Source organism: Pempheris klunzingeri, chromosome 12 (genome assembly GCF_042242105.1).
Source record: "Pempheris klunzingeri isolate RE-2024b chromosome 12, fPemKlu1.hap1, whole genome shotgun sequence".
Classification (NCBI taxonomy): domain Eukaryota; kingdom Metazoa; phylum Chordata; class Actinopteri; order Acropomatiformes; family Pempheridae; genus Pempheris; species Pempheris klunzingeri.
The window spans coordinates 13,458,150-13,602,328 of NC_092023.1; the positions used below are offsets into that span (position 1 = coordinate 13,458,150).

General features: G+C 40.8%; 1 protein-coding gene across 2 annotated transcripts; it reads right to left on the reverse strand.

Annotated features, from left to right (window-relative positions):
• Window positions 1-20,326: 20,326 nt before the first annotated feature.
• On the reverse strand, window positions 20,327-103,770 carry cdh11 (cadherin 11, type 2, OB-cadherin (osteoblast)). Of its 2 annotated transcripts, none has more exons than XM_070841368.1 (16): window positions 103,288-103,770; window positions 66,907-66,967; window positions 47,618-48,027; window positions 46,858-46,997; window positions 45,812-46,106; window positions 42,332-42,451; window positions 40,736-40,903; window positions 35,274-35,461; window positions 30,000-30,113; window positions 29,658-29,797; window positions 28,804-28,940; window positions 26,603-26,724; window positions 26,343-26,460; window positions 24,197-24,448; window positions 23,266-23,417; window positions 20,327-22,888 (listed from the first exon to the last, which is right to left on the reverse strand). In XM_070841368.1, exons 3-16 carry the CDS (start codon window positions 47,760-47,762, stop codon window positions 22,523-22,525), a joined length of 2,457 nt encoding a protein of 818 aa, XP_070697469.1. In that variant the 5' UTR covers window positions 47,763-48,027; window positions 66,907-66,967; window positions 103,288-103,770; the 3' UTR covers window positions 20,327-22,522. The 2 variants fall into 2 exon arrangements, with proteins under 2 accessions (XP_070697469.1, XP_070697468.1); XM_070841367.1 differs by having other exon boundaries at window positions 66,907-66,971.
• Between the last annotated feature and the right edge of the window lie 40,409 nt (window positions 103,771-144,179).

Below are 144,179 nucleotides of genomic sequence, written 5' to 3' on the forward strand. Positions count from 1 at the left end.
CATTCTCCACTGTTACTGCTACCACCTTTCTCTGATTAGTAAACTTTGTCATTGTGTGACATCTCCTCTGCCACAAGCTCTCCTGTCTGGGCCACATGGACATCTTTTGTGTGGAGAACCCTCTCTTGCAGCTGACCTCCTTTTGTAAAGCGGACAATGACTGTAATAAAGTGGTCCTGGATTACACTGGTCCACACGTCACAGGAAAGCTCCACATGGTCAGTCGTCAGCTACTCAGCGTGCACTCTCTCCATCTGGCATACCACGCTGGTATCAGATTGATACCGTTGGTTAAGGGCAGCAGTCAGTAGTAGTAGAACACACTGAACATCTTAAACATCTAATCTCAAAAGCACGGGTTGCATCCCACTGTTGCTGAACATTTCCATTTGTGCATAAGTAAGGGAAGTAAGACCATCACTGCTGGCTGCCTTACCTAGACCAAGGTGACTCCACTTGTCTGAAGCCCCTTCACTGTAATTGTTGTCACTGCCCTGTGGCATTCCTCTTTAATCTCTCCTCATTTGTGACCTTACAGCAAATGTGAACAGTGTGTGATCCGTAGTGGTGGTGGTGGTAGAGGAACCTAACATCAGGTGTAGTCAAGGGAGCCAACATTAACCAAACACATTTAGCTGCTACAGAATCTATAAATACCAGTGCCAACAGTAGGGTTGCTAATGGCAACAATGTAAAGGGTGAAAACTCAATCCATAACAGATCGTGAAATTTAGAACACAAACCTACCTATGAAATCACCAAAAGACATTTGCGTTGCAATAAAATCCAAGATTGAACACATAAAAGTAATTTGGCCAAGTAACGATTTATCTTCACGTTATCAGCAGTTTTAGTGTGATCTCTAATGCCTGCAATCAGATTGTGTTTCCGGTAGCTGTGTCTGCACAGTTGGGTTAGAGAGTACACTTTTCTTATTCGAATTTGTGTTGTGTAACTTAATAATCCCATGAAAAACTGAATCGGAATAGCATGATATGAAAAGTAAATTCATTAAAAGTTTAGAATTTGTTTGGAACTGAATTCTATTAAGCTTGAAACTGAATGTAATATTATGAAACTGAATTCAGTCACTCAAACACATTTAGTTCTCATGACTCAAATTTAGTTTTCGCGATTCAATTCCAGCTTACTGAGACACAATTGAGTGCAGATTCACAGAACTTCTTTTTTAGGTTCACAGCATCAATGTCAGTGGCCAACTCCTTGATGATTAGATGAGCCAGTATTTAGGATTTAAACAGTATTTGACGCCTGTTTCACTGTTGGACAAGTTGACATCGAATTATGTTCTCTGAACATATTCTACAGCATTTTATCCATATTCTCGTTATACTAAAGTTTGTCAATTGACATTGATACTGATTGACTTTGTGAATGATTTACCTTATGGGGACTTGTGGTCTGTCCCCTAAAGGAGGGTGAGCACCCATAATGTGACTGTTTAAAACTATTTATGTCCCCACAGCATGACTAATGCATGTTCACTCACACACACTCTCATTCTCACACACACACACACCCTCACTCTCTCTCTCTCTCTCTCTCTCTTGTCCAGACAGTTAAATTGATATCACCTCCACTCAGCCATATGGCATTGTGTGTGGTGGGTTGTAGCTATGAGAGAAAATGGAAACAGAACAGCATCCCAAGCTGAAGAACAGGTGCAGACAGAACGAGAAAGGTGGCAAAGAGATAAGGACATAAAGAGAAGCAGTGTGGAGGAGAGAGAGAGAGTAATAATGAATGAAAAGAGAAAAAATGATTTAGTAAAACAGAAGAGAGAGAGAGAAGATAAAGAATGAAGTCAGATTCTGCTCTGCCCCCATTACAAAAAGCAAATATCTTTTCTGATTGGATTCCTTTCAGCATCGCTGGTGTGCGTGTGTGCGTGTGTGTGTGTGTGTGTGACAGAATCTAAAAGGAGATCTCCATTCACAAAAAGCAGTCATGTCCTGTAGCTGTCACATCAAAATTTAGAAATTTGTTGTTTTTAAATAGATTCTTCCCTTTTAATGAGTTCTGTTGAGGAATAAATAGCTGGGTGGTTTAATCTGGGCTTCCTGTCGTAGCAACTTATCGTTCACTGAGACCAGGTGGGTTTTTTTATGTTTCCTTGAACTGCAAAAAGCAATTCACATAGTGTGAGCATTTCGCTCACGTGAAAGTAAAAAGTATAGTGTGGAGCTGTGAAAAACAATTCGGGTGCATCGGTGTGAACGACTCCTCAGTTCTGACACTCTTATTAGCTCAGTGCACAAAACTTTCAGGTAGCAGCTTCTTATTTTTAGCTGCTGCTTATCCTTATTTAACTTTTTAGAATTCTTATCCTGTGTCCCTGTGTGTCATTTCATGTCATTATTATGTCAAGAAATAACTATTGGCTATACTATATGGCTATTTTTATCCATATCCCTTTCCTGTCTTTTCCTGCAAACCGTTACAATATTTAAAATGATTTACCTTGAGCTCGGGGATGTAAACATTAATTCATCCAAATGGGATTTTTCGGCAACTAATAAGCCTCACCCCTCCGATAAAGCTGTACTTGACCGATATCTTGTGGGTCCTAGAAGGTAGCAGAGTGATATCGTGGGTCAGAGGTGTGCTTGTATGTCATTTGCCAGAAAAAAAAACTTCTTACATTGTTACTTAAGAGAGAGCATGTATGAGATCTATGTCCTCTTCCTGATATAACAATGTGGGTGAGGGAGGAGCCCCAGTATCGCTAAGCCTTGTCCACTTTTGAGTGATCTAATCAAATCTGTAGGATTGCATTTAAATCCCTGTCATAACTACACCCCATCCAAATGTCCCATTTCACTCAGAAACACATCACACTACTGAAGCTTAAGATGCTCCACCTTCCTTTTCGCTGAGACTTTTTCCCTACGTGCCCACATGAAGCATGTTGTTTGCACTGACATTGTGCTCGTTTCACAAAGGTTAATGAGACTAGGCCTATCCAAATGGCCGGCCTATATATCCAGAGCTCACTGCCCCTGTCCTTTTTTTTTTTTTCAAGCCTGTTAGTTTGAAGTGCCACCAAATTATTACAACCTGTTGACAGCAAAGGCCTTGACAGTTAATTAACATCACCGTTCCCTGAAGAAATACTAAATAACTGCATTACCGTGACTTTGGAATATTCATGCTGTTGAAAAAATGTTGTGACAGATGATTCATAGTGTTTGTTCTCGGATCATTTTCTACCATACAATATTTTTGTTTGTGGGCTTCACTGAAGAGTCAAAACCAAAGCAGAAACTAGAATTTATTGGTAAAATAAAGGCAGGTGGACAGCCTCTATTTCTGGTAATAGCACAGTAACACAAACAGAATTTTCAGTGTCACTGCAAAACAATACTAATGGTGATAGCAATACTAGCGCTGCTAATAGTAATAATTTGGATAAAAGAAAGAAAACAGATGTGCTCTTACTCATTAGCAGCGGACACAAATGATGACAAATGACGGTGGCTGTGGTATTATCCGTGTCAGCCAACCCTGTTGCTCTGTTCAGGGTGTAATAGCAGGGGATAATAGCTTCTCAATTATTCATATTGCCCCTGCGCACTATGGAGAATACTGTCACACAGCCACTATATGTCTTGATCTAATTAGCTAGAGGAGAGACGGAGAGTGAGGAAGTGTGGAAGTTGTGTTTTGCCTGGAAGCTTTGTAAACCGTCTTCAAACGGTGTTTGTTGTAGTGTACTTCCTGAGTCTACGGAACTCTCTCTGCATGACTTCCATATTATGTGAGATGTGTGTGTTTGTGTGTTCATCTGTTTGTGCAGTTTTCATATATAGGCTGTATCTCTGGCGAATTGTTAAGTATCATCATCATCATCATCATCATCATGTTAAAATCAGATGTTTTTCTTTGCCTGCCTCTTCCTACCAGCTCTGTGTCAAAAACGCTATCAGTCAATCCAGTAATTAAAATCAGCACCTGATTGGCACACTAGATCAGAACTATCGGACTGGTAATTCATGTTAAGACTTGATGTACCAAATAATCTGTATGTTTATGTATCAAAAATACTGTATATGGTTAAGTTTTGTCCTTATTCTTGGTCTTCCTGTTTGGCAAGTCCCTAAGTCACAAGGACACTACTTTGTCAGTTTTTATTTTCCTTCAATCAGAACATGCTGAACAACACATTTTATTTAATGCTCATCCACTGCCTTGGACTTTTCAGCACTTTTTTAGGGTATTTAGTAGTTTGCTATCAGAGTCAATGAAGCAGAATGGTGTAAATGGAGAAGAAATCAGCATTCGGAAAAATGATGTTGTGACTGAAAAGAAAGATTGAGGAATAGAACAGCTTCAGAAGTATTGTCATCATTATTAACATGATTGGTTTGTTGGTCTTTTGGTTCAGTTCGGACCTTGCAAATGTGCAGATTCAGCTCGCATGCAGCTGAGCTGTTATTTTTTTCTAAGCACAGGTGCCCCTGTGTTGTAAATGCAGTGGAATTAGGCCTATGTGCCATGCATGTGTTGCTTGTTTAACCAAAGCACAGGTGACAGGTAGAGAACAGCCTGCTGCCACTTATGAGACAATATCAACCTGGCTTTGGAAAACATTGGAGAGACACAATCATGAGTCAAGTCTTGAAATACAGTATAAATAATAAAATAAAGAAAAATGAGCTGTTATGAAAGCAGATAAATATATACAGTATACAGTGGTGTCAGTGTGGGCTGATAACAGGCAGTGGCTGCTTGTGAGATAAAGAAAGGGATGAAAAAAGGAAAATGGGACATTATTAAAATGCACACTCAAGGTATCGCATAAGCAGAGGCTTGACAGGAATCAACACTCCAAAAATAAAATTTCATATAAAACAAAGTAAAGAAGCGACAAGACAAGTACTGCGCTGCCTAATTCTGCATTACTGAGGGATGAAGTGGAGTCCAGGGATCTTAATTGTCAGTTGTGCTGCAGTCTACATCGGTGCTCCCCCTTTGAATTGTCTTCTGCATTTTTGTGTTTACCGCAAAAACCCTGCTAACGGAAGTGGACAGTTACATGAGACTGATTTCTATTCTATTCTACTCTATTCTACTCTATTCTATTCTATTCTAAGCCCTCAGTCCCTGCTGATAAATGAAGTGGCCAGTCAGGTTATGCTAATTGATGTCTCCTCCTTTGCTTCCTTCCTCTTTTCTCCAAAGTTCAATTACACTCATCCATTGCCATCCATCACTGGAATGAAGCTGGCTGTGGGGCTAAATTAAATGTGCCAATTTCAATTAGCCAGCGTGAGGCAGTGCAGGGGACAGAGGTGACTGTGGTGGAAATTGGTTAGTGGAGGGTGGGATTCAAAAATAAGGGTGGTGGTGGAGGAAGGGAGGTAGGCAGTGTAGCGGGACCTTGAGGAAGCAGAGCTGCTCGGAAAACTATGCTGCTGTTTATTCTTAATGTTTTACTCCAGCTGTTCAGGAACTGGTGCTGCTCCTGATTTGTCTGTCTAAAATCAGGTAATTGGAAGCTTGTTGTTCCTGTGAGCTGATGTTTGAGTGGCACTTGTGTGCAATGTTTGGGTGGATAATGATATCACATTAGAGAAAAGCAAATCTACCTCCATGCACTATTTCCTTTATTTTTTGTTTGATAGAATAACAGATGATTGAGATGTGATATGAACATGGTAATGTAAGTGCAAAATTTAAAAATACCATTTGATACTTGCCAAAAACACTGCATAGAACATAAAAGATATTAACAGTAATACACATATATACAATAATACAGATATCGTGTGAATACCTGCATGGCATTGTGTGTGCTGTAAGGAGAAGTAGCAACACTTCACATGATAATAACAGCGGCCAGCACAACATGCAAGTGAAGGCAGCTGCCCACTGTCTTTAGCCAACTGCATGAGGGAATTTCACACAAAATACTAAGTACAAATATAAATAGCAAAGCGCACTCAGTGACAGGGTATCAAAGGGGAAGCTTCGTCAACACCACAAACTTTGAAAAAACACTTCTACGAAAATGAATGTGGCAAGAAACAAGAAACAGTCAAGAAAAGTGGGTTTGTTGAAAGGGGAGATGTGTGAGAAACTCCAGACAGCTACAAAGCAAAGCTGATGGGGTAAAATAATTATGGAACTTACTGTGGCGGATGACCAATCCCTTTCCATGAGGTTTCCATGCTTAATTGAACATCTCAAGCCTCGCTGCTTGATGCCAAACCAAAATTAAGTAGCTGTCCCACATCTATGCACGCTTGTGAATTCCTCTCGAAATGCTTGGATAAAGTTGCTGTGGTGATTTTAAAAGCTGACATATGGAGCGCAAACATGTATCCTGTTATCAAGTTTTACACAACCTAATGGTTATGCAACGCAAAGGAGTCCTAAAACTACACAGATTCAAGACTAGGACATGGAGCAGATGAATGCTAAATGAAAATCTCATATCAGTGGCTCAGTAACAGTTGTTATTCAACAAAAGCCATTTCAGGGGCTGGGCAGAATAATAGCAATACACCAAGAATATGTTGTCTGGCTTTTGGATTTGATGAAATCTAATTCTATTTTGTATTGTGTCATAATTAACATTTTGCACATGATCTAAAAGCCTTGATGGAAACAATGGTAACAAAACTGTAATCACTACTTAGAATTTATATGTAGCGTAAATCTCACTTTGTATCTATAAAGGGAGTAAAAAAAAAGTCGAAGTGCAATGAATCGTTAGATAATACCTTCGGTTATGTCAGGTGAAAACCAACTCATCCCTGCCAACAACTCACTGCTTCCAACCTCATAACATATTCTTCTCACATGTTGAAAGATGTGCCATCACACCACAGATCCTATCCCAAATTAAAATAAAACTGCCTTCACCTTGGCTTCACGCGCATTGTCAAAGCAGCATGTTTAATAAGCAGCAAGCCAAAGACGTTTCTTTGTTACCAGCTTGTTATTAAAGCTGCAGCGGCATGACGACAACAATCAGAGGAGTTTCTTTGTGTTGCTGTTCAAGCGCCTCTCTCATGATAACTAGAACTCTCTGGGCACCAGACAGGAACGGCTGATAAATAATCTCCTCTTTACTGAGGACTGGCAGACAGCAGGGCAGAGGAGAAATAATAATTTTCCCCCTTTTCTCTCAGTATCCTCAGCAACGGACTTGGTTTTAGCCATAACCCGCTCCTCCCTCCCTCAGGCTGAAACAGGCTGATACTTTACAGAGAAGTGATTTCAAACTTTTAAACGGTTTCTCTGTGACTTGTATATCCTCTAATTGTTATTCATAGCTCTGTCAGGAAAGAAGGAGGAGGAGGAGAGGGAGAAGAGAGAATGAGAAGAGGGGAGGGGAAAATGTCGAGGACAGGCGATGGAGGAGAGGGAAGGAGATGGGAAAGAGAGGAGAGGAAAGGAGGGCAGATGGGCGGACAGAGGAGATGAAATAGGGGAGAAAATGAAGAAGTGAAGAAATGAAAATGGACGGTCTCAGGTGGTGAGGAGGAGGTAAAAAAAAAAGACGATAGAAGAGAGAAGGAGGGAAAATAAAGAGAAAAGAAAGTAACAGCAAAAACGATAAAGACAAGAAAGGGGATGCACTGCTTTTTTATATATTACAAGACTTCAAAACACATGAACAGGCTTTTAATTTGGCCAGTAATCCCAACACTGTAGTTTCACCAACATTTGAGGAATATTACTCAATTTGTTGTTGTACTAACTCTAAAAAGCAACGGTAATGCAGAACTGCTTGTTTGACACCAGGGAATGTGCTGTGCATGAGAACTTTTTTGGAATACTTTCCTGTTTCAACAGATTTGTGCCAGCCAACCATAACAGCCACGCTGTTATGGTGACAAATGAATCAGAGAGCTCTCAAGGTGTTATGAAAAAAATCAATAACAATGGAAGCTAAACAGTGACTAATCTGGATTCCAGAGGTCTTACTAAACTGTATATCTGTGTCTTAAAACGGACAGAAACGAGAACTAACCTCTAAACAAGAAAAAAATGTAACATGTATCGTACAAGTCACCATATGAACACTAGCAAGGTGAAGGCACTGAAAGGACTGCTTGTCTGTTTTTGTTCAAAACAGTGTGTTTCATTTCCAAAATCACAAAAAGGAAAAAGTCACCAGCCTGTCAACATTTTCCATTAGCCCCAAATTCCTTAATGTCTCCAGCATCAGATGCTCAGTTCATTATTTATTCTGCTACCAAACAGGCAGAACGACTAACTGACAGGAAGCAGGAAACGGGTAACCACAGGAACTGTTTTCATGAATAACGGTAGCTGTGTTTGCCACTTAGTGGGAGTGAGGATGTAAATGGGCTCAGGTCTAACTGAACCGCATTTCAAATAGCCTGATGTGAAATAAAACTCACAGAGGTATTTGAACTGTCTGCATCTCTCCTTATGCAACCTGTGTACTCCAGCATTGTGTAGTAATACAGGGTTAGTGTCCAGACGGCACAGTCATGTGTCGCATCATTTTTTTAATGCTCTGCGATAAATAATCAACAGCAATAAATAATAATTCCTTCTGCGTTACCCATAATACTACAAATTCCGTTATATTATTATGTGCTTAATATTTGAAAGTATCTAACTATCTTTTGATGTCACTCTCCTCTACCTCTGTCTCATCGGAATTAAGGAGAAGGTGAATACCTGGGACATATCTTGGAACAAACAGAATATTTGAATTTGTTGACTGAGAAAAGTTCAATTTGACAAACAAATCATGACCAAATGACTTATTAATGCAGTGTCATGCATGGGGCTGTTCTGTGTGTTGTTGCCCCAATCTGAAAACAGCTTTTATTCATTCTGAAGTTTTCCCTGACAAATCAATTAGCAATGTCTGCAGTTACTGTGTGCCTGAAGCTTCAATTATGCACCTCCGTATAACCTGTCACATCAAACCCTCTAGAGACATCAACATGTGCACAGTTAATCTCTCCAGCTAAGGAACATTTTTCTAGAAAGAAATTAAAGGGAATTCAAGATGTCACGCTTTGGCTCCACTGAGTGAGATTTCAGCCAGTGTTGGACATTATTCAAATTGTTTAAATTTGCACAGAGCCACATCAAAATATGACTTGACCAAAAGGAGCGCAGTGTCACGAGTGCAGAGCATGCCATGATGCCAGGGCTCAATCTCATTAAACAGGCACTTGCTCTTCCTAAATGATCATTCTTATTAAAACAGACTTGATGTGCTATGAGCCATATAGCAACTTGAATAGTTAAAGAGCAAAGAATGACTCATTTTTGCATCTGACAAAGAAATTTCTCGATGAATTTTCTAAGTATATGTGGGAAACACTGTATATTTACAATTCTATTTTGGAGTAGACTGACACCCCAGGATATTTTATTCCCAGCTAGATCATTATTTTGTGTTTCACACTCTTACTGACCTTTGTGGCAGACGTCTCCATTATAGGTCTATACAGTAAAACCAGTGGCAGGATAGAGCAGCAACAGTCATTAGAGTTTTGCCTGTTTTGCTATACTGTTCGTATAGTGGATTGTGCTGCGTCCCTGGTTTGCCATAAACCTCCAGTAAATTATTTTACCATCTGGATGACGGATTGGAATTACCGGCGTGCAAGGGCAAAACCAAATTACCAGTCTCCCCTGGTAATACTGATAACCAGACAGGGCTTCAGCCTGCATCTATGTGTTACCATTAGAAACACAGCAACACCATATTGTAGAGGTGAGGTCAAAGTTATGAAGGCAGGTCGAAAGATTATGCTGTTCAAAGCATCACAGTGACAAAAGTACAAATAAAATGAAGGAGCAAGGCCAAAGAAATAAACAGAAATATTAAAAAAACAGGGTCAATAATGGTACAATTTTTCTTTCTACGTGACTGCCTGGCTGGCTGCTTGTCACCCTATTCTTTAATCTGTTTAGGGTCTAATTGTGAGTAATGACGCCATTGGCTGATATGGCTTGTAGCTCAGCCAGCCCCTCTGTGCCCACTCTGCATATCCGACCCATCTGTGAGCCACACACAGCCACAGCAGAGCCCTTACCAATACAATACACACACCAAAACAACTGTCATGGCCACAAACACCAACACAGAAACACACAGACTTTGCACATATCACTGCAGCAATCTCTCTCTAGATCACACACACACACACACACACACACACACACACACACACACTTCATAGCAATTGTCAGCTTTAGCACGATGGCTAACCAGCAAAGAGGATTCATAACACACCAAATTAGCTTTAGATTTGCAATGAAAGATCAGTTCATTAAAAATGCATTAAATATGAGCGGGTTCAGTTGATGCTAAATGGAAGAAGGGGGGAGAGATTAATCTCGACTGTCTCTCTCCCCTGTCCCCCTTTTTGCATTTTCTTCCCCCCTTGTACTCCTGCTTTTCCTGCCTTTTGGGCGCCTGCAGTATCACATCCAAAATGGCTGTAATATCTTCTTTTGTGTCAGAATCAGTGTCGCATGTAACCATGATTATCCTTTCAGCCTGTTCAACCACTGGAGGCACTTGTTGTGCCCAGTTGTTGATCAGATGGGTTTGGGTGCAAACCAGTCATGCACTGAGTATTATAGCAGAATCAATCAAATAACAGATCTTTGGTTGGTCCAGTCAGAGTGTTTTGAATCCAGCAAATCAAACATCAGAGGTCCAGTTGTTCCAGTCGGATGAGGAACTTTGTCTGTGTGCCCAATCAAATATTTCTGAGAAATAAAGCTTGGCTCTAGCCTCATGGATTTCACACTATCATTTTAGCATGCTGATTTAAAGGGTGACAGTGGCCACAGACACACTTCTCGGTTTAATATCCTAAATTGCAGAGATTGCTGCTGTATGTCCCAAAAAATTGGCCAAAAATGTTTTGGCTGAATGCTCTCTGTTCTGTCCCTGCACTGCATTTCCCTTCCTTCTATTATGGCAGGCTTGTCTCCAGACTACAGAACAAAGTCATTTTTATCACAATAAGAATCCAATAACAGGGATGGACAAAAGACATTTTTTGTGGTTACAGACCTGTCACCTAATGCATGCCGGTATGATGGGATAATAGAAGTCACAGTGAAAGGAGAAGACTAACTGCAGGCTAGAGAAGAGGTTGCTGCCTCCTGAGGAGACAAGAAGGCAATTTGTTTGCTGGATTATGTGAGAAATAAGAGAGGAATGTGAGACAAGTTCTTTGTACACCTGTTCTTATCTTCCTGTGGGTGTCAGTTGGAGACAATGAGGTCATAGCCTTGCACAAAGTTTCGAATAAACTCCTTCATCTAGCGCAGTTGTGTCCATCACTTGTGCGTGCAAGACTACAAATGCCTTCCAGGAGTGTCCGGCTGAGATTATCACATTTAACGCCTCTCTATGATGACAGGCTTTTCATCCCACGTCCGGGTGTGGCTGTGCAATGAGACCAGAGGAGGATCATGAAGATGGATCAGCAGAGGAGGACCGGAGGAGACGAGGCCGTCTCCCTGGATCCCTCACAGTCTTGTTTCACTGTCTTGGACTGGTGGTTCTGCTGCAAAGCAGTGTGGGGGATCAGGGACAGAGAGATGATGATTATGGAAATGAGCAAGCTCCCTTTCTAAAAGATTAAACAGCCACTGATTGCTTTTACATAACCTTCACTCACTGACACACAGGCTTGCTCTGGTTCTCTCGTCGTCACTTTCAAACTCACATGCACACACACACACACACACACACACTCACCACATGCACGTATTGTTGATTTTATTTTTTCGTCTTCTGGTCTCATTGCTTTCTCTGTTGTCTCTCCTGTGTAAAAGTGCTGTCTCCCTAACCTATTATGTTCAGACATGCACCAAAACCCACAAACGCACATGAAACCAGAGAGCCGCAGTTTGATTCATCAGACCTCAGATCAGAGAGCCTGTTTTCACTTCTCTCTGTGTATTTGCATGATTTTGTGTTTATATAATTTTTCTTTTTTTGGTATACACATGTGACTGTGTGGAAAGCTGTGATGACAAAGTGTCGTGCAGTATTGATCCCCACAGAAGACTTGCCCCAGTGTTTGTGTAACTATGAAGCCAATGACCTCCAGACATAGATCTATAGAAGAGGCTACAGCAAAAAATGGGCACCTGATAATGCTTTTCATTTTTCACATAAAACAGCAATCAGTCACATTATGTATTTGATGGATGGACATGAAGAGATGGAGGAGCAGAAGAAGAAAGGTATATGGACAGATAGATGGATAGATGGAAAGCTCAGAGAACAGAGTAGTCTCATATCTAAATATAACATTGTAAATGTTCTAGTGATTGAAAGCTCCTGCTTCTGTAACTAAACCGCAAACCCTTAACATCAACAGAATCAGAATCAGGTTTTCACATTGCAAGGAAGTTGGCTTGCTATATTGGTGCATAATCAAGAAACATTAATATAAAATGTAAAAAATAAGAATGTAAAATGAGACATTTGCAACACATGATTTGAGACAAATAATACACCCAAAGATTTACACTATATCTATTTTTAAATGGAAGAACTAGATGTGCAATTAGAGGTGCCTATACTCTCAACAGTTCAGTTAGATAATGGAGCATTGGAGTCCTTGGTTGAGGACACGCAGGAGGTCTACCTAGATGAACAAATGTGGAGTTATTGGTTGGATCAGAGAAACTGTTCTTGTGGCATGAGGTCTTGGTCCGGGTGGACTGCAGTCTACTGCCAGAGAGGAGTGTTTCAAATGGTTTAAGTCAAGGGTTGGAGGGATCGGCCACAATCGTTCCTGCCCGCCTCAGGGTCCTGGAGATGGCAGCTTGCTACCGATCACCTTCTCAGCAAAGCGAAAGGTACACTGCAGTCTGCTTTGGTCCTTGGCAGTGGCAGCAGCATACCGGATGGTGATGGAGGATGAGATGATAGACTCGATGATGGTGGTGTAGAAGTGCACCATATGAAGAGCTGATGTTTTCCCACCTGAGGCCGTGGTGTTAATGGTGCCCAGGAAACGGAAGGACTGGAGAGTCTGTCAGGAGCACCAGAGATGAGCCCAATGAGAGTGGTGTCATCTGCGAACTTCAGGATCAGCACCATGTAGTATTGACCCTTCATTTAACTCATTGCATTTTTAACTTAACATTTTTGAAAAACAAGGGTTCTCCTGCATACTGCACCATTTTTTTTGAGAGGTTTGAATACCAATTTGCCCTCAATCGTTTGGGGACCCATTTAATCTTCCCATGACACAGCTTTGAGTGCCAAGCCAGGTTTGACACAGAATGGTCCAGCTGGTGGCTTCAAACAGTGCTAAGCTCTTATCTCAACTAATTGCCAACACAACCTTCTATTTCTCTGAAATTGTATGAACACCCCTTTTTTCCCTCATATATTCCCCAGGACATGCAGCAGGTGCACCACACAGCAAAGATTTAGCCGCTGCAGTAGTTGGGTCAGAGTTGGCTGCTGTGTTGATCCTAGTGGACAACAAAAACATCCACCTGAGTGCATGCCTAATAGTGTTAGCTGTCATCATTATCAACAGACAGTTTTGCCTTTCAACTTTCAAAAATTACTAAAACAGCCAGAATTGCCCGTAAGGATGGAATTTGTTTCCTAATGATTTAGTTTTTTGAAGAACGTGCATGATATTAGCAGTTTTAACCATAACTGGACCCCATCTTTTGGTGCCTTACACTTCAGTGTAACTGGGGGAAATGGTTGCTGTCAAATAATAAAAGCCCACGTTTCACCCACTTTTTCTTATGACAAAAATGAAAACATTTGTAGCTGGGGATTGAACCACTAAACCTGTGAATAGTGGATGATCTGCTCTACCTCCTTAGACACAGTCCTTTGTCTGACTCTGAGTGTGATTTTTCAACACCACTGCATCACTTCACTTTTGCACATCTGAGACTCCATTTGGGAATGTCTGACAGTTTGGCACATGATTTTGATTTAAAAATGTACATTCATTTTTAATCAGATTTTAGTAATTTGATTTTTGCTATTTTTTGTCTGGTTTTAGTTCGTTAGATTTTAGTCTCATTCTCAAAATAAAGAGAAAAACAACAATGGAAACACAGTTCCCCTGACTGGGAATTAAACTGTAGATATGGTTGCATACTTTATGCACTTTAGTTTGTCTTCTAAGCATGTAGCTCTACTCTGCAGTCATACAGACGACTGACTCTCCTCAGTAATCCAGTTTTCTAACTCTCACTGGATTGTAGATGAATTCAGTCCATAAATCTGCTTCTTCCAAGAACTCGTACTGATGGAGGCAAAATTACTGAATGCAAGATGTGTCTTATTAACGATAGTACAGTCAACCAGCTAAATCAACTGTTTTTACTATTCAGGACCTAGTGTGTGATTCTGAACACGCATGCAGGTCGCTGCTCTGTGGCTTTGAATTTGAACAGTTATGAGTTTAGTTTTTCATTGTTCTTATTTTCGTTGTGTAAAATATGGATGTCACAAATATTTTTGTTAATGAAGAAGGCTGGATATAAATCAATTAACTTTCTTAGACATCTTCACGAGGACAAAGTCCTAACTCAAACTTGAATCTCGGCCCAAGCTTTTAATTTATTTTTCCTGTATAATAAAATTATTTGAGAGCTTGTAGATTTTTGGATTGCGACAGTTGACCACCTTCCTCCTTCTACTGTCTGTCAAATGACTGTTGGATTAAAGTACAGGCTGAAAGATCAGTCTGACTGCTAAACTGACTGACTGTCTGACAAAGAAGCTAACTTGCTTCTTATGGGATTGGCTGACTCCTTAAATAACTGACTAACTTTCCATCTCACTAATTAACTAACTGACTCATTGGTTAATTTGCTGTGTGTGGTGGTTGCTTGCTGTGTTTCTGATTGCAGCTTGCTCAAGGACATCCAGCGGATACAAAAACACATTCCCCATGCATCTAACCAACTTCCAGACTCACTGGCAAACTGGATAAATAACTACATTACTGACTGGCTGTCTGACTGGTTAATTAACTTACTGTCTGTCTGTTTGTAGTGCACCCAAGGACATCAATCCAGCATCCAGTTTGTTCCCAAACTATTTCACACACACATCTCTCCTCTCTGGAGTGACGGGAAGAATATTTCCCTGTTTACTCAAGTGCCACTTCATGATTAAAAACTAATCAGGCTTCAGCCAGCCTGGGATCCCCCCACACACTGACACAGAATGAACTGTAATTATCTTAACAGGGGAGTGAGGAGCGAGAGGCAGAGAGACATGGACGGAGAGAGACTAAGTATGAGGTGAAGGTGAAGAGCTAGAAGGAAAAAAGAAAAAAAAAATGGAGATGAAGCAAAAGCAAGCAAGAGTTGTCAGATACAGAGATCACAAAAATATGATAAAGGGAGGTAAACAGAGGGGAAAAGGGCATGGAACTGCTACTGTAAGAAGCTGGTATTTGGGTTAATTCAGATTTAATGATATAACACATATTATATTCTCTCCTTAGCTGGAGCTTGCTTCTTATGGGATTGCAGTGTTTAGCCTTGGTGATTGTGCATAAATGTAACATTAGCATAGGTGAGTCGGCAGCTTTCTGTTTGGTTAAGCAACAGATTGTGCCTCAACAATTTGTGTTATTTTAAATGTCCCTGGCTAGGACGAGCTCGGTCCTAACTCGGCTAGAAAGTTTTAATGTAGGAATGGAGGAAAGAAAAAAAAATGCATTTGTGAGGCTAAAAAGTACCACTTCAAATGACTTCTGTTTTTTCCAGTCTGTTGTCTTTCAAGCTGCTGAATCATGCTTTTTGTGTTTCTTCCCACAATTCTCAAGTGCACAAAGCATTAAAGTACAAGGGCTGCTGTATGAAGAAAAACTGAATAACACAGACTAGTGTTAAGCTTCAACTCAAAATGACAATTATTCCTTCGTCATTACACTTGGAAAATTGACAATTAAGTTAAAATTAAGGATCAAAAATTGTATGAATAATCAAATTTCTTTGTGTGAAATTTATCACAGAATCATGTTGAGGTTAAGAAAGCAGAGACAGAAAAAGAAAGCGAGGGAGAGGGAGGCGTGAATTCCCCATGTAAACTTAAGTTGAATCAAAATGATCAATTATGAACTTGGTGTTAAGAGTATTGTTATCATTGACTTACAGTTGCACTCAAAATTATTCAATCCCCATTGCAAATGAGGTGTTTTGGAAAAATTTACAAACAGATGTGTTCAAACTGCAATAGCTCAAGACAGCTAATATTACAATTTGATAAGCGGTTTCTCCAAATTCAACACAATATGCTACTTTATATGAATACTGCAGTCTCAAAATTATTCAGCCCCTTCTTGACAAGCATCTTTAGTACTTAGAGCGCCCTTTTCCAGGTTCTGACAGCGCTCTTGAGGAATCTTAGCCCATTCTTCATGGGCAATAGCCTCCAGCTCTCTAGAGGAGTTTGTTGCTAAAGGTTTGGGACATTTGACTGGGCATTGCTTTGAATGCATGAAGCTTACCTATTAGGAAGAACTATGGCTGCAAACTCTTGGCCTTATGACAAACTGCTGTTTTTAACTGTACTTGATGAAACACTTCTTGACCTCATGTTTGTAATGAAAACAGTTTTCTGTCACAGTAGAGGAGTTTAAAGGAAACCATCAAAGAAAGATTGAAATAGATCAATGGGAAGTTAACTCCTTTGCAGTTTTTGTGGGACACAATGAAGTCAGTTGTCAAGGCAACTACAAGGCAACAACTAGTGTTTTCTGTGTGAAATACAACGCACTGGCCTCATCTTGATACTCTTCGAAAGCTCCAATTTGACCACACTAACTCACAGATCGACACACATCGGCTGCTCTGTCTTGACTGATACGTCAGTCTTTACGCCTTTCAACATTTGAGGACCAGACAAAATGCTGAACAAAAAACTCATCATTGTCACAATTTAAAACTGGTCGCTACAAAAATAGGAGCAAAAGAGGACACAAAGAGATGAGCCCTGACTCAAACACACCCACACTGGATTTACCATGTATAGACAAAGCAGCAGCTTATTCACCACATGAAGCACCAAAAGAAGAATGTGAGCTGCAGATTACTCCAAACCGCCATGCAGTTCATTTTTGACATGCATACTAATGATGTTACTACACCAGCATCACACACCAACACAGGAAAACACACCTGAGTGCAAAAAGACTTTGCTCTGAACACTTTCTCTCACATACCCAACGCACGTGGACACACACATCTCACACACACACACACACACACACACAGACACACAATCATCCTGTCCTCTCACGCACAGGCAAACGCTCTCTCACTGTCTATTGATGAGATTTTGTGGAGCAGAATGGAGTCTGGGTCCTAGGGGACTCACGGAGGTTAGGTATTTAAGGATTTAAATAACGAGGATAGGACACGCTCACTCTAGTACACAATCTGCACACATAGGAGAGAGAAAGTATGCGAATATAGAGTTATAGCTATTGTTTCATCTGCCAAAATAGAACTGTTTTTCCTCAGATACTTAGTCAACTGACACTTTACACTAAATATGAAGATCCCCTCCAGGCACCTTTTAATTGAATAACAATTTGTGTCATGTGTTTTGTTCCCCTAAAATACATTACCTATGTGAAAAATCTTAAAATTACATCTACTCCCCCTCCTTCATTGGAAAATCCAGAACATAGATAGATGAAAATACCATCAAAACATGTTGGCCATTCAACCTAAGACACACTTGAAATTTCACAGAGTAGTTAGTGCAACAGCCTGCTGTTCTTTTAATGGCTGTTTATGCTGCAAAACTATCCGATCACACACTCTAATAAGATCACATTTGGCCCATTAGCTAATAAAACCTTTTTTTTTTCTTTTTTGAACCAGCCAAACTTGATTGTCCTTGTCTTTGCACCTGTCTCATACCAGCTGGAGATGCCAAGTTTACATAAACGGGTGCAAAAGTTCACCACCACTTTCTTCCACCTCTGCGCATCCTCCTCCTCCTCTTCTCACACACATCCTCTTCTCTCTGTCTCCCCAGTCCTCCTTCCTTGCCCTCTCTCACCTCAGGCTGGCACGCACAATAGTTTATTTGTCCTCCCTTTTCTGATTGATTCTCGTTCGATTTCCCTCTGTCTCTTTGCTCTCCCTCCCAGTGGGACATGGCAAAAAACCTTTAGTCAGGTACAGAAGTTCACCTCTCCTCTCTCCTCCTCCATCGTCCCCCGTGGGACCACTGTTAGCAGGTGGCACAAATGCTCATTTCTTTTTCCTCCCTCCATCTTGATCTTTCTACCTCTTTTATTTACACTGCCCATACCTCGATCTCACATATTTTGCTAATTCATGTGCAATATTTTTCACGTCGTCTTCCCTTTTACCTCTGTTCTGTGTCGAATGTTTAGCTCTAATTCTCTTTCAATTTTCTCTCTTCTTCCACAAAACTGGGTACTATCATTACCATCATGCCCATCTTAGGGTAAATCACAAACTCAGAGACTAAGAGGACTGATGGGGACACTACAGATGCTATTGAGTCTAAATCATCAATTGCACACTATGGTAAAATCACCTTCTTCCATTTATAACTTGAAAAGTCTGCACACCTGACATGAAAATTTAACATGGATAAATATGAACATTTAATCAGATTGGCAGGGATAGGACATTCCTCTGTGCTGCCAGCCTCAATTTGTGATAATGACTGACAGACATTCATATGACATCTTAGTGTGTCTTTACATTCTCCTTCCTCCCTCCCCTCTGTTCTTCTTTGGCACTTTGTCCTGCCTCATTTCTCTGTAGATGTTGCATCAATCTCGAATGTTACTCACACAGAAGCAAAGATTACTCAAATATTCCCAGTGTAGAGTGGAGAATGTCATTTCTTATTACAGTCCAAAGTTTATTAGTTTTCAATATTAAGCTGAATATCTTTGATTTGGACTGTTGCTCATACAAAACAAGCAACTTGAATATATAAACTACGGTTTGGGGAGATTGTGTTGCGCATTATCATCCATTTTATACACTTTGTGTCAAGCCAGATCAGAAATGCACAAGGTATAATCTTGCTGCACCAGTCCTCTCCTTCTCTCTCTTCTCTTCTCTCGTTCCCTTTCCTTTCACCTCTTTCTTTGTGTCTCCTCACTGTCGACTGTCTCGTTCTATCTCACCTCTTTTGTTGTTCATCCAAAGTGCTGCCTGACCTTTCTCACTGTTGCTCCCTCAGGAGTGAGTGAATGAAGGCTGTGTGTGTGTGTGTGTGCATGTGTTTGCAGGTGACATTTTTCAATGATAGAGGTGAATGAAAGTTGTATTGTCTCGCCAAATGTGTGTTTGTGGAGCCAGTGAGTTAATCAGCATTTATTAATGTGATTACAAAAAACACAATTTCGGAATAATTTTAATTTTAGATAATATTTTTTACTAATGTCTATTAACTATAACTATTGCACCCACATAGGCAAAAAATAAGGTTCTTATACACAAAAAAGAAAAAGACAGTGTGTGTGTGCGCGTGTGTGTGTGTGAGTGACCTTTTGCAAGTTAAACAACAAACAGTTGGAAAGAATCTGCCAGGACGGAGCTCCTCTAAAGGGGTTTTATTTAAAGGCTGCGTTGGTGCGGGCCTGTTGTTTTCTGTTACCAATGAAACATAAAATACGATCCAGGAAGTTCACTTTAAATGCTTTTCAGATGGCAAAAAAGTGCATTACAAGCATTACAAAGTGATTTAGCTTGAATATGTCCTTGCATGTAATTGATTGGTCACTGCAGCCTGTAGGTGGGTGAAACTGCATTATGACAAAGACTGAGCCAGGTTCGGGTGTGTTGCTGGTCTAGTCCCATTCTAATGAGTGACAGGGCTGAAGTTGGTCTGGACGCTGTCGTAACATATTTGTCATTTGCTATTTGTTCTGATTTACGTTCATTACCATACAAACTGTTTGATACGTGATGACTGAAGTAACGTGAGATTTAAATGGTTTCATAAAAGCAAACTAGCACCGTTTTTTCTTTCAGTGTGAAGCTCATGAATATTGTGTATTTGATCAAACCTTGGTCCACAGGTGGCACGCTGCATTTGTTCATTACATTTTATTGGGCTAGCAGTGACATGTTTATTATTACTCATGTTTTCTGGAGTTTTGTTTTCCTTTCAACTGTAATATCAGCCATGCGTGGATCCCTCGACCACCTGACTACCGCTGCATCAGCTAATGGGTACCATTCCAGTGCACATGTTGAAGATGATGTGAAGTACTCTAAAGCTAACACAGAGTTTACCCCACACACGACAATGTCATTTTATAAAAAGAGCATTTATTTCAAAGTTTTTTTTTCGCTTCGGAGATTGAAGCACATAGTAAAGCAACAGTACAATGTTCAGAAAATATAAGTGTGATGCTGTAACATTTTTTTAATCTTATCTTCTTAACATGTTTTTGTTGTAATACTGGAATATTCTGCATGTATACTAAAATAAGAACTTTTAAAATTGTACAAATCGGTACCATAAAACTTGACAGAGAATAAAAACAAGGCGTTCTCTCACTGCAACAAACACAGATTGCTAGTTTTCCTCTTGAACAGGGAGAAAGACCGAAGAAACGCCAAATAATGAGAAAAAAGAAACAAAAATAAAAGAAACGAGAGAGGTTGTATTCACACAGGCATAAACCAAAGGTGACATTTAACTCTTTGGCAGTTAATGTTTTATAGCTGTCCAAACATGAAAATCACAGCATGCTATCTCTCCATCTTTAGACAACCATAAGAGCATCAAATCTGAGCTGCAAAGAGTTAAACATGAATTTGTTCCTGTGTAGCTGCAGCCAAGGTAAGAACAAGTATTGTCATAATAGTAATAATGATAATAATAACAGTAAAAAAACAACAATAATAATCATAATAATATAATAACATTAAAAAAGTTATTGAACAAGAATGTACACGCTTAAAAAGGATGTTCTGGTTTCAGCCTCTCTGTATATGTGGCTCAGAAAACACACCTTGTGTTCTTTTCCAATGTGCACATTTTATGTTTGAACAGCAACACATGTTGATACAACAGATGTTGCTGCCAACATAGCTGGTGGTGGGAAAAAACATAATGTACATTTTCCTGGTCTACATTTACCGTGCTGGCCTAAAACAGCACACCCCATTTTAAGAGTGCAGGAGGCGCAAGTTGGATCCTCAAAGTGATATAGCACATGTCTGCACATTGCTCTGTACATACCTAACATGGAGAGAATAGTTTGCTTTCTGAATATACTTTTCAAGTTACAAAAAGAAACAAAAGGAGAAAAAAAGAGAATGCACTGCGTTGCAAGAGTGTCCATTAAGTTTAAGGCGATTTTTAGAGCTCACAGGTTTTTACTCATTGTGATTGATCATCATTGGTGGACTCTGAATGAGGAAGTGATCATTCGTTGGCCAACTCGGTATAGTAAGTGATTGTTGATGGGGGGGGGGGGGGACACAGGGGGTGAGGCGTGGAGAAGGGCAGCTTTTCTTTTCACATCTTCTCTGCAGTGAAGAATGAAAACAAAGAATCATCCACAGTTTTTAAATTGAATCCATGTTGAGTCTGTCTCTTTTTGGGAGTTAAAAAAGGTATTTGTGTAGCATTTTCACAGATAGTCAGTCAGTCCATGTGTGTTCATTTGTCTGTGTGTAGCTACTGAACTAGCGGTCTCTACCGTTACACATGTTGTGTTTACTCCTGGAGTTGTTGTTTATTTATTATAAGGCCACCATACTGTGAGGATGCTGAGAGCATCTTCAAAGTATCAACAACCCAGAGTCTGTCACGCCGTCTAAACCACAGCACCTGACGAATTCTGCACACACAACAACAAATTTGATGAAAGTAGTTCTGACCTTAGTGAGACATCTTCATTACCTTTTATTTCTCTGTCATAACATCAGTTGCTTGCTGGATCCCATTAAATTTTCTTGTATCGCTCTCGTATCTCTCTCTTTCTGTGTGTCTTTTACCAAACACCACAAAGAGAGCTACTGAGGGCAACAGACCTCACTCAGGATCCTGTTAAGGGAATAAAATCTCTTTCAGGAACCATTGAGGAAGCACGTGAAATCAGTCCACAAAAGTATATAGAACCTCTAATAAACTATAAGCTATAAGCAAGTCATTTTGATCATACAGCAACTGTTTTCCCAACACTTTACTTTAAAACCAACAAACTGGTGACATAACAAATCTCCTGGCCCTGCAATCCTCAAGTCTGTGGAAGGAGAGTGGGAAAGAGACATAGGAGGGAAAGGACAGGTTTGGGAAAAGCAGGGAGAGGTTTGAGTCCAAGCGTTCATTATGTGTTCATCAACAAATCATCTTGGAGGACCAGGGAGGTGCCATGGGAGGGAGAGCTGTTAACGTCCGTCGACAAATTGGCATGAACTGATCAGGTGGATACTGGGGAGTGTTAACCCTCAGTTAACAAATCCTCATGGAATCAATAAATCAGAAATCGGGGGCGTCCACACAGTAAGACCACTGTTAAGAGTCTTCTCCATCATCCCCGTCATTAATGGAGCAGTCTTTGGTCCCATACAAATCTGCCAGCTTCTTAAACCTCGGCCCCCAACTCTGCAGATAGTCATAATCCAAGTCAGACTCTGTTGTGACAGACTCGAGGGAGCTCAATGACCCAGCCAATGATCCTCTGCCTTCGTATCCGTAGATCTGGATGGAGTCGTAAGGAGGTGCAGTCGGGTCGCTGTCAGCCTCTGCAATTCGAGTCTTAATGAAGTCATCAACATCAACACTGTTGGCTGCAGGACGACCACTGCCGGGCCTGAGGGGATATTGAAGTTCTGGTTTGATGTCCTTCCTTGGAAGGAAACCATTGGCACCGTCTGGGTTCTGAACAATAAGAAAATAAGAAACAGAGCACCTTGCTTTAGCCAGATAAGAGACTTTCAAGTTGTAGAGAGTCATGAAAACAGAAGGCAAATTGTGTTCATCGCATTCAGTGATCAACAAAAAACATAGCTGAATATGAACAGAATTTAAAAAGTCTTTATTAACTTTTAATTTTAATCTATATGAGCGTTTTACAATAAGCACAAACTGGCAGATACAAAAGGCTGCTCTTAGTCAAAGGGCTCCGTGACCACCCTTTCCCTTCTCATCCTGAAGTACCTTCATCTTTACCTTCATTGACTGCACCTATTGCCTCCTTCAAACACATAGAAACAGAAAAACTACGGTGTTTATTGCCACCTTGCCCTTTTTAATACCTGCAGTGTAGCGATGTCGAAAGCCTCCGTGTCCTCCTCTCCACCTCCCTCGTCATCATAAGTGATAATGTTCTCCCTGATGTCCTCCTCCTCAAACACTATCAATGGCTCCTTCTTCTGACGCCTCAGTGCAACAAACAACACCACTATTGCTGCCGAAGAGAAACACACAGACACCCAATTCAAAAACTGTTCTGCATTTGGTGATTGCATAACAATCCTCACCCAATCTCTGTGAAAAAGGAGGAAAGTGAGCGTTAGATAATTAGTATGCACTGTGGGAGACGGTGTAATTAGACTTTGGACAGTTTAATTAATATCATTATTGTATTGTGCTACACACATATAGCATTTTATTTGCAGGTGGTTATCAACATGTCAGGCTTCTAAAAGGTTTTCGGTCGTGTAGTGCTATGTGTAAAATGCAGCTCCAAGTGTGAGGATACAATGTGCAAGAGCATAACAGTATCAAAAAAAAACCCCTGCAATGTGGGTCAGTGGGCTTTTGCCTAGTGGGCTGAGGAAAAAAAACTAAGGGTGGAGTAGCAATTTTTTACAAGACTTTTTAAACAAACTGTTTTGAAAGCACTGTCCTAGTGACTAGTGACTCCAGGGCCTCCAATCTTAACAGGAGCTCAAAGGATGCAGTGCAGTTCCAATAAGGACATTAACAGAGAAGGACAGCCTGACACACTTACCCATGTTTCACCTCCGTGTTAAGTAAATATCAGACATGTTTAGTATTATTGGGACAGCAATTTGACAAACTTGATGAAAGACTCATTCTGTAACCACACTGCAAGATGATCTCAATTTGACAACCAATTGAAATTTCATGTTGCAACAAGGAAATCTTATGTAAATCAATAATCCTTTATGGCATTCCCAATCTAACAAATCTCCAATTTTGAGAAACATTTTAGCCTCTTACCCAGCAGAATGACAATGCAGGCCAGTATAGCTATCAGTGCCCCGGTGCTGAGACCAGCTGGCAGGACGTAGGGCTCCACATTACAGGAGAGGATGGTGTCTTTGCTGTCACAGGAACAGACCCTGATGGTCAGGGTGTTGGTGCTGCTCATGGCGGGGAAACCGTTGTCGTTTATCTCAATGGGAAGGTAGTAAACATCCTGGGTGAGACGGCTGAATCCTTTACGGAGCACAAAGATACTGGCTGTGCTGTCTGCCGAGAGAAATATAGAAATATGTTAATAAGTAGATAGAAGGATGAAACGGTAAAATAATAGAGAGATACTCCCTTTAATCCAGCCACACACAGATACCCCTCATATAGTTATGTTGTAATGGCCTGTGCTGGCTAGCTCTGCCTCTATAGTACCCACCCAAACACTCCTCTCCTTGTCGACTCCTCTCTTCCTCCCTGTCTAAACAATTCTTTTCTAACGTCACATAAGATTTATTGCCGACAAAGGAAGAGATGAGGTACTTCGGAGGCATTTCAGAAGCTTCATTGCAAAGCATACAGACTTTGACATTTGTATTAGACATACATCACCGAGTGAAGTGAAGCCTATAAAAGCTACTATATTGCAATGAACACAGTAGTGAACACAAGCAATGTAAGGGAAAAAAGTTCAAAATTGTTGGATGAACAGAAAATTCTATTAAATGTATACACATTTACTCTTGGACAATGTTTTCAGTTATACAAACACATGCTGCTATTCTTATACTTGTGAGGGCCCCCACTGGCTGCCTTTATTTCTTCACCTTTAGTTCCAACCTTAACTCAAGCTTAGTCCTTTATTTTAACCTAAAAGCTGTAATGTTATTAACTCCTATCATTTCCATAGATTTGGCAGCATGGATTGAGTCTGTAGTAATTGCACCTCCCTCTGACTGACTCATGCTCCGTCGGCTTTAGTGTAAAGTGAAATAGCAACAATATTCATCTTTATATTTGTGTATATCGTATAATTCAAAATGACAAAGTGAAGTGCTTGACGGCACAGAGCATACATCGCTTGTAATAGTCCAGTAAATCACAAATAATATGAAAGAATGATGCTACAAATAAAAAAACTAAACCAAAAACAAACAAGAAAAAGAAAAAAATCAGAAGGGGCCCTCTAAAACTTTCCACCCCAGAGGTAAACCCCAAATCTCTCTGTTACTGACGTCACTGTCATCTGTTGCTATCTGCCTCCTGCCAACACAGGCACTCCCTGGCAGCTGTGTGTGTGTGTGTGGATCTGAGAGTATGTGGACAGATGGAATGTTATCTATCTATCTATCTATCTATCTATCTATCTATCTATCTATCTATCTATCTATCTATCTATCTATCTATCTATCTATCTATCTATCTATCTATCTATCTATCTATCTATCTATCTATCTATCTATCTATCTATCTATCTAATTGTTTTTTGGTGGCATCTTGAGCTGTTCTGCTCTGATAGTCTCCCTGTGCAGTGGCTGTCTACTGTGGTGTTGACACACAGGGCACACAGGGGAGGAAATGCTGGTCCTGTGTATTAAATACACACTCTCTGATTTTCTTGTAGTACCCAGTAGATCCCTCAAACCCCATACGCCCCTCCCTGTTGATTGTATGAAATTCAACTCAACACAATTCACATTTCCGCTTCTCTTCTTCAGTCTCCTACAGCATCTCTGTACAACTCTGTATTGTCTCTATTTCTTTTGCGCTCTCTCTCTTTCTTTCTTTCTTTTAGTCTCTCTCCCAGTACTCACAAAACTTAATTCAATCAGTTGGCCCCCTAAGATATATGTACAGACGGACAGAGACCCCACTGCAATTAATACAGCCCGCAGGACATGTGTGCATTTGTGTGTGTGTGTGGGAGATATTCAGAGCACCTGCTGCTTTCTACAAGGTAGTGTAAGCCTCCATCTGGTTATGCTTTGATCTAATCTGAGTGAAAGGGGAGAGAGAGAGAGAGAGAGAGAGGTAGAGAGAAAGAAAGAGACCACAGATGAAGAAACAGTAAGATAGGCTGATATAAAAGCTGGGAACAGAAAGAAAGAGAGAGACGAAAAGAAATAAAAGGGGTGTGAGAGATAAAGACGACAATATTTTAAAGGTCACGTACCTCTGTTGTCTTTGAGGGAGAAGTTGTGGTTGTGGGCGACCTCAGGAGCAAGGCTGAATGTGAAGTGTTGCCTGTGAGCCATCTCATCTTTGTCCACTGCACTCACAGTTTCAATAACCTAAAGAAATCGGAGAGAAACAGACCAGTGTGAAATACTCCCTCTACATAATGTTTGTTCACCACAGTTTTCAAAAATGGATGCAGTTCCACACTCCAACATGCATGCAAATACACCCACGCTCTCACACAGACAGCCGTACCTTCCCTGGCATGACAGTTTCACACATGAGGACTTCGTTGTTGGTAGCAAACTCTGGGGGGTTGTCATTCACATCTTTCACTTTGATGTTAACACGCACTTTAGTGTCTTGGTGGTGGCCTCCTGCACACACACACACACACACACACACACACAAACACACAAAACAAAACAAAACATGTGATATAGGGCAAAATCATCAGCTTTCTGCTACATACATAATTCGAAGCACTGTCAAAACCATTAAAGACAGAAATGTCATTTGTGCTTGAATGTCTGCATGTGATTGCTTGTCTGTCTGCATTCTAATCCACGCTTGGCATTGGCTGAACACAAAGCTAACTATGAATATTTTCCAGCAAGATTGCCTGTCAATCAGTAAGCCACTCAGCCGGCTATTTGTTATTTTGATTTGCAAAAATTACAGACATGAGTTTGTGAGACATCAAAATACCCAGTCAGACTGTGTGCCACCCGGTTAGCCTGCTCCCACGCTTTTTTTTTTCTTTTTTTACCAAAATCATTTTGATATGCAAAAGTGGCAAATGTCAAGTCATGCCTGATAGAGAAAATTTCAAATGATGTCTAAACAGCTGAAATAGACTCATACAGCAAAACTGAACTCCTGAATCATCCAAAATATTAACAAAGAAAGACTGAGAGAGAACAGTGTATTTTACATCTATCCAGTCATCTTTAAAAAGAAAAAAAAAGTCCATTTCTACGCTGTACTGCCTTGCATATTTGCAATTCTAGTCAGTATGATTTTCCACTACCCAGTCATTACAAGGCATTTATTTAGCGTCCAAGGGCCTGTCAGTGGTTAGCATAGCCTGCAATGGTCCTAGCATTGTGGGCGGCGAGCCTGTTTCCATCTGGCCGTCTGGCGTCTAGCACGCCACAGGGAAACCACGCGGCGCTCTGCTAGTTTGAGCCCCAACCACAGAATACCAGGGTGGGGCCCTCTGTGGCTCGTTGGCTGGAGGGTTTGTAGAGTTGAAGCCTGGGAGAGAGAAAGCTCACAGGGCCCTGTGGGTCGACTGGCACTCCCATCATTTCTCTCCTCTCTCTCTTTGGATAGTTAGCAAGAGTGTTTGTGGTGGAGATGGCTAGTTAAAAGTTTTACTTCTGCCTCAACTGTTTTTACTTTAGTTTTTTGCATCTCTCACTGCATCAGTGTTTAGATAACTGAGCATCTGCCTACCAGTCCTCTGTGCTCTAACCCCCCTCGCTCAAAGAGAACGGTTGAAATGGAAGTGGTACATCAACAACTGTTTGGATTCAGCTCTCAGATATTGTTTGATTTTGTCACATTTTTGTCTCTGTGTTTTTAGTGTATCTAATAACCAAACAGTCAAAAGAAGATGTAATTCTACTTGGCAGTGTCTGTTAATAGCTGACTCAACACAGCAGATGTATTTTGCTTTCTGACCAAAATGTGACATGAAAACAACATGAGTTGCCCTGCAGACAAACTACAAAAGAATGCAACAGTTACATGCACAGGCCATCAACACCAAACCCTGAACACTATGCTCAATACAAATCATAACACCAAGCATCAACATGAAGCTAGTCCCTCCTGGCTGATGTTGAATATATAATTAGTTTACCAAGGTTTAGGCAGTTTGTCACTGACATTCACAGCAAAAGTGCTAACTTTAGTCCCACCCAGAGGGAAAAAAAATTTAAGCAGCAGCTTGAATCCATTTGAATTTTGTACATAAGATGTCACGGAGTGTTTCCAGCACGGCAGAGTGACGGGTTGGGCTCTGGATGCCAACAAATGTACAGCCTGGTGGCTGTCTGGGATTTTTCCATCTGCTTGTTCATCTTTGACTTTGTCTCTCCACCCTATATCAGTATATGTTGTTTATCATTTCAGTTGCACACATCACACTACAGCCAAGATGAACCAGTTACTTCTGAAAAGTTTCTGGCTAAAAATATCAGTGAATTAGCACCAACACTCAGAGCCATGTGTCACTTCACATTCAAATACAATAGGTATGAGTGGGGAGACCAAACAGTCGAGAGTGCAGTCGTAATGCTGTTTTAGCTCACACAATGATGATGATTAGAAGTGAAATAGAGAATTAGGGAGAGGCCCACATGCCCACACACATCAGATTCATTCCCAATTCTCGTCAAATGTGTCTAGATTTGGATGTGCGTCTGTGTGTATGAGTAATGCATACGTACCTATCTCTGTGGCTGACACAGATATGTTATGCCAGGCCTGTGTTTCTCTGTCCAGTGGTTTTGTTGTGGTAATCATGCCGTCTTCTGAGTTTATGCTGAAGAACTGCTCTACATCTGTGTAGCGAGGGATCATGTACCTACGAAGAGAATTAATACTCATACATAACAGTGCTATTACACATTAGGATTTAGACATTTAAGGAAAATTAAATTGCTAGAAATTATATATAAGTTGTGCATTGCAACACGTTTATACCTGGTGTTCTCAAGACATTGCCCTTATTTTCTGAGTGAAAACTAAAGCGATAAATGCAAAAACAAATAGCAGCTGCAAAATGGTGTGATCTTCACAGTCTTAATGAAGGACATGCTGGGCTTTCAGATTGTTGTGGAGATAATTTGGTCAGCAAAAGGAACAACTTTGCCGTGTTGACAAGTTTAGCTGTTCATATAAATAATGCATAATCTGTGGATATGGGAGATTAAAAAAATGAACAAGAATAATGTTGACTCAGAGATTGTTTTTTAGTTGATTTTTATAAAATGTGGCTGGTATTGTAATCCTATTTTGCATGCCTATTCTGTTGAAAATGTCTTTTATATGTAATCTGTGTTTCTTCATAAAAATATCAGTGTAAAGCCAAGCTTCTCTGAGTCAAATTGTTTGTTCAGTGTAGCCGAAGAAATGCTGTTTAAAAGTTGTTTTTTTTTGGCGACGTTCCATGAAAATTTACACTAGTGTGAAAATCCAAATTCTCCCTGTGCTACAAGACCAGCTTAGTGAATGTGGTAGTTTGTTTGTGTGTGTGTGTGTGTGTGTGTGTGTGCGGGTGTACCGTGTGTGTCTGTGTTACCTGACAGGATTGTTGGCAACATCCGTGTCCTTGGCGTGGACGCGTCCCACTAGGGTGCCTTCAGGCGCATTCTCCTCTACCTCAAAAATGTAACTGGGAGCTACAAACACAGGAGGCTCATCTGCATCCTCCACTGATATCTACACACACAAACAAAAAGAATTGCTAAAAGGCTCCTGTGATATTTATCCAGTCCCACATAAACACACACAGGCATTGTTTCTCACACTGTCATAAAACACACATTCTCCTGTACTTACACTCTTCTGCTTACAGTATAACATATCTAAGAGCACACTCACACTGACATGCGGTTTTACAGACATATTTTTACATGGATACCTTTATTGTGGCTTCGTCCTTATAAGGCCCCCAAGCGAGGAATTGAGGGTCAACGTAAGGGTTGGATCCCTCCACCTTCAAGGTGTACGACCGTTTAGTCTCAAAGTCCACATGCTGAGAGACAGAAGGAGAGAGCAGGTGTGATCACTTCATCAGATCAAAAGTCATCCCTACTTTAAAGATTTTAACTGTAAACACACGTCCACATGGTATATTATTTTTTTGCAGTGTAATGATATGTGAATGCGGAAGAAAGTGCTCTATACATCCACTGCAGACACTGGCTGTGAGAAACGCAGTAAGTGATCAGTGTTGTATCCTTGACTTGTGGTAGGGGGAGCTGTTGCTACATGAATGAAAACAAGCACGTTCTCCCTTGTACTGACAGCAGCAGTCCAATTATTACCACTAATGCTATGGATCAACAAAACCAGGAGTAACCCAACTGCTGACTGTTACCTCCAGATAATTTGCATTGCACAATATTGATATGACTTGAGTAATTTAGGACCACGAGGAATAATTTGGTTGTTTCTGTTGGGCTGTTTTCATCAACGGATGAGAACAATACATGTCTGTTTTTAATGAGCTAGGATTAGGTTTGGGAGTTTGGGGCACCACATGATAAAGGGAGTAAAGTATTTGGGGTCACAAGTTTGGAGATGAAATGAGTTCATACAGTCAGCTGACAGCTACATTGGATTGTTTTTTTCTTTTTTCTCATATAGTTTATTCATCACACCATCATAACTCAGGCAGGTAAATTAAGAGCACATTATCATTTTAAATCCCCTGGCGGGTGTTTTCGGTATCACTGGAAGGCCGGAGTAAGGACCCTGAGATTCAATTCACTCTTATTGATCTGAACTTCAATGCACTTACTCCATATTGGGAGAAAACCCACTGACTTGCAATGGCCTTGGTATTGAATTGGCTAGAGTGTGTTCTTTCAGGTATGTCCATTCAATGCCAACATTACACATTTTCCTCACATCAGATTTTCATTCAGTCCTATAAAAAGTGGCACAGCAGCTACAAAGTGATGACCCTCAGCCAAACTGTGTGCGCATCTGACGAGTTGTCTGTACTGAGTATACTACCGGGGGGAAGATGTGTAAGTCAACAAGCATATTGGCAGTCATCGTGTAAAAGCTATAATACCCAAGAGATGCTCTCTGCTATGATTACGAGGACTTCGTAGCCAACAGCACTTGGCTCCGACTTGCAGTCATCCGCTGCTGCGTCGCAGCCATAATCACAGTGAAACACGTTCTTTTGGATATCGTTGCTGTATAATAAACCCAGATAATAACCACTTTCCCCCGCCACTACTTTTCCAGCCAGTGTGGAGATGGTGAACTGGCAAAATCCCAGGAGCAAGATCTCTTCATCTCCACTCTACCATTACTTAATGAAATCCCAGTGGGAGGAGAGAGGGCTCATAAGCCCTGTGTGAAGTGTTGTAAAAGCACCGTGATGCTGCTATAAATTCATGCGTTTGGCAAACAAGGTTTCTCAGGGGTTACCAGTGATTAGAATGGTCGCCAAGAGTACCGACACCAAATATTACGGATGGAAGCTGCCAAATGATATGCCTCATCTTTTACTGTATATTTTGGCAGCCCTGCTTATAATTGATAAAAGGTTCTGAGCCTAATCACGACAATAGCAGAGAAGGGGTTAAGACCAAGGTGGGGGCAAGAATATTATTTTATTGTTGCTTTTGTTGTCCCCATCATCTGCAGCTAACACCTCTGAAATCAGCTTTGCAGAAGCTCTTTTATCTGTCAGATTCAGAACTGTTTCCATGTGATGCATCTGCCAAATGACTCGATGCTGGAGGGACGTTTCCTCTCAATGGATTGTTCCACACTCATTCAGCCTCGGCACCGTCTGATTCTGTGGTGTCAGTGTAGGTATTTAACGTGTTGATGAAACGTACAATGCTAATAGATTAGATGTGACCCAGTTCTTTCATTTCCCCTTATTTGTCATGGTCCCTCTGTCTCTGTCTCCTTTGCCCTCTCCCTCTCTCTCTTTTCCTCCCTCTCTCTCGCTCTCTCTCCATCTTCCGGTCTATAGATCCACTCTATCATCATTCTCTCCATCTTTGTTTAATCAGTGTGAGATAATAATATTCACAATAATGCCCTCCTCCCTCTCTTTCTAAAGTGCACACACGCACACACACACACACACACACACACACAGCTCCTTAATATTCTGTGGACTGCTTTCGTCAGGACACAGTTGAAAGAGAATAGCTGATTAAAGCTCATCCCCGTGTGTGTGTGTGTGTGAGTGTGTTTGCATTTGTGAGACAGAGAGTGAGAGAATAGAGATTAGCGAAGGCTACTCCCGATGCCGATTCAAAAGTGTGTTTAGTTGCGAGTCTGTACACGTGTTCATGTTTATGTAGAGTAGTATGCGAGTCCCTGAGTGTGTGTATTTGGCCTTTGATGTTATGTGGCACTACCCTCGGAGGCAAAAGGTGTTGATTTCCCTCGAGAGGCATCAGGACACAATAATCACACGCGCACACACACACACACACACACACACACACACACACATCTGAGTCAAAATGCCATAATCAGATTGAGAGGAGCAAGTGGGGTTGCATGGTGGGAGCATCTGACGTTGTCCTCTATCTGTCTCTCTTTGTGTCTCTTTCTCTCTGTCTCACATACTCACACTGACACACACACACACACACATGCATGCACGCACACCTCAAATGGGCATCAGGCCTGTAAGCTATTATTCTTAAGAGACACGAGGATCCATGAAGAGGGATTGGTGTGTGATAGCTCCTGCATCAGTTGGTGGGCACAGACACGGGTACACACATATTCTGTTTTGGTCATCAGTCCTCAGTCTGTGGTTTCTGACAACTTTTCTGAGGGATCCTCCCTTGAAAACTACACATTTTAAAGGCTCCCATGTACTTTTTATGCATTTCATATAGCAGGGGCAAAGTGTGTTCCAATTCAGATTTACACATCAGCCCATAACCTGAGCACTGCCCAGCACAAGCACACGGTTTTCTACTGCTGGCTGTTGCCTGATCTGGAGGTTAACTGCCATGCCCCTGGGCACACTAATTGTAGTTGGGAGGAGAGGGAGCATTACTCATCATTCACTCATCGGTGACACCAGTGGGAGAGCCCCTAACTCTGGCAGTCTTAATGCCATGCTGTAGCACAGAGCTCCAAAGGAATCGCACAGGCAGACGGTTGTGAGAAAAAAGCATGAAACAGACTTGTATCGATTGACTCAGACAGAGACTTTCCCACAGCATCAGTAGAAAACGAGCTGAGGGTTAAGGCCGGCTACTCTTCTGAGCAACGCCATTGCTGTCTGTACAGGAAATGCAGTTTGCCACAAGTGCCGTCACACTTTCAAGCACTGCAATTACATATTTGAATGCCAGGTCTTTTTCCAAATAAGAATACAGTTTGAGAATAAAAAAAAAAAAAGTGAGAGCCTTTGTGTGAGTCTGAGGGTTGAATGGCAAATCGAAAATGATTTACAAAATGTCTTTTTATAACTTAACCATAAAAAGAAAAAAGATCTTTTTTGGATACAGAATTTGCTGTACATTTAATTCTTAATCTTCCCCACACTTTGAAAGCTTGCCAATAAATGTTATTATTTTTTTTTAACTGAGAGAGAGAGAGAGAGAGAGAGAGAGAGAGAGAGAGAGAGAGAGAGGTTGGACACCCCGACAGGGAAAAGCAGACTACCAGCTCACTGGAAGATTCAGCTCATAATCCTGACCTGCAGCTACACGTACAACAGTGTGTGTGTGTGTGTGTGTGTGTGTGTGTGTGAGAGACAGAAAAAGAAGAAATGAATGAGTTTCTGTGTCTTTGACAGAGGACTGAGTGTGTGTATTTGAGAGAATAAGACACTATGTGGGTGCGTACATTAGAGAGACAGAGAGAGATGGAGTGACGGAGAAAGTGTGAGAAAAAGTAATTGTGTGTGCTGAGCTGGATCACTGGAAGCCATAGTTACAGTGTGTGTGTGTGTGTGTGTGTGTGTGTGTGTGTGTGTGAGCTTCTGCAATTGTGGGCTATAGTCACATTGCAGAAGATGAGCTCCCTGGCCGAAGGAAGCATGAATGGTAATGCACTTGCAGTCACACGCACATACACACACCATGGAAATCACTGTTCATATCAAACACAATAAGAAACTGTGAGGCTCGCTTCCACCCTCCATCCTCACTCCTCTGTATTTTTCTCTCTTTTGTCAGTCCTCCTTTTCCCCCTTTCTGTCATTTTAAACACACATTAGCACACAAATATGGACACAGACTCAGATGTGGGCTGGCTGAGGCTCACACTAAACTGCTTTGTCTGAAGGAAAAGTGCAGTCTCAACTACATTTCTGTGCTGGTAAATTGAAAAAATGGTCGATGACGCACTTGTCTCCATAAGAGCTAGCTGTTGAAGCAGCCACTATCAGCGAATACTTTTGACCAATGTTCCTTACCAGAAACTGCTACAACAACTGTGATTTTTCCCTCAGGCATCAATAAAATCTTATCTTACTTTCTCCCTTTCCCACCTACTAATGCTCCCTAACAGCTTCTCCTCGCTTTGACTACATATGTCCAGTCTTCCCAAGCTCATTCTCGACGGTGTGAAAAGAGTCACTCACAGTGAACATACAGAAAATGATCACCTGCATTTGCAGCTCCCCTCGGCTTCACTGTGCTTTACAGTGAGATTTAGCTCAGTGTTTTGCTGTCAGACTCACAAGTTAACTTCCCTCACACCAGTCTCTCAGTGTTGTTTTCAGCTGTACAAGGCAGCTGAAACTGCAAACTTGAACTTCTCAAGCATCTTGGGATAAAGCAGTGGGGACATTACTGAGCTATCAAGGTTCATGGGATCCACAACAGCCAAACTGCCACCCACTTTCACCCGATCATGCAGCACCCCGCTTGCACGGTCTTGTGCAGTCAAGCCCATGGGCAAACATCCGTGAAATCCCTCTAAAATCCCACTGTACGCTACCTGCTCAGCACCAAACAGCAGATTGACAAAGACAGCACCTAGCTGGTGAACATAGTGGAGCATTTAGCAGCTAAAGAGGCTGGATATTTCCCTCATAATGTGCATAATGGACTTCACCTGGTGGCCAAAAACACAGCTCCAAATGAATGATAACGTTGGACTGTAACTGCTGGTTGTGTTTGAGAATCCTGTCATATCAACTTAAAAGGTGATATATCAATGTAAGTCATTTTCTGTCATTCCTTACCTTCCTCAGCTTAATAACAGCCTCTCTGGTCTCGGAGTCAGTGGTCAGTTCAAACATGGCCATTCCATCTCCCTCTATTAAACGGTAGTTCACCAGGCCGTTGTCTCCGAGGTCAGGGTCTTTGGCCTTAAGACGGCCCACCTCCTCTCCCGGCACTTTATCCTCTGATACAGACATGGGGTATACACCTGGGAGAAAAATAAAGGCAGACAATTGGCTTGGTTTTGCTCGCCTCTCGGCTTGTCGGCGGCCTCAGTGCCGGCTTCTGGCCACCACTTACTTTTGTATTCAACACTCTTTAGAGTCTTTAGAGAATTCCTGGCTGCCCCGGTGTTTACAACGTGAGGCAGGGTCAGTTTTGGAGGGCAGAGAGGGATTAACATGAACTATACCATCTGTCTCATATGGCCCAGAGGATTTTCATATGGTCCAAAGGATATTAATATCCCCTATAGTGTCAGGTGTGTGTGTGTGTGTGTGTCAGAGGGAGTAGACACCTGGCTTGTAGAATGAGAGCAGTAGGACCATATGTCTTCTCTCTCTGCTCTTTTATCCTCTTCCTTCTTTCTTGTCTCATGTATTCCTTCCACCTATCACCTCACTCCTCCCCAAACCTTTTCTCCCCTCTTCATTTCATCTGTCTTCTCTTTGCTCATTTTATCCTAAAAACCCTCCACTCTCCGCTCACCTCTGTCCATCATGCTATTTCTACTCTTTTCCCCAATGTGCAATTTTCTCCATCTCTTCCTCTCACTCATCTTCTCCCGATTCTTGTCCCTCCCTCCATCCTCACCTCCTCCTACTCTGTGGTTCAGGAATTAAGCAGAGAGTGGACTCATCGTTTTATGGCTTGTACACCATTAGCATGTTTATCCTGCTCGTCCAGGTGTAGCAATCCTGCGAACTATGAAATTCATTTGATCACGTGGCTTCCGAGCAAATATGAGAGGAAGAGGTGGGCGATTCACAGAATTTGATCCATCCAGTGCAAATCCCTCCAGCCCTCTACCTTCCTTCACCACATCTCCTCCATCTTTCCTCTCCATCTCTGGCCCTGCACTTCTCTCCATACTGTCTGACTCTCTTTTGGTAACACCTCTCCTTCTCTCATTTCATTCTACCCTTTCTACTCCATCCTCCCAAATCTCTTCATTTATCTTCACCTCTCCTCCCCCACTACATCCTATTTCTCTCATGTCTATCTCTCCTCCTCCTCCTCCTCTTCCTCCTCCCCCTCCTCCTCCTTTCTCTCTCTCTCTCGCTTCTGTCTGGCTATTCTGGCTAAAAGCTGATTTCATCCCTGCCCTCCCTTTGCCCCCTTCCACCCTCTCTTCTCCTCTCATTCTATTCTTGCTTTTCCTAAGTAGCTTAACTTCAATGGCTTCTGGCAGCTGAGTTAAACATTGTATGACAGAACCCACAGGCAGCCTGGCATACCTGGATGCAGGCTAAAATTAAGCACAGGAACTGTCCCACAACAGTGTGAGCAAATGTGAGTTTCACTGAGGTCTTTGTACTTGTAAATCACTCATACTTGTTTTCCTTTGTAAAGACCAATGTTCTATTTTACCAGTTACTCTAAGATAAAGTGAGTATGAGAATATGATAAAGTAATTACTTGCTTTCATTACTCCCGTTTGTATTCACATAGAGGTCCGATCTTGGAAGGAGAAACTCATAAAACCAGCAAGGTTTAGATATAAACAGCAATAAAGAGCCTGATTAAATGTAGCTCATGTAATAACCACAATCTCTTTAGATCAGTCATTTCATGCGATTACTGAACAATGATGCCTTATATTACTTTGTAATTTATTACTTCTCATACTGGTGGCTTTGATGCGTTCTCATGTAGACAATATTGTAGATACATTTTATATTGAATGTGGTGAATGTAATAGTGATTAAAACTTGGCAGGCAGACTGGTTAACAAAGCCTTAGGATGAATGTAACACACAGCCGTGACTGTAGTTTAGGATTATTTTAAGGATTTATTTTTTGTGGACAAGTGTTGACTGGATAGTTGTTTATTCATGCATAGAGCTAATATGTCTCTGTGGTGTTAATGTCACTGTGGTGGGTGTGGACTCAGCTTCTGCTGGACTTTTTGCTTTGTTGTGAACAGGACTGAACTGATCCTTGAAGGAAACCTGTCATTATTTTGATGAAACAAAATATTTGTGAAGAGCACAAAGTTAAAAATTGTATTACAAACTCCATACGGGGGATTTAAACAGAGTTCAGTTTTGGGGCCATTTGGGGCTTCAGAGTTGGTACATACTTACATTTTCTCACTTGTGAGATGATGGCAGCCATTTTTTAGTCTACTGTTTGCTTCAAGGGACAGATATATCCAAATACAGTTCTGTTTAGACCACTCTCTGTTTCACATTCTCATAAACAGATAACCCTAAAAAAGCAAATCATTACCACTTGATGGAAAAAGAGGTGTGACAATGTGCTTTTCATAACAAAATAAAGAGAGATAGTCAAAACCACTATGTTTTTTTGGACCATTTTCACACTATATGTTGTCTCAGTTATAACTTTTCCGCAGAATATTACTTGCATTTCTAACCCTTTGAAAGGTAATCATCTCTTCATCTCTTGTCAGGTTATTTTTCTTATAAATTCTGATTTTTTTTCTGTGACGAGAATAGTTCTGTAAGATAAATCACAAGTGCAAATACAGTCCTGGAGCTATCCACCAAAAGATTATCTTTTACAGCTCCAAATGTGTTTATCATCTACATCTTTTGTTCTACATCATCTATGTTTAAGCAAGAATGAAAGACAGCCAGCTGTGCAGGACTGCAGCTGACACATACTTAACAAAGCCGTCTGTTATGTCAGTCTAATAGAGACCGAAGTCAGAGAGGGAACAATGGTTTGGTTATTTGCCTTAATTTTTCTGCTCCTCCTCCTGTCTGTGCTGTGATGGATTTTCAGCTGGCAAATGAAAGATGCTTGATAAAAAGGTGAGAGGGAAAGAATTACAGGGACAGAAAGTCTGTGAGAAACAAAGAGAGACGGAGAGATCAAGCCTTGGAGTAGAAGAAAAAAATACAACAGCTTGAATGAACACTGAAAAGCTGCTGGAACACATGAGAGGGAGTCACGCTGTGCCATAAATCTTTTTTCTGCCTGTTTTTATCTCCTTTCTTGTGTTTTCTCTCTTTGTATCTGTTTTAGTTTTCTCTGTCCATCTTCCTCTTCCTTTGGCTCTGTTTTTCTTTCTTGACTTGCTTATCTAATTTCTTTCTCTCTCTCTCTCTGCACTCACTCACTCTGCCCAACTACTAAATAAGTAATCACTGTCCTCATTCACACCATCTGGGAGACTTTTCTTGCAGGTGTTTGTACCGCATCCACTTTTTTTTTTTTAGACAAGGGTACCCACTACCTCAACATATTGCTATTTGATGTGTTGTCTTGTATCACAGGTGTAAACTGCTAGTGATGCACAGCTGATATTTAGAAGTCATGCAAGGAGGTACTTAGCAAGCACTTATGACTGATAATGTTTGGTTCTAAAACCTGCAATTTGTCCTTGTTATATCATACTTTCAAAGTGTTTTCTACACACTTTGTGTGGTTAAGCGATAGTCAACAAAGACACAAGGCAATCAACACTCAAATGCGCCTGTGATTCAACCCTATTGTCAGACATTGTTCTTGTACTGCTCATTTACACCTGGTGAAGGAAGGAGAAGTTTGGTCTGATAAGCAAATTGTTCCATGTTGTCTTCAATGTAAATTGATCTTTATCAAAGTATTGGGCTTGAAAATAGAGATACTGTGTTTTTTTTAAGATGTTTGCCACCAAGTTCTACTGACCTCCTGCTGTTATCCATCAACCTCTCAATGATTTGAGCTGCTGGTTGATTTGGATTTATCATGCACTCAGTGGCCACTTAATTACAGTACAGTACAACTGCGAAATGAAATACAATAGAGGAGGCCAGACATAAATTCTACCTTTACGGAGATAATGATGTTCGACTTTATTGACACTCGCAGAGGTATTAATTTAATTATGAGGTGGTGTTGAACTGGACTGCATTATATTGAGAGACTAAACATATGGTCAAAATAATACCTCTCTGATCATATCAGTCAAAACTGAACTGTATGTTCTTTGTAAACGTATTCATAGCTGAGCTGTTGAAATGGATTGCATTTGATTTTACATGTGTACCTAATAAACTGGCCGCTAAATGTACTCTGTTCAGTTTTGCAAATTGTGGATACCTCAGTATGGAAACTTCTAAATATACAGTCTATACAATCTGCTGGAGAAGGAAAAAAAGGCTTTTTTTTCCATTTGAGCACAGTTGTCAATAAAAATCGTTCAGAATGTTGGCAGTTTGTCACGGCCTACAGAATCAGGTTTTGGCATCGCAAGACACTGAAACACAGTCTGCCTGTTGGAATACACAGGAGCTGGAGTGATGGATTTGACAGTGTCTTTCTCTCTTTCTGCGTCTCTCTGTCTTTTACATTCCCTCCCTCACTGCTTCTGCTCATGTCTCTCTCTTCTCTCGCCTATTCAGCTTCTCCGCAGGCTAAATCCTGAGCCCTCGTCTCTTCTTCTCTCCATCCATTCCTGCAGCAGCTACTCTGCTGAATCTCTGCCAGGAGTCGCTCTGCTCAGAACTGCAGGAGGGGAGGGAGAGGAGAATGTGGAAGAATAAAGTGAAGAAAAAAAAAAAAAAAAACACAGCGAGAAAGAAACTCAAAGACAGGGTGAGAGAGAGAACTAGCACAGATAGAAGAGAGGGGGTGTTGGACACAAAGGTAGACTGGAGACTGAGGTCTAAGCTGAGGTTTAGATTGTTATCATTTCTAAGAGCCAGAAAGAATACATCTTTGTTCGAACATTAGCTGTCCAAGCATGTTTACTGTCTAAAGACTTAACGGCAGACTTATAGAAATTATTTTTCAAATATTATTTCCAGTATTCCAAGTATTCAAATTTGATGTCTCTCTGTCTCTTTTTCTCTTTTAATATTAAACCTAGAGTTCTTGACAAATGCAGGCTAAACATTTCACTATTTTTATTAGTCAGCAATTCAGTGATTCAAAAATTCCCAACTAGAGGTTTAAACACACACACACACACACACAAACCGACACACACGTATGCCTGAGGACATTGCAGGGGGCCAGTAAAGAACTCTTAATAATTGATTTTGTAAACTATCTATTCCCTACTATTTTGCTTGCTTGGCACGTGTTTTCCAGGGTTATATGCGCACACACACACACACACACACACACACACACACACACACACACAGTCCAGTACACGCAACCCACATGCACAGATGTTCGCCACATAAAAGGATAGGAAGCTGCAGGATGAAGGCACACACAGACTAATGTGGCTCATGTGCCGTTGGGTTAAATATTTTAGATTTTCACTCCTCTTTGGGAAACGTCAGAAAGTGTCTCTACTCACTCTGTGGGAACTTTGGCGGATTGTCGTTGACATCTGTGAGGGTGATTTTAACCTCGGTGGTGCCTGACAGCCCGCCCATGTGACCACCCATGTCCTTTGCTTGGATGACGACATCATATTCCTGGCGTGCCTCACGGTCCATGTTTGGCAAGGCAGTACGAATTATACCTGAAAAGACAGATTTTAACATCAAATGAATGCTGATTTCTGAAACAGTGTGTGTGTGTCATTAGAAGCTCATGGATGGAATTTTATGGATCCTGAAACATTACAAGTTTGATCTTTCAAAAAGCCACACGGATGCAGGACATACACAGCAGTTACACCTGTGTGTGTCTGTCTGCCTATATGTCTGTGTACCTTTTGTTTGTTTGTAGTGGTGTGTGCAAATGCTAAACACTATGTACCTGTGCTTTTGCGTCGTAATCTATCTACTTGACATAATTCCAAAATGGTATTTATGATAATTGTAATGCTTCAAAATCCAGTTGAGAAAACAACTTATAATGTGATCTTGATTTGAAGATATTTAATTTTGCAAGAAAACACATCATCACTCATCATTCACATGAATAAGAACTATGTTTAAATATGTGTGAAGTCAAATTTTTCTCCAGCTTCAAGCTCTAGTAATCTTCTCTATCTGTTTAATTCATCACCGGCTGCTCTCTTTCCATCTCTATCTTTCTTTCTCCACATGTCAGGCTGCGGTGTCTGGGAGTTGAGGTCTTCTACTGTCATATTATATCAAGTGTATGTGCGTGTGTGTGTGTGTGTGTTTGTTTGTGTGTGCGTGTGTGTGACAGCACGAAAAGCTGATAATCTCCAAACCAATTAGAAATGTGAGCTATGGATTTGAGCCAGTCAAATACCCAACACTGGTTTGATTAGCCAGATTTACTCTGCCCAAATCTCTCTCCCTCTCTCTGCCCTAACCACTCTCTTTCCATGGACTCCATCTCTCTAAACCAATTCCTCCCACCTTCTCTTACCCAGCCTCGCTCTTTCTGTTCTTCTTCACCCTCTAACCCAACACAGCTCCGTGTTTGCCCTAACCTCTCTCCTTACATCCAATTTCTTCTTTTAATGCAAGCCCAAATATTAGGAGACCAGGCTGAATGTCCTCTTGGGGCCTCTTTTAACAGCAGTGCCTTCTTTTCCTCACCACTTTCAGTGGAAAGGGTGTGCTGTTACATGATCCCCGCAGCAGCGAACTCTTAGCTTTTTTTGAAGTAGCGAACAGAAAAAAAAAATAGGAAAGAAACCGGTTTTCAGGTCTTAGTGATAGGCAGTTTCCACAAGGTGCCTGTAAGATACAACACTTAAGGTTTGTTGTCCACAATATTAGGATATACAATAATGTCTAAATCCTATTATTGATTATTTCTTCTAAATACTTTGATATATTTAATAATAATTGCTTTAAAACGTTGAGGAGTAATATTAGCTTATTGTATCTTTTACAGCTTTCATACATTAGACTCATAAGCCTTTCTGTGTGTTATCTCTGCCTTTGCGTGATACTACAGCAGACATGTATTTGGTTGGGGTGTACTTGTCTGTAGACATGGGGCATGGTTCTGTTTTCACCCTCACCTGTCTGAGGCTCCACAGAGAAATACGGCTGTCCTTGGAGTATGCTGTACACCAGCCTGGCACTGTTGCCATAGGTGGGGTCATCGGCATCTGTAGCTGTCACCTGCATCACTGATGTACCTACAGAACAGGCACACAAACATGACAGACAAGTCAGGAGATGACTCTACCTCAGTGATTCGCTTCAGGAATGGTTTGACAAACAAGCTTGTCACAGAGTTTGGCCGATTCACCTGCCTGCACCAGCTGGATGGGAAAGGGAATGAAGAACACTCTTCCCGTCTCAACAACACTGCAACTATTATTTCTCTACATTTCATCATTATTGGCTGGAAACATCCACTCTCAAATGTAGGCGATTTCCATGTTTTACAAAAAAACAAACCGGTGGATTTATGTAACCCTTTCAAAAACCTCCTGGACAATCTGAAAAATGCACGACTGTCAAGCTCAACATCAACGCAGTTTAAATATATGGTGTTTTCAGCAATTTACCTCCAGTAAATCTCTGTTAACTGAAGTTGAAACAGTTAAACTGAGCAAATTGGGCAAGTAGATTAAATATGCAGAAATACATTTTTATCAACTTTGTTAATAATAGTTTTTGGAATTCCCTTTCTCAGATGTGGCACAACTCTTAAACCTAACTCACTCAAAAATTCACAAATGTAGTTCTCTGCTAGACCAGTTCTTTAACTGCACCACTCGTTTGGAAGAAAATAATATGAACAGCAGTTTAGACCTGCAGATGTACAGAGGAAAGTGCTTAATGTTGATGAATGAAATAATGAATAAAATGCATTATTATTATAATTATTATTATTATTATTATGATAGCATAATATTGATTATCAAATCAGAATACATTTAAGCTTGACTGTAAAATACCACCACCACCATGTAGCCTTTCAAAGATTTCGTAAATTAATCTTTTCTTTTGACTAAAACATGACCATTTTTTTCAAACACTCAATTGTAAGACCGTCAAAGATAGAATGTAGTCAGCCTCATTTGAGATGATGAACATCGGCATGTCTACATTTGTAGTTTTAAACTGGAGCTGTCACATTCCTTGCCTTTAGGTGGCACAAGTTGTACTGGAACTAATGGTCTAACTGGAAATCCACATAGGAAGCAATACGTGAGCGAGAATTGAGTGAGACTTGGGTGAGATTTGAGTGTCGTATTAACGTTCTGTCGTTCAATCCACTCTGACTCCTTCTTCCGTAAATGGCGTCCTGCATCTGTCAGCAGCAGCTCCTGGGAGCTGAGTGGACAGTGAACGGCTGGCTAACCTGCCTTCACAGGGCTGACTGAGTTGAAAGTCAATGCACCAAAATAGTTTTCGTGCCAGCTCCATGGGAAGATATCAGGAGTGTTTGTATGTTGCCTAATGATTCAGTGATTTTATTTCCCTGTCCACATATGGAGAGTGTGCAGAATCTGTAAAGTTGGTAAAACATCCAGCTCACAGGCAGACTGGGATCCTTGATCAATCAATGCAGACACGGTTAATAAGCTGTCTGTGCACTACACGCCACAAAAATTGGTTTGAAGTGTGGAAAAATACCGGGGGTCTCAAGGGCTCACTTCAGTGTGGATTGACTCATTTAATAAAATGGAGGTGCATCTGTTCTGTGAGCCGTGCGAGTAACATACGTCAGAAACGCTTCTAAAGATGCTGTCTGTGTGAATTGCCCTTAAACCTGCAGCTACTGAGTCTTTGCAACTGGATGATATTGGATGGGCCCTTTGGGTGCTTCACATCAATAACACAATATGTTTTTATTGTTTCAACTGTTTCTCAATCTTCTCTTGTTTGGATGTTTGAGTTTCCGGTTGCAGCTACCGTTTGTGAGGACTCCAATCCAACTCCATACAAAATCCATTGGGTAAATAACTGTAATCAAGTTTCACTGAAACCTGGTCTCAATGCGGAAGCTACCTTACATGGTAAATTACCAAGAATATTAATTTTGAAGAGACCACCTTCTTTGTCTTTTGTAATTCTGACATCCATTAGGCAGCATGGACCTAGTTAGTCAAATTGCAGCTTTTCTCTGTGTTCCATTTCTGTGGTTAAGGATGATGGCGACCGGTGGCCCCTCCCTGCCAGACTTCCGTATTCAGGTTTCAGCTTAAGAAGCGGGTGACGGAGAAAAGCCTGAACAGAACTCATTCAGCAGTCCTTTCAGAAGTTCTTTCCTTTGGAAGTCCAGTCCATTCAGAAAAGGGATTTCTCTGGCTTTCAGAGTGTCAGGCAGCACCATTGCCAGTGTGGTTCATTTCAGGTCAGCCTCGAGGGTTTGAAGACTCTCCAAGACCACATAATATTCGGAAAGAAAATCTATCAAGATCAGAAGCTGTAAGTAAGGAGACTCCAAGGAGATGGTAGGAGCTCTTGCCCATGCCAACATATAAGAAAGGAAAGAAAAAAATGAAAAACGCTTTTTAGGAGCTCAGTGTGTCAGCCAATGGTACTGCCTGTTATCCACTAATCTGTCAAACTTCCTGTCTTCAGATTGCACTGATAATTAATAACGTATGAAAATACGCTGTTTAGCAGCAACAACACTGGCGATTAACTGCATCAGTGACTTCATTAAAAAATGTTTTCTGTAATAAAAAAATGGACTTTGATTATCTCATCTGAATAAAAAAATCACATTTAATATCTGGTAAGAAAACAAATCTGCTGGTCAGATTCACACTTATACGTCCACTTAACACAGGGATAAGCTTTTGTTCCAACAAACTAAAACAGAAGCGTTTTCTAAAAGTCTGTTTTTAGCTACGACTGAATCCTCATTTTACGGGCACAGTAGGCTTAGTCTGATGTAAATATTTTCAAACTGGCTTGATATTAAATATTAAGACCTATCCGGATCGGCAATACAAAATTGTACCATGAGATGTCGCTCCGCTGCTCCCAAGTAATACATAAACACAGGAATGAGAGTGTCGCGGCACCACAATCAGGACAACTGAACAACCATTAAACTTAACCTTTCTTCTTCTAAATTTTCACATCAAAATAAAAAAAAAAGATGTTGAACTTTAGAACGAACAAGGAACTAGGCTCACAGGTGTCACTTAACAGAGATGGGGAGAAAGTAAAAGTTACCATCCTCTGCTGCACCCAGCCAATCTTAACTTTTAGCCTTTGAGGTAAACATAACACTTCTGGTCTGGTCTGGCCAGATAGTAAAAGAAAATATTACCAAATTTTGTACTGAGCTCTTTCCAGCTGGTTTGTCTGCTTGTTTAATTTTCAGGTTTTATTTGATGAAATCCTCCGGACTAGATTTAGACACTTTCTACACATGACAGACGCTAAAAACAAAGATCAGTAACTTTACTCAAGACACTAGCTGCTCCATTTAGAGTACAAACATAATATCATGCTAATCACGTTGTCATATTACTTGTTACTAATGTAATACGAATTCTTGTTCCATTGTGCTTTCTTCCACTACTCACCAACATTGGACATCTCAGGCACCCTGGCATAGTACGGCCCATGTAGAAACTCAGGAGGATTATCGTTGATGTCCTGAACTTTTACAATGAACTCTGATGGAGGCTCCAGAGGCTTATTAGTGTCTCTATCCACGGCCTGGGCTGTTAAAGTGTACTGAGCCTGCTCCTCTCGGTCCAGGGTTTTTGTGGCGTGGATGTTGCCCGTCTTGTCATCAATAACAAAGATTGTTCCCGCACCTTCACCGGACAGGATATACTTGATGTTGCCATTGCCCGAGTCTACGTCTGAGTGGAGCTGAATTGAGGGGGAGGAGGGAGAGAGACGAGAAGAGAGTGAGACAAACGAGAAGGAGAACAAACATATGCAAAGGAAGGACCCGCTGCTGTCAACATCTGGATTTCAGTGGTGTGGAAATTTAAAAAGAAAAGGAGACAGACTGGTGATTACAGAGACAGGTACTCTGTTCAGGCAAAACTAGAAAACGTACTCTAGCTTGGCTGCTTGGCAGATGATGTGAGCTTCTATTTCTCAAGTTTACAAATTAAAGGAGCCAAAAGACTGAGATAGACAGTAGATGCACTGTGGGAGACAGGCAAACACTAATAAGTACGAGATTTAAAACATTGTCATAAAAAAAAATTGAAGAATGTTCAACATTCAATTACACTCTTGTTCTTCCTTTACAACCTCTAGACCATGAAATATGACGCATTGTAAACATCATTTGTTGTTTGTTATGAAAGCCGCTGCTCGGTTTGAGTGATGTTGTTGTTGTGGAGGAGCACCACCAATCATCTTCACCCTTGAATGTGAACATGACCTCCCTCCCTTTTTTCCTCGCTCTCTCTCTGTCTGATAAATGTGAAAAGCTCTTTTAAATCCTATTGGAGTTAGTGAGTTGCTGTCACCCTGCAGGCCCCATGATAACTGTCACTGGAGGGCAGTTTGGCTATTAATTAAATAACAAGTCAAGTTTTAGATTGTTTAGGTACTAATTCTACTCGATTTATGAGAAGCTGATGTGAGGATGCTTTATCATACTCACCCTTCCCACCAGCACGGGGTCAGGTCCGGTGTACTCCTCAATTACAAAGAACTGATTCCAGACCCATCCTCGTTTGGACCTGTGGAGTACCTGCCCCTCCTTCCCCGCCCTCTGTCTGTGTCTGTGCAGCGACAAGTGACCTAGCACGAAAAGGCAAACATACATTTGTTTAAGCTGATACTACATTTTTCTGTTAACCACGATAAATCCACAGCATATTTATTGTGGGCTTTTATTCAAAGTTTCAAATGGTTAGAAGCAAAATGAAAAGACCCATTTAGGTCACTTTGTGTTGAGTGAATGAATTATCACCACAACTGCAGTTCATTTTCTGAGAATGCTTTCAATAGACTGAAATCAAAAGTGGGTGGGAAGCAGTAACCTCATAAACAGAGAGGCCCACTGTTGTATCATGGGTCACCAGTTCAAATCCCATTTGAGAAAATGTGGGTGGCTGGTGTGGATGACACGCTACAACCAGTAGTTTTTTAGGTGGCTCTTAGCAAGGTACTTGACCTCTGTTTGTTGCAGTTCAGCTACTTAGTGGCCAACAGTAGCAGGCTATGCTTGTGGCCTACTACAAAGTAAGTCTTTGCTATGTAAAACGGAAGAGAATTAAATTGTAAATGCATAAAAGCCCAGAATGCATCAAAGTTACAGTTAAAAGTTGTGAATACAATCCAGCCTGATGGAGACAAAACCCTAGTAGTGACAACTGTTAAAGCCAAGTGATAAGAAAACCTCGTTGCTTTTATCATACCTGGATGTCTGTGTCTGTGGCCTCTTTGATCCAAAGAGGGTTTTCCTTTCCGGGTTCCTAAAGCAACGCTGCAGAGTGCAGACAGTCCCACCAACACCAGGAAGACTCTCATCACCCCAAGGCCCTGCCGCTTCAGCATCGCCATCTTCTCCCAATCTGTGCAACCGTGCACTTCACTCTGCCCCCTGCTTTCTGGTTCCTCTCAGTGGAGCTCCGCTCCCACTGAGGTGTTATCCTGGTTTTACTGACGAATTGTTCTTAATGGACTTCCTGGTTCATTAGCTGAGATGGGGCCTTTTGGTGTGGATATTCATCACCGACTTTCACGCTGCTGCCTTTCTTCTCCTCGTTTTGCCTCTTCTTTTCTCTCTCAAAATTCGTTCACACCCTCTCTCCTCTAATCACAACACCTAAAAGAGAGAACAGGAGAAAGCCGTTTGGTCCATGACAGTCATGACATTGAAAACAATGCTTAAAAAAACAATGCAGATGGGAAAATTTCCATTCTGTTCAGCGTGTGTGTCAGAAGTGATGAAATTAACACTGAATACAAAAACAACTTAAACAGGCCAGTTTTCATTTATTCATGTCTGTTAGGATATTGTTAATCAACAGAGATCTGACTTCTTAAATAGTTGCTGTGTTGAATACAGTAACATTGCACTAATTACTCAGACAATGCTGTCTGTAAACTCTTTAGCTTTAATTCAGCTAAACACAGATTGATTCAGTGTTGGAGGTACAGCTCATGTACAACATCAGGTCACTACATTATGCTTTTTATAGCCCTTTCAAATGCAATTAAAGTAAATGGGGAAAAACATGGGGCAGTATGAAAGTTATTAAAAGCCCTGTATTACGCACTTTTTAATGCCTTTTCGACATAAGGATGTGACCCTGGTGTGTCTACAGACCCAAAAAACAATGAAAAAAGACCCTCCTCTGTTTCTCCTCCTCCATGTTTCAGAAAATGTGGTTGGCAGATATTGTATCATAACTCCCTCTCAGACTGCTTTTTGTGGGTGTCGGATTGAATGTTCAAGTGCACCCTGATCACTGTACAGGTAATGATTCAGGCATCTTTGCCTCTGCAGTGAATGAATCCGCAAGTGAGACGAAATCTGATCTCTAGAAAATTCAACGTGTCCATCAACCAGCGGTCCTGACTTGCAATGATTGAATGAATCAAATGATGCCAAGGTCCTCTGAATGGACAACCAAAGGTCATTGTTGAAAGGTGATGCTGCATTTCTAAACAGCTCATTTGACTGTTTCAAATGAACAGAATAGGCACTCTTGGTTCTTGCTGTTGGCTTTTAGTATCAACATGTCGCAGGTTGTTTGTCAGTCCCTTTCAATGCCAACCCCCAATGATTCTTGATCTCTTACCCTTATCGTTTTACTATGATGAAGGTCACATGTTTAGATGACTAACACTAATGTTACATATGTGTCCAACCATCAAATCACAGTCTTCTCCTTAAATGTGTAATAAACAACAAATGATGTTGTTTTTCGCCTGATCACACTTCATTTAAGGAATTGATTGACCCGCACATATATGTCAGATATCTCTTTTCTTAGCCCAGTGGTTATAGTGTATTGATGTATCTTTTGCACACAGCTGCATCTCCAAAGAACGTCCCCGTATGGCCCCTGACATGGTTGACAAGGGATGAGGGACACCTGCGGAACCTCCATGTTATATTACACATAGACCTAGAATGGCTGTCACTTAAGATTCGTTTTCAAAATAATTGCAACAAAGCTGTTACAAAATTATTTAACATGCACAAAATATAAACAAATAAATAAAAATAAAACAATGAGAATGAATGCAGGCACAAATTACATGAGCAGCAAAATTATAATTTTTTTTTTCTGGCTGTGTAAACACTCTGTGACTCTTCAGGATTTCTTAACCTGTACTTTGTTGTTGTTTCTTTGTCACAACAGTCAATATCGTAGTGCACAACGTTCCCTCAGGGCTCATTGGCTCCTTTGACTACATGACTAGCCAACCAGGAAGTGTTGACAGTTTATCCCATACTGGCTCATCACCCCGCTAATTATCCTTGAGTCTTTTGGTTTATGTGCATTTCTGTTTGTGTATCTGTATATGTAGGTGTGTTTGTGTCTGTCCGTCATTCCTCTGTATTAGCATCACAGCTGTTTCATCTTTGCCACGGCTACAGCAGGGTGGCTGCTGGACGTGACATATGAGAGGGGAAAAAATATGATTTCAGAGAAGTCAGTTACAGATTGGAACGATGAAGGCCAAAGATGATGTAAAAGAAAAGACAATGTAACTATGTGTGGATAATCTTACTTTATCGTTTTATTCAAAACTGTAGAGGCGTAAATGTAACTGGAAACCAAAAAGGAGACACTATTATATTTAAAAACTTTCAAATTTGAGATGAGGAACTTAAAATTGGCTAACGCAAAAGCAAAAACTCAGGAGTATCCAGGCTATTCAAGGAAATTGCCCCTCGAAGGTGAAATAATTTGCAAATTTGAACAAAGAATGAGCTAAAACTTCAAAGAACTCTCAAAAACAACATCACAAAAAATGAAGACCCCTGGTGAGCACTTGTTGTGCAAAGAGCTGACAATTGCTCGGCAGAATATATTAACAGGCTCTCAAACTGTCATTTAAATGTCAAATTAAGTGTCTGCTTTATTTAACCAGTAAAAATAAAGCAAGTCCAAAATAAATTGCCTTCACCAATATCCTGAAACCCTGCTAACAGTCATCTGTTATCTGTCTCAAAAACTGTCAAGACAAACGCATAAAAAACAACAATAATAAAACAGATTGATAGCAGTGTCAGAAGGACAGCTCAGAAATACTTAGTGCGACTGTGAAAATGGTAATTCAAATTCAAATAAAGCAATTGCTAGAAACTGATTTCCTCTCAATCAAGATGGCATGACTGACAATTCCTGTGCATTGATCTTCTATTTATATATTCAAATGAGGTAGATTTGGTGTGCTTTGTTAGTTAAAAGCATCGTATTTATTCTCTTGTTGTTTTTCCGACCTCCCTAATGGGTGAGACGCATACACACACAGAAGGAGAGACAGACAGACAGACAGACAGAGAGAGAATCCAACACAGAAACAGAAGTGATAATGACTCTCCAGGGCTAGCATGCCTTTTGGCCAGACCACTTCCTCTGTCTGAATACATGACTCAAGAGTCACATTAGAATAGGGAACTGTGTGTGTGTGTGTGTGTGTGTGTGTGTGTGTGTGTGTGTGTGCGTGTGTGTGTGCGTGTGCTCCATTCCTTCGGGCTCGTAGCGATGCTGTGAATCTGTGAGTCAAGGGTTGGACTTGACTGCTGTGATTCATTGGCTAACATTAGAGGAGGGCGGTGTGTGTGTGTGTCGCAGAGGTCAAAGCACTAGGGTTAAAAAAATAAATAAAAAAAACTGCGGTGTGACATGCCCCGTTGGCTTACATTTTCTCACTAACTGACTAATCACACCGCATTTGTACATTTGTCTGTGAATAGCGATGACTGTCCATTTGAGTGTGTCTGGATGAGCCTTTAAATGTGTGTATATACGTGATGGTTTGCATGTGAGTGTTCATCTGTGTCTGTGACTGTGATTAATTAAACAGAAATGTATGTGGTGTGTAATTGGTGTGATGCTACCAAAAACACAAGTGATTTGTTACTACTTCTCTTCATCTACTGAGTGAGGTGACAAGCAGGACAAACTCTGGTAGACTTTTGTCATTAATAATACAGACTGATAGTTTAGGATTGGATTCAGTCTTGTAATCTCCTTCATTTGTTTTGCGGTCCTTGACTTTCCACCAAAATTAGAACATAGAAAACGGCGATTAGGACCAGCATCACCCTGTCGGGGTTCATTTTGCAATAATGACTGCCTCGCTGTACGCTATCTCACTTATTACATGGATTCATGCTAAAGAAATCAAAAATTTAACACAAAATACTGACTTAAAAATGATTTCATTGATTGTAAATATGATTAGATTTTTTTGCTTCTGCTATTAAATGTGCGTCCATAGCAACGGTATTTAACAGCACTGTGTAATGAGTAAGGGATGACGTACAGCGAGCCTCTCCTTGTTATGATGGTGGTTAACAGGGAATCATTTGTCACCAGTGACAGGTAGTTTGAGAAGGTAAATGCATTTCTTTATTTAGTTTTATTTTTTTCGTTTTCGTGTGTCTCCTCCGTCAGAGTAGCAGTAATAGCTGCCCGGCTGTAATCACAGTGATTATCTCAAGAACTGAGACAAAGCACACATAGTAGGAATATTTCACCAACTGTGAGTGAATGGAGACAATTTCTCAAACCTCCATAGTTTTCATTCACAGAACCTTTCCCATGTTCTCAGTTTTAGCTAATGTCAGTCCAGTCTGTTCTCTACATTCAATTTAGGGCTGCATATTCAGATGTGTATGATCAAAGGAGGTTTTAATTTACGGCTCTTAAAGCTGAAATCTGATACTTTCCACATGTTTTCTTCAGTAACGAAAAGTGTACAGATGTCGTGGAAGCGTTTTGTAAAAGCTCACTGCTTAATTCAGTCAGCATCTGCAAAAACAGAAAATTTCTGGATGAAATGGTGACCTTTTACTCATTCTCTCTCTCTCTCTGTCTTCTATCACCATCTTAGACGTATGGGAGACTCAACGATTGAACAACAATGAGGGCTGTTTTGCTCCCTCCGTTTATAACACTCCCACTTTGTCTATGCCTTTCTTTCTTTTAGCACTGCCTCTGTCCCTGTCTGGACTGTGCCTTCATTTTTTTCCCTCCCTCTCCTTGTTGAGCCAAACCTCCAACAGCAGCATTAAAATACATTGGAAAATGCCTGGAAACTATACAAAGAATAAAAACAGGCTTGACCCTGTTTTCTCCCCCATCTGTTCCCCCATCTCTCTCTCTCCTTCTCTCTCTAAGGATCAGTAGTAATAAAGGTGATTCATTCATGTACAAATGTGATATATCCACGTCTGCCATGGCACACTATGTGCGATTGTGTATGCGGCTGACTGTGTGTGTCCTTTCATATTTTTCCCCTTGCTCCATGTATTACTTGAGTCAGGGATATGTGGGAAACGGTGGTCTTACTGTACCTTGTCTGCACAATGGTTACAAAAGGAATAATTCATACATATGAGAATTAAAGGAGGAGAGTTATCGGTATATTAGTTGCGAATTGTCCTTGTGCAGCCAGTTTCCTTTTCACATTGGACAAGGCCTTTCAAACATTCATCTACAGAGATTTTTATCCACACAGCTGGCATGGCTGAAAGGTGGATTTTCACAACTATCTTTGTTAAGATAATAGATGTTGACTCTTATAACCACTGGGAAAGTGGTTTTTTGACAATGATCATTTTTGATCAGAGTTTTAACACATTGTTATTCATTCAATTAAAACCATAACTCCAACTTGGCAAGTTGCTGTTTCTGTTCTGAATTGACCACAGTGAACATCAACTGACCTTAAGCCATGAAACTTAAGGATTATGTTTGAATAAGCGTTTGAACATGAACATGAAATGGATGTAGAATGTGTTGTTTGTTCCCACAGCGTGGCCTGAAGGCGACATTTGTCCCTTCTGTGTTCTCACAGCCACTGCATCATCGTTTGTTCCTGCCACATTGGTGTCATTTGGCACGGTGGTGTGTCCGTTCTTACATGAACCAAGATGGTGGGAAAGCAGAGAGCCGTGGGCTGCTGCAAAGCTGATAAACTCTTTAAGTTCAGTTTTTACAGATATCAGAATTGCAGCTTTCTCCGATGGGTAAGACAAACACTGTGACATTACTCTCCTTTGTCATCGTTGCATGAAGATGTTATAAGGCCATTTCTGTTGTGATGTAAAAGTCTACTGCTGTTTACAGTAAATTGACCAGTATGGGTTTAAGCTCTTGCCAAAGGAGATGCACTCAAGGACACCACAAACACGCAATGATTGTCTATTGCCACGACCAAACATGTAACCATTCATTCACAACCTCCTATAATCCTAAACACTATTTAAACCAGATGTGATATCTTTTCTTTTTGCCAGGATGAGAAAGAGGGTCATCAGGGGTTTAAAATGAGACTTTCTGTTACTGTAAAAATCCACTCTTACTCTCCAGAACAAATCCCAGAGCTACTCTGCTGTAGATGCAAAGCTGTGGTCTGTAAGGTCTTTTTTTTTGTTTTCTTTTTGTCTTTTTTTTTAATGTCTGGTTCTTTCAGGCAACATGTTCTGCAAGGAGAGATTTAACGAGATGAGGGATGGGTATAATGAACCAACCAGAGAGCAAATGGAAGGAGTGAGAGAGAGAGAGAGAGACAACTGCCAGAAACAAACAAAGCGTTGTGATGTGTCTGTCCAGCAACTGTCAAGTGACGTTTTCATAAACTTTTGAAAGGTTGCAGAGATTTTTTACCGTAAATGATCATCGTTTCCATCTGCCAGGGTTGGAACAAATGTGTTAGATTCGTGAGAATTAAAACTACTGAGACTAAGGAGTGAGAGACTGAGAAGACAGAGAGGGACACAGAAAACAGACGGACAGAGTCGGTGTATTAAAGTTCACTTTGGGTGTCTCGTTTCGGTGGCTGGCTCTTTGTGGTCTGTTAAAAGCTTAAAAACAGAGCGGTGCTGAAAACAGACACCCAGCGTTTAGCTCACACCACGAAACCTGAGGCTTAATTGCCTTTCAATTAGAGGAACTAATAGGCCTCTGTGTGTGTGTGAGTGTGTGTGTGTGGTGAAGCGATTACAAAGAAAGAGCTGCAAAGCTTTCTCAGCATTTGCAGAAATAAGTATTAATGAGAGGCAAGCAACTCGACTCGACACACACAAGCACACACCCACACTTACTGCTAAGTTAGAATTCTTTGTGTGTGTGTGTGTGTGTGTGTGAGTGCATGCACCCACGCATACTTGTATGTCTATGTCTGTGTGTACTTGTGTAGAGGTGGCTGTTAAGCTATTAGTGAAATTCAAATGCTAATTACCACCCACAAGACCCCACGTCTACTGTGTACACACACACACACACACACACACACACACACACACACACACAGATTTCCTTCATTCAGCTACTATTGTCTCTAATCAACCTCAGTTTAACATTGCTATTATCTTTTTACATTAAAAATAATGAAGTACCAAATGTTCTGTTGCTCATTAATGTCCAGAACATGGACATCAAAATAATAGTTATTAGTAAATGTAATTATTATTGAAGTTTATAATTATACCGTTTACTTTGCTCTCTCTCTATCATTTCTAGAGCCACATCTACTGGGCATCACCCCCAGTAGATGTGGTGGGAACTAGCATTGTTCACAACCAATCATGTCACTTGTTATCCATCTCTTTAGAGGTAATGTACTTTGTGTCATGGAGCTTTGATAGATATTTGATGGAGACACAACAGCATTAACTGATGTCCTTGTGTGGAAGGGTCAAATGTCAATGAATATGCACTCTCTGAGTTTGGAAGGAGTAAACACAAAGTGTTGGCAAAGTTGTCAGCAGTTGTTTCATCCTCGCTGTGCTTTTTGTTCTGTTTTGTTCTGGGGACAGACGGTGATACACAGATACACCTGTACTTACTTGTAATGGACGATCTCCTGTATAAATCACGTCATGTTTTTTTTACTATCCGTCAGTGTGCTTTCTATTTCAATACAGGTGATTGTGTGAAATTGAAAAGTAATTTGTAGCACAATTACTTTTACCAGAGTACTAATTACAGTAACACCATTACTGCGATTTAGGGAGAAAAGTTAGTAATGAGCATCGTATCCAACGTCGCTATTGGCACAACAAAAAAGTGGCATGTTATGCTAATTTGAGGAATGCTAAATAAACAATGTGCTACCAGCACAACAAACCTCCATTTGTTGCCTTCAGCTAACTAGCACCTAATTAACTCTGCCATTGTTGTGTTTGGGAAGTCTAATTCACACCGTTAAAGTTCTTCATTTCATAAAAATAAACTCAGTTTACATGTGTATTTTTGTTTTGCTCATTTTGATTAGCATCCTCAATTACTGAGAATCACACTAATTTGTATGGAAATAATATGCAATTTGTGGTAAATTATGTGCAATCAGAACAATTCTTTCTGCTAATGAGACAGAAATGGCTTTTTAAAATCATTTTGCAAGCATGTTTTGTGCCTTTTTAATAGAGCCTGGGACCAGTATTGTTTTACGTTTTTGCATGTCTATCTTAAGTACCATTACTCATTCATAATTTACCCAGTCAAACCTGTTTTTCCAGAATTTAAACATTGAAATCAATGTTTAAAGCTTGTACTGCAGCTTGGTCTGCTCCACTGTAGCATTCACAAAAAATGTAAGCCTTTGCTAACATCCACCATGTATAAAAACCTCAGACAGACAGACATGTTTCAGCATGGTGCGTCGCAAACGCTGTTCCTGATTTGGTCTTCAAATTCGTATGGAAATCCTCTGGGCTGGAAACAAGTTAATGACCGAACCAATCAGCTCTCTGTGTTCTTCCAAATGAGCAACCGAAATAGACAGTGGAACAACGGGCGTGCTGATGAGATACAGTTAAGCTTGAGGCAAAACAATGCAGCTCCAATTAGCCTGCTGACCGCTGTTTATTGGCCACTGGCTTGCATGGGAATGCCCTCTTGATTGGCTTTAACTTTGTGACTATTAGGCCTTTCACTTCTGACAATTGGAAAGACAAACTCAACATTAGGGATGCTCGCAGTTAATTGTGACAAGTAATTTCCAAATTGCCCAACAGTAGAATTAAAAGTGTGAAAATGTAAAAAAAAAAAAAAAAGTGGCAATGTTTTGTAAAGACCTTCTACTGACAACCATGTTAGAATTAATTAATTGACCAGCACTTTAATTATCCCTCTCCATCGTGCTCCATTCTTCTCTGTCTCCGTCTCTGGTCTCTACTGCCTGTTTTTCTGTCTCCTGCCTTCTCTCTTGTGCTTTCTCCATATATAATTCTCACCCCGTTTTTCTTTTTCTGTCACAGTCCAGTAGGATCCATCAGTACAATCATAGCTTTGTATTACAGCATTAGAATTACACTGTAATTACTGTGGGAGAGGAATGAGGTATAAATATGGATAATCACATGGTGCTGCAGAACACTGCACTTTTTTCCCTCTGTAGTTCTTGTGTTTTCCACTTTATTTTTCATCTCTCTCTTTGACAAAATGGCTCATAACCTTCAGACATTTTATTGTGCTGCTCATCCAGTCCTCCAGTCTTCTGTACATCCACACATGGTTAACAACAACAACAACAAAAAGAACACTCACTAAGGACATCTGCAGAAGTTCAGAGTTCACAGTCACACACACACAGTCCTCATCACAAGAGATTCATGAGGGTGTCGCTGCACCTTTTAATCTGAGGGAGTGAGAGAGAGATAAAAAGACAGATGAGGATGACAGGAGACGTGCCAAGACAAACAAGGAGAGTAAAGGGAATAGTCATTGGGAAAAGATGCTGCTTAATCATAAGAACAGACACACACACACAAACACGCACACAATTCCTGAAATAGAAATGGGAGAGGGAGGAAAGTTTGAGGAATTTATGCTATGGAAAAGCAAGCAAAACCTGAAACTCTCTGTGACTCTTGCTCACTCTGTCTTTCTCACTCCATTTCTCTATGTGCGTGTGTGCGTGTGTGTGTGTGTGTGTGTGTGTGTGCGTGTGCGAGGTTTTGGTCTATAGCCCCTAAGGGAGGGAGAGAAAGAGAGAGGTGGGGGATGTGGGGGGGTGGGTTAGGGGGCAGGAAATGGTGGCGTCTGGAATTGATTTGAGGCTAAAGGAAAAATAAAATACTTGGGATTCTTAAAGGCTCGGGGAGCAGGGACAGACGACCACAAAGAAATGAAGAAAGGTAGGAGAGAGAGAGAAAGAGAGGCCACATAACCACAAGACAAAAAGGGGGGTATAAGGCATACGTAAAGACGGATTTTCACTTCTCAAATAAAGTCTGTTAGGTCACTATGAGCACACTGTGGCCAAATCTTATGTCCCTCTTGAGAAATGCACAAAGGGCTTTACAGGTTACATGGTGGCAGGTTTTAAAGTCTTTGTGTCTGGTGCTGGTACAGATTGTTGACAAATAAACAACAAGAGTGACTATAAATATTGTCAGATGACTTAATATTCAAGCCCTGGAACCAATTTTGCCTGCAAAGTGCCTGTGAATGAATGAAACCATATGTAGGAATATAAATGATAACTTTGTCATAGTTGCCTGCAGAGTAGCAATGAAGAAATATAAATGAGGAAGATTTAGAAAATCAGGAAGAAGAGGATAAGAAGAGGAATGGGAAAGCATATAGTAGCATCTGGTGTGAAGAACTGGAGTAGAGGGGCGAGTAACAGGAGGGAGGCAGAGTAACTTGAGACACTGCCGCAGTGGCTTGACATTCTCTTTAAAACCTGTTTCACACTACAGCTGTGAAACTGTTTATTTTCTATCCCATTTCAGGAGCAGTGTGTCATCCATCTTTGCACCGTGATCACCACACATGTAGGGAATTTACTTGACAAGAGGATCCAACACTGCAAAATGGTAAAAACCTACATAAGCCAATGAAATGCGCAGAAAGCACACCTTGCTGTGTGATATGTATGTATATCATAGATGTATATTAGATGCACAAGAGAGAAACCATGCATTTTTTTTCCTGGTGATTTTCAAAGATGGAAAAAAAGAATTGAGGAACTTAAGTCAAACTTAGACAATTACTCTCCTGATTTTTTTTTTTGTCTCACCTCTGTATGCCTAAGTCCTAAAAAGACCACTCAAAGCTGATGTTAGAAGCTGAAACAGCAGAGGAAATATGAGAAAAGCCCCTCAGCCTGTGTGCCACAATAACTCTTCAATAATTACTTTCAATATTAACAAGTGTATTTGTATAGCAAAGTCAGCAACAAGAGTCTGTAAGAGAGCAAAAAGAAATCATGTAAAGCATATTTTGCCACAACTGTAGCTGGATTGTAATTGAATTCCTCTGAGTTGACGACCCTCACAGCGAGCACCCTCTGACTTGAACTTAAAGAATTAATGCACTCAATTAAAAGATGAAGACGAATGTGTGCAAGATGGGGCTCGTCTAGAAAAACCTAATAATCTATTCAATATTTTGATGTGCCACAACATTTCTGCCATTAAACCTCCACCTGATCAGAATGTCATTACATCAATCATTAAATCAACCTTCAGTTCAGCGTTTTTCACGTGTTAACTGTGAAAAACTGTGAATCACGACACTGCGCAGGACCAATTAATGTGTTATTAACTAATCAGCAGGAAGCTTGTTCATCTTATTAGCAAAGCTCGTTAAACCGACCACCACAATGACGAGCGCTGTTGTGTGTTATTGGCCCCATGCAACATTTACACAGCTGCCAAGCCGCCGCAGATGGAGAGGAAAGAGGCAGGTAAAAATACTTTGTGCTGCCCTTAAGGCCACAGCGAAAGAGTGAGATTACGAGTAAGGAAATAATAGATGATGTTGACAGGGAAATGAAGCGATCAACTGAAATTGATTAACTGAAGCAGTGGGGGAAAGGGAGGAAGAAAGTGAGCAACAGAGGGGGGATTTGTGTCCAGCCAGTTTAGCCATGTGTGTTCATGCTTTAGCAAGCTCAGCGAGCCAGTTCCAACATGATGAATAGAGACTAAAGATATTAAAACATGGGACAGAAAGAGAGAGAGAGATATCAAAGGGAGGCTGAGAGGATAGGAGGTGGAAATCCTCTTTTTTTTCCATTCTTCCCCATAGAGAAATGAGAGAGTTAATCCTCAGAGGCTTACATTTGTTTTTTCTCTATCTCTCTGTATTTCAGTATCTCTGCCTTCTGACATCCACTCTGCTCCCTCCTGATCTTCGCTTTTTTCTCCCTCATATTCTCTCCCTTTGTTTTTCAGCTCTTGTTCTGCTGTTAACCATCATCCATATTTGCATCTCTTCTATTTTCCCTCCATGTTGTCCTCTTGTAGAATTCCATGTCCCTGAATCACCATCTTTTCCTCTCTCCCTCCTTGTCTCGCCCCTCCATCCCCCTGATTCCTTGCAGGGTTTATGGGTTTATGATGCATGGTAATCTCACTGCAAACACATTTATCTGCTCATTCTGTGTCTTCCTTTTTCTCTTTTTTCCCTTCTTACTCAGCAGGGCTCTGATTTGTGTGATGATGCTTATGGGATATTTACATACGATTTGTGCATATAGGACAGAGTGAAATGTATAGACAGACGAATGGAATAGGGCGGAACTGAGCAATGAAATGCAGAACAGAGCAAAGAAGAGCTAAACAAGATGAAACAGAGCAGCGAATACAAATTCAGAGCACAACACCACAGATAAAGGCCAGTGGAGAGCAGAGCAGAATTAAAATGAAATCCATGAAAGTTCTACATGCAGGGATAAGAAAAAATAAACTCCCTTAGGATCTTTAAAAATCTGTGAGAAAAAGAAAAGCATCCATCCATCCATCCATCCATCCATCCATCCATCCAGTAATAAAGCATCTCATTTGGATCACAAAGCATTATTTTTCTTGTTCATGTGGAAATCCAGTTCAGGTGGCTTTGTGGCAGGAGGCTTGGTTGATCAAGCCAAACCTGTAATCTCATATTGGAGGATAACTCCATATCTTCCATCCTTTGAGCCCCCCAAAAGTAATTTCTCTCCATTCTGAAATGCCATTTTCTCCTCATAGTAGATCCCTTAAGCTTTCAAATTAAACAGTGTCACCTGATTTCATCACTCAGTGTTCCCAAAGCTCTGATCATTACATCATCACCTGTGTAGCTGTTTTATAAGCAAACATCCAGGACAACTTTTTACACAAAATCAGGCTGCAACAGAAAAGAGATTCCCAATGCCCCTTCATCAGGTTTTGTGGGTTCGCCATAATTTACAGGTGAAACTCTAGTGTCAGGTATCTTGGGACACCTGGGAATAATATCCTAAACAGCAACTAATCACTCCTGCCACAGAAAGATGGAACGCCGTGTCCGGTGTTGTGCCTTTCTCTAATTTTCGGATACTTACACTACAGACCGGCAGGTTTGCTAAATGTTTTCTGGCATGGCATTTCATGATACCTGGCTATCGAAGTTCAAATTTTTCAGCTGCCATTTGAATTTGCCAATCTCTGAAGGTGCCTAAGGCACGAAAAGGCAGAAAAATGTCAGTGACATTCAATTGTAAGTTTTAATTTAAGGCCAGTGTTGGCTCTGCCAGGGGGACGATTCCAAATTGCTGGATATTTAATGAAATGAGACTGCAATTAGGCCATTTTGTAACTGTCAATCTACACTGCAGTTTCATCATTGCTCACTTGCAGACAACTTCACCATAAGAGAGAAACACCTCTTGCTTAAGAATTGGGTGCAGTTGAAAATGATCTCAAGTTGAAAGAGTCTGTGGCCAAAACTTCTGATGTAATGCACTTCACACTCATTTTGAGGCATTAAGCTGATGCTCTTATTCAAAACAGCAAAAGGCTGAGTGCGAGAGTAGTATAAGCTTAAACCACCACAGTGCAAATATTACAAAAGACATTCAAAGAAGCATCAAAGCCAAAGTCAGTGTCCAGACAGCATTTGCAGGGACATGCCTCTGTTATCCTCGAATGATCCTAGAGAAGAGATGGAGGTCTGAGCTAGCAAGAGATGGCAGTCGTTTTTTGCTTCTTCTTCTTTTTTTTTTTTTTTTTTTTTACTGTGAAGCTTCCATTAAAAGATTGATCTTCCAGAGATGCCTGATATGTAGCTTCTTTCTGTTTTCTGATGATTCATCAACCCGTCTGCCATCACCACCAACAACTAAGCCTGTCTACAGTTTATAATCTGCTTTATTGTCATTCGTAAGTAACCTTACATTCAACAGGTAATAATGACTGCCAGTTTTTAATGCACTCCAGCCTCACAATACTCACAACTACACAAGCAAAACCACGCAAACTCCAACCTCCGATATCCCAGTAAGACAGCGTCAGATGATGGATGGGGATAGGAGAAGGCATGTTATTGTAAACAAGCAAAATCTGTAACTGAATTATGAACAGACCAATAACAGCCAAGGAGGTGGTCAGAATAATCTGTTGAGTTTTGAAGCAGAGGTGGAGAGGTTGTGGTTTTTCGTGCGGTTTAATTTAGTCTTTATCATCTGGTTTTTGAACTCCTGATGAGTACATTTATTTACTACCAGCTTCAAAGAGAAACAACCTTGAATCAGTCAAAGAGCTCAGGAAGGGTTTTTTTTGGGTGGGGTTACTTCCTGGCATCCCAAACTGCCACTGTTGCAGCTCGGTGGAATAATTAAATGACATGGCAGCTGTTTGTGTTAGTGTGAGTGGGTGGGAAAGGGCAGTGTCTTTAAAACTCTGCCCAGGTTTTCCAGAGTATTTTATTGATGTGTGCTTTTCTATATCTAGCCCTCAATCAGTCAGACTGCAGGGTAATCAATACTGGTGGAGGGCATTAAAACTCACTCTGTGCGTGTTTGTGTAAATCCCTGGAAAAGGGATCTTCTCTCTAATTCCTGCTCCTTATCTATGCCCCCAGACACCCATCAGTGTCACATATTTAAAGATATATGAGCCCGATAGATAACCAGCTTTAACAACATTTTCCTACTCCACTTTATACTCTTAAAAAAATCTTATAAGGACCGGGTTGCACTCTCCATTGACTTTATGTGTTAGTACTGTTAAGGCAGGAAACTGCTGGAATTTGCATTTTCTGCTTGTTATGTTAACATTCAACGTTGCACCCAAGTTTGTCATGTTGTGCAAATGTCAGACATTTTTTTCTGTAGGTTAAGGAAATAATTTCTAACTGCCAGTGTGACATTAAACACAAGCTTGAACTTTAACTGGTTTCCTTTAAAGATGATGTGTAAAGAATTTCATTTGAACACATTTTTCATCCATGCATCTTCCATCGCAGCTATGAATGTGGAAATCACGTTTTCTCATTCTCAAGTGGCCACAAAATCAGCAATCAACGCGTGATTGTTAACCTCCAGAACATATAAATCACATCCACTGCCAGATGCCACTGTGCTCTAGACTTGGAATTATTACAAACAAATACACAAGCAACAAGGCATAAATTCTGAGTGGAGTAATCGTGACCTGATTGACCCACTTTTTCAGGCACAGTGTCTCATACAGATTTGATCAGATCATTAGTAGATCAGAAAACGGAGTTGGCTTTTGATGTGGTTTGGTATAAACTTTTGGCAGCAGCACAGTATCGTTTCAGGGGAATTCTCACTTCAACATCTCATTTTAGAATCGTTACACTTCAGCTAAACTTAATCTGCAATGATGCTGCTGTAAGCATTACATTTGCTGTAGTTAATGCATGCAAAATCAGCATGCAAGTCAGATAACTGTACTGTATACATGATCTGCATGCAAACAAAGCCAAAGGAGTAATGTGGCAACAACAGAGTGTCTCATGTGAAAATTACTTCCACCTCAGAGAAATGTGAACCAATTCTTGACATTTTGCCATAAATATAGTGATGACAAGTGCGTGTCTCACTGAACCTCCTTGAGTTGGCGTGCCGAGGATTGTGTAGCTAAAGTTTGGAGCTTTGCCGCCAGACAAGATTAATTCTACCCAGCCTTAACCCTTTGGCCGTGGCAAAGCTCTGTGCTTGAACTGCCTGTAAGCTCAAATAGAGCGTAATTTAGAAACCATCTCTCCGTATCATAGAGAGACAGAGAGAGAGAGAGAGAGAGAGAGAGAGAGAGAGAGAGAGAGAGAGAGAGAATGGATGCTTGTCCTAATGTCCTCCTGCTGTCTGTGTGTGTGAGACCAGTAGAGACTGAAATAACTGAGAGACATAGCCCGGGGCTGCAAAACACACACAGGACAGTGAATTTGTTGCTTTCTTTCAACAACAATACGCCAAAAGGAGAAGTCACTAATGGGAGATGGAGAGGTAGAGCTACACAAAGAGAGAGAGAGACAGAAAGAGAAGGGAGGGGGGGGTTGGTGACCTGAGACTGGTTCAGATAAGCACTTTTGTCCCTTTGCTATCTCTTTCTCTACAACACTAAGTCACACACACATACACAGAATCTCTTTGTCAGCTTGCCTGCCGCTGACTTGTCGCTGTGACAGAAGAGGTCATCTGGATGAATGCCTCCTATTATGGGATATGTGCTTAGATCCTAGTTTGGAGGTCAAAAGGTTAAACATCCAATCAGCACACAGCATAACCAAACCCTTTGAAACTTGGAACCATTATAAGTTACCAGTGGAATCAATCGATGTCAATGAGCACACATTTCATAGGCAGCCACAAAGTATAATCCAAGCAAAAGCAGGTGGAGGAAGAGCTTAAGTCTTCATTTATGTCTTACTTTCCACAACAGCTGATGGCATGGTGGAAGAGTAACATTATTTACACCTGAAGCTGTGGAGCACTGAACCCTGTCATTTATTGGATACACAAATGGATGGATTAATAGATGGATGGAAATAAAGACAGAATAATGTGCCCATGTGCACAAATTGTCATAACCATCTTTTCACCCTAATAAAAACAACATACAGTGGGTACGGAAAGTATTCAGACCCCTTCACTTTTTCCACATTTTGTTATGTTACAGCCTTTTTCCAAAATGGATTGCATTCTTTTTTTCCCTCATCAATCTACACACAATACCCCATAATGACAAAGTAAAAAAAGTTTTTCAGAATTTTTTGCAAATGTATTAAAAATAAAAAACTGAAATATCATATGTACATAAGTATTCACACCCTTTATTCAGTACTTTGTTGAGGCACCTTTGGCAGTGATTACAGCCTCAAGTCTTGGGTATGATGCTACAAGCTTGGCACACCTGCATTTGGGGTGTTTTTCCCATTCTTCTCTGCAGATCCTCTCAAGCTCTGTCAGGTTAGATGGGGAGCATCGCTTCACAGCTATTTTCAGGTCTTTCCAGAGATGTTCAATGGGGTTCAAGTCTGGGCTCTGGCTGGGCCACTCAAGGACATTCACAGACTTGTCCCGAAGCCACTCCTTCGTTATCTTGGCTGTGTGCTTCGGGTCATTGTCCTGTTGGAAGGTGAACCGTCGCCCCAGTCTGAGATCCTGAGCAGGTTTTCATCCAGGATGTCTCTATACTTTGCTGCATTCATCTTTCCCTCTATCCTGACTAGACTCCCAGTTCCTGCCGCTGAAAAACATCCCCACAGCATGATGCTGCCACCACCATGCTTCACCGTAGGGATGGTATTTGCCAGGTGATGAGTGGTGCCTGGTTTCCTCCAGACGTGACGCTTGGCATTCAGGCCAAATAGTTCTATCTTGGTTTCATCAGACCAGAGAATCTTGTTTCTCATGGTCTGAGAGTCGTTTAGGTGCCTTTTGGCAAACTCCAAGCGGGCTGTCATGTGCCTTTTACTGAGGAGAGGCTTCCGTCTGGCCACTCTACCATAAAGGCCTGATTGGTGGAGTGCTGCAGAGATGGTCGTCCTTCTGGAAGGTTTTCCCATTTCCTCAGAGTAACGCTGGAGCTCTGTCAGAGTGACCATCGGGTTCTTGGTCACCTCCCTGACCAAGGCCCTTCTCCCTGATTGCTCAGTTTGGACGGGTGGCCAGCTCTAGGAAGAGTCCTGGTGGTTCTGAACTTCTTCCATTTACGAATGATGGAGGCCACTGTGCTCTTCGGGACCTTCAATGCTGCAGAAATTTTTCTGTACCCTTCCCCAGATCTGTGCCTCGATACAATCCTGTCTCGGAGGTCTACAGACAATTCCTTTGACTTCATGGCTTGGTTTCTGCTCTGACATGCACTGTCAGCTGTGGGACCTTATATAGACAGGTGTGTGCCTTTCCAAATCAAGTCCAATCAATTGAATTTAGCACAGGTGGACTCCAGTCAAGTTGTAGAAACATCTCAAGGACGATCAGTGGAAACAGGATGCACCTGAGCTCAGTTTTGAGTGTCATAGCAAAGGGTGTGAATACTTATGTACATGTGATATTTCAGTTTTTTGTTTGCAAAAATTTCTAAAAAACTTTTGTCAGTTTGTCATTATGGGGTATTGTGTGTAGATTAATGAGGAAAAAAAAGAATTTAATCCATTTTGGAATAAGGCTGTAACATAACAAAATGTGGAAAAAGTGAAGGGGTCTGAATACTTTCCGTACCCACTGTATCAACCAATTTCATGTAATGAACTTAGGTTCATCGTACATTTCAAATCAGATGTGGACGTCTGGTTTTTAATAGTTGAATTGTGGCCAAATAGGAATACCAATACGCTGATCTAACCCTGGTATACAGACAAAGAGTAATGATATCACCGTGTACATATGCTGCCTACACTATACTTTGGGAATGCATCATGAATCACACATAGTGTGTTGGTCCTTGATGTTAGAAGACTCGATTTTTTTATTTGATAATATAAGTATGCTTAATAATTATATTGATTTTTTTTATTTTTGGTGCTCTGCCATATCTGTGTAATAATCTCCTTGTCTGTTGTCTTCTATGGTGTCACGACCAAAACTTATTTCAGACTTCAGAATCAAAATTTTCAATGATTTTTTTTCTTCTTTTTTTCAGTGATTCCTGTTTGTTCTACAGTCTGAGTCTTTCTACCTATTTCTCTTTTTCCAGTTTCCAGCCTGCAGTTGAAGAATTAGAATGTGCTGTTCTGATCGGCTCGTCAGCCTGCCAGCCACTGATAAGCACACTCAGGATCGATTAGATCTGCCTTTAATCTATTCAACTTTTTCCAGGCGAATGAAAAAATGCTTAGTATGGGAGATGTGAGGTGCACGATACGGTGACTTTGGGTACACGTGCCCAGAGGGCAAATGCATTGTAGGCCACATTTTCAGGCATGAGATCATATTAAATATGCATTTTTACAAGTCCTCTTTAACAAGCAGCTGTAGGCAAATATAAGATAAACAATGCAGAATTTTCCTATTAACCATGAAGGACAGAGATCATTACTGAGAGAAAATTTCTGTAGAAAGAAAGAAAGGAGCGAAAAACAAACAAATATAATGACAGTGCAAGAAAGAAAGAAAACGCTGCCCTAAAACGGTGCACTTTTACTCATCACTCTCTCATGCTCTCTGCATTCCTGATAGAGATGCAGCCCGTTTAACAGAATGCTAAACAGGCTGGTGGGGCCTGACGTGTCGATGCCAATTCACAGGCCTTTTGATTTCACACACTCATAGGAACAAAAATGGCAGAACTCACCTTTAGCTCATTACTGGTGTCGGATACGTTGAGGGTTTTCTCGTCTGCGCGCCACTCAGATCTGCCTGAGAGAGAGGAGAGGGAGAGAGGGACTTTAGATTTATCTCATATAAGAACTACTATTTATTTAAGAGGAATGGGTTCCAAGACCTTATATATGATGCGATTATGGTGTAATCAGATATATGTTAATGTAATAATGCAATTTACTGTGTATCTCATTATGTTGTGCCGTAATTATGCAGGGGATAGTGTAAGAGGAGAGATATGTGGCTTATCAGGATATTAATTTTAAAAAATTAAAGTAAAAGAAAAACATGAAACAAACAAATACGAAGCGATATGAAGTGAAGGGTTTAACCTGGAGATATAAAATAAGCTTTTTGAGAAAAAACTCAAAACACTTTCGTATGCAAATTTGAACACTTAGCAACTTCAAAAGCAAACCTCATGTAACCTCCAAATACACGTGAAACTGTCACATACTCTTTCTAATCCTCCTTTCTGAAGCTCTGATAATGAATTTTAAGTTCCAAAACTGTTTTCAAGCCATTAAATAACTACATCAACAAAGGCAGCAGCAGGCTGACAGCATTCAAGCAGAGATACTGCAGAGATTTTCGATTTTCAAACAGTGTTCGTATTGCCCTCCCTGTCTTCCCACATTTATTGCTTTTCAGTCATATCAAAACAACTTTGCCGTAGTAATGCATGACTGGAGCGAGTAATGCATAAATAAAAGATATTTAAATTCATGTGTTGACTTAGACAACGCTGTTCTAAATTCACCAAGCCATCCCCTGAATGTACAGTGTACCAGCCTGCAGCTAGTTTATGCTTGTTAAGACTTTTACCATCCAGCCTGATATATGAGCACATTGGACAGAGTTTAAACATTACAAGAAAACTACCTCAGAGTTCTCCACTGCTTTGATGGTGTTAAACAACAACTGACTGTACCACAAAGAACAATGAGTATGGGCGGCAGTGCTGTATGTGGCTTCTGTTAAGGGTGTGGAGCAGCACTAATTGACAGCAAGTGAGCTCGATCCATTTTCTTTCAAACTCTGGGTCAAGGCCCACAGACAGGACAGTTGAAGGTTAGAACTGGTCGCGAATAGTTTAGAGGGAATTTGTATTAGAAGCCACTGCCTTTATGTTTCCGTAGCCCTCCCAGATCTCCTGAGGTGTTATCTGGGCAGGGACATGAACAGGACATGCTCTCGCCTCCATCAGTAACTACCAGTGAGAAGCCCTTGAGCAAGCTACTTAACCCTGGCCGGTCCCAGTGGAGTTGTTCGGGGCCTGTGGCGGTGCTGAGTGGCTGTACAGAGCAGCTCCTCTGCATGAGTGTGAAGCAGTTACAGAAAATACAATTTTGCGATTTGCACAAGCTTTTGAAAAACAGGAGGAAGCAGCAACATAAGGTTTTTTTTTTTAAAAATGTGTTTCCCCTTTCCATCTAGTAATTATGTGGGTGTGATGGCCCATGAGTGAAGAGGGAAAATACTGCAAGGGAGATATTTTATATAATGTCATAATAGCTAAATAACAAAAGGCCAAAGACTGCCTTTATCTTCTGTGCCATGTGTCTTTTATCCACATCTTTATAAATGCGCAGTGAGAGATCACACAGCTCTGAGGACCGAGACCCTGCAATTATTAACCTCCCTTCCATTTTTTTCTGCTGGAACTACAGCTGAGCAAAATGTTTTATGTGTTTTCTCAGGCCAGCGACCAGAATGGAAAGAAGATTTATTTATTTATTTTACAACAAAAAAGTTCGAGTTAATGTATAACACTACTGTACCACACACTAATACACTGATGTATTGAGACAATTAGACAAATCCTCAGGGCTGTGGTTTTGAACATCCTCAGTGACATCCAACACAGATGAAAGCAGTTTACCATATTATTCTGTACAGTCTACAAATTAATATCATATTGTTGTGTTTAATTCATTTTAACTGCTCATGTAGATCATTAATCAAGGATTTTGAGAACACAGAGCGTCGTATTTCCCCATTTTTTTCTAAGACATCTAATTAATGAGAAGAATGGATTAACGTGCTCTTTACAAGAAAGTGACAGCAGTAGCACTGCGATATAATTTACAGCACCATCAACATCTTCATGGTTTTCAACATAACTGTAAGTCCCATAAACACCTTAATCATCGGCAACAAATCATTATTATTCAGTGTTGGTAATATCCTTCCAGTATAACCCCAATCATGCCATCATTATTGTCATGTAGCAGATCAGCCTGTTTTGTATGCTCCTTTCACCTTGTTAAAGAAGAAATTTCATCAGCGAATCTGTAGCAACACGTGCTGACGCAGAACATGTCGTTAATAGCAACAATGCTACATTGTCCCTAACTACATCACAGATGTTTCAAAAAAACGATGAATGCTTTTTGAAGCCCTGCTCTAAGCATTATTGTGTGATATGAGCAATGTCGCTGTGAAATTATACCAATCACTATTGTGATATTGTTATTATCGTTCCACAGCTAAATCTGTCTGCTTTGTATGCGTAGACGATTGAGCTCATTCCAACCAGAAAATGACGGCTCGTTAAGTGAGGGAAAATGGATTTCACCGTGTTGTGGTATTGCAAGGGACCCTGAGACAATACTGTCAATACTATAAAGCACTGTCTGAATTGGTTCTTGTGCGAAATGTGCAATGCATGAATAAAGGCCTATTGATTGGTAGTCCACTGCCAACAACTCAGTTGTGTACGTGTTTCACTGCATGCACACAGGCTTCCAGAGAGTGATAACATTTTGTATTGATTTATTTTGATGAATTGCGTTCATATCTTAAAAATGATTTTCCTCACGATAAACATGGTGAGAACCTACGAATCAAATGTTTTGTCTCAGCGATAAAAAAACGATCAACATAATAACATTCAAAAGATGTATGACTACACTCTAAGGGTAAACGTATTATTGTTTTGGCTGCAGTCCGCTTCCCTAATAGGACTGTTCAGTGTGTCACAGTATGCTATCATGTGGATCTGTACATTGAAAGCAAGGCGCCTTCCTGCTATGTTCTAATCTCTCACACTGCACAACAAGCACCCAGAGGCAAAACACCAGCACTTAGCGTTCAGCTTTCATTTCATAATGCAAGAAATTATTTCAGCTATCTTGTAATTCCTTGTATGAGTTCTGTTCTCTTCTGGTCAACAAAGAACAAATGCCATGAATATGAAATGATATCAGCTGCAGCTGCCAGGAGCAATGTCATTTAAGGATACAAACAGTTAACATCTCTCAGCTTAGCTACCTGTCATCATTGCAGAAAATAATCAGAAACGGACATCGTTTGTTTCGATTTTTGGACCAGTCTGCTAATGTTGCAGTGAGGCAGCCCTGCTCAAACACACATACTGTGACACACACACGTGATATTTGCATACAAATCTCATGTACACATGCAAATAGACAGCTTGAAATCCAGCCATTAGTGTTGTGTCTGTCATTAGCTAAAAGGCCTGAAGCTGGAGAAAGACCAGAATAATTATTCTGATTATAGTCCTCTTGCTGAGCTCTATCCAAACACATTACACTCTCTCAGATTAAAATCTGATTTTTCATCTAGTTCTAAATCAAGATGCTGGAATTTACTACATGATAGCAGCCAATCGAAAGCTCACCATTACCATTAAAACTGGAGAAAAAGTTTTATGCAGTCCTATAAAGACAAACAGCAGTCTGTAATAGTTTGTCTGGACTGGAAATAAAGTTTGCAGCCATTTCTTTATTCCTCACACAGCTACATCTCCCTAGCTTTATAGGGCAGATGACCTTTACATGGAGAAACTTAGCTACATCCAAGGGCCCTAAAGCCATTCCTGACCCAGAGTTTAAGAAGCATTTTGGCCTCTGCAGACCTTTCGACAGTAATGTAGGATTATTGGGCAGAGCTCATCTGTCAGGACTATCCTCCCCAGCACTAACTGGCCACAGAAGTTGAGTATGCACCATCTGATTCAACATACAGTTGAAATGAGAAATCCTTTCCTTTTGTGTGTCTCCTGTTAACAGATGAAAAGTAGCTACAGCTTATTGTAATACCGTGTGGTACAAAAATCAAGTTATAAATCGTATGTTTGATAGCAAACGGCTTAAACACCCATGAAATGTAATCATAATATCTCATGTCACTGAATGGGTGTTTATGTGAGAAAGTGATTATATGCATGAATGTTAGAGTGAATATGGGCTTGTAACTGTGAGCATGTGTTCATGAGTTTGATGCTCTCAGTACGACTGTGGTGAAATGATGCAAGCAGAATGTGATAGCGGCTTTGAGGATCAGCACGGTGGGCGCAGCTGGTAGCTGCACACAAATACACACACAGATACACACACATATTGGCTGGCAAGGACTGGTGGATCCCAGCTGTGTCAGTATTATCCATGAGCCAGTGTGCATTCACAGGTGCATGGGCACATAGACAAACACACACAAGCACATTTGGTTTTATGAGTGTAGACAAGCCACTGAAGGGTTACCATGTAACACGAACCACATTCAGCTACTTAGATTTTCCTGCATGATTTCCACATGAACAATCACACTCACATTGGCAAGCATCGTGACAAAAATGGCAACGTCTGCACGTGTCAAGCTGTGGGTCAGGAATTCATGAATCCTGCCTATATTTGGCACCAATCTGTAGAATAATCACATGTATTTAACTATATGACTCTTTTTTTTCTCTCAGCTTATTTTTGGTGCGCAGTTCCTTTCATATATTTTATCTTCAGGCAAGCATCCTCTTCTGACTACCTCCCTCCACCTCCTCTTCCTCTCACCTCCTCTCTGACTCATTGCTGAGCCTAAAATAAAATGCTATACAGGCAATGCAGGTGCAAATGGCGGGCAGTTATTTTACAGGGGATTGGCTCGTAGCTATAGGCCCCTTTTTTTTTTTAATCATAGAGCTCAGACGTCCTGCTTCCACAACAGTGCCACAACACATGTTCCAGACAGCTCATGTATTTTTCCACTTCCTCATCTGAAAATATAAGCCTGCTTCTCTGTCAGATGCTCTGAAATAGCTCTATGTGGTTAGATAAGTCTGAAAGATAGAACTCAGTGTGTGTTTCTTTTCAATCTCCAGTGGCTAGCAGTAACTTTCTCCCTACCCTTGAAAACTGTTACAGATTCTATATTTTATTTTGAAATAGACTGGCCTAAAAGCGTGGAGATATAAATATCTGTATGAAATACATCCTAAAGATGTTACTTTAAGCTAAACATTCATTTGTTCATTCATTCATTTTGCCCTGTCCATGTTAGCCGTGTGCAATGCTTAAAAAAAAAATCAAAGCCAAGCAGGCGCTAATAGTGCTGATGACTCCACTTCCTTTTGTTTGACTCAATCAAGTTAAGATTGAGGCTGCAAATTGCTTGTTTTGTCTGACCAACAGTCAAACACACCGATATTCAATTTACAGTGACCATGACAAAGTGGAACATGTGAATGTTGACATGTTCACTTGATAAATGAAATCCACTATTGATTGTTTGTCCATTGACTAATTAGTGGACAGACAACTCATCACTCACTCTACTAGCTGGGCCTTAAGTTATATTGTCATGGAATACAAACATGTTAGACCACATACGGTTAAATGCATGTTCTGCTATTGATGTAAGCTGCAGTCACTGGAAAGCACAATTTAGCACTACTGTTAAATGTGCAGAATATGTCAACGACGATTGTGGATGTAAAGTCACTGACAGACATGTTGATGCTGTGTGCCTTTTTCAGCAGACTTTGATCTGCTATGCCATGGCAAGATGGCAAACTCCCTGTAGTTGGAAGAGTCTTAACTTTTTGTTACTCCACTAATTGATTTGTTCCACAAAGTATCTGAAAAAAAAAAATCCTTACTGCAAGAATAAAACCATTCATATATATTGTTAGCACATCTTGCCATCGACATTGGCAAACAGCTAATCCCTAGCTGTCAAAATGTGCTGCTCTACTAGTGTGGTGCCACAAACTTGGCTAATTTTCTTTGTGAGATTTAGTGACACTGCAAGCTGATAATGTGTCATGGGCATGGTTAAGTCTACAAACCAACATGATGCTAGTGTGACCTGATTTTACCGTCTAGACTGTAATTACATCTTAAGTCCATTGGACACTGATTATTATTTAAAAGCAACATACTGTACATACTGAGCGACTTGGTTCCATGAGCCGTCAGTATTGCCTTTTGGTGGTTCTGTTGTAAATTGTACCTTGTTATATTTTCCACTTTGATTTCTTCCTAATTCTGTTCTGTCCCTGGAGAAAGGTTTAATGTTGCTCATTTACAAAATGCTTCCCATGTTTTAAAATCAGTGAGGTAAGACTTTACCCTCACCATTACCACGGCCAGAGGCTTCATTATTGTTTTAAGATGAGAGGTTTTTATTACCCCTCGAGGTTGTTATCTGCACAGACTGCTCATCTGCATCTTGTATATTCCTCGCATGTTCACATTCGATTGTGGCAGTAATTTCTCCTCTCCTTGTATATCGCCATGCAAATAAAATGAGAACTAAAAACTCAACTCCTCATATTAGGAGTCAAAGAAAACTTACTTTCAGGATGCAATGCAAATCTTGCTACAGAGCACGTGTGGTAACCTAATTTGGAGTGGGGGATATGAATATGAAGGGGAATAGCAGACTTTACGCTGCTATTGTGACAACGGGCCTGTATTACTGCCTGCTGCTTGAGAACATTACTGCATCCTGTGTCGCCTCCAAAGTAATGTGCAACCCAGTGTTTCACAATATGGGGAGACAGAGAGAAGCAGCAACAAACTCTCTTTGCCATATTTTGATGGAGAGATGTAGAGACCGGGGCAGAGCAAAATAAGAAAATGAAATATTGACATCAAAAGCTAGGAGGCTGCTGCTCACACATATATATGTACCATATCTTGGCTCAGACTGACTCCCATAAACACACACACACACACACACACACAGAAACATATCAGACACACATTTCCAAACATGCATACTGTAAATACACAAATGGATGGATACACACATAAAAAATACCTATGTGCGCACACATTGATAAAAAACCAAGACAAAAAACACAATGCACAGATAAAGCATGCACAAATGTCACACACTAACACCATACATCCTGACAGTGATGGAAGCGCAAATGCAGTGAGTGCTTATACAAACAGATAATGACGGTGTGTGTTACTGACGACGTGACGGAGGGAAGAGATGCATTCTACTTGACATGTTGACTTAGAGAGACGGAGAGAAACGAGTATCAGTCATTTAACTGACAGGATGGGGAGGAGGGATACAGTGTGAGGAAAGATAGATGGTGGATAAAGAGAGGGAGAGAGGAGGAGAAGACAGGAGAGAAAATGAATACGCTTTTTACATATTCAGTTCTGCTTGGCTGGCTCACTTATGTATGTACGTGCACACTCGGTTATCACTCGCCTCACTTGTCGATGATTTTCATTTAGATAGTTTATTATTATTGTATGACACGCTCTCTTACTCATACAGCAGTTCAGCCAGCAGTTCACACATACACACTCAAACACCCCCACATGAATATATAACGATTTCTCACAACTGTGTCTTGGCACAAGCTTGGCAGTGTGATTTTACTCTTTAATGTCTGTTTAGAGCATTAAAAAAACAACCGACCGACCTCACGTGTGAGTTGAAAATGAAATGCTACAGTGGGATCAGAATGCAGTCACTAATGACGCCACGTCACGTACAGATTAAGAGATCATTTCCAACAGCATAATTTACATATTTAGAAGAAAATTGTCATCACAATCTCTGGAATATTAACCTAGAAATGTTCGATTTTGACTAATAAGTAGTTCAACTGGATGACATGCTGCACATTCAAAGCCTGTACAATGGCAAGCATCCTTTGTGCTTTAGTGTCTCTAGATGCTGACTCACTCAACCTTTTCGAGTGCATGATCCTGTTCATTAGGAATTATACAATTATGATGTTCATCTGTGACCCCATCAGCACATCAGGTGACCCTCTCTGCCATTGTGAGCCAAATAATGAGAAACTCTTCCCTTTCCTTCTCTTGCTGATCCAATGTTCTCTTTGACTCAAGGGCAAGAATAAAGAAAAGAATAAGTTCCAAGAATCAATAACGTATTACATTAGTGCTCCACTATGTTTTATTGTATATAACCTAACAATGAAAAAAAGCTATTTTCAGTTTTTGGACAACAAAATTGCAGCCAGTAACCAATAAGCTACTAGCAGACTTCGGCCATTATTGAAAGACTCTTGCAAAGAAATCCTGTAGTGTTGGAATGTAAAATTGATTAGTGGTTATGTAGGTGTTTTCTTCCTTACGAAGATTGGAGAGAGCTCGTTCTCTCCTGGCTCTTTATTTACCAGCCCATCACATGGGTTCATGTAAACACAGGCTATCATTGTCCTGCCCACTAATTAATGAGTCCAGTCAGAGTGCTGGATGCCTGCACACTCAGTCTGCCTCCTCAGAGAAAACTGCTGGCAGTCCTATGAATCACTGCATTCAAATGGTCTTGTGGCAAAAGAGCAAAAATGATTGAAAACCAAAAGGAGAAATTCATGAGGCTGGATGAGCGATGATAAATGTATTAGCACCAGATGACATTTCCATCACTACCTCATCGATCACCTTGGGGACATTTTAAATGGTGGGCTGTGTGTCTGTGTGTGTGTATGTGTGTGTGTGTGTGTGTCTCCATATGTGTTATATGCAGAATCAGGCAGATTAAAACAGCTCCCCAAAATGTGCACACACACACACACACACACAAGGAAAACAAAAGAAGATAGGGCCATTTGAGCACAAAACACAAGGTTTTAACAGTTTATGTGATACTTCCATCCCTTCTTCTTGAATCAAACTGAGATGAGATGTTGTGTTTGTGTACTATTGCTTCTCTATTTTCTTTGAAAGAAACTTTTTCTGAACTAATTGATAGAGTGCAGCTCTCTCTCACACCCCATTGTAGTCCACTCACCATTGATCCGTGCTCATTGAGATTCATATGATGCAGATTTACTACGTATACGTTTTCCATTCTTCCAGCTGTTTACACCTGCTCTCAGGATGCTGACCACCACAAATAGCATTAACCTTAGTGAATCCATCTGAAAGCACGGTAACTCTCTTCTTATGTACCCCTGTCATTTGCATGATCTGCCTCGAATGCAAATGCATGAAGGAGGAACGTGAAGCTCGCTCAAAACAAGCAAAATGAGCCAGCGAAGACAATCAAACTGCACTTTGAGCCCAGCGCACCTGCTTGCAGGAACCTCTCTAGCTGCAGGATGAGTCTGAAACAAGGTGCAAATGGCTCAGTAAATCTGGCCCTGACTTTTCCGCTCCTCTCTCGCCCCCTCCCTCTTTCCTTTGGTATGTCTCTTGGTATTCAGCAGCTGCTCTCTTGCAGCTCAGACTCTCTTATCTAAATCTCCATTCAGACGGAGAAAGAGACAGAGCCGCGGAGAGAGAGTCAGAGATAGATAATACAGGTCACTCTCCAATGACAACTCTAAAAGGCATCGGGGGAGAGGAGAGAAGAAGAGAGGAGAGCTGCTGCAAAACACTATGGATTTCTGTTCTAAGCTGGGACCATGAAAAACATGCAGACTTAATAAGTAGCTTGATATGAAAGTTACTGTACATCTGGTGATTTTCTAGGCTCACAGCGTCTTAGCCGTTTATTTTAAGATCTGCTGAAAGCCTGTGGCAATGATAAATCAGCAGAAAATATCCACCATATGCCTGAGTAATGGGAAGCTAAGCTGAGCAACAGTGAGCGGCATTAACTCTTATCAATGCAAAAAGGAATAAGTACCTTTTGTACCCTTTGTCATTTTGATGCCACAAAAATAGTCCTCATTTTGAGCATGGTGGCAGTGTTGTTTTGGTAGTGAATTGTCATCTTAAGTCCAGCAACATTTTAAAGCTATTAAGATGTTTAATTTCACCACCGAAGATGACGGGAAGTATATTTTTGTGACGTTTTTTTTGAGCGATTATAGCATTTTTCATACTTTGATCAATACTGAGAAAAATGCTTCCAGTCAGCAATCCCTTAGCTTTATGTCAAGGAGACTCGGTCTCAAATGGATGATACTGTTAGATTTTCATTCTGTAAACATCCATGGATAGGAAAAATATTTAGCATAAAAGGAGACGTTATGGAGGAAGGTGTGTGACTGGAATGTGAAAACATAGCAGGAACGTCACAAGTTGACCTCTATCAGATGATGTTACCCTGTGATTGTTGACCAAGAATAAAGGCCTTCAAGCTTTAACTTTGTGTTACACAATCTTCTCTTTTTCACTGCACCTCTACCGTGCTTACATATGTGTCAATCGTGCTCTCAATCACAGTTCTATATACACATTACATATCAGTTTGTATTTATGCTTTAGCAGGCGCACACACACACACACACACACAATATATATAATCATACAAATAGAATATATGCAAAGCAGTTTTTTAATACTTGGAGTTTATAACATTCCCTGCCGGCCCCCTTTAATCTCCTCTCGTCTAATTCTTTAGTTCCTACTTCAAGACAAGCTGATATAGGTTGGAACTGATATCCAAAGCTATACACACACACACACACACATGAACTGACACGTATAAACACACACCACTATTTTTGAGTTATGTTCAGTTCAGATCTGCAGCTGGAGTAGAAACGAGAGAGAGGTCCATTAAATATGAGCATGTTTGTTTTATCATTCACTACGTCTCTGCAGCACAGCTGAGTTGGGGGACATTTATAGATGTTCATTTATCTCTCTCGATTACTCTCAATCCCCTCTCTCCCTTTACCTGTCTCCCTGTCTCCATCCCCATCATCGCTTCCCTGCTGCCTCCCTCTGTTCCTCCTCACCTGAGGCAGGTAGTAAACTCCTAACCAAATTGAATTTGGCATGTTCTCAAACTGCTGTCACATATAGCGCTGCAAGCAAATGCCAGTACAGTATTTTCATTGCGACTTCAGATCTTTTCATGTAATGATGTCCGTGCCACACGTAGCAGCTTGGAAGTTGCTAACATGACTTGCCAATTCACCGACACATATGAGCATATTAGAATTAGTGTAATTGAATGAAAGTAAGCCAAAAACACAATGCTGAAAATAAAAAGCCACTGATTAGAGCATATCGTTTATACCTATCGTAGGTGTGAATGTACTGAGCGGCTAGAAGAGGCTGTGAGAAAAAAATCAGCTAGCCAAACTGCCTACGCAGCAGCAATCAAAGCCTAAAAAAAGACAGTTTACTGTGTTACGGTACAGTAAACCTGAAAACAACCTCGTCGGACCATTTATTCTTACTTTCACTGGCTGCGCAATTGTGTGTTGAATTGATCTACACCTCCGACACAACTATCCTCTGTAGGTCTGGCTTTTCCTCAAACCTATCTGTTATATATTTAGCCATTTCTCCTTCCTCATCCACCCTGTACTCTCTTTTTGTCTCTCTGCCCACCTCTACATCTCTCTCATCCCCTCGCAGCACTGCGCTATCAGAAGATTGTTAAAGTCAGCCTTGATCCATCTGTATTGCCTCTCTCTCTTTCTGTATGTGTTATCAGATCTAGTTGGTATAGCTTAAGTCAGCCCTGCTGTCCAGGCTAAATGAATGTTAAAAGCCTATTGAGTTTCTTTGCACGAACTGCAATAGCTCTGCCTTATATAGGTAATACGATGTGCTGCGTGTGTGTGTGTGTGTGTGTGTGCGTGGGTCCCTGTGTGTGTGCTGAATGTAATGTGATGCAGTCTTTTAATTTAGGAAAGGAGACACAGTCAGCAGGTAGAGGTTACGACCTCTGCTAGAGGACACACACACTCTGTAACCTTACATGAAATTGATTTCAAGGTAAAGTAGCAGAACATATGAGGCCGCTGCTGGTGGAGTGTGCGCCTGCTGTGCTGTATGTATATTGTAAGAAAGGGAAAGAAAAAGGTTATTCTCCATTATATTCTGGCAGATTAGAGTCATTAATAAAATGCACTGATGTCTTCACTGCAAATCATTTCTGTAATTATACTTGATGTCAAAGTCTCCCAAAGTATGCATTCCATCGGACTAGAAAATAAATAGTTAAATGTGATTTAGTAAGTTTTGGTTAAATTGCTGCTTGGCTCTCAATTTAAACTTGCGGATCACCCACAGGTCTCAGTCATTAGATCGACCTGTTGTACTCGTTCTAAGAATCGCTGAGGAGTTGACTCAGGTTTTGCATTAAAGTTGTTTTTGAGGCCACAGAGAGAAGCGGCCCTTGTCTTGGCAGTAATGACTAAGAGAATCACTTGGAGAGAGCTGAGCAGTGGCAGCACTAACTGGATCAATGAAGAGACTGCAGTTAGAAAATAGGGGTCGCCATAATCAATTAAACTCTTAACTGCAGATGGAATGGTAAAACAACAACTGGTGGAGAATCTCAGAAACTGACTCTGCCTCTCTTCCTGACATACTTTTCAACCTGTTTTCTTAGCCATTACTGTTTTTCTGTCACACATTCTGCTACTGACTGCTTCCGCTCCTTTTCTTATTCTCCACCTCTGTCATGCCTTCATATTCAGTTCATTTTACTTTTTTGCCTTTAATTTGCTAACGTAAGTGCGCACATTTATTGTACCCCATTACCAAACCGGCATGTTTTACATTGAAAAACCACAAGAGCAGCAGGGGGTTGAAAGTTGAAAGTGTTCACTGCCCTTGGTAGCACAAAATGAGGCTTTGCTTACAAAGTTGAATCCATCTGCCCTCATTCTGTTTGTGTCCTTCACTTTTATTCTGCTCTGCTTCTGTGTTTTCTCTGATTTGCCACAACAATGCTACAAACCAGGTCTTAACATGCTAAACAAATATTTTTCTTCTTGATTGGCTGCCCTAAACATGTTAGGGCTCTTCTATGCTCTCTCATGCTCTCCTACCTGTTGACTATCTGTAATGTCAAAGCAGGCCATCTGTGAATTAGTGAGTTTGTTTTACATTTTTCAGAAAGTGAAAGATGCTGATCAAGCGCTATGATCCTGACCGTTAACCACTATATTTTAGATATGTGGATTTGTACACATTCCTACTTTGTACTGCAACTGCTGCACAGCAATTTCCCTCAGGATAAAAAAGATCTATCGTATCTAATCTTATCTTAAGAATGCACATGGGACATACACTTATACTTTTTACTGATCAGAGCTAAATGAAGAAAATGGTTTCCCATCCCAAATCCTCTTCCTCTTCCCATCCCATCCTCTCCTCTTCTCTCCCATCCTCTTTTAAAAAAAAAATCTCATCATAGTTCGTGCCGTACGCCAAAGTAGCCAGGACAGACTATTTATTGTCAACAGCAATCACACACACGCACACACATACGCAAACACACTCGGGCAGCACTATAAATGGTTTATGTCACAATCTTTGTAAAGCACCCTCCACCCACAGTGTCACATACACACACACGCACATGCACACACACACGCACGCACACACTCCCTCAAGCAACAGCCATGGAATTGAAAAGCCACTCCAGAAAAATACTGGTGCTGTGGCAGCCCTGCAGCATGTATGTGTGTGTTTCTAAGTGTGTGTTTGTGTGGGTGTGTATGTGTGTTTGTGTGAAAAATTGTGCACTGCTGTAGTCTTCAAGGCAGGATGCGTAAATGGATCTCTCAATTGTTGTGGTCAAAAAGGATTTGACCCATTTGCGAAGACGGCTGTGTTTGTGAATGTATGTACGTGCTCTGTTTGAGTGTGTGTGTGTGTGTGTGTGTGTGTGTCTGTGTTTGAGAGAGTGGGAGAAAAAGAGAGAGGGTGTGAGCTGTAAAAAGTGAACTCCCAAAAGAGGCTGTAATTGGTTTTAATGTCTTCCCATATGGATTTCACATATGGACTCATTAATTTACAGTTTTACATCCAAGAGAAAGTTTTATCCACAATGACCTATAATGAGAGCAACAGCAGAAAAGTCTTTAATCTATTGCTCATTAACATTATACTGTAAGCAACAAATAGTGAAATGTAGTGGTCCGAGCTATTGTGCAGTGCAAAATGCCTGCTACTGCCGAAGACATGCAAGACGGAGGAAGACAAAAGGAATATAAAGAGCTTAGGAGTGACGTAAAGAGGATTTTCCTCTATCTATCATTACTCAGATGCATCATTTGGATAGAAAGATAAATAGAAGGAATGAGAGAGAGAGAGAGAGAGAGAGAGAGAGGATGGTTGGTTTGCTTGCAGAGACTCGGCTTGTGATGAATAACCCCATCTGCCTGTCATTACTACTAGAGCTACTAGTGCTACACGCACACACAGCAGAATCTGTCACATATCCCTTCTAAACAGCCTCAGGGGATCCGGAGAAAGATAAAGAGGAGAGAGAGTTGCTGGGTGTGTCCTGGGCTGTAGATAAGCACAGAGCACAGAGGCTGCTCTAAGGAAAGGAAAAGCAGGACAAAACACACTAGGAGGGTAAACACCTGTTCCCCCACTCGTACATTTTCAGGCAAACCACCTATTTTTAGTGTGCCATTAAACCAAATCTCAAAGGCTCCTTTGTGCTTTTGTCAGCCAGTTGTGACTACATCTGGCTACAGTCTGAATGATTTGTAAAACCAGCAGGCTTTAAGAGACACTGGTGATGCTATTAGCGAGGTACCGGTGGCCTCTAGGATGCTTGATGGCTTGTGTGGAAATACAGCCTGTTTTGAAATGAAGCCCTTCCAGCAATCGATTGAGGTAAAGTGTTGGAGGTTGATTAGAGACATGACCAGAGGTCAAACCAATCTAACCAACGTTAAAAGTATGTTTATGTCCAGGCATTTTCCAAGCAAGAGGTGAAATTAAGGCTTTGATTTATCTGATTTATTCTTTATTCGTCAGTCTTGCAGATTTAGGCCAGATAGGACAGGACAGCGAGGCCAAATCAGGAGACTTGAGCTGCTTTAAAAACTGACCTGTTTTAAAGGTATTATGGATTTCAAAATACATTAATAATCAAGAATGTCATACTTAAGTGTTCAGTCTATGTTTTCTAGTTTTATCTGAGGCCTGATCTGTCGAGATTTGTTTGGCAGTATAGCTCCACATCCCACACAATAAAAGGTTGGCTCAGACTTGTAAAGCTGATTAAATCAACTGTAATACTAAAGATAAGAACCAAACACTTTGGTTAAGGTAAGGTCATGATTCCTGTAGGCACGTGAATTTTATTCGAAGTCGGCATCGAGTTTGGTCGTGGTTTTATAAGCCAAACCTTTTAGCAAGAAGTGTCTGACCGTAGATGGAATAATATATCATCACCCAGAAAGACAGACAAATGCAATAAAAATGCTGGGAGTTGAAGTGAAAGAAATGTAAGTCCAAGGGGAGATTAGTTTCAGTACTCGCACAATGTCTTAGAAGTAGAAGAGGAAAATTTGATTCACTGGGACTTTCAGTGTTTCTTGAGGAGACACGTTTTCAGCTTATAGTTCTGGAAGACTATCACAAATTGAGCCCTCCATCTTTTACCGCTCCCATACAATTTCCTGGGAAATCAATTGTTTTTCTTGAACTATTCTAGTGTTTGTAGCAACTTGCTGTGATTTAAATCCCTCTAGCTGCTCTTGCGTTCACACTGCGGTTGGAAAGCCAGACCTAAGGGCAGTTTTCTTCCAGTTTAATCAATCCAGCAAGTGGACAGCATGCAGGCTCTGTAATACCTAACAACTGGAGGTCATGTTCAGTGTTCAGACTTTTGTGTTGGGCTGTGTATAGCATGTGAGAGACAGATAGAACAGGGAAAAGGAAACAGACTGAGGCATATAAACAGCTGAAGTAAAGAACAAACCAAGTCTTGATCTGCAAGATCAAGACTTGGTGGCATAATTCTTACATAATTCTTACATCAGACTGATTTAACCACTCAAGAAAGAGTATGTCAAGGCGTGGGTAATTCATTGTATTACAGTGATGGGGAACTAAGGGGACCTCATTGTTAACTCATTCTTTTGTTAACAACTATAACACCAAGTATGACGTATAGGTAGATGGTGAGAAACAGTGAAAGGAAAGAGTGATGGAGAGACATGGACATGGCCTCTCCAAGGACATAGTGATGACAGACTTTTGCTTTTCAAACGCGACTCAAATCTCCTACTCTCTATCTGTGCCACCCATTCACCCACAGACACACACCTTTCTGCCTTCCCCCAATCCCTTTGTGGTGAGTGTACAGACGCTTTTTGAAATGTTTTATATGTGTAGAACAAGGCTACTTTGTCTGCCTCTGTCGTACTTTCCTGACACTTCTACACACACAAAGACAAAGATAAAGGGAGAGGCATCATTACCTGTGAGCACAAGTGGGTATGATGACATCCATATGCAATGCCCAGCCATTCAAAACCCTCTGTGTCTGTCTCTGAACATACAATAGTAATTTATATATTTAAATCAAACTCTCTTTTGGAAAAGTAAAGTCTCGGCTTTGGTTCATACATTCTCCCCAAAAAGAAACAGCAAAACAAGTAAGTTTCAGGGTCAGCTATCGAATCATCTAGCACTGAACTTTAGTTGACCATTCAATAATGCAATTCGTTGTTTGACAAGAAATCTTGTGTCTGGGTGGAGCTAAATAAGCCACATAAACTGCCTCAGCTGCAGCTCTGCAATTATCTCAATACTTTTGTGACTTAATATAGTTTGACATCTGCTGAAAAATATATATCAGGAAAAAGTCTTTTTTTCTTTGTTGAATTCAGCATCTGGTTGCACCCTGCAGGATAGCAGGGGGTGTCCTTTTCTGTATTTGTTTGGTAAAACAGAGGCTAAATGGAACAAACAGTCCACCTCCATTCAAATCAGCCTCTCAGTGTGTTGAGATTCACCAGGAAGTGTCCTTCCCTGATGTGTCACAACATTTTAAGCAAACAAAGAATTTAAATAGGCAGAAAAGACCATTCATATTTAGACACACATCCCAGTGCATTGTAATGAATCAGAAAGCAGCCCGTCTGGCTTCTTCTCTGACATTCGGGAGGTTAAAGTTTGGGGTGACAGGGTCGGCACTTTGAGCTGCCACTGACTGCTCAACAGGAACAAATAATAGAGATTAAAAAAAAGAGACTAACCATTTACAGCGCACTCAACTTGTTTGTGAGCTGTTAACTGTGTGTGTGTGTGTGTGTGTGTTTGGTGTATTCTCTAACCTCCTACTGTGTCTTCCTGTGGGTCCGGCACATACACCATTCCAGTTAAAGAGTCCTTTTACTGCAGTTGACTGTAGTGTTATGTAAATGAGGGATGTTCTCACTCGCTCTCTCCCTTTGTGTCTCTCTAACACAGAAAGCACTTAACTATTTTACTACATTGTCTCTGACTTCCACCCTCCTCTAATACTCGATGCTTAGAAGTTATTACCAGCCACTGTTTCCATAACGATAGCCCTGTCTCCTCTAAGACCACCCAGACTATACTGTCACTACACACTGAATGAGCTTTTGAGTTTCCACAAAGTTCTGCCCCTTTTGGTAAACATGCACTCACTCGTACATGATGGGATCACGAAAACCATCCTCTCCATGCAAACAATTAAGCATACAGTGAGGCGACTGGCATGTAGAGCATCTAAGTAATCTTAAATTTCATCAAATGACATCAAAAGAAGAAATGGCTTTGAACTATATGGTCTACATTATGAAGGAAGTAAACCTAATGTCATACTTACTTGAAACGGCTCTAAATATAAACCCTAGGCCTACATTATCAACCGCTAACTGTTAATTAATGGGGGGGGTTGTGTGTTTGCATGGATCACCACATTGAACGATCTAAAGGAGACCCACTAATGATGCTAATGCTCTCAAGAGGCTGACCAGTCTCTCTGCCCCTGTGTTTCTTTAAGACTTGTTGAAAAGAGAAATGTTTTGCTGAGGGCAGATATCTAATTTGAACTTGTTAAAAGAGTTGAAACGAGACTCAAGAGTTATTACCTCATATGGCAGGTGACTGGAAATGTTATTATATATTATATACAAATGTTAATGTTATGCATATTGAACCATTATTAAACAGACATGACTGAGAATATGGGATAGAAATGAAAAAACTGCCCCTTTCTCTCTATCTGTCACTTCTTTCTTATACACACAGCACACAGCATCCCGAGTCTAAAAGCTGTCTGGTGGAAAGGTGAGATGAGGAGAAAGGGAAAAGGAGACGAGTGTGAGAGTCAAGTGAGGGAAGGAAAGAATTAGGAAAGAGAAAAAGCAAGGCAATATGTGAAATTTGAGAAACAGTGCTGGGGAATAAACCCAGACTTCGCTTAGCATGTCCAACCAATCAAGAATGCCAGAAATAGCTCGTTCCTTTTGCCAAAACCACACGCAAGCTCATACACACGTAGGAACTGGAGGCCACAGCAATGGAAAACTCATCAAGTTAGTAGTCTGAGAAGGCCAAAAAATACATGTGCAGGGAAAGAAAGAAAAAAAGAAAGAAAGCAAGAAGTCGAAATGGCATCCCCTCAAAGCAGGTAGTTTTAGAGTGTGTGTGTGTGTGATTGCTGTCAGAATAGGTTTGTTTCAACAGAGCTATTCACAGCTGGGAAACTGGCATCACACACACACACACACACACACACACACACACACACACAAAGATGCCCCCACTGCACTCAACAAACAAGGCTTGCACCACCAGCGTTTCCATTGCTTGTTGTTCTTTCGGCTCTTTTTATTCTTCATCTTCCCTATATCTATTCTTTTTCTCCCCTTCCTTTTCCTCATTTTGTCTCCATTTTTGTTTCTTTCCCTTACACCTTTTCCTTTTTTCTTGTTCAGCGAGCAAAGAGGCTGCCAAAAAGCAGTGACTAAAGCTGCTGTTCTCCTATACATTTTTTTTGACGAGTTATAATCTAAGTTTAATCTGCCTTTGAGCTTCCTGGAGGTGGAAATAACTGCTCCAATCATAACTCCAGTCAGTCCGTCCAGTCTTCACTTATTCTTGTAGGCTGAAAACGCATCTCATCAAGAAGTAATAAAGCGTTTCAGCCCCCCCCCCCCTTCCACCACCCGAGTCATTTCCCACCTGTACTCACCCTAATATGCTCTTATCTCACAGCTGAAAAGCTTTTCTACTTCACTGCCTTGCTCTCATTTCTCTCCTTCTTACTATTGCCTGCTGCTGATGTTTGTACTGAGAACATATTCTGCTATTGGCACAAGAGTGTCACCTACATGTATAAAGGGTAAGCATACACACTTTGGACAAGAGACCGTTTTCAGAGCATTCAGGACGACGTGTAGTCCACCTGGTGGATAGAAAAGCCGTGACAGCTGATCCACCTTTCTCTGAAGGTTAACAGTTCAAGACACCTGTGCTAATGGCACGATAGGGAGCAGGTACACAGGCTTTGGCTGTAATGACAGATTGTGATTAAAGACTGTGTGTGTGTTGAGGCCGTACCACTGACCTGAATTATAAATCTCTGTTTGTCAGTCTGAGTCCGTTTCTGTCTGTCTGCTTATCTTCCTACTGTCTGTCTCTGTGTCTGTTGTCTGTCTGTGCCTTCAGGCTTCTATCTTTTATTGTTCTGAACAGATAAAGCGATTGGGTCGCATAGAAAAGAGGCCTACAAAAACACACACACACACACACACATGCAGGCACACACATGGATGCATGAAGGACCATGCACACTCACACACACACACACACACACACAATCAGATGGTTCTTCGGATGAAAGGGTCATTGTGGGAGCACAGCTACAAATCCTGGCAGCACTCGACAGCTAAAACACACACATGCGCACACACGCACGCACACACACACACAAAACAAAATTCTTGTTGGACAAAACGCTCCTTGTCTTAAAATCTGAGAGTCTGACCCGTCTAAACACACACAAAACACACACACACTGCCCTGCGCACATGCGCGTTGACTCATAAAGGTGGCGTACCCTCATTTACAAATGTATGGCTTTGTGACTGACCCATTAGCAAAACTAGTGGGAGCACCACCCAATGAATTATTCAGAACCTCCTTAAGGGTTAAAACAGGCGGAAAATATGCTTGTTAAGCTCTCAAAGACCAGACAGAATACACTTTTAAAGAGGGGAAAAGGAGACATAATACAGCTGAAAAGACAAAAGAGCAGAGAGAAAAAGAACGCTCGTTAGAAGTTTCAGAAGTATGAATTTCTTCCATCAACCCAAGTAAAATGATTAATTGTAAAATATACAGCAATACACATTTAAAATTTCAAAGAGAAAGCGACTAAAGAACATCCTCCAAAAGTTCGAACCATATGTTACTGACGAAACACCATGAATTATTCAGAGCCTCCTTACGAGTGAAAACGGGCAGAAAGCACGCTTTAAGTGTTTTTGAAACAGTACGCAAATACATTTCTTTAGATTTAAAACACAGATCTGAACACTAAAAGAAACTTATTCTTAGAGGTTATGCTAAACATAAAAAAGGAAAAAATCTACATTGCACAGAAAACAATTAATATTCTGAAGTCTCAATGACGGTGAAAACATAGAAAATATGTTTCCATATAGTTATATAAGAAAAAGAGAATAGTATTGTGTATGACTATTTCTATGAATGCCTGATGGGTGCTATTTACATGTCAGAGAAAGAAAAATACACTCTATGTATGTCGCCTCCAAGTAGACACATGAATGGGCTGAAGAAATGACACATCCCTTCCACAAAGTGTGCAGATCAGAAACCCTTCGGATGATTACATGACTCAGTGGCCTTGGAGAGTGAGGTAAATCAATCAAAAACAAATCTCTCCTCCGACTCCTTCCCTCCTTGTCTTGCTCCCTGTCTCTCCCCTCCCCTCCATCTGTCCTTCTCATGTCCCCTCCTCTCTTTTTTCACTCCATCCCTCTTTTCCTCAAACCTTTCGATCGTTCTTTCTGTGTTCATCCAGGCGTATATAAGTGAGTGTGGCAGGCCTGGTTTGTGTGTCTTTGTGCATCACTGCTTTAGACTAACAACCCGCCGCCCCCCCATACCCTACTCTCTTACACCCCCCCCCGCGCCCCACACACACACACACACACACACACACACACACACACACACTCAAACATACTAATTCAAAAGGCCAAAGAACTTTTGAGAATCATGCCAGATGTTCCAAGCCTCATATTCATAAAACAACATCCTCTCTTCCTCATTTTCCTCCCCTGTCTCCCTTTTCTGCTATTTTGTCCAGCTTCCTTCTTTTCCTCACTCATCTGGCCTTTTATTCATTTTTTTTTCTACTTTCATGGAACCTCCTCTCCCTCATCTCACAATTACCCTCTCTCATCCCATCATCTTTGTTGCTTCTAAAATCTTATTTATTTTTTTCTACTTATTTATTCCCTTTCCATTTTGGCTCCATTGTACTCTTTGTGTCACCTGCATCCTCCACTTTTCTCCTTCATCCCTAATTTTCTTTTCTCTCTCCCCTTCCCGCTCCCTCGTCTCCTCAGTTTCCCTTCCTCCCCGTCCCTTTACTGTCAGTGCGGTTCTATATTTTGATGTTCTACAGTCCATTTACTTTCAGCTCAATCAGCTCAAAACATTGAAAGAGAACAGTAGCTTTCTGCTACTGAAAGCATATTCATTCATTCTCAATTATATCCTAATAGTGTGGATATGACAGATGTGCCAAAGTTTTTTAAGATCTTCATCCTTCCTTTTCCACTCTACTCCATGTCTCCCCCTTCATACTATTCTTTAATTCTATCATTCATTCTCATTCTTTGGGTCTCTCTCAATTTAACTTACTTTAAATTGTATTGATGCAGCCTCCACATCTTTCCTAAATCCTTTATTTCATGCTTCAATTTGATGACATGTTTCTTTATTAACCATCTGCACCCCTATTCCCTAATTTTTTCCTCATTTCCTCTCCTTTATTTCCTATTTCTTGCTTTCCTTCCCTCCAATGTCGCCCACATCCTCCGCCTCCCCCCTCACTGTCATTCTCTCACTGAGCCCTATTGATTCTCTTCGGTGGGCTTTTTTCCCTCTCTCAGCTGTCAGAAGAAGATGGGATCCTCTGATGTCCCCAATCACGATAAAAAAAATTCTTTGTTTCCCACAGTACTCATGGGACGACAGAGCACACACCCACAAATACGTAAATTCTAAACAGATGGGAGACAGAGAGACATGATCAGAAAAGAGAGATGGAGGGAGAGATGGGGGACTGAATTGCACACCTATTCATTTTTTATGTCTCCTGGGCTTGCAAGCTGAGGCTGTGCTTTATTATAGCACTAGTCTTTATTTTTCTCTTTGGATCTCTGTCTTTCTCTATGATTGCCCCCAAATACCCTTTACGCTTGTCTAACCATCCATTTTGCATTTTTTCTGCTTGCATACATCTTTTCCTTCCATATCTACATTTTACATACTATTTTAATCATTTCCAGTATTTCATCACAGTGGCTTCATGAAAAGCAATATCTTTCAGCGTCTCTCAGTAGCTCCCATTTATTGTTTTTTACTGCAATGGTTTGGCATAGTTATATTTCTTTTTTTCCATTCAGTCATTGCTCCCATCTCTGGTGTTCATTTTGACTTCCTTTATTTCCGTCCCCCATCCTTTTATCCCTCTGTCCTGTCCAGCCACACTAACAACCTCCATCGGTTTGTCTGTCCCACCTCCTCTCCCACCCTCCCTCCATCCATCCAAGTATTGATCTAGCTGTCCATGATATGTCATGGTGATTGACAGCTACTAATTGGCTTAATCCCACCCCCGGGGGCTTGTAGCTCTTTGGCTGATCTGGATACAGCTGTCCTATTGTCCAACAGCTGACACCATGACCCTAGGGAGCCAGTGATGGAGAGAGAAAGAAAAGATGGGAGAAAGATGCATCCATTCACAAGACACAACTTTTCACTGGGATAACAACTATTTCCTTTTTTTCTAAATGCACCGTTGACATTTATGCATTTACTGTACCCGCTTAGAAATTAGTAGGTAGTCTGAATTCGGGACACAGTCTGTGTATCGCTTCAACATGGCAGTCACCACTAAAATGATGGTTAGGGGAGGAGTGCACATAGAGTCAGATGGACAGAGCTTGATGGAGACCTGCTACACTGGCGGCAGGTTTTCATCAAGTGGTTTGACAGACGGCTCTCTGGCTCAAAGGTCAACCGTTCTCTCAGTCCAATATATGTGCATCAACAACCATGCATCCAGTCAAAAGTGTCCTTGAGCTAGACAGTGAGTCGCTCAGGTCGCCATGGAGAAGAGAGGAAAATAGAGAAAAAGGGAGGGAGACAGTTGCCCAAGAAACGAAAGAAGCAGCCCTAAGCAGACCCAGATTAGCTTTGCTCTATTGAGGAGGCAAGGGGCAGAACACAAGGTCTTAGTGGATGCCACTAAGCCTTTAAAGACCACCCTTCAGTCTGGGATGTACACCCCTCTATCCCATTTATCCAGTAACTGACACACAGTGTTTACATTTACATTAGCCTGTGGAGACCTCACTGGCCGAACATTCAGGCTCAAAGGCAGGTCATGATCTGTTCACCTTGAAGTCATTGGTGAGTATATTGCTTTGAATGAGCTTTTATACATAATGATAAAGTGCAACGATGGGTTTGATATGAAAACAGTATCCGCATCATCAAATGCTTCATTTCCTTTCAAGTAAAGGCCTCAGGATAGCCTGTAACTTCATTAATATTTAAAAGCGAGTTCTGCTCCAATGTCAGCTACTCAATTTAAGCCATCATTGAATAGAATAGAATATTAAACTGGAGACTATGAAAGTTGTGAAATGGACAAAAACCTTGTTTGTGTGGTTATATTTGAAAACAAGAAGCTAGAAGTGTGATTGCATCCTCGACTGATTTTGACCTTTTGGTCCTGACAATAATAAACCAAATACAACGCTTCAGAAAATAAATGCTTGAAGGGCTTCATTTCATCACGGTATTGATCTGTATGTGACATTTGAACTTGATTGATTGATTGATTTAAGCAATGTAGCTAAGGAAGTTGTAGCCATTACACTTTTTTCCTTGTTTCAAATGGTTAGTAATTTATTTTGGAATGAGCACTATGAGGATGAATGAGTGGTGGGGGTGGGCATGGAGGCAAGAGGGAGGAATTGATCAGCAATGTTGCGGACCATTACACCTACCGTGCATGTGTAATGAACCTAATTACCCCTCTAAATCGCCCTCTGCCACCCTTCACCCACAAACCACTCGACTCAGTGACAAACTGGAGGACACAAGGGTCATTGTGCCAAAACATCCTCCCCTGCAAAATGATCCCCTCTGCTCTCTCATTTTCTCATTCTCATTTCCCTCCCCATTTTCTGCTCCCCTCTTCATCCCGTTTCAGACCAATGCATGGACGCGCTGGATACTTGATAATAACCTCCCCCTTTTCAGCCCCTTATGGTTCTTGAAGCCAGACACCCCCCCTACCCCCCCACCACCACCACCACCACCTCTTTCTCCAGGTTGACACAGAGAGCCCTTTGTTGTTCTGAGCCTCAATCACATACCTCAATGAGCCTGCACTGTTGGCTCTCAAACATCTCTCTAACCAAAGACCCCCATATGAATCACACATCTCAACAAAGCTGCTATAGGTCCCCCAAACTGATGCATGTTTGTCACTGGACAACACACTGGAATTTTATTTAGATTTGATTGAAATGCTTGCGGTAACATGCAGGAAAACATTAATTTTGATATTAGATCAAGATATATGTTCTATATGACGGAAAGATGGCTAAAAAATAATTTATTCTTCATGATGTTGGGTGCTTTATTCCCTGTTTGAGAATCCCAGAAACCTCTTTGTGAAAACTTGCAGTACACAACCTTTCAGGGGGGAAAAAAAAATCACCTTAAAACTACTGCTTGCAGCTCGCTAACTCACACTCAACGTCAGCAGCACTATGCAGTGAAGTGTCCTTAAGCAGCTTCACCTGTTTCACCCTACTCAGTGCAAGATGCTTGGAATAATTGCATCAGACAAATACTGTATCTGAAGGATAAATATAAAATGGAAATCCTCATAAATGAGGGAGAGTTTTTCTCGCCTTCAAATGTCACAGCAAGATGTTTTCTTTGATAAATTCCTTTTCATCTCGAGAGTGAAACCTGGTGACACGCAGCTCTTATTGCTCTAAACTGCTGTTAAAGATTGGTGCATTGCCTTGTTGAATAAAATATTAGCATGATCTGTGAATAAAACATCAGGACTATTTTCTCATATAAAAAGGTCAAACCAGCTGTCTAGACAAGCAGTGATGTATTTACCCTGTATGCCTGGCCCTGCACACACACACACACACACACACACACACACACACACACTTTTATTATTTTCACAGTATTCTTGTAAGGACATTCCACAGACTCTATCCCCATCACGAACTCCTAAAACATACTGAATTCTTGAACATACCTTCATCTGACTAAAAAAACAACCTTGTCTTCTCATTGGAGGAAATTCTAGGTCTTTCTCTGGTTGTGGAGACACCTGGTCCTCGTAATGAGAAAAGCATAAGGTAAGATGCACGTTGAAACGTACACACACACACACTCAGGCTTGCGTACACAGAACTCAGCATGACATTGCACATCTCACCTTTAAGGTGAGATGGACACATGCAGACAGGCTGCCTGAAATGACTTTTATTTGTCGTTCCAGTGATGCTCATGCTCAGGTGCACGGGCACGTACGCACAAATACACAGACTACACGTTGACCTTGCATGGTCAGCTCGAGCACTATGTGAAAACACTCATATACGCGGGCACATTGGAGTGACATGCACACACACACACACTCACACACAGATGCGCAGACACAAACACACGAACTGTGTCCTCATTTGTTCAACCTTGCCAGTAGAATATAAACACCGTTGATGGCACTTGCTTTCATAACATCACAATAAAAATAAACATGGCCGTGACAATTTTTATGTCACTCCACATAAACACTGAAAACACATATGATGCACGAAAATGGCTCCAAGCAACTGCCACATTACTGGATTTAAAAATAACACCAACTGAAATATACATATACATTTCAAATGAATTACAATGATGATCACTTCCGTCTCATGCTCAAATAAATGCAGATTCATATACACTATGGTAAATATCTAATATCTAATGATAGAATTACAAAATTGTAACCCAGCAGGTCAACCGTCTGTTCAGTGAAGTTTCTTTTCCAGAGTGAAATATTCACCCGTCTTAACACCTTCACAAATACCAAGAGTCATTGGAAACACATCTAGAAGCTAAAGTGAAAAGAAACAGGTTTAACACACTCATCATATGGTTATCAAGGTTGAAAGGGAATCAGCTGTGGTTTTTGAAATCCTTCCCTCTGAATCCCAGGTGTTGGTTTTATATTAAACATGGATTAATTGGTGGGTCTAAGGACAGAGGGTCACGCATGCTGTACAGATCTTAAAGCCCCGTGAGGCGATTTGAGATTTTGGGCTACATAAATAAGATTGACTTGACTTGACTTGACTTAATGGCAGTGTGAAGAAAAGTACTGGTGACTGGACAGCCTTGTGTCAGTCCTTCAACCTCTCCCTATGTACAGTTAGGGCCTTCTATAGACAAATATCATTCAGCCAGGCTCTGTCTGTCATTCACTGCTTCTTCTTTCACTAAAAAGGTCAAAGCAGTCACAGCTGCAACTGAAACCTAAAGAGATAAGTGGAAGTGGGCGATAAAGACAGACAGAGAATGAGAAATGGAGACTATTTAGAAAAAGAGACACAGATAAAAGATAGAGAAGAGAGCAACAAGCAGATATACCAGCAAAAATGTACAGGACAGATGACAAAATGAGATTATAGTGGTGCTCAGTAAATCTCTGCGTCATGGTCAGGAATTAAAAGTATGGAGCGGGCAAAGAAATATACTGGAGTCAAGCCGTTCGCATGGAAAAAAGTGAAATTAATATTGTCCAATGAAGGAGCAGCAGTCATATTCAATCATATTACACCATTATAAGTGTCACAGTCAATGAAGCACAGCTAGCGAGAGACAGGGAGAGAGGAAGGAAAAAGAATCAGAGAGACAGAAAAAAAAATGCATAAGTGAGTGTGGGAGTTAGTGAGAGTGATGACACAGAGAGAAAGGACAGCAAAAAAATAAAGAAACATGCACAGAAAGAGACAGAGGGAAGCGAACGGAGGGAGGTTATTATGGTAAAGAGGTCAACCTTGCAGTAATGCTCTGTCTTGTAGAAAAGAAAACAGGCTTTTTGTGAGTGAATTGTGTGTGTGTGTGTGTCGGAGAGCTCTATGGACTCTATTTCTCACTGTCTATGTGCATGCGGTTCAGCCATCATCTGCCACTACCATCACATCAGAGCCTGTAAAGTGTGCACTTTTGTTTGTGTGTTTTAGTCTAGGACTAAAGCAGCAGTTTTTCTAAACTCAAGGACTCTTCTGTGGCGGCAGAGTGTGTGGAGGTACATAGAAGACAGAAACACTATTATATTTCAAAGCACACCTTCATATCTGCAGAGCTGAATCAGTAAAAACTCGGTTCACACAAGCAATTCAGAGCTTTTAGTGCTAGTGGCTCATTAGTAAACGTGCTCATTATGTGACGCCAATATAATCTATGTGTGATGCTCAATTTAGCGAACATTATTTTAAGTGATAATACAGAAAGCAGCTTTGTCATGTTATATATGTATCAATAAAACTTAATCAAATTAAACTTCTGCCGCAGTCAGGTTTATTTTTAGTACTTTTTCAGGTGAGTAATAGTGTTCTGTTCGTCTACAGCATAGTCAGGATAAATATAGAAGAGGAGGGGGGAAAGGCGAGCAGGAGAAAGACTTACTGAAGAGGACAGGTGGAGAAAATGGGGGGGGAATGAGGAAGAGAGAGATGAGAGGGCAGGATAAGGGAGGGAGGAAAGAGGAGAGAAGGGAGGAAGGAGAGGACGAAAGAGGAAGAGACAGGAGAGGATGAGAACTACTAGATAAGTCCCAGCGTGATCAAAGCACTACTTTGACATCAAGAGCAGGCCTTGCCAGCATGCTGACTGGTTAATGCTAGAAATGTGCATAAGCATTTTAAAACATTAAAATATGTGTGACTAAGAAGCCTCTTCTCATTTTTATCCAAGTGATTCAGATATACACTGTAAGATAGAGTGCATTTCTATAGCTACACTCATTTTTAACTCCTTGTGGTTTGGATCTGATTGTCTCATAGCTGTCGACAAAAACGGGAATCACAGGTAAATCACAGGTAAAATTCCATTGGCTAACATCCGCTCCCCCCACAGTGAGCTGACCTTCCACGTCTCTCATTCAGACTATCATAACTGACTCCCTGCGCCAGCAGACAGGACAAACAATGACTCTCTTGCTTGAAAAACTGGCTGCCTTTACTCTGTTTTGGTGACATTTCTCAAAATAATACAACCCACAAAATGCTTTTACCGGTAAATTAGTCCAAATGTTACAGCCTTAACTCTTCTGTCGCCTCGGAAGGCACCATAGAAAACACTGAGGGTCTTTGCTCTAGAAACTCGCTTTAATCTTTGCTTTAGCTAAAGACTCTAAAGACCACATCATAAATAATGTAGCTGGAAAAAAAACGCATAGACATTAACCATGGAGATAAGGCCACTTATTTCCAGTGAGAATGTTTTTTTTAAATAGGCACCGGGGCCCCTCCTCCCAGCATGACATCGGACACCACACATCATAACAATTTGTCGGACATTCTGCCTTCAAGCTATGTGTTAGTGATGTTCATTATGCAGCTATTTCTGTCTTCTGTGCACTGTGTCACTCAATTTAATTTCTCACTTTCTTGTTATTCTCAGCAGTAAAAAAAAAAAGTGTAGGGAGGGACATATGACAAATGCTTCTGGTCAGACGGAGGTCACAGTTACATGGTTTTTAGACCGGCACGCCACCAGGACGCCATTTTATTTAGTTAAACTATCTATCAGTCTGTTTATCAGCTTGTCTCTTCATCCACCCCGATGCAGAGTCCTCTATCTAACCCTGCACATAATCAGATAAGCTCTATGCAGCATTTGCTTTTTTGGCTGACCACTGAGGCTATATGTATGCGTGTGTGTGTGTGTTTGTGTGTCTGCTTCTTTCTTTCTTTCGGCCTTATGACAGGCTGCTGGGCTTCTGGTTTCAACATCACTGTGTGTGTCTGTGTCAGCACGCGCGCTGCAAAATAACTTCTGCTTGCGGGTGATACACACCTGTTTGGAGCCAAACTGTGAGCTGCTAACATGGACAGAACACGCACACACATACTCGCAACGTAAGAATGCATGTATGCACACACACACCATGCAAACAGTAATTCACACACATGCACACGCTGTATCCTGAGCCAATAGCCGTCTGTCCATAGAGTTCACCTCTGCAAATGTGTTCCATCAGCAAAATTAACTCGCAACAATTAACATAACCATGTTAATTATGGTAATCAGCAACACACTGTCTGCAAATACACACTCAAAGGCGTGTGTGAGTGTGAGACATACTGGCAATCTTAGCATAGAGAAATGATAAAGGGAGAGATGGAAGGATGACAGAGAGAGAGAGAAATATGTGAAAGACATTAGCTGATTGATAGAAAATAAATAGGAGAGTTTAATAATCAAGTCATTTGTCAAACAAAAATACCAAAGAGCAATTTGAGGACATCACTCTGTCTTCTCTTGTTATGCTGTTTCCATGCATTTTATAAATGATTTTAGTGATAATAGAAAAACAATATCAAAGAGATGGATCAATAATGGAAATAATCTTTACAAAAAATGAGGAAGAGAATGAGGGTGAGGGTGAAGACATTAGAAAAAGCTAGAGGGAGACAGAGAAAGAGAGGTAAGACAGCTATGAATGACTCCTTTACTGGTAGCTCCAAAAAGAAAATGAACACAAACACACACACTGTTAATTATTATCCTGAATAATGAGAAGCAAACGACTCATTAAATCTCTCCTTGACCTGCACGCTGAAACTAGCCTCTCTTCCCGTCTTCCTTTCTTTGTCACTGACTCTAAGGTACTTTATACAAAATCTGTCAAACCAGAAGCCATTCAGCTGTACATTATTAATTGGAATTTAAACAACCCCCCCTACAAAATCCCTGACCCCAGTCTGGAGCAGATTTGGACCAAAATACAGAGAGAACCTCTTGAAATTCTTAATGCCAGATGAACTTTGTTCTTGACCTTCCTAGCATAGATGGCTTTCTTTGTCTCTGCTTCACCGTTCTTCAGTGTCTCTCCCAGCTGAATACTGTCTACCAAAGCAAAAATGCAGTTAAAATTGGCCATAAAAAACAACCTTGCTTTTCTTTCTCTCATGTGACTGGTGTCATGAGACCGCAAACCCCCTGACTGCACCTAACGACTGTCACAGGAAACAAATTACATTGAATTACACAGATACACTCACTCTCGCGCACACACACACACACACACACATATGCGCGCACAACAATCTACACGATATATATACACTCAACACCTGCAAAATCACTCTGGCATTACATTTGGTTGCATTTGTGGAAGAGAGAGCGAGTGTGCACACAGACACACACACAGACATGCACACAAACACCACACGCTGTGATCAATATCACTCTCTATCTTGAGTAATCAATTCTCATTCCGATCCGATCAATATCCCCGTCAACACGGTATTCTGATCATCAATAGCGAAATCGATGGTATCACTCATTAATCCTGAATTAACATTGATCCAACCTCAACCGTTATCACAATTACAGCACAGCCTCGTCGTCTGGCAGTAAATCCACGGTCTGCACTCCTCTCTCTCATGTATGGGAGAAAAGGTCACACTAAGTGAAGAGCAATACTTAGCTACTCTTAGAGAGCCACTGTCAAAGCTTTAATGTTAAAAGCATGTTGGTCGCTGCTTTTGGCATAATGTATCCAGGATGAGAGGCGATAAAAAGCAAATCAGTCGACATTTAATTGATGCTGGAGCATCTCTGTGCCAGGCACATGTTTTTTTTAATTGCTCTGAGTAGTGTCCTTGTTGCTTTGTGGTATTATTTGTGGTGTTGTTTTCTTCTCTCCGAGTCCTTATGTGCATCCATCCAACTTCTGCTTGCACTACTTAAACAACTTCAATGTGACTTTCCTCATCAAATAAGGAGAGCACGGGACATATTCATAAATTACTCTGTTTCTGGTTTGTTTCTGTGCCCAAAAATGGAAAAGCATTTTCCTTTTTACTGACTTTAGCTTGATGTTTAATTCATTCAGTTTCTCTGCTCCCTTTAGCTTGTCCTGTCCATGTACTGTAACTCTCAAGTCGCTGGCATGTGGAGCACCGGAGGACTAAGTGAAACCACATGAGCGCAAGAGGAAGAAACATACAAACTCATTGCTTACAGGCCAGTGAAACCAAACCCAGGACGTTATACTGCGAGGAAACTGTGTCAACAACAGTGAACCACCTGTGCTGTCTCAGCTCTCCTCGCAATACCCAGGAAATCATTTCCCCACCCACCCCAGCCCTCGTTAAACGCAGACAAATCAGCCACTGTCTTTTATTCTCTTGAGGTCAAGTAAAGAGATTAGGGGTCAAAAACACTAATTACTGACTCCGTCATTTAATCTGGTCGAGGCCGGAGATTAGAGTCATAATCCCATCACACTGCCACAGGAAATCATAAATCAGTGTAACATTTACCTGGATTCCCATTATGTTGTCTCCATTACACAAGGAGGGGAGGACGGGGGAGAAAACAAGGATGAAGAGCTGAAGGAGAAGTGTGGGGTGCAGGAAGGGGGTGAAACATAAAACGAAGCCAAAGGCTGAACACTCTTCTTTCTCTTACACTCTTCTTTCTATAAACCTATGGACCTGGGGACTGGGGGGCGAAGCAAAACAAAGCAGTGCAGAGGCAAAAGGGAGAAACCAACTCAATTCTCCCTTAGTGTCCCCCCCTTCTTTACTGCTGCTCCACCTTCTCTCCCTCATCCCCTCCTCTCTTTCTCTCTGGGAGGTAATGTGAATCTGAAGGTAACAGAAGCCAGTCACGGTGGACATGCTTATCCAGACAGACTAGACTTTTGTGTGTGTTTGTGTCCGTGAGTGTGTCCGTGAGTGTGTGTGTGTGTGTGTGTGTGTTAGGGTGGGGGGTAAGAGGGTTGTGTGCTGCAGATTGAGTCCTGCGTCCCCGGAGAACCAAGCTACCTCTCCATCTCTCTGACTGCCCCTCTCGGAGCGAGATAGACACAGGGAGAGAAACAAGCAGAGGGAGATTTGGAAAGAATTAGAAAAAAAAAGAGCGGAAAGAAGAAAAACGAGAGAGCAGAGCAGCTGTTCCCGCAGCAAAGCCCAACAGCTCCCTCTGTCGTCACCGAGAAAATGTCTAGCGCCTCTCTCTCTCTTTCATATCCCCCTTTCCAGTGAATTCTGTCTCCTCATCTTCAACGTCTCCCTCCGCCTCTCTTCCCAACGTTTCTTTTTCCCCTTTTTCACTGTTTCAAAGAAACTAGTTTACAATGCCAGGACTTATGAGAATGAGCAGCTGGTGCCTAATTAAATATAAATATAACAATTACAGTGTAATAAATTAATCCCTCTATCTCGCTGCCTCCCTGGTGAGCCACGTCAGCAGTGTTTGGAGTCATTCTCCTTTCAAGTCAATCCAGTAGGCGAGCTATTTTCTGTTTCTTTTTTCTTTTTTCTTCAAATTTTAATCCTGCACATTTTCAAAAATGTGGGGAAAAAAAATCAACACAACTTTGGCCATAAAACCTTTAAGTCAGACATTCGAGTAAAAACCATGACTGGAGCATATTCTATGAATGTTTTCTGTACACCATAACTCTCAGTCACTATAAAGACCATTAGGGATTCAGATATTAAGTTGTTTTGCTAAAAGATGAAACACAACACAGGAGAAATGTCTGATGAGAAAATAGACTAGAGGACTACAACTAAAATCAATATGGGATTTTCTTTTATAAACAGATCAGGTGACTCATTGCTAACATGCATTTACTGTACTCAGAGAAAAAGTCCCCACAAGCACAAAGTACTCTGTAACCTTGATTAGACTGTGCAGCTAACTTGACTACAACAGCATTCACTGGCCTAGTTGTGTCTTTTCAAACATTGCTTAAGGATTGTATGTGTTCACCGGTTTAATTATATCTCTACAAACTATAAGGGGCACAGCCATGAAGCAGAATATTTCCGATGCCAGGTCCTGAAACGGCTCAGACGAATCCAACAAATCTGACGACATTTCTGTGTCAGTTTCTGTGCGATTTCTTGGCTGAACATCAGTGAAAAATCTGATACCTCACCCACCCCGCTTTCATCTGTCATCTAAGCCAGGTTTCTGTATACCGCTCACCCTAAATAGCACAAAGATGTACCGGTACAAGGGGATTCTGTGTTTCTGTCCTGCTTTTAAAGTATACAATCACTTTCCCAGACATTAAACCGCACTTTTGTGGGAAGTGAAAAGGGAGCTATGTTCATCCCTGAGATAGCTAAGTGAAGACAAGCAGCTTCTGGCTGCAGGTCTCGTTTCAGCTCAGGCAGCAGTGGCTCTCATGAAAGAGTGAGACGAAAAGCGCCGCTGATAGAAGTCACGCTGCCCTCCTCTGCTCCCCCGTGTCCTCCTCATATTCAGGTAGGAGTCATACGTTTTTGTTTTTTTTTCTCAGTTCTGCGTCTCCGATCGCTTGCCCTAATGTTTCTCCTCTCCTCTCCTCTCTCGCCTCATATCCTCTCCAGCTCCTCATTATTGCCTCTTGATCCTTTCCTCTATCCAAACTGAATTACTATGTGACTGAAATACTGTAGTTAGAAAAATTAATTAGTGGATTAAGCAAACATCCAAAAGCACAAATCGAGCTATACTGTGGTGTTATTTACAAAAAGCCTTTCTGTGGAGCCACAGTGAGAAGGCTCTGATGTTAAGCCCAGTCTTAGGGTGAATACAAGAAGCAGCGATTCACCGCTAGAAAAATTAGGAACATTCTTCTCCTGTGATGTGTCTTTAAGTGGTCACTGAACCGCAATGTAAACTCTCTGAACCAAAAAAGAAAAAAGGGGAATTCTGCTTTTCTTCTCTGCAATGTTGACTGGTCTGTAGTCTAATTAGCAAAATGCAGTGAAGTACTGTCTCAAAAGTAACCACATAATAAGGAAATGTGGAGGAAAACCACAACAACACTGTTGCAACACTGGAACCTAGAGTCACAAAAGCTTTTTGCCTCAGAGAATGTAAGACCAGAAGTTCCCCTCTCTTAACAAACTGCTGCTTGTCCCTCTGAAGGATCTCTCCCTGCGTCTTTCTCGCTATTGTTGACTGCAGTTTTTAAGGCACTGCAAGAAACAGCACTGCAAAGCAAAGCAGCCAAGCCTGGCTGGTAAGACCCCCCTGTCGAGAAAATACAACAACAGCAAATGATTTTCTCAATGGCTCCCACCAGACTGAAGAGCACGGAGAGAGTCAGGGAGAGGGGTGAGGAGAGCTGGAGAGACCAAGGGGGAAAGAGGGGATGAGGAGAGGGTGTACAGAGAGTAGGGGGGGGGGGATGCAAAAGGGGAAGTGAGGGGTAGAGAAGGTGGGGGAGAGATAGGGGACATTTCATCGCGCAACAGTGTGGGAGACAGAAGGAGAGAAAGGTGGAGAGCGAGAGGGAGATAGATTATTGCTTGCTTGAGAGCAGCAATCTTGAGCTGTGCCATGAATACCAAAGACTATACAGCCCTACAGTCTATGCCTCTCTCTCTCTCTCTCTCTCTCTCTCTCTCTGCCCCTCCATTGAAAACGCAGCGGAATTGCAGCTGCCCAAATTATACACAGATATCTCACTTACTCTTCCTTGAAAACGACTCAGCAGCAGCTCAGTGCTCCATCTAGCCACAATTATTCATATCAATCCAGCGCACTCGGAGACTCAACCAGCAAGGACACGTTTTCTGTAGATTTCAGTAGATGTCTGTGCAACAATTAAAACGTGATCTAATGTGGCCCTACAGGGACGATAAGCCAAACGCACGGACCTAATTGAGTGCAGAATGAGGCTGGAGGAGCCTACAGGCGACTGATCTGTATGCAATTTTTATGCAGTTTCACCGGCGCTGGCGCACACGGAAAGGGCAAGGACGCAGCTATTCAAATGGACTGAATACTAAACCGTGTGGAGTCTTAAGGGGTTCACATTTGAAGATCTTAATTCTTCATAACGATAATGAACCCTGCAAAGAGCAGTCAGTGGGAAACGGGGGAGAAAAAAAAAGAAAGAAAGAAGGAAAGAATGAAAGAAAGAGGTCTGTACAGTACTGTTCAATCAATACATTGGAGTAATACACTTTATTGACTTAACGGAAGATGGGAAGTGGGGTAAAAAAAACGCTTTCTGGGAGAAATAGGCTTTTATGCCAAATTAATGTAAATAAAGCTGTCACTCCAAAAAGTAACGACTGTTTCTCACCTTTGAATTCTTACGTGAGTGATTGAATTCTTTCCTTTAGTGAATGATGTGATATTCCCGTGAAACACACACACACACACACACACACGAAACACACGCACGCACACACCATGCCTATGTTGATGGTGATCCAAAGAAAAGTTGTGCGTCGCCGTTACGCGGTGGCGCCGGGAGGCACAGAGACAGCGAAAGGGAGCCTTCGCCGGGATCAGCCACTCTACGTGGCCAAGCACATACGCACACACACAAGACACGCTTTCGGATGCTTGCAGATGCGCACGCACACACTACACAAGCACAAGTATGCAGACACACACTGATATACACTGCGCTGGAAATGTGAAAAAAATAGTGTGTGTACTGTGAAAACCGCACAAATCCAACCGTCACGCGGCGGCACTGAGGACCGAAGAAAGTCTGCACTGTTACAGCCAGCAGCACAACAAATAAACCCAAGTCTTCTAATGCGCAACGGCTCTGTGGGGTTTTCGTAGCCGATACCTTATTTGCTCAAACATAACGAAGTCCGACACCCTCCCACAGTGGCCTCTTTATCGTATATATGCAATGTTTGTGTGACATTGTTGTTGGATCCATCTGGAGTAGACCAGAACCTCCCACCATCCCAGTAACCGAAACATTTCACTTCGTTCCCTCTCGTCTGTTTTACGCTCATTAAAGCCTCTGCAGAAAGACGCACGGACAGTCAGGGGGGTGAGACACAGACTGAAGGAGGAAAGAGATGAATGGGACTGTGAATGGGACATCGGCAAAATTCCAGTGCTTTAACTCAAGCGGTCCTTACCTTGGCAGTGAGACACTCCGTGCGCAGCCCGTCTCTCCAAGGAAACCCCCCCAATACATAGAAGCCAGCAGAAAACGATCACTTCTCTCAACTAGTACTGCTTCTTTCATCAGCTGTCCAACACATCCACTGAAGCCCAGTTTTTGCTGTTAGTGCGCTTGGAGAAGAGAGGGGGGGTAATAAACCAAGTCGGTTCTCCTCAAACCCAAAATGTTCTCTCTCCTTTTTTATCCGCTGGAGCGCAGAGGGTAAAATACCAAATCAGCCAAGCGGGTTCAAAGATGAATAGAAAAACGATAGGGGGAAAAAAAAAAGGATGGAAGAGTTGTGCGTCTTGATAAGGTTCCGAGATGATAAAGAGGAGCGGTGATGGTGGTGAGGAGGTGGGTGTCAGGAGAGAAAAGAGGGAAATCACCGTAACATCCCTCCCTCCTTCGGGTATCAAATCCGGTACCGTCAGCGGCGTTTATCCGTCCTCCCTCCTAGAGCCTCGGAAGCGGAGTGAGGGAAGCTGGACGGGCGCGCAGCAGCAGAGAGAAAGAGTGGGGGTGAGAGAGAGAGTGTGTGTGAGAGAGAGAGAGAGAGATGTCGCTGCCGATGGAGGGCGTTGGAAACTAGAGTAACCCTCTCTCTCATCTCACTTTATGCTTTCCGTCTACTCCAGATTACTCACATAATATTTTTGCTATTAGGATACTTTTAAATAGCCTGTCATGGGACTGTGGGAATTAAACGCAGCACCACAGAAGACAAATAAAACCATGCAGTAAAATCAGATCTCTGAACATGGGCTTCTGACTTCCTCAGATCTGATTATAGGCTACAGTGAAAAAAATAGCCCAAATATATTTAAATGTATGTAGACATTTCTGATAATGTTTGTAAAAAGCACTTAGGCTCAGTGAGACGTCTTCACAAGTGTTTAAGTCACATCATCCCCATTGTTGGAGCTCTCCAGACTGTTTCGGATCAAAATCCAGACTGAGAGGCTGCAGCAGAAGAAGCCCTGCAGGAGGGGTAAGTGAATGCAACAGTTGCACTTTCCTCATTGGCTGAGAGCAGCGTCCAACCGCTGCCAGAGCAGATTTAGAATCTCACAGGCAACCAATTAGGGGGAGCGTGGAGGGAGGGACGGCTGTGGAAGACCCTTCTCTCAGAGAGGCAATTGGCTGAATGAAAGCCCCTTTTAAATATCTCCTGGCCAGTCATGAAAGAGGAGGAAAAAAATCTCATCATCATTTCACTCAGGTGAAACAGATGGATTATGACTCTCTCTCCGTCTATGTCTTGTAGATTTTCTCTGTAAAGCAACACTTTTTATTCATTCATGTGCTTATTGGATGCATCGGCTCCATGGAGTCTTTTGAGTCTGAATCTGACTCATTTGCTACCTAAATTTATCTTGGCAGAGATGTGGCAGAGGCATATTAAACTTTCATGTGGAACAATGTGAAAACAGTTTTATTGATTACCCTACCTTACACCTTAAGGAGATTACATCTCAATGTTTTGTTCTGATTAAACACTTTCAGAACCTAATTGGATGAGGCAGGCCTTCAGTCTTTGGATCCCTGAGAGGCTGACTGACACAAAGTTTTAGTTACATAGTTTTATGTTTTTCCAGATTTTCATAGAAAAACATCCAGCCTCCTCTAAAGGAGCAGATCAGATTAAAGTGACTGTGAAGTCTAAAAGTGGTGGTGGTGGTGTGTACAGCTGCCAGAAGACGGTGTTCACCACAGTTAGCAGTAACTGGGGTCCTGTTTTGACAGGCTGAGCTCATACAATGCCCCTGATGATAGAAAATGGGCAGGGTATTGGGTGTACAAGGCAAATGAGTTGCTGATTATCCACCACAGTCTGTTACAGAATGAATCAGTGACAGTCAGTGTTTTTTCCCCTGAAGTTCTGTATTATTGATGTTTTCAAAAGTAAAGTAATAATTTTACTTAAAGAACATTTCCTATGTTTTTTTTTATCTTCTTTTTTCTTTTTTCTTTTATCAAAAGTTGGAAGGAGGAGCAAACTGGTATTATTTTGTAAAATAATAACAGTTTTGCTATTATTTTATTACAATTAGAAAAGGAGACACGTGTTTTAAAGAGCACATAGTTTACAGATTGGAGCTACCTGAGACTGTCCTCCCACGAAGAACAGTAACGTCAGTCTGTTCAACAAATGTTCTGGCAACAGGTGTTCATGCTCAAGTGGCAAAGTGATGGAAGTAATCATAAAGGGAACAAAGGAGGAAGTCAGGTGACGGTAAAGAGTGACAAAGTCTGCAGAGGTGAGGAGATTGGGGTTGATTTTTTGTTTTTCTAAGCTTGACCTTGATCATTCCATAACCTTAAGCATATTGTTGTCATTGTTAACACAATAACAGTAGCCTTAACAAAGTACTTATTTTTAACCCAAACCACAATCTTTCCCAAAACCCAACCTAGTAGTGTTTGTTCCTAAACCCACCCAGATCTAGACTATAGTGCTGTCACATGATGAAATTGTGTGTATGTGTATGAAAACTGTGTCGTTACAACTGGGAATGGGCACCCAACATATTTTGTGATTTAATTCAGAGGGCTTATTGAGCTTCTTCTTTATAATCAACAGCTTGGCCCGTTTGATGCCAGCAGCCTCTGTTGTGAAGTATGTCGCTCTGCATAGTTTTGAAACTGTGAACGAAAACCCACTCTTGGATGTGCTGATGACAAGTTTACTATCAAGTATGACAATTTGAATGGCTCAAAGTTCAAAACAGACCCTTTTCTAAAAATGCATTTGAATGTATTTTGGCTGTTAATGGCTCTCACACAGTGCTCATTTGTAAGAAGAACAGCAGGGGCTTTCATTCAGCAGGGAACAGTATTTGATAATACACATTTTCATTATGGCATTCAACAGGCCTTTATTACTTTGGACGCAAAATGACACAATTAGATTAAGATAAAGGGCAGGTTGTCAAATGTAATTAGATGGTATTTTTGGCCATAATGAATGAACATGTAAACAACTGCAGCCCCCTGTTTTTTTTTGCACACAGTCTCTTCATATCAGGGTGTCTGGTATGCAGACAAATTCAAATCAGTTTCAGTAAATTAGCCTTTGCATGTATTTAAAATTGTTAATGCAAAATAGCCTCTCCCCATACATATATATATATATATATATATATATATATATATATTTTCATGACTATTCACATTGTAGATTCTCACTGAAGGCATCAAAACTATGAATGAACACATGTGGAATTGTGTACTTAACAAAAAAGTGTGAAATAACTGAAAACATGTCTTATATTCTAGTTTCTTCAAAGTAGCCACCCTTTGCTCTGATTACTGCTTTGCACACTCTTGGCATTCTCTTGATGAGCTTCAAGAGGTAGGTACAGTCTTGAAGGAGTTTCCAGAGATGCTTAGCACTTGTTGGCCCTTTTGCCTTCACTCTGCGGTCCAGCTCACCCCAAACCATCTCGATTGGGTTCAGGTCCGGTGACTGTGGAGGCCAGGTCATCTGGCACAGCACTCCATCACTCTCCTTCTTGGTCAAATAGCCCTTACACAGCCTGGAGGTGTGTTTGGGGTCATTGTCCTGTTGAAAAATAAATGATGGTCCAACTAAACGTAAACCGGATGGGATGGCATGTCGCTGCAGGATGCTGTGGTAGCCATGCTGGTTCAGTATGCCTTCAATTTTGAATAAATGCCCAACAGTGTCACCAGCAAAGCACCCCCACACCATCACACCTCCTCCTCCATGCTTCACGGTGGGAACCAGGCATGTAGAATCCATCCGTTCACCTTTTCTGCGTCGCACAAAGACACGGCGGTTGGAACCAAAGATCTCAAATTTGGACTCATCAGACCAAAGCACAGATTTCCACTGGTCTAACGTCCATTCCGTGTGTTTCTTGGCCCAAACAAATCTCTTCTGCTTGTTGCCTCTCCTTAGCAGTGGTTTCCTAGCAGCTATTTGACCATGAAGGCCGCGCAGTCTCCTCTTAACAGTTGTTCTAGAGATGTGTCTGCTGCTAGAGCTCTGTGTGGCATTCATCTGGTCTCTAATCTGAGCTGCTGTTAACTTGAGATTTCTGAGGCTGGTGACTTGGATGAACTTATCCTCAGCAGCAGAGGTGACTCTTGGTCTTCCTTTCCTGGGGCCGTCCTCATGTGAGCCAGTTTCGCTGTAGCGCTTGATGGTTTTTGCGACTGCACTTGGGGACACATTCAAAGTTTTTGCAATTTTCCGGACTGACTCACCTTCATTTCTTAAAGTAATGATGGCCACTCGTTTCTCTTTACTTAGCTGATTGGTTCTTGCCATAATATGAATTCTAACAGTTGTCCAATAGGGCTGTCGGCTGTGTATCAACCTGACTTCTGCACAACACAACTGATGGTCCCAACCCCATTAATAAGGCAAGAAATTCCACTAAGTAACTCTGACAAGGCACACCTGTGAAGTGAAAACCATTTCAGGTGACTACCTTTTGAAGCTCATCAAGAGAATGCCAAGAGTGTGCAAAGCAGTAATCAGAGAAACTAGAATATAAGACATGTTTTCAGTTATTTCACACTTTTTTGTTAAGTACATAATTCCACATGTGTTCATTCATAGTTTTGATGCCTTCAGTGAGAATCTACAATGTAAATAGTCATGAAAATAAAGAAAACACATTGAATGAGAAGGTGTGTCCAAACTTTTGGCCTGTACTGTATATACATATACCAGGCCTGTACCAAAGCCTGCAAGTGCAAGAACTAAAATTGGACTTTATTTGTTTGCCCTCCTCAGAGACAGAGGAATTCCATGGTTTTTTAAAGCTTATATGTGCACTCACCTCTCTCACTGGTGCCGAACTAGGATAAAACTGTTCTACCAATTCTTGCCCCCAGAAAATGACTGGATCACAAAACATGAAGTCTTTAAAACTGTGTTTTTTATTCTTAATAGGGGTTGTGGGGGCATTTTAGTTGTTGCATAGGCATTTAATCAAAGTAATGCTATGCAAGATGATTGCTATACTATTCTATGCTAATACTATACGGGGTGCTCACAATGTATTGTAGCAGTGGTCTGTCTTTCTTATGTTCTTATTTCCAGTGTCAGCTGGCTCTGCTGGAGCACTGTGGGGTTGAACTCATTGGCAAAGTGTAAAACAACTGTAACTAAGGAGATATCTGTTTGTATGGACCTCACTAGACGGTCAGATTGGTGTTCCAGCAGGGTCATTATGATGCTGCGTTGCCCCCCTACTGTGAGGCCCAGAGCTCCTGAACTCATACGGGACATGTTGATTGTTATACATAAACGGGCAGTTCGTTGGATACGATAAGCTTGATCATTTTGTCAGAGAGTTTGGTTTGTGAGCAGTCAAGCGAGCTGATTAATCACTGGTAAAGATAGAAATATACACAGTGAGCTAATTTGAGATGTTCATAATGTTTTCAAATGTCTTTTTCAGTTAAGTGTATGGTATGATAAATCATTTCATTCATTGATATTTATTCCATATGACTTTAAAACACACCTCAGCCCATTTACATCATGGTCCTTTCCTGGTTCCTGTCAGACAAACTGATTGATCTTGATCAAAATCATCTCATTAACATCAATTTTTTTCCCAAGATGCATCGTCTATCATGGCAGATCTGAAGTCAAGCCTCTCTCTTACAGTTTTAATGCTTTCTCCACTGTTGCTTTAACATGCGCTGGCTAGCTGTCAACATGCACACAAGAGTAAATTAATGCAAATATATATATACTGAGGGCTGTCAGGTCTTTGGTAAACTGCAAATTAAATACAGACATGGCCTGTTAGTATCATGTTGAAATAGACATGCTTCAGATGCCTTTGGGCCTGATTTTCGTGTTGACTTGACCATAGCAAGCACTGTGTAAAATAACTCTAAGATTAGCAGTGATAAGATATTAGTCAGCACATTTTTAATTGTAGTAACAGAATAAGGAGAGAAAACAGAGTAATATTTCTCTTGTGATGTACTCACCCACAAATTCAAACCACAATCTTTATATCCACAAGCTCGCTCCGCAAACCTTGAAGCAATCTTCATTCTCAGCAGGCACGGCGTTTACATTAGTCTGTGTCACAAAGAGCATTTGAAACTGAAACATTGAGCACTGGGGAGAAGTTCTGTAATACTGTGTGTGGTGGCCACAATGAGATGCTGCATTCTCATGTTGTGAACTTTCAGCTGAGGCAGCAGTTCTGAAAAGTCGAAAGACGATTCTGTTGTCGAACACACTGACCCACAAACCCAAAACAGTAAGGGAATATTCACCATGAGCTTGGGCCCCCCACAGGATGCACACACACAAAACGCTGTACATGTACAGACACTAGGACATATTGAAAATAACAGAAAGACAAGCTGAAAATCAATTCAAACTTAAAGAAAGATTGCAAGAGCCTGCAAAATAAGACACGGAGAGGAAACGACAGAATGAGACAGATCTTTTCCCCTCCTGGTCTTGGTGAGGCCACTGCTCACTTATAAAGTATTAACACCTCTAACTGCAGGCAAGGCTGCATACTGCACTATTTTAGACAACTCTGTGTGTGCGTGTGTTAGAGACAGATCAGTAGAGCAAGTGCATGCATGTCTGCTTGTGTGTGTTTGGCAGATACGTCCGTTTTTGTTTTATTTTGTTGTTTTTTTTGCATAATTGTCTTTTAGCAAGGGTGTATTTGCAAATATAACTCCAGTTGTGTGTGTATGTGTGTGTAAGGCTGACATGACTAATGATATTTAATCCAAAGTCTGGCTGTCACCATCTTACGGCTGATTGGACAAATGAGAAAGAAACACTGTGCAGCAAGACCTGAGTCTCATTCAGATTCTGGCGCTGAAAATGTCAACTAAGCTTGTCAACTAAATAGTCTGTGTAACTGTGCTGAAACAGGCATTTATTTAGGTTACAAACACCCTCAGTGTCAATCTTTGTAACCTATTGAGCCGGAAATCTTGATGATTGGAATTCAATTCATGGATTGGCTACATGCTCAGTATTGACACGAAGCTGTGGATTTATAATTGTATCTGTCAATTAAGTGCTAGTTGAAAAGCTCATTTGCCTCATATCCTGAACAGTGCCTCCCCGTCATGGCCTCAGAGTGGGGTTATTGTGAGAGGAGGACATTAACAAAACTCAAGTCCATCATGGACAACCCCTCTCACCCCCTGCACGAGACTGTGGGGGCCCTCAGCAGCTCATTTCTCCCATCAGCCATCAGACTCTTTAACACCAGCATCACTGTCTGATGTTGATACACTGTTTGTCCATCCATGTCATTCCAAGTGTAAATATCCCATAGTGTAAATATTTATTTCATCACAGCCATATATTTATATTTATATTTATTTTGCTATTGCTATTTTTTCTTTTACTATTGCTTCTTCTCACTCTCCCTGTTCAATTGTTGCTGCTGTAACATGAGAATTTCCCCCTATGGGGGATCAAATAAAGAAAAGTCATAGTCTAAGTCATTCAACTTGCAAAGCAGAAATCCAAAGACATGCCACTAACCTACTTTGTTCCCTTTCTTTTTTGGTTTGGCTAGAAGTGTTATTTGTAAAAACAGCCCCTAGACACAAAGAAAAATACCCATGTGCTGAGTGGCCTGTAAAAACGTTCACAACTTGAAATTCATTGGAAAATGATCATTTCATCATAAAATTGAGAAGATTGTTACACACAAAATAGTTGAAAGAATAATGATAATGATACAAATATACACATTTTTACAGATATTGGTTTGAAGCACTGTGCGGAGACTTTCCTTTGGAAAGTAGTAGAAAATAGATTTTCTGATGAACTTCTGTTGAACAAACAAAACACATTTTGATTAAACCTTCCATCTGCAGTTTTATTAAAAAAAAAAAAGATGTTGCAAAGAAGCAGCCATGGCTCTTGAATGAATGTGTTGCTCCTCAGTAGCATAGGCATACTTCTCAATTGCATCTTTGCATTTTGTTGCCATCGTCCACCTCGCTCACCACTCACTCGCCTACATGTGCTTTATATAAAGCTGATAGGATATAGGGTGAGAAAACTGTCTATTCTCCAGATACCACAACAGGTGTCATTTTCACATTTTGTGGTGTTGATAAAAACCTGATAGGTTGGTGTTTTCTCATGTTAAAGGTTGCCAGCTCCTATAGGATGCTAATGGTACAGTCCCATTTGATAGAGTGACCTCGAATAATCCTCTCCCCCAGTTTATCTAAAAGAGAGAAAGCACAGTAAGGTTTTAAAAATGTCTCCTGACTCATCATAGTTTAAACTGCCAGATTCAGATCTGTTCTCCTTTGATTTTACACTGAAGATAGAAACAAACACAACTTTCAAATTAAACTTTCCAACTCATGTTCAGGATAATATACTGGTTCAAGCTTTGGGCCTTTGATGTGGAATCCAGCCAATTCATTTTAAACAAAAACCACGCATGTCTATCTCTGCCGTCATGCTCATGTTTTGGTTATGTGTGGTGAGGCTGCCTGAGTGATTACACAGGGATTATGGACTGGGCTTTTAAGGGCACGGTTGTTTGTTTTAGCTTGAGCCTGAAGGATACCAGGGTCTTTAAGGGGATAAAAAGCACGGGCCACATGCTTTGTTTTATTCAGTTAACCTTTGTCTTAAGTTTCTCTCTTTTCTTTCTGTCTTTCCTTCCCTCCTTTCTTCCTTCCTTCTTTGTCATATTTCGTATTTTACCACACTTACTATTTGCCACCTTGTGGACACTGCAACTCCCCCCGCTTAATGGAGGGCTGCAGAGACCAACCAGTGGCCTCGGATTATCGCACAGCCTGCGATAATTGAATTTGGGCTGTCGGCACGGTAACTGAGCTGGGGAAATTGAGGGAGCTGGGACCGTCTTAGAGGGACTGAGAATGGGAGACGGATAGAGTTTCATTTGGAGATAGACACAGAGACACGGAAACATGGAGACATGGGGAATGCTGCAAAAATTGAGACATAAAGCCTGGAACGAGAGAGAGAGAGGGAGAGGGAGGGAATGAGAGAGAGGGGAGAAAAGAGATCTAGCTATCCATATTCTATACCTATTCAGCTTCACAGTGAGGCTGGGCCCTATCCTGAAAAAAAAAAAAAAAAAATGGTCTGAGCAAACATAGCAAGGACGGAAGGGTGGAAATGAAGTTTTCTTGTGTAAGGACAGTGGGAGGGAAAGAAAGCAAATCAGAGTGATAAAGAGAGAGGGAGAGATTGGGAGAATTAGTGAGGCAAAGGGGCAAAGATAGAGAATTTAAGAGAGATCTCAAGACGGAGAGAGACGTGAAAAGAGAGAACAGAGAGCAGCCTTGTGTATGAGTTAGCAGTGAGGAGCAGAGCTGCATAGCAATCACTTGTTTGCTATGCTTTAATCAGCCAGATAATGCTAAACATTAGCTGGCCTCCCACACTCTAGACTCTTTTAATCAGAGCCCTAACTCTGTGCATTAGCCTCCTCTTTATATATCAGCGTCTGGAGCAGTGCAAGGGCAGTGGAAAGTAGGCTTTCAATGGATACATTTGAGAAAGAATGCAAGGAACAGTGCCAGTCCACCAGTAGAAAAAGAGGGAGTTAGAAGTTAAGAGAAAGGACAGGCGACGTGAGATGCAGTAAACACCGAGGGGGGGGGGGGCAAAAACCAAAATAAGGTGTCACAGCTATGGCTGCATCTAATACACACAAATAGTAATGAAATGCTGCTTTGACATTAATTAAATACATTTTATTTATAATGCAAAACAGCACAGAGCAGCAAAAAAGACAGCTTAAAGATACTAAAAGGTGAAAGAAAAATAAAAGGTCGACAAAAATGAAGGGACACACACACACACACATCAGAGGACACAGAAAATAAACTCAGAAAATTATGATATGGCTCTAAATTTATAAAATCAAGTCAGGTACTCACAGGGTGGTTTCACAGGGTTGGTTGGAATACTTTAGATCTACACTATATGTCTAACACTATGTGTCTCTTGCCCTTCCCCCTTGTTCGGTCCAACCTTTACATTTCGATCTCTTTTTCTGTCTGTTGTCTTTCCTCTCCTCTTCTAATCTCTGAAAGCACGTCATGGCTAGTTAGACAGTGATGGGAACTAGGCCAATGCTTTCTGATTCAAACAGCGGGAAGCAGCCCTATAATTAACATGTGTCATAGCACACTCACACATATACACAGATCAAAGTATTTTACAAATGCACCGCATTCAACATTTACCAAAAATTGGCCAACTGTTCGAAATGACACAACGCTGTGCATGTGGATATAACATTCCTTGCAGGGGTGTTTAGATTTTCTGACCAGTGTCGGCTTTCTTACAACATAAAGCCAACATCTAAGAGGGAGAGGAGAGCCATACACATGATAAACACATACTGAGAAAGACGCACAGCAAGCAAAGCATGCCACATCATACAAAATGCCATTCTCTCCCACTTACTAGACACAGGAGATGAGGCATCTGACAAACTATTGACTATTGGATTTCATGGTATAAGTATCATTCTGCGCATAGCAACATTCCCTCTCTTTTTCTTAATCTCTGTTTCTTTCCTCAACTTATTCTCTATGTCTCTCTGTCTAACTGTCTTCGGCTGTTTGTCTCCCTCTCACATACACAGACACAGCATGCCCTTTACCATTTTCTACCTCAATTCATTCCAATTAGAAAATATTGACAGGAGCTTGCTGCTACTCACTGCAGCTAAGGAATGGGTTGGGGGATTTTTAGAAGTCCCTGCAAAAGATCCCTAACCATGATGTGTTTTTTTTCCTCACTAAAACCACACTTGCCTTCAAGACATCGCAAATGTTTTCATGCTGTTGTGCTTGAGAAATTGGCAGCCGTGGCCTATTTGCATTTGGTAGTCACAGTCAATGGGGAGCCAAAGTATTTCACTGTTTAAACCACATGCAAGCTGTTTAGTTAACACTGTTCAGTTTCCCCTCCGTTGCTCCATTGCTTTAACAAAGGTTAACTTATTTAAAAGATACCGGCTTTCTGCAGGAGACTTTTTCTAATGCAAGTCAATGGGGATCCAAAAACATTTCACTCAACTAGATGTAAATGTTTTCAAAATGGATCGAGTCACAGTTACCAACTCCTAATTCCTGCTGATACTCCTCATTTTCCTTGGAAACAAGCTTTTACCAGTGACCATGAATACAAATCATTTTGTATTCATTCGCTCAACAAAACATTGTACTCACTATAACACAAAACAGTAAGCAAGTAAGTAAGTAAATTGATAAGTAAATAAGTAAACTAATGAATAAATTGATAAATAAATACATAAATAGATGACTAAAACAAAACACATTCATTTAGTAAGGTAGTTGATGGAAGCACTGATTGACAATTTATTTTGCATAGAAACATACTGAAACTATTTATAATATTTTAATGGAAATGGAAAATGGATGATTTTGCAAACTCTGTCACTCTCCACTGGTGTAAAGCAGCTTTTAAAGCATCTGTGCGGCACACTGTTCAAGCCAGAACAATGCTACGCTTACTAAGAGTGTGCTCTGCTCCAGCTGATGGGAAGCAAATTTGCTTCTCAGGCATTCAGCTGACACTGTAAATTACTCTAGATACAGTAAGTGCCCGTCAGTATTTATGAATCCCACCATCACAAGTAGCCCGGAGATGAAGAGGTTCATGCTAAGACCTAGACACTCTCCCCTCCAAGGAAGATGTTTTGCCTTCATAAATAAATAACAAGCAGCATCATTCAAACTTTGCAGCAATTGCCAACAATGGTGAGCTACCTTTGACGTCCAGCAGACCTGCCTTTCAGCTGTCGCACATCCACAGGTCTTGTATCAAGCTCTCAGTCAATCAATTTAAGGGTGAAAGGTGTGTTTTGGTTTTCAGTGGGGGGTTTAGCATTTTGTTTGTGTTGAGATTTCAGATCCCATTTAAAAACAGCAAAGGTAATTCAAGATTTAAGCCGTCATCCACCTGTAAACACAAAGGGGCACTCATGCAATTATTTGGTGGGGATTTAATCAGAGTTACTCCACTCAAATTGATGCTGTTATTGTTGCAAAGATAAATGAAAATGAAAGCCTGAAATATCCTTTTCTTCAGCTGTATTGTTATTGTATTTACCTTGCCACTTTTCTCTTTTCTTTTTTTTAACATGGCAGAATGTCCCTTTAAATCAGGTTTTTGTCAGATTTTCTACTAGGCTGGTTAATGTGTGAAAGCCTCCTGTGTTTTCCTTGTGTGTGTGTGTGTGTGTGTGTGTGTGTGTGTGTGTGTGTGTGTGTGTGTTGCATATTGCTGGCTAATGTGTGAAAACCACTTTTGTTTTCTTTAGCAGCAGTCCCCTGCTGAGCACTGGCCAGATAGGAAAAACACACACACACACACCACACACACACACACACACACACACACACACACACACACACACACACACACACACACACACAATCTCATGTTTTTCCTGCATCTCTTCTCTCAGCAAGACTCCGGTTGTTCATCTCCTGTCATTATCTTATCCCTCACTGATGACTGAGTGGCGCATGCCTGCATATGTGTGTGAGACTGAGTGATAAAGAAAATGAATGAGCAAAAACAGACGCTGTGATCCCTCCCTCTATTAATGTCCACCAGAGCTGCTACACTTTGTCTTCCTCTCTTAGTCCTTTCATTGACACTTAATGTATAGTGCATTTATGCTTTGTCGTCTCTAAAGACATTTCAGTTCATTTTCTAGTTGCAGTGCTGCTGAGTGCAACCACATCATTGTCCGACTGGCCACTAAGCAGCTGCACTTGAGTGTCACTTTGCTCAAAGATACTTAAATGATAATTGTTCACTTTCCCAGCACTCGTTTGCCAAGCCCAACTTGGGGGTCTAATATTCATGGACGAGCAGACTAAACCTTTTGCTGCTGTTAAACGTGAAAAATAAGGAAAGTCATCCAACAAAGAAGATGAATTGTGTAACCCAGTGTCTTAGGCTACAGAGAGCTTCAGCCCAAGTTTTTGTCTCTTATTTCACTTCTGTAACTTCAATGTGAAAACAGTGATTTATTTATTTGAAATCAGTTAATAATAAATGAATACTTTTAAAAATCTCTTTACAGCAGGAAATTGTAATGGTATCAGAAGTGTAGTAGACACTTAATGGTGTTTTCCCAAAGGCCTGGTAGGCCAATAGTGTTCTCCTTAACATTAGATTCATTAACTTGTCAATTTTAATGTCATAGTAAAATTCATAATATGCTATACTCTTCAAATTTTATGTATTTATTTATTCATTTATTTGTTTGTTTGTTCGGATGCTGTGTCAATATTGTTCCTAGGACAATTAAGCTAAATGCTGATTGGAGCACAGGAGTATGTGACATCATCTTTTCCCCACCCACTTCAAACCAGTGAGAGCAGCTCAGAGAAAAACAGAAATACAGACACCTCTCATGTGAAACTACCAAAACTGGTTTAAATTTGGCAGAACACAGTATATTCACGCGGGATCCCATCACTTATCTTCAGAAGCTGGGTGAAACGATATTTTTTTCAGGGCCCTTAAGCCTCTCAGTGTCAGGCTGAGCCATGATCACATGCATTTTGATTGCAGTCTTGTATCAGGAGATAACCACTGCCTGTTACGGATCCCTCCCTTGACAAATCTTCATATTTTGCGCAACACAACTGTTGTCATGCAGGCCAACAGAGATTAAGGACCATTTATAAATGTCTGTTCATACATTCAATTTATTTTCATTGCTGTCTCTTCATCATGAACTCCCATGATGATTACTCACAGCATGGCACAGCATGGGTAACCTAACCACTTACAGGAAATGTAAGGCAGAGGTAAAAGAAAGTGGGATCGGAAGTTTTAAAAATAGTAGCTCATCAACAGAAGGGGATAATTACACAGTGGAAAAAAAGGAACACAAATGAACAAAAAGAAAAGGCGATGTTGCAGTTCTTTTCTCCCGAGGAAGCCATAAATCAAACAAGTCAACTTCCCTGTTCAAGTGTAGTTTCAACAAGCGATGGGTGTATCTACGGCAGCATAGTGATCACTGATAACATCTGTACCACTCTGCATATACACATACATTAATACCCTGGATCCAACCCTGTGGTTTTGTTTATTCTTTAATTAGAGAATTGCGCTTTTATCAAGAAAGGCTCCTGCGTGAGATGCCATGGCAACAAATAATTAATGAGGTGATGAATCAGAGTGACGGACACTCCGAGGTTCACATCTAGAGCAACTAACAGCAAGACACCACCAAATTGTACTCACTCGCTCGAACACGCATACAGATTCACACACTTATTAAGAACAACACACAGGAAGACATCTCAGTGTCAAAATCAACATTTACACTCAGAGGAGAGGGAAGCGAAGAGAGAGAGAGAGAGTGACAAAGAGAAGAATAAGACATACATGTAAGAAAAACAGAAACAGAAAAAGATAAAGTGAAAACTGTGTGTGTGTATTTTTGTTTAAAGGATGGGAATATCACAGATGCTACACTGTGTTGGCATTTGCATTTTTGTCTGACTGTGCACATTGTCATTAGCTTGTCTTCAGTGTGTTGCAACTTTAATAGAGGTGCAATTCAGTGGATGAAGGTTATAGCTGCAACCCATAACCAATCACAGTAGTGTACAGGGGAAATTGGAAGATTAAAATTTGATATCTGAATATATCAGTGTGTCCTTTGAGAAAAAAAAAAAAAAGGAAGCATTCAAGTCAGCAAAGAGACAGAAAACGTTGGTTCATTCATGAATCATAACCCATATTATCTTGAAGAATAAACAGTGATTGGCATTGATCAGATCGTGAACAGCTACTGCTGTTTCATTTATACGGAACTTTCCAGATGATGTTGAAGTTATGACACCGGTAATCATGTTTAAGATTTTTCAACCAAGGTATTTACATGTAGAAAGACATTTAAAATCTGCCAGTCAACATATAATTTACATACAATTTGTACATTTGATGTGAAAGTAGAAAAAAAAGGAAGATATGCAGATTTTTGCATGTATCCAGCATGAGACTTATATTAAGAACAAGATGCCTCTGTTTGCATAGTTCTTAAATCAACCGTTCTCAGTTCCAGTAAGGCAGCTCCCAATGGGTAGCAGTTAATTGCCACTTTAGATGACTCAAATGAGGGTGTGAATCAGATGAAACTGTTCAGCTGACCTCAACTTCAATTAATCTTTTAGGGTCAGTACATCCAAAACCGTCAGCAGTATGTTAACAGCTTTGAAAAGATACTATATCCCTTGAGGATAACCGGTTAAAATTTGTCTTCAGGTGATCAGTAATCTATTATGGATTTGATTTTAATAACAGAGTTTCAACCGTGTGTATACTGTTTCTGCTCACTTCAGTGGATTTGTGCATCTCCTCTGGGTGACAATTAACTCGCAGCAAGCGCTTGTATTCCAGGCTTAAGGGACAATTAGCGAGCAGTGAGTTAGTGATTTGTCATATTTGTAACACAATAGCACAACACTACCACCCACTGTGGAATTGGTTGAGTTATGAAGCTGCCATGTAGATCCTCTTAAGCAGGCATACGCATATACTCTCTCTCCCCCTCTCTTTCTCTGGCACACACATACAAGCAAATAAGTATATAAATAAAAATGGTAAATTCAGGCCACTGATCAGATGACAGACCAATGTACAATCATTACAGCACTGTACAAAAGTCCAGAACAGGTTGTTAAATATGAATAGAAGGAAAACATGGTTTGTATGAGTGAGTCACAAATAATAAAAATGATATTTGTTTCATTTCATTAAAATTAATCTTTATATCATTACCATTACCCTTGATTACCTGATTACCATTCATCCCGCTCACTGCAGCCAGTGACTGAGAAAATCTTAAACAACCACCGCTAAAGGTAAAATGCCGATGGATGAGTGTCGATTGGAAAACTGAATCAAAAGTTGATGTTGTTTTCAAGTCTCGTGAGGTGTAAGAGAGGTAGTAAAGACATGATGCGAGTGTCCAGCCCAACATCACCAGTGACGGATGGATGAAGAAAATGTGGTAGAAAGGTTGTACAATTTACTTTATTTAAAATGTAACATCAGCAGGGCTCAGTTTACCATTTAGGAATATTCTCTTTATTACATATCTATGATGCCACACAAATTCAACAATGAAAACACTTCAGCAGGACTTAAAGTCACAGCAAAGTAAAAATATGACAGAGACAAAACAATTTCACAGCTGCTGACATTTAAATGAATGCAAATGTGAAGTTTTACAGATTCTGCCGGTGAAAATGTGCATCTGCCTCCTGCATGTTAACTTCCTTTCTGCTTGCATGGTATAAAAACCCAGTTGGGTGTATTAGAATCTTTTTTTTTATAGACAGAGATCTTCTCCAGAGAAAAAACTCTTAATATCAGGAATTAAATTCATACTAAAAATCTACATATTGTTGATTGGAGAAAAGCATTACAAACAACATTCCACGTGTGATAAATAAAAATGTTTATCAATATGTGATTGGTGTTCAACCCATTTGTCCAAGTTATTTTGGCGAAGACCATTATTTTATTAAGTTTTTCGTATGATTTCGCTTTTATGTAACAGCTCACATCTTTGAGAATGCATCTACAGAGAGACGCAAACCATTGTGGCTCTCAGGACGAGGATATAGTGGATATACTGGAGATGAGTTGTGTGACAAGTTGCATTTTAATGGGCTTAACTTGAAGTCTCCATAGCTTATCACATAAGCATTAATTACACATGAGACAGGCTTTCATGAATGGTTTACCATTAATTTACTTGAACTGACTGTGTAATACTGTCTTCCTTCTGAAGGGAAACATACCTAAAGAAGAATTAAGGTATGTTTAAATCTGGTGCCAGAGACAGACCTTTTTGTTAATAGTAAGAGCCTCTTTTAAAACCAGTTTAGCTGCCTTATCCCTCGTCAAAGCCACCAGACTCCATTGACAGAAACATTTTACCTTGCAGAATATTCAGGATTTTGCGTGAATTTGGTGTTTTGAAGGGGTAGTTTGGTTAGCCTTTAAAACACTTAAGTCACACAAAAACAATAAAGAAACACATCGAGGCAGTTGCAGACAAGCAACTTCTGTGTTCAGTGGGGTAAAATTACCGTTTCTGACAAAGGAGTTTGGTGGCTTGAAGAATGAGATAATTCTGTTTCTAGTTAAACAAAAAAGGATCTTACTCTCTAAAAGCTATCTCTCGGTAAGAATCCTTTCCATAATGTTCAAATGATAATCTGATTCTAAGCACTTTTAGTGGATGTATTTTGATTGGGCGTAGTTGCATGAAAGGATTACAACGCAGCCATCACAGCCTGTTTCATGGCTGCTGGCCGAGGCAATCTACTGGACCAATTCCAGTTTTTCTTTTTTTAACCCATTAGTCAAAATATGTAGAAATATAGCCCATGTTTCAAACTAGGATTTTTTTTTTCTCTCTCCCTCTCTCTCTTTACCCTTCCTCTGCCTCCTACTCCCACCCCTTTTACAGTCGTGCTCTGTCCAACCATTTAGTACCCTTGACTCTCTCTCTCACTCTCTCTTTCTATGTTTGGCTCTACCACTATCTTTCTCTGTCTAGTGATGGATGGCTCAGGGTGAGGGCCAGTGACTTTGGCTGGACAGAAAACTGGCCTCTCTCTCTCTCTCTCTCTCTTTCTCTCTGTCACACACACTTACACCCACACACACACACACAAACTCACACACGCAGACAGTGCCGAATTGGCCCCTGGGTGGTCCTGTCTGTGTGTTTGTGGTCAAGCCAGTTATCTGAGTGATTGACAGGCAGACTGGGATCCAGCTGCCTTAGATATAAACCAAATACAGATTCAGACAGACACACACACACAGTGCAAATCAGCATTATACTGCTCTATGTTTGCGCTGAATTTATCAGCAATAGTGTTAAATCTGGAGGGGCAGGGGAGATATGTATTTGTATCAGTGGTTTGACCATGTGTTACTGTCATTTTTAATGCCAGCTTTTTTTCAAAACAATATCATTGACTCTAAAGTCCTTCACCTGTAACACATTCTCCCAACTCGCTGAATATGGCAGCTTGATCAGTGGCCCTGTGCTTCAAACTATGACACTGTAGGTACCCCTATTAGACTTTCAAAATAAAGCTTACGAAGAAACATTTTACTTTTTATAAGGTCTGGATGTGTAGGAAAATTGAAGTAAGGTAACCTGACTGTCAGTGGTAACAATAGTCAGGTGATCATCATCATTATCACCAAAATAAACACTTGGTTAACGTTGTGAAATGGTTGCAGTTTGGTTAGGTTTATGCACCACAACAAGTTGGTTAGGTTCAGGAAAAGATCATGGTTATGATTAAAGTAAGTATCTTATTTATTTAAATTAAATGACATCACATAAGTTGGTGTACTGACAGGAAACAAACTCTACTGTGTGTTTGACCCATTCAGCCACACAGACCCATAGCCTCTTCCTCACTCAGACTTTTCTCACTTTTTATACTACGCCACCTGACTTTGACGGCACATCAAAACATTACGCTAGAGTAGGGCCCCTGACCAAGCTGTTATATTTGATGCAGGCCTTGTTTCTGACAACTTTGCAAGCTGTGTGTGTGTGTGTGTGTGTGTGTGTGTGTGTGTGTGTGTGTGATTGCAATCAGTGAGTACTATATATTCAATCAGTCCCTGCTATGTCATGGTCATCATTATACAGTTTATGTAACCAGGTCATTGCAAGTTGAAGATCCAATAGTGAAATACAAACATGCATACACACACAAACGCGCACCATACACACATATATACCTGCTACAGATTGATGGAATCAATTTAGTCAGACTGCCACTTCTTATAACATATCATAGCTTTAAGCTGATTCAATCCACAGCAGAATTCTGATGGACGAATTTTAAAATTCTGTTCAGATACAAAACCCTCATGCTTTTTTCCCGCACAGCTGACTTATGATATATTTGGAAAATACATTATCTATCTGCAGAGTTCTGTACAAAGTTCATGTTCTCAATTTTATATACTAGTATTGTGTTTGTATTGGCAGGGGAAACAGATATTTTCTTCCACATATAAAAAGAAGGTTTTATTATCTTGAGACCAAGCCACACCAACAATATTTGTTTCATAGAATTTTATGAAATACAGTTCAAATCAGAATGTCCCCAAAAGACCATTTGGGATGACACCAATGACACAACATTGAAATGCAACTGCAACAAAACAGTAACCTACACTAACAAAGTGAAAGTTGGCTCAAAAGTAAAATTCTGTGGAACATAATGCAGTTATCAGATCATGTGCGTAACTGAAACACAGACTGATAACGAGATGTGAATGAAGATACAATAAGGATCATCTTTCCCTGACCTTAAGCGAGTGCTTTGAGTGCCTAAACAGAACCATTAAAAACTTCCCTAAAATAATTCAAGTGCTTATTGTGGATACAAGTGAAATATGTTGTCAGTGAGTGCTTCGCAAATACACTCAATGTAATCAGATTGTAACTTATATGTTGAAAACACTTGACATCACAATATCAACTAAAAAGAGTACTGTATTTCATGAGATAATTGTTTCTCTAAACTTTGTGACTGCAACAGCTCCTTTCAAGACCCTTTTTTTTTTTGGATGTGCCAACATCAAATACAGTAATGAGTGATGTTGTTAAAGCTGGGTGCTACAAGAATACGCGCTGGGGCAGCACCTCTAAATCTGAGGCCATGGTCACGGAGTTGCTTCCCCAAGTGAAGTATTTTAGGATCTTGCATGAGTGAGGGTATTGGCACCCACACACTACACACATTTAAAAGTTGTGAAATCACAGATTGTAATGGAGCTTGTTGTGGTTTGCACACTTCATGGTTGATCAGCGACAGGAAGGGTCATGCTTTACAAGACCTTTGACCAGGAGGAATCCTTGTTGAATTTGTCTGGTCTCAATAATGGAAAATAAATCCGAGAAGTGACACAGGAAATTACATGGGCCAGGATTGTATTCTTTCTAAACAGATATCCTCAAGGAACTAGTTGTTTGTGCGCTGATTTGCAGAGAAGAAAAAAGGGAGTATCAGTCTCTGGCTGTTGTTGCGGTATTTCTCAACTACTCTCCTCCCCGAGCTCATGTCTGCTGTCACTGGCTCGTTGCATTTCTCCCTAACTCTTCCCCGACATGTCCAGATGTTGATGTTTAGCCTGTGTGACATATTTTGGGAATTGGTGAGGCAGCAGCAAGCTGTCTTTTAACAGGTGACACATAATTATTGTAGTGAGCCCTGATTTCCTTGTGTTCTGGAGCTTTTGTCTGTGATCTTCAAAAACTTTCAGCAAGTGCAAAATCAGGGCTACGTTCTAACCCTCATCTATGGCCAGCTTTTGGGTAGAGACCGGAAGAATGAGATTGTGGATACATGCGGCTGAAATGAGTTTCCTCTGCAGGGTGTTCGGGCTCAGCCTAAGAGATAGGGTGATGAGCATGGCCATCCAGAAGGAGCTCAGAGTAGAGCCACTGCTCCTCTGGGTCTAAAGGAGCCAGTTGTGGTGTTTTGAAATCTGATTAGGATGCCTCCCAAGCATCTCCCCTTGGAGGTATTCCATGCATGTCAAACTGGTAGGAGACCCCAGGACAGACCCAGAACTCACTGGAGGGATTATATATCTCATCTGGGCAGGAAACATGCCGGGATCCACCAGGAGGAGCTGGAAAACATTGCTGGGGAGAGGCACATATGAAATACTGGAAGAGAATTGATGGATGGATGGATGGATGGATGGAAGAACATGTGAAAATACAGTTAATTATTAGTCTGTGGCAAACTCTGACCTTCATCATGAAAGTTGTGGGTGGTATATTCCCATCCACCTCCTTGACCTACACACCCATACTTTTCCTCCCTACCTAAACGATTCGCTGGCTCCTACAGAATCCGCTCTATGAATGTAATTCCTAGGGACACTGGGCTGTAGGGCAACACTGCTCATGTCCAAAAATTACCTGCATGTCATTGCCCATAATTTGCCCTCTTACCATAGTCTCTATGAAACAAGTCATTTGTTCAAGGTGAATTTTACCACTGAGAAATACTTGTCCTACCAGGTTTCAGAAGGGATTTAGAGCCAAGGAGAAGTTTAGTCTATTCAGTGGTAGCGGTAGATTTACACACATCACTGCGCTGGGAGTAAGGGGGTGGGGGATAGAAATAAGGGGTGAGGAGGAGGAGGAGGAGAGAGGGGTGGAGGTTTTCAAATGTCAAGTCCAGGGAGATTAACAGGCTAGCGAGGGAGGACTGAGCTCGATTCGAGTCTGCTCTCTAGCTCTCCTCCCTCTGCATCCTTGACGTGAATATCCTCTCTCTCTAGTACACTTTCTAAAGCATGGACCTCCTCTCCTCCCTTGCTTCCTCTTTTCACTCTAACATCCTTTCTGTCTCTTGTACACACTCATAAGCATGCACACATTCTTGTGTCATTCCCTGTCTTTCTTAAACTCACTCTCCCTTTCTGCCTCTTCCCATCTCTCTCTCTCTCTCTCTCTCTCTCTCTCTCTCTCTCTCTCTCTCTCTCTCACGCTACGCTTATTTTAATACCCATACAGTGTGGGGATTTGGTGAATGAGAAGGAAAGAAAAAGAATCTGAATAAATTTTAGAAAGGGGTTAGTGGTGGGAACAGAAATGTGGTCCCTTGTTATGCATGAAAAGTCTTGCTGAGGAAGAGGGAAATGTAGAGACACAGAGGAGAAGAAAGGGGGAAAGAGTAGCTGTGTTTTTACTTATAATCAAGCAAAATGAATAATCAATTGGGCTGTAATGAACATTTGTTGTTTTTAAGGATAGAGACCTGGTTTACCATGACTTCTGCCAAAATGCTCTGCTCAAAATGTTTGTGAAGACTAGATAAGACAATTCAGGATAAAGCAGGAGATAACATATGATTAAATGAAAGCAGTTTCAATGGTTGAACAGGTTCTCCGCTAAATGTAAGATCGGAGGTTAGATTCTCAGCTCCTCCATTCCATATGTTAACGTATACTTGGGCACGATACTGAACCCAAAATTGCTCCCAAAGCTGTGCTTCAGTGTGTGATTGTGTGTGAGTGGTTAGTACCTGACTGATGAGCTGGTTGGTAGCCCCTGCCATCAGTGTACGAATGGGTTGTGAACGGGTGAAGGTGAATTTAATGTTGCGGTTTGGGTGGCTGAAAAGATTTGAAAGGTATGGTACAAGTGCAGACCATTTAGCAAATGGAGAGCAATGATGAGACAGAGAGCAGGTGAGAAGGCTCACAAGTAACAAAGCATCACACATAAGGACCTGTAGTTCATCGTAAGCAAGAGGCATGTTTTGTTGTGCCCAAGCAGCAGGAAAGATGATAAGAATTGTAGTAAGGAGTAATAAATAATATAGAGACTTGATTAAACTATTTAATGGAGCAACAATGATATATCTCCATCACCTGAAATTAGTGTCTCATTGAAGGCTTAATTTCTCTCAGATATGTCATCACTTACTAGGAGAATGGCCCGGGAGATAAAATCACATAGTGCGTGTGTGTGTGTGTGGTGGTGTGTAATGATTCTAATCTTCTGATCTATTCATTGCCTGTCATTGTCAGTGAAATTATTTCATTTCATAAATGCAATGAGGTCGGTCTGGAGGAGAAAAATCTGTCTGAAAAATTAAATTAAGAATTAGATGCAGTGGGCATCAGGACACATCAGTCTAACGATTCAGCGTTGACCTTTTCATCCAAATGAGGCACTTTTCCTCTTTCCCATTTTTGTGCAAAAGGAAGCATGAACTAGTAAGATAAAGGTTTTTTTTTGGTAAATGTCCATTTCTGTTTTCATTTTCAAGAATTTGTATTCTTGAAGGACTCTAAGAATGCTCTACATACACTTCAGTGTTTTGTCATCTGTATCTGTTCACTCATTTATTGTGTGCTCTCTGTCTATAAATAGTAAAAAAAAAAATTTTGTGTCTACTGAAACTGTATTGAAGTAGTGTTATAAGCTTTTCAGTAGGTTTCAGTAATCTTAGGGTTTGTTCCTATCCTTAGGTTACTTATGTTCTGTTACAATCCTATACATTATGCATCAAATTCAGTTAACAACAGAGAGCCAGAAGTGATTATTATTGACAAAACATGACTTAGTACTGCTGTAGGAGGCGAGCAAATGTAAAACACAAGCCAATCTCAGTCAAAAACATCTTGAGTCTTGCCAGAGCTCATCAGCAAAGGTCCGAGACCTGACCTGGCATTAGGTCAGACATTTGGCAGTCTGTGTATCTAAAGCTCTCTCTGCCACTAGAAGATGCAACAGATGAGGCTTTTGAAAAGCAGAAGCTCAGATGCACTGTGCTCGCAGCCAAGGATGATCAACAGGGCTGGGAGGCAGAGGATACCCCCCAGCTCCCCTCACTTGTGTCTTGTCCTTGTGTCAAAGCCCCTCACAATGGGAATGCATGAAAGACAGAGATGAAAGACAGAAATAGACGGAGGGTGGAGGAATTGAAAAATCTTTTGTGTGTGTAAAGGTACAGTGAGCATGTGGATATTGTCGAATTATCATCATTAGACTAATAATAAACATGACTGTGAGACAAATATTTGGATCAACATTTTCCTCAACGAGCCAAGATGCACTTGGAATAGAAAATGAGAAAAGAAGAAGACCTTTTGGCAACTGGAGAAGAAGCAGACAGTATATTTAAGATTCATTCTTGATTCAGTTTAAACACACATCTAATAATGTTTATTTTATGAATAAACATGAATGATAATAGAGCTGTGGTTAGTGCTATTATTCCACAGGTAGTTAATCTGCAGTCCACTTATCTACAGTATTGTAATCATGCAAACATTTCTTCACAGCAGCAGAGCTGTTCCTTTAACTGTCCCATGAGGTTAGCAGGCCAATCACTGAACCAATTCTGATCAAAGAGGTCTTGCCATCTGGTACTTCCACACAGGATACACCTGTGGTTCCTCTCTCCACTCACTCTAAGCTTCTCTCTTCTAGTTCCTCTCCTCCTCAGAGACACATTTAAGTGGCTGAAACATCCCCAATGATGGTGGACCTCAATTGATTTCTGGGTCACAGGCTAGATGTTGGAGCGAGCAGGAAGAGGAAGCATAATTAGTAGAAAGCCTCACCCCCATGGAAGTGGGTACTGCAGGTCAGAAGTTACATCCATTACTAGTTTCGTTGTAGGCAGTGAGATTTTTGTGGTCAGTGTTAATACTAAGCGGCAGAAGCAACCAGTGAGAAATGACAATGACTTACTTGTTACATGGATGCGCAGCTTCATTCAGCAGTAGGTTAACTGTTGAATCCTGCATATAATAGTGAAGACAAAGAAGTTAAACTCTTTCACATATAATAGGTAGTAATGTGGAACTAGTATTGTCAAAAAGATTTATTTTCGTGACTTATTGATTCTTAACATGTAAAATGGCTTCAATACTCACTTTGCACTCCATCGATAGACGGATACCAGCTGCGTTTTCTTGTTTTCTCTTCTTTCAGACGGCGAGTTGACACTCCCATCGCTGCAGTGCCCACAAAGCCCCGCTTCACTCACCCACAGCACTGTTTTCTTCTCGTCACCTATCTCATTTGCTCAAGTTGAATATAATAATTTCAAGCAATAACTCAGGGCAGGTTGTGCTATATTGCAGGGTTTGTTATGGTGTTCGCTCAATAATTATGGCAAGTTCGGAGCCTCCATGCCTAGTTTTGGAGTGCTGTTTGGAAATACGTGTTTGATGCAAATGATCAAGGAAAGTTAAAGGATTCAAGAAAGCCCCGCAAGCAATGTTACATAACAGTGCCAACAAAAGTTGCTAACACAACAAATTTAGCAAAGCCCCTGAGGGGGGTAACGTGAAACTCTATAAGGAATTTGGAGAGGTTGGTGGCAGCTCCCGTTTCAACAACACTGAAGCAATATACAACATGGTCCAGTAAACTGTTGTTGATAATTGTGTTGCTCTGTTGTTGCTCCAACAGCTATTTGTAATTCTCAAAGATAAGCTAATCCCCCTTTACAGCTATCAGGCCTGAGGAATCTCAGATAGCAGAGTTTCAGCTGATAGGAAAATACTTGATTATGGTCCGAAGTAAATTAACTTAAATGCTGTTAACAAACAGTAGTATCATTCTCTCTGCTACATTTCAAAGATTAGTAAATCAGATAATTTAGTTATTTTTTTAAGGCTTGATCCAAAGAAAAAACATGTTTGAAAAAATAGTTTGATATTTCTCTTATTGACCTACAATGAAAATGAGACACCCACAGACCACCCTACCATGTCTTTGAACAACAAATAAAGTACGATGCAAACTCAAATGAAGCTAAGAAACTGAACAGGGCTTTAGCAGAGTTTATGTGCAGAGTACATGTGAATGGATCAGGTCCCTGTGTCTACTGTTGAGAAAGTTTGGTTTAGAAAACTTCTTGAACAGTTAAATAATAAATATGCCCTTCCTGGGTTAATCATTGACAATATTGGGGGGGAAACCCTCGTCTCCTTGCACCACTGATCTATGCAGCAGCAGGTCCACATCCATAGTCATGGCAGTAAGATACCAGGGACATGCAGACCTGGTGTTTGGGCTGTGTTGGGTTGAACTTGGAGCACACAGGGGACAGTTTGAGGAAGGTGTTGGAGTAGATAGCACATGAAACATGGAAACTGGACATATGGCTATCACCACTAATAAAGCCTCAGCAAACAACATTCAGCAGGAGACTGTTTGTCAGATTTGCAACTGCCTGTACACATACTGATCCATGATGAGCGCACATGCCTGAGATTCAGGGTATGAAATGGTGGAGAGATTTTTGAACAGCAGCAAGCAGTCTGATAATTTCTAGCCGACGTTTGGATGAAATGGCACCTCATACTTAAAGGTTCAGACTTTACAGTTCTTTAGGCTATAAAAGAGGTATTGAGCTCTGTCAGCTCTTTCACAGATGCCCTGAGTGGTAAAAAACACACCACTCTCTCCTCTTGCCCCTAAGTTTGAGAATATTTTCTACTTTGACAGGTGAGGAAAGTGCCAGCAACCTAAAACTTGAAGAAAATATTGGAGGAGATTTAAGACAAAAATAAAAGGCATCTCAGCTGATAATGAACACAGCCTCATTTCTGAAATTTCAAGAGCAGCTTTGTTATCTTAAGAAAGCAGGTTAAACAAAATGTTATGGACAGTGGAAATAGGATGCCAAAGTTGGCAAACATCCTCTCCAGAAATCAAGCAACAAGCAAAGAAAAAATTATCAAAAGGGGCTATTAACAGTCGTACAAGGGAAAAACATTCATACTCGACCATTAGTTTGCACCATATGAAAAGATGCTTCAACTGTGTAGAAGAGGACCAACTCAAAAGGTGTATGACAAATGAGAAAACTTGCCCAGTTTTCTAAGAACTATTTGTGCATTATGGCTCATTTGCAGTCCAAGAAGAGCATGACTTACAAAGGAACACATTAACATGCTGGTGTTCCTAAAAATCTGAAACTTGCAAAGAAACTGTAGGTTACAGTAATTATGCCACTCTCACTCACATCAGAAGAGCATGTCTGCAAATAGAAGAACAGAAATTGTTTCCATTTGTTGTTTTTTTTATTCATTTTACTTGCACTTGCACATTGCCTTTTCAACAATGTAAGAAAAGTTTGAATTGTTGCTGTTGTTTACATTCTGCTGTTCAATATTGCTAGTGCTGTATTTTTGTAAGGTATATAAAAGTTAAGAAATTCCAGTATTCCACTTCCTAGACAGCCCTGTCTCCTAGAAATGACATTTCTGAATGACTAATTTGCAATAATAAATATGCTTTAAAGGAATTTAATGTATATAATCAGGATTTTCTAACCTAAAACCATGTTTTTGTTTACATGGAAGCATGTGATTTAATAGTGTGGAGAATGATATTGCCAAATCAGGAAGCTACAAAGGGAGCGTGAGTTCATTACTGAGTTTCAGGACTGCTTTGAAGCCGCAACATAAGCCAGACAATAAGGCCGACACATGCTGCGGCACATAGCACTCATATAACCAGGACAATTAGTTAATAATTCATACTGTGACAATGACTGCATGAAAGGAGGGAAGCGCCAATGTCAGTGTTAGTGTGTGTGTTCAAAAGAATTAATGTGAGAGAGAGAGAGAGAGAGAGAGAGAGAGCAAGCACTCTGGCCCTGAGGCCATGAGCTAGAAACCAGGAAGTCTAAAAAACAGAAAAGATGAAGTGGCGTGAACCCTTATATCTTTTGCAATCTCCTCTCCTCTCCTCTCCTCTCTTCTCCTCTCCTCTCCTCTCCTTAATTTCTTTTCCTGTCTTTTTAAATCTTCTCCTTTTTCCTTTTTCCAACCAGACTGAAGCTAAATGAAAAGCAGCCTTTGAAAGCACAAACTATGACAAACTATTACATTTTTCGTCGAGGAAGGAAAAGTAATTGATTATGTGAAATGTGCCCAAAATATCAGAAATATACAAAGTTTATTTTGCTGCCACCCCACCCTGACCGAAAGTCGTCCACCTCTGAGCCTGGTTCTGTTCAAGGTCTCCTCCAGTTAAAGGGGAGTTTTTCCTGCCACTGTCGCCTAATGCCTGATGCTTGCTGATGTGGGGATTCTTGAATCCTTAATTTTGAATTCTTGAATCGTTGGGTCTCTCTATTAATGAAAGAGTTTGGTCCAGACCTGCTCTTTATGGAAAGCATCTTGAGACCACGCAAACAGCCAGCAGGCCAGCATTAATTGTGGCGCGGCTAACCAAACAATGATTAGCCGCTGAGGGCTAAGACAGGGTGGTCTGTCCGACACGCTTTGTCAAAGGAATCATCACTCCAGAACTTCGTTTGTGCGGTTTATTGTTACACACACATGCACAGTTCGACTTACTTGTGGTGATTGAAACGAGACATTTGTTGCGGTCAACAGAGAATAGCGCCACCTACTCACCCCTCTCTGTAGCAAACACAAAGAACCCTGGACTACAAGCAACAACAGGTGATATAGATTAATGAAACACACCCCCCGTTGCTGACGCACGCACGCACACACAGACGCAGGCACACCGCTTCCACACCAGTGACAGGAATGCAACCTCACACCCACATTAATTAAAAGATAAGCTAATGTAATATTGTTGAGAGTTGTGGATGTTCACAAATTACTTTCAGGTGTCTCTCTTTCATTAGAAAGAAGTGACTGATCTTCACCATCTTTCTCGAGATGTTCGTCAAACAAGTATTATTACTTTATCTGACGTCCCATTTCCTTTTCCTCTAAAACTGAACCCAGACAGTGAACAGTTTTTCAGTGCACAAGGGCGTTCTGCTCTGCAGTGGAGCGAACAGGTAGCTGTGAGAACGTGGTTCTCTTAAAAACAGCCATTTTGGAAATGACAACCCAGTTCAATTAGGAGAGTCACTGTGCAGTATTACTGCAAAATAGTGTGGCATGGACAAATTAATTAGTGCCTTGTCCACTTGTCTAGCCATAGATTAGAATGACACATGTAGCCATTGTAACTGAACACAAAAATATGGCGATAATATTTGACTAAACCTAATGAACATTTCCATCAAAAGACTAAAACTAAAAAATCAGGCGCCTACATCAACACTGCGCATTATTAATAAATGTTCTATATTTAGCAGTGAGTATTTCCTCATCAGTCTGGTGACAGTTTCAAACAGTTTTGTAAAGATGCTCAAAATAATCTCACACACAAACACATACACCAGCCGCACACACCCATGCCTCTGTTTTATCCTTTCAAATGACTAATCATTCTAGTAGCACAGCGTCGGTGTCTTTGTGGGGAAGGATGGAGTGCTTAAATTGTGGATTCAGCAGTCCACCAACATGTGCAGCTGTCTTTCTCTGACTGTCGCTTTATCTCCGTCACACACAGTCAAAGACATGCACTTACTCATTGGCCCCAATATGCACAATCATAAAGGCACATTTGAATATAAACACATACGCACACAGCTGGAGAGTTCACCAGAGAGTAGTGGTTTTTAGAGGCACATGAGATGTAACACAGATGGAGACATGTAAGACGTGTGTGGCTTTGAAGTGAACAGTCATTAACTGGAAAATCAAGTTGCTTTGAAGACCTCAAACACACACAGTGTAATGATATGTGCAATACAAAAAGTTGGTTGAATGTAAATTGCCTCAAGATGGTTACAGCCAAACACCCATCCACACACACCTCAACTCTTTTCACACACAGAGTTCACTTCTCTTGTGCTTCATCTCATATACTTCTTCGTGAAGGCTTTGCAGACACATGCATAAAGTACATGCCAGACCTTTCCTTCTTTTGTGGCCTGCTGTCATGTTAAATTGCTGGTAGCAACAGCAGGTATGTTTAGGCCAAGCCACTGTTTACTACCAGGCTGTCTGTTTGCATTGGGAACACAGAAATATGACACAAAGAGACGTGATGGCTGTGGAGCAAGAAGAAGAGGGCATACTGAAACAGACAGCCTTCGCTTCTGTGTGTATGCGTTTGTCTGCATGCGTGTGTTGTGAGAGAGATGGGGTCTCTGTGGATTAATCACTGGGCTAACTAGCGTTAGGTAGTTATAATCACACGTAAGGCCTCACTTTTCTGGAGTGTCTACTTTAAATAAATGCTGACTAAAAATGCATTTAAATCATTTGTTTGATTACCAGCCAACCAATCAAAGCTCAGACAATACATTTTTTGCCTGTATTCAAGGTTAACTCCAGTGAATCGTTTTGATTTTTGATTTTTTTTCTGTCATAAATTCTTGAAAAACAACCAACAGGTTTTGTCCTAATAATTGAAAAAAGGCAAGTTTACTTATTCATCATGTCACTCAAAAGACTTTTGTGTAATCTTTGGGAGCTTTCCATTTTTAAAAGGTAAATGGTGTTTTCTGCTATCTACTATATCTATTCCATCCATCCCTATCTACACCGCTTATCCTTAGAGGGTCATAGGGGGCTAGAGCCAATCCCAGATGACATTGAGTGGGGGGTGGGGTACATCCTGGACTGGTTGCCAGTCAGTCACAGGGCTGGTACATAGAGACAGACAATCATTCATGCTCACTGTCACACCTAAAGGGAATTTAGACTCTACTGTATCTATTGTCCCATTCCTTTTTCTTTGGTTACGTTAGCTTCTTCTTCTTTGGGTCTTATTGTTTGATACTGTAATGTCTGCTGGTGGAGGTGTGACAATTCTAATCATTTATACTTAATTTACTAGCCAGTGAAGACTATGCTGCTCTTCTTTTATGGTGATTAAGGTGGTCTGAACATGGAAGCCTACAAATTATTCCAGCCAACTTAAATAAAAAGCCTAATAAAATCAGCAGTTTTATTAAAAGTCAGCCATGCAAGCCCCACTGAGGACGACTAGAGTGGTAGAACAAGAAAAGTCAGCCCTCTTGGCAACCTGATGGAGGATTGTTGGATGCCTGTGTTAGTTCAGCTCTGATCCATTACAGTTTGACATGCACTTTTAATGCAGTACCTGACCCCTCCACCAACTCCAGCTGATAGTGATAGCTGGTAGATTTAAACGTAGTAGCTTTTTATGCCCTATTGATTTAAATCCAGCATCCAACAAAAGTACAAAGGTTATATCTTGTACTGGGAGGGATATTCAGCTGGCTATCTCTTTTTTTTTTCACAGAAAGACCATTCAAGGTAAAACTTGAGCAGACTGTGACAGGTGGCGTCCAATCACCTCAGCAGAATGAGTGACATTGCCTGAAGCAATCAACAAACGTGATCTTTAAATTAAAACCAGACTGGCTTGGAGGCTGAATTGCAATAACTTCCCACTCTTTTAGATGGAAATGATCTACCTACTTAGTATGAAAATAGCCCAACATGTTGTCATCATCTATGAAAGTGTTATGAGGAGTCACTTGTTTGGCTCAAATCTAAGGCTAGTGGTTGAATAATGAGGCTTTACGGTAACAGCCAGTGGAGAACTGTTCACTGGAAGCACAGTCATGTTGTGGTAAATGACTTCATAAATAGCATTTTGGTCTTTCAACAACCACTTGTGAGAAAACAGCTTAAATGCTATTTTAAACATTGGTCAGACAAATTGTGTGTGTGCGCCTGCTGCTCGGGGTGTCTCCCGGTAATCAGTTTTCTGATTCTGGATGTTTTCCAAGTAGACGTGAGGGAGCGCAGCATTGTTGCCAGATACTGAATGTGTAGCATTCATCCAGGAGTACCTTAAGCACTGTTGGTAATAGTATTTGTGCTAGTGATAGTCCTCCTCCCACTTCAAGCAGTAATATGAGTTCTAATAGCAACAGAGACTCTTAGGCCACAGCTGTGTGTGTGTGTGTGTGTGAGAGAGAGAGAAATGGAGAGAGAGAGACAGAAAACACAATGCTCACAGCAGATATCAAGACATTGTTAATAGAATTTGTTACACAATAACTATGGTGAATAGCAGTGGTGTGCCCTTGTGCTATGCACAGCAGGTCCACTAAACAAACAGGATAACACAAGTTATATTTTATCATGCAGTTCAGACAAGAGTTTGATTTATCTTCACTTCAGGTTTGGTTTCAGGAAGTGGCATTTCTCGAAGAACGGTTAACCCTTTTCTTTAAACATATCTATGGGTGATCATTCACCTCATTAAAAAGAAAATGGATGTAGGCTGCCTCAAATCCTTCTGTCTCTTCATGTGATCCCAGACAGACTCAATGGTGTTGAGATCAGGGCTCTGTGGAGACTATACCATCACTTCCAGGGCTCCTCCTTCTTCTTTACTCTGAAAATAGTTCCCGATTATATCAGCTGTATGTTTGGGGTCATTGTTCTGTGGTAGAATAAATTTTGGGCCAATCAGACGCATGATGGAGACGTATCTGCCTGTATTGCTCAGCAGTGAGGACACCATTAATCCTGACCAAATCTCCAACTCCATTTGCAGAAATGCAGCCCCAAACTTTCAAAAACCTCCACCATGCTTCACTGTTGCCTACAGACACTCATTATTGTACTGCTGGCCAGACTTCTCCAGACAGTAGTTGGGTGTACCTGGGTTCCACTGGTTTCTGCTAGTTCTGAGCTAATGGCACTGCTGGACGTCTTTCGATTTCGAAGGAAAAAGAAAGCATAATGTGTCTTTCATCTGATGCACTAAGATTCCTTGGCCAACCACTGCGTCTGCTGTCCTCAACATTGCCGTTTCTTTGTGTTTCTTCAAAATATCTTGAACAGTACATCTTGAAACTCCAGTCTGCTTTGAAATCTCTGGGAGAGACCTTGCTGATGCAGTATAACTACCTTGTGTCTTGTTGCTGTGCTCCATAACCTCACCTTGGTAGCGGAGTTTGTCTGTTCCTCACCCAGTTTTAAGCCTCCTACACAGCTGTTTCTGTTTCAGTTAATGACTGTGTTTCAACCCACATATGAAATTGATGATGATTAGCACCTGTTTAGTATAATTGGTTAATCATACACCTGACTATGATCCTCCAAAAATCCCTGACTTTGCGCAAGTGTACTTAGAAGAATTGATGCTGTTTTGAAGGCAAAGGGTGGTCACACCAAATATTGATTTAGATTTTTCTTCGGTTCACTCACTTTGCATTTTGTAATTTGATAAAAATGAACAATTAAATTTTGTATTTTTGAAAGCATTCTTGCTTTCCAACATTTCTTCACACCTGCCCAAGACTTTTGCACCGTGCTTTACAAAACACACACACACACATATATATGTGTGTATAATATATACTATGACGCTGTGCCCTGTTCTGAAGGAGGAATGTTGGAAAATACCTGCGTATCCCTCTCAGCTCAGCATTTGTCCTAATGTTTTTCCTCAGACGTGTTTCTTATGTGTATTCATACTCTGACATTACCAGCTTGCTTTGACTTAAGCCCTCTTCATGGTCATTTATAATGTTGCATGATGTTGGCACTGAAACATAGGCATTGATGGTAACCTTCCAGAAAGCCTAGGTTGTGTTCCTACTGCTCCAGTGAGAGGCTGCGAGTCACGCACAGCTCAGACATTTCACATCTCACACAGCACATCTGATATCTGAATGTCATTAACTGCTTGCACCTGTGCACAGGATACAACACCTGCTCACTCTGTTCTCAGGAAGTTGCCTGCTTATTGATTACCTGTTGTACTGCGAGGGCTTTGCTAACAGCCTGTTGAAAACCTCCTAATGCTGTGCAGAGATTAGTCACAACTGACGCCAAATATCAAGACTTTTTAATTCAAATGTCCCATAAAGCTTCACTGACAAGATGAAATATGAAACTAAAGAAGAGAGTAAATCAAACAAAGTGTCTTGAAAGGGTCACAACAACATCTATTCATAGTGTAATGTTTATTTTCCCTGTCCTATGTGTATTGGTGAGCTAATCTATTCCAAGGCTGGTTTCCTGTGTGAGGTCTTTATTATGGACAATGGAGCTCTCAGCAGGAGTGAAAGCTGGTGAATCAATACAGAACACACAGCAGATGATGAAACTTTGCTTCTTAAAGTGTACTAAGGAAAAAGATGGTTTGCTTACCACAGTATACATCTGTATCAACACAACACAATCCTATCGCTTGAACTTAAAAGTACCACATATTCTGTTGTTGCATTTCTGGATTTTTATACAATTGTTGGTTTGATTTTTTTTTTTTTTTCCGTCAAAGGGATTGGTCCACATGTTCAGACTATGACAGACAGTATTTTGAAGATGATCACTAGTTTTTATGTATTTTGAACATTGCTCAGAATCAAAACATGAACAAAATCAGACTTCCAGCATGTGATCATCATCATCATCATTATCTGAGCCACCATTGCAGATAAATATCTATTATATGACATCAAATGCATCTATATAACATTTGGTATGACGTGTGAAAGTTTAGTTTATTAATATCAATGTCAGGTTTAAATGAAGAAAATTTGAATGAATGGAGTTTATCTTCACTATACCTCTGCTTTTGAGTTTGATTTGTTTACATTTTTGATATTCAAATGAAACATACCTTTCAGCTGGGTTATGGTTGATGATAAATGTTTCGTATACTCCATCAACAAGTCAAATGTTCTTGAAAATACTAAAATATTTATGACCAAATAAATTTCAGTTCAGTGTTTAAAACATCACAGATAACTCAAAAAGACCAGTAAGTACTTAATGCAAATGCATGCAGACCCGTAGGACGACCACTGACAGGGAAACAAAAGGAAACATTTTATAGCGCTCTGTCTAGAAAGAGAGATGGTTCTTCTACTGCAACTGCTCAAATCTGCTAAAACATAAAATGATGAAATAAGAAGTGAATAATGAAATCTGCTGTGCTAGTCTGGGCAATGTTTCATTCCTTCCGCCCCACAGACATCATATTACAGTACATCATCAGCAAATCCCTCTGTGTGATCAAGTCATGCTAGCTCCAACCAGCCCCGCCGTCAGTCACTTTCTTTCATAATCAGTTCAGAATGTAAACAGGAACTCTAGTCTGTTCATGAGAAAACATTATCTCTTAGTTAATTCACATTAGATTGTATATCACAGTTTAAAGCAGCAGTAAATCCAACTGAAAGTACAAGTGAGTAGTCTAAATCCAGTAGTCTCTGGATTTATCTTGATGCAGTTGCTTCCTAACATCCAAACCAAAACTGTGTTCTTGAGTTTGCATGAGAAATTAAGACACATGGGAGCAATTTTCTAAATGGTTTCCATTAGATTATGAGCTACACTCTACATCTCTTGTTTTGTTTTGTTTATTGCACATTAGGGATATTTCTCAAATATTGTCTCACCATTTTATGCTTAGTAAGTGAACTCCCAGCACACTACCAGGCCTGCATCCTTGCTACTCTCTCATCATCTCTCATCTGTTTGACATTACATGAATGATTTTATACCTTTCTTTTTCTCTAATCTGATCAACCTGCTGAAATGCATTTCTTCATAAATCGGAGCAGCATTTGTACGTTCCATGAACCCATTCAGGAGTACTTCCCTAGCCAGAACCAGACACACATGCACCAAAGCCTTACTAACTTGAAACACAACCGCAGGAACACGACCATGTGCACTAGGTTTGCATTCACGGGGCAAAGAGCAGAGAAGACAATGAGGAACAGGCACAGGTATCATTGGTGCATGAGAGTTGCGTGTTGTGTGTGTATTTCTATCGACACACCACACTTTTAGCTACTCTGAGGGCAGCGATAGCAAAGAGGATAATTTGGGATTCATTAAAACTTTCTCCAGTGACCTCACAACCTCCTTGAAGCCTCCCTGAAAACCGTCCATATCCGCCAAATGATGTCTGATTACCATCACCGGTATAACCTCGGTCAAAATTTCTTTCAACTGTGAAGAAGGGAAATCAGAACAGGGATGTGCACCTGTGACTGTCTCATTTGGCAGGGATGACTTGCTCAGTCTCAGGGCAGTCAGGGCAATCTGAGGCTGTCTGAGAAATGAGGCACAGGCCAGGTTTACATGTACTGGAGATTTCGGTAATCTATGAGGCTTCCTTTGGCACTACACAGAAGAATGGAAAATTCTCTTATTTGCCTATTTCTCATAGACATACCTGAGGTCAATTTAACATCATTATTGGATTTTCTCATACATATTCAGCTCTTGAGAAATAGCCTCTTGAATTAGCCCAATCCTAATTGAAGATCTCAGAATACTCTTTTTTTTCTCCCACTGCCTATGAGAACCAAAGAAATTTTATGAATTGAATGCGAGTCTATGGAGCACGGCCATATCGTTGTCGGACGCTGGTCGGAGCTGGCCAATGCTATGCTGTGATTGGCGAGTCTGTTTTAAAGGACTTATCAGAGGGTCAATTGTTGGACAAAGGTAAAAAGTATCAAAATCAATGCAGCAGAGCCAGAGATATTTTCTTTTTCTTGTTTTAAACTTCTTCCTTGTCAAAGTCTGGAAACTATATTTACCCATAATGCAACTTTAAAGTGTGTTATACTGGTAGTAGCTAATGTTGCCTTGAGCCTCTACCCTCAAGCAAAGATGAGGAACAGGCTACAGAGGTCTGGTAAACTCACTGTGTCCTTACTCCTCAGATTTTTTTTTACTTGCACTTGAGGCAATTCACACAGCCCCCCCCCCCCCCAGTACCTGTGAATAAACTTTGATGAGTAAAATTGGAGATCACCTTTAAAACAACATCATACATAATATCTGGTGACTGTGGAGAAACATTTGAGGATGCTCAATCTATTTAGTATTGCACTTCCATGAAGTGGATGGACCCCTAAAGAGACAAATGGGTCCGAAATGACCACATTTTTCAATCCCAACATCTCTGGTTTGTAATGCAAAAATGTTAAGCCTGATAACATCATTAGGGTTATCTGTTCAAAATAACGCTCCCTTTAGTGTCATGAATATGTTGCTGTCATAAAAACAACATACACAATTGTGCTGCCTACACAAACAGCTTTGTTGCATTTCTGTATCTAAAATTGTAAACAATTTTATTCCTCATTTTCACATGTATTGGAAGAATTGACTACTTGAAGCGAGAGCTGTTTTTACGCAGCAATATGAACCACAGGGTATCAAGGTTCATGTAAACCTCTTAAAGAGAGTACAATCTTAACAAGTATATATGGCAAGTTAGTGCCTCACTACATAACCACAAATAGTGTAAAATAATGAGACATACTGACAACCAGACTCTGATGCAGTTAAAGCCAAACACAGGGAACTCCTTAACCTTGCTGACTTTATCCCAAGTATTTGTACAGTAATGGTGCCTGATTGTGCAGCCCCTCCACTATTTAGGCCTGTAACCTTACTGCAGTCATTACAATCAGATACCCTCCCACAAAGCAACACACACTCTGCAGTCTAGACATTCTCTTTTCTCTCAAACACACTCCTCTGCTTACCTACATTTCCCCCATCTCTCTCTCTCTCTCTCTGTTGAACTTCCATACTTCCTCATTCACTCTCAGTCATCTCTCAGTCCTGTCTCCATTTCTCTCTTTTTCCATTGCCATCTGTTGTTAATCACCATAATGATAATGGGGTCTGATGTACACTCCTTAACATACCAAATCCACTGACAATGGCTGTCACTCTATAATTCACTGGTCCTCATCCAACTGGAGTTGCCATTCATTTGATGCCATAGCGCCACACTTTGTCACATAAAAAAAGAATTCGACTGCAAACTGTACTGTTCCTTACAGTGTTTACCTATTAGTTTTTAGTATATTGACTCTAGATACAAAAGCAGCTCTCGAGACCACATGTGAAAACTGAGAAACATTAGAGTTTAAAGAAATGCAGCACACAATGTAGGTGGAGCAGCTCACAAATTAATTGCAAAGCAGTTGTTCATCTCTAAAACTACTTCTTGCTCAGTTTTGTTCCATCAAAGCATATAAGTATACAACACATTGCTTGGAATATACATGCACAATTTCCCTCAAGAATCAACTTGAACTTATTAGTTAATTAGGCAAAACATACAACATCTTATCATGACTGTAGCTGAGAAATGCCTTATTGAGCAGCAGATAATAAAATAAATTTCTTAGTGACTGCATTCCCATTCTGGTAAGGCTGAACAATGATTTTAGCAAATAGTTAACAACATCAGACAGTAGTTGACAGTGGTTGAAAATGTTAACCATTAGGCCCCATTAACAAATGGTTTGTAAATACAGTACCTGGTCTTGAATTCGGACTTAAGCATACAACTGCCATTACCTCAACAGGTGTGGCAGGGCTTAGGATACACCAACCTATCCTTATAGCAGTTTGAACAGAATGGACATGTAAAAAAAATTGTATTACTAACCGATTTTGCATACTAAAATTGCAGACAGATGTGTGTGAGTATGTAAAACCCTTGTTTAGAACTGACTCATGCTACAGCACTGTATGATAGTGCGGTATTGCTGTTTTCCCAAGTCCTCTCTGTGACTCCTTAAACTTTACAGAAGATTAACTTCCTACCTACATATTAGTGAGCTACTTTGGCTTACTTCCACCCTCCATTTTTCAATGGAGGGTGGAGGTTTCCATTGCTTGTACATGTCTCGCCCGGGTAGAGCTTTCTATCCCATGTGATGAAGATTAAAATGTCCACCATGGGAATAAGGTCAGTCTTACTTTGCCTTGTGTACGTCTAGCACGTGTGATAATGTCATTTTTCACTTACTTAAAGCACAAGAAATCCACTGTTTAGTTGTACAGACATACTTCTTCTTCTCTAAATAGCTATGGAACACAGTGCCTTTTAAGTTCACCAAGGATATTAGTGCAAATTATGACCGCATTGACTTGTTTATCCCCCATGTCAGCAATCCTGAAAACACAGCAGAAATAGTACATGGTTTATTTAGATATGGCCAGAAATCACTTTAAATTATTGAGTGAAATGACAAAGGTTAAAAACTTCTGCTTCTTTCATAATGATTATTCATTTAAGTCAAATCCTGTTGATGCTTATGTTAATATTTTGCCATCCACAAATTGCTTAAATGAATATAAAGCAAAATTGTTATTCAGATTTTCCAGCACTGAATGTAATGTTGGTATGAGGAACATTAGTTGTTAGTAGACTGTAGTTAGCTGAGGGTGGTCTGAAGAGATCCAAATACTTGCCAGAATAGGTTGTCAAAAACTTGTCAGTCTCTCAGTCTGTTGTGCAATCTGTGCCACTTTTTGGCTTGATACAAAAGTTAAACAAAATCATTGAATATGACAAAGATTTTGACACTTCCTCTGTCCTGGAGATGCATTGTGTTGTTTCTCCAGGCCTTTTCTTTCTCTGTGTTTGTGAGAGTTGTGTGATCTATTCCCCTTTTAACATCACTCTTTGAAATACTGTAGAGCAACATTTTGAGGAAGAAAAGTAATGATCCAAGAACATCATTAGCAGTTAATTGCTTTACACCTGTTAGTATCTGGGACCACCCTTCTTAAAAACAAGATCTCAGATAAGTGCTTATTCTGACTAAAATCTAAAAATAACTATTTTATACTACCAATACAATCTAGTGCCTCTCTAAGACCTGTTTTCAACAACAAGACATAAGAATGACACTGGTTGATACTTCATCTATCACCGTCCCGCCCCGGAAGCTCCCACAGTTTTAGCAGCTCCAGTGGTGGGATGTTCTGAGAAGAAAGTTAACTGACCCCTGCTCAGGTGCATGCAAGTCTATTTGTGTCCTCCATAATGATCTATATCCCAACCCTTATTCCAGTGACTAGACACAGGCGATAAATCCTGGTTAAACTTTGTCCTTCCTCTTTTCACAGCGAGACAGGGTGCATGATGGACTGTGTCTCTCTGCCATACAGTCTTCTATCCGATCCCTCCCTCATTTACTTCATCTGCTGCTCCCTTCATCCATCCCTCTTTCTCCATCCTTTAGCCTTTTTCAACCCTCTCTAGATGCATCACTTGCACACTCATCTCTCTTTCTTTCCTTCTTTTCTCTCCAAAATCCCACTTCATCTCCTTGCCTCCCATCTTACCTTTATTCTCTCCTTCCCTTATCCTCTCCTTATGTTTTGGTTGAAAATAGCAAGAGCTGGTGTGGTGACAATCAAGAATATGCTCATCAACCCATTTATCCATCTTATCTACCATATAACACACTCCAGTTCTCCATCATTTGTTCTCTCCTCTTAATGAGTTTATAACAACATCAACACTCAAGGCAATTAAATCCTTCTTTTCCAAAATCTCTGCTTCCATTCATTCACCCATCCCTCCATGTTGACATGTATCCATCCACTCATCCATTTAATTTTCCAACACAACGGCAAGTCACATCACAAGAGCAATTAGAGCAAGTTGGCTGTAGCAGTCCCTCCAGGAATTCAGAATCTTGTGACCACAAGAATTATCACAAGCTCAATCGGTTAAAGCAATATTTGTTAAAATAAAAATGACTTTGGGCGCCAGCCAATCACAGGGCCCAAAAACTGAACTGAAGTTTTTAGGAAACACAAAGATTACCTCATCAATTAAGTTATAGAATTGCATTCAATCTCCTACTGCTTCCTAACCGAGCCTTCCTGCAATCCCAACAGATGCCTCGACTAATTTTTACTCTCACTTGACCTTATTAGATGATAAAATTGACAGTAAGTTCCTTAAACTGTCTTACTGTTCTACAGCTGATGTGCCATCATAAATATGACCACAACTGATGACTCTAAAATAACATAACCTTTAGTGAAATTTTGCTACAATTTCAGCCATTCAGGCTTGTAATAATCACAAAAACACATAAGGTCCTCGAGAGACTGCTAAACATATCTTTTTTTTATGTCGCCCTGGTGCTCTTTCTCCATTTTCTCCACATCTCTCTCCCACCCCTTCTTTCTTGCTATTTTCTCTTCCTCTGTCTGTTTTGCTATTTAGCTAACAGACACAACAAAACAAACTCTGGCCATGGTCCAGTCGGATAGGTGAAGGAGAAGAGATGTCTGTGTAACGAATGACAAAGTGTCAACACCAGGAAATAGCTTAGCTGGATATGTGTGTATGTGTGTGTGTGTGTGTGTCTCAGTTTGGGGAAATAGTCTGGCACGCTTGATTACGTTTCAGCCAGTCAGCCAGCCGCTACAGTCTGGCAAAGTTCGACCTTTCAGGCTACCATAGATATAGAGACACACAGGAGAGGGGGAGGAAGAGATGGAAGATGAAGGTGAGTCAAAACGAATAAACAGAGATTCAATGCCGATGTTACCCACAGTTCACTTGTATCTCCAATTTTGGATTTTAGTCTGACAGCTGGCCTTTACTTTCACCTGTACAA

What these genes read in the sequence shown, in the direction of transcription:
- cdh11 (XM_070841368.1), bottom strand. Translation starts at nt 47,762, where the DNA reads ATGGCGATGCTGAAGCGGCAGGGCCTTGGGGTGATGAGAGTCTTCCTG. An exon ending in GCCTGAGATGTCCAATGTTG is followed by an intron (nt 42,452 to 45,811) that starts GTGAGTAGTGGA and finishes CCTGTTCTGTAG; the next exon opens with GTACATCAGTGATGCAGGTG. An exon ending in TCGACATCGCTACACTGCAG is followed by an intron (nt 22,889 to 23,265) that starts GTATTAAAAAGG and finishes CTTATTGTTCAG; the next exon opens with AACCCAGACGGTGCCAATGG.